Source organism: Lampetra fluviatilis, chromosome 19, assembly GCF_964198595.1.
Source record: "Lampetra fluviatilis chromosome 19, kcLamFluv1.1, whole genome shotgun sequence".
Taxonomy (NCBI): Eukaryota; Metazoa; Chordata; class Hyperoartia; order Petromyzontiformes; family Petromyzontidae; genus Lampetra; species Lampetra fluviatilis.
Window position 1 is genome coordinate 12,007,017 of NC_136293.1, and position 144,179 is coordinate 12,151,195.

Here is a 144,179-nt window from a genome sequence, read left to right on the forward strand (position 1 = left end):
CCGGGTACTCGTTTAAGGTCGAGTCTTGCCACGGGACGGTGTTACTCGTGTCGCGTCGAGTCGTAGCACGGTGAGCGAAACACCGATTCAACACGCCACGCAAACTACCCCCACATTCACGCGCATCGTGACGATGATGTGGCAACCAGCAAGCACAAGACGCGTTTGCGTGCAGTCGGGAAGGTGTGTCCACTCCCCACCCAATGGTGAAGGGCGCGGGACGTGGGTTGTTCGCTCACGGCCCGCCTCATTTGAGACGCAAGCTCGGAGCTCTGGCACAAGCACGGTTCTTGAGAATGATTTCTTGCGAGACAACACGTACGAAAACATTTAGACGGGGCATTTTGACGTCAGGGCCAATACCACTCGAACCAGATTTTCCAAACAAAAGGCACTCGGTACCAAACTTGTTTTTCTCTAAATTTAGCGTTTCTATTTCATTTGTGTAATATAACCTTATGGCGGGACCCCGGGGTCCCGAATAAAATATTAAAAATGTATTTATTTTTGGCGACTCCGTCCCACCGCGCACACAAAAACGCCTGGCGCGGATTATTCTGTTGTCATGTCACGCCCAAGCGCAGCAGCGAGGACAAATGCGCAGAAGAAACAAAACTTTAACACTCCGATTAGCGCATCGTGTCGAGCTCGTCGTGAGGAATATATCGCCGTGTCGTTCGCCTTCAACAGACATACAATGACGTCGCAATGCAGTTGATGCGAGAGCCGGGGGCTTATGGGACCCCGGGGTCCCGCCAGAAGGTTAAAAATTACGTACGTCAGTAGAATAGAACAGCTTTTAGAGATGGAATAGCTATCAGAGATGGAATGAACTACCCCGAGTAGCCATATGATTTAAACGAGTACTGTATTATCTCGAGTTTGTGAAGCAACTTGCACCGATTACATAATGCTTAATATAAAACAGCTGGTTAAACTGACTTTCGCCAGGTTAAATCAAGTTTCAATATCTCCCAATAACTTACAGCACCTGCATTAAAAGTAAAATTGAGAATTTTATTTTTTTCAGTGCAATCACGTTTTATCCAGGACTGGATACAAAACATTTACTTTATAAAGATCTTGTAGGGAAACTATTACATAAAATGTACATCTCTGGGCACGTGAAGGAATGTATGCTTCTAAAGAAATCAATAGATACATTTAATTTCTATTGTGTTCAACCTATGTAAGTATATAATTGAACTGTATAAAATATACACACAGTATAATGAATCTGGAAGATAAGAACCTATTTAGTGCATTCTATACAATCAACAGCCACTGTTAATGCTGCCCAAATATGTGTGCAGTTCGGCTAGATTCCAAAACATGTTTAGGGTTAAAAGTCGGCTCATGAAGGTGACATAAAACAACTTCACGGTGACATCATGCTTCAACTATCTTGAGAAGAACGTTACTCTGCAGGCTGTAACATTTTGCATCTGTAGCTTGGGAGGCTGTGTACTCCTGGCTCATAGTTTCACTCCTACAGCTCTTTTGTCCATCTACTGCTGGGTGAAGGCCTCTTCATGCAGTGCAGGGAAATTTCGACCAGACTTCATCATCACGGTCAGTGCGGCTTGATGGAGGCTGGGAGTAGATAGATGGGGGAGCATAGACGTACAGTCCAACAAAGGATTGTGTTGTATCCTTATCTGCTCATAGTTTCAAGACAGGTGGCATAATTCCAGTGACTGGAATGCGGTGAAGGTGTCTCATGCCAAGCTCAGACCGATCTTGGCCAAACGATCGCCTCTCAAAACGACCGTTCCAGTGGAGCAGTGGTTGACACAACCACTGCGAAACTCATCCCGACCAATTCACTACTTTATGATTTCCTTTTATTATGCATGGTTCAGCTGCACACGTTTAAACTGGAAAACAAGGAACAGGGTCCCAAAGGCCTCCGCCCTCGGGTTAACTTCGTTTGCATAATACACACTCATGTTTGAAAACACGACAAAAACATCGCACACAACTGAAACAAACACAAAAAAATCACTCTCAATTACAAGTGCACTTATTAATCACAAACTAGATTTGAAGCTTTCGTGACTGCAAGGATCATATTCTTGGGTTTTTTCGGTAAAGTCACGTAGGTAAAAAATAAAAATTAAAATCACGACGTTTCGGAGGCAACACAAGCCTCCGAAACGTCGTGATTTTTATTTTATTTTTAATTTTTTACCTACGTGACTTTACCGAAAAACCCCAAGAATATAATCACAAACTACAGCGCATTCGCGTGCTACTGCCGTCGTACACAAGTGTGGGGGGAACTGTGTTCACTCACATGTCAGGGCCGAAAAGCCCTGCCTGCCTATGTTTGGAAGTCTAATTTGTAGGTGTTGACAGGACAAAGTGCGCCATGCTCTATTTGACAGTGTTCCAGTGTATACTTTAAATGTCGATTTTTTTTTTCATAATTCTTTAGCAGCTATATTCTTGGTTCTTTCGGTAAAGTCACGTAGAAGTGAAATAATAAAATAATATGAATATTAAACAATTTTATTTTTTTATTGTTTTATATTCATATTATTTTATTATTTCACTTCTACGTGACTTTACCGAAAGAACGAAGAATATGAATCCCTGCAGTCACAAAAGCTTTAAATCTATAGCAGCTGATAAGATTATGGACAAATATTAATCGGTGTAATCGGCTTCAAACAGAAGCATGAACCTTGTTCAAATACATCTAAATGGAAGAGAAATATTGTAAGAAAATTGCACCATATAACCGAAGGTTACGATTGGCTCATAGGTTGTGGTTGAAACTATTCTATTTTTACATTTGGTCCCATACGTTGGAAGGTGTGGCTTTAACAACTTCAACTATCCAGCATTGAGTTATACGTGTCTATAATGTATATAAATAGGCGCATTGCCAAGCACTGCAATACGCATGTGTATAGCAAGAGCAGCATTGTGATACCATGTATGTTAAGAATATAAACTAACATCCTGCTAGGAGGTACAGTAGTCAGAGTGCATGCGAGTTCTTAGGGTGGACTCGGCCCTCTATCCCTGCTTGGTCAATACAATTAATTTGTGTGAAGTTAAACTCTGGTTGTCCTTATGTAATGTTGAACTTCTTTTGCACCGTACGTAGCCAACCGTGCTGCAGAATGAAAACGAACTAAACACAAAAAGCACTTCTAAAGAATTGAGTTTTCAATTTAGGTTTAACCCGCTCTCACCACGAGCTGTAAACACAAGATCACTCTCCATGCCCATTTTAGTGGGAAACCACTGACCATCAATTCCAATTTCTCATTATTATCTGGAGATTGTCTATATCGCACGATATTGCTAAAGGTATGCAAAAGTTGATAAAGAATTACAATTTTTTTTTACCAGTCCTCAGGACACGAAGAAAAGAGAGCTATTGCTTTTCAAGGGACATCCGATATCAGGGTGATACCTGCAATATCAATCGGCATCACGTCGACAGACCACCATCGAGAGAAGGGCGATCCGATACCAGCATTGCCTGCACGGCCCCAGCACCACAACCGTGATGCACGTTTAAAGTTGGCCAGACTCTCCCACAGATTTAGCTCACTGTCGAGACATCGAGACCTTTCAGCGCGACGCAGGCACGCATGTCCACTCGCAAGCACGTGTGCGCACGTACGCACGCACTATTCTGGCTTGGAGTAGCGGCTGGAAAAGATCTTCGCGATGCGTTTGGTTTGGTCTGGGGGAAGTGACGGTGCCAGGTGGGCTTGGAGTCGCGGAGTGCGGCGCGCGTTTGCCCCGCTTGTGCCAATCTCGCCCTCCTGTCACGCACGGGCAAGGGCAAGATCACATGGCAGACAATGCAGTTATTGATTTTGATGGCTTCGAAGTGCACATTAACGAGACGCGCGTTGCAGATGGACATTCAAAATGTCATCTGCAGCACATACTTTCGACATTGTCATCAGTGACAAAGGGGCATCTCTACTCACAACTGTACTAATCAAATTGTTGAAAGTCCATCAAGACAACAAGTATCCTTCAAGCGAGACCTGTATATATAAACAGCCAGATAATACATCAGCAATATTGGCTCAAACAAAGCAGTAGGACAAAAACAATGCACCAACTGTAAATTCACGTAAAACTAAATTACGTTCCAAAGGAACGTTGGAAGCGAAAAACAGGACAGGGTTATAAGAGGTCAAAGTCCTCCGTCGGGCCGGGAACATTGCTGCTCTCAGCAGGCGTTGTTTGTGCAGCGCACACCCACCTACGTCTTCGTGGGGGAGAGAGAGGCGGGAAGAGGGGCAGGGAGAGATGGGGCGAGGGGCCCCACTGAACGGGTGTCCCAAGTGGAATGTCCAGAGGCCCCAGGATTAGCATCTCACGAGGAGCAGTCGCGTGAATGCAGGGCCAAGACAACCAATCAGAGCACTGGGATAGGACGGGCCCCTGCTTGTCCAGTGCAAGATTTAGAAGGAAAAACAATCTCACTTGGGTGGGTGGGTGGCTGGTGGTGGTGGTGGGGAGGGGGAATTTATGGCACGGCTCACAGCGCTCAATTCGCGAGCAGGATTGTGTGATGAGGCCAACTGCAAGTGTCCTCCAGTTGAAGTTAATCTCTTCTGCCGTGTGAACAGCAGCGAGTGTAAAGTGGTCATTTCCATATCTATAGCGATGCCGGGATATGGTAAATATAGTACGTAACGTGATATTTTCCGCAAAAACGTGTTCAGTCTGTTGCTATGCATATACCCTTTTGCATTATTAATCAGTCTATAATCATTGCTCTTTCTCTCCAAAACAAATGTGTTACTAACCTGGAGAAAATTGCAAGAAGATTAAATAATGTTGAAGACGCAGCGCGTATATTGCGCACTCTATTCATACAGTTCTATATCTGTATAACGCAAGATGAAATACACATCGGAGTCTATGTTTAGTACGTTTTCCTTTCATGCAGAAGCTGCTGCTGCTGCACAGTCTGCCCTTTGTCGGCAAATTTTCTTGACCAAGTTAGGTTTGCATAGTGGTGTGGCACAGGTGATGTTCACATTATCCGCTGTTGCCCAATAGCTGGTCACGCTATACCCATCGCACAGTAATTTTGGAAATGCATTCTTCCCATTGCGTCAGTCGTGCAAAAACCAGCCAGAGCCAGTCAGCGCCACTGAGCAGTTCGCTGTGCGGTTATAGTAGAGGCACCCCCCACCCCCGCCCGCCAATCTGTTGGAAACCGGAACAAAGAAAATTGTCGTACTTGGCAAAGTCTAAGCAGTGCCGGGCAGCTTGAAACAACAACAGGAAATGTTTCCACTTATTACGTAACATTGGACCTGTAAAGGAGATGTACATTAATTATCCTGAGCGGCAAAAAAAACTATCAGACAAATTGGGCTTTTACAAGTTCAGCTTCTATATCTTGATTTGAAGCTTTCGTGACTGCAGGAATCCATACTCTTTGGTTCGTTCGGTAAAGTCACGTAGGTAGACAAATAGAATAAAACAAAAAATAATGTCACGACGTTTCGATAGCAACACAAGCGGTCGTCCTCAGGCGGAAAATATAATCTGCTTCTATATGTTTAGACTTTCCAAATAAACACATTGTGTGCCAACCAACGATACTTTGGACAACTTTGAATAATTGCAAAACATCATTGTTGCATTTAAAAAAAAAAATCAGTTATCATCCCGTAATTCAATATTTCAACACCGTTACAACCACGGCCTCGAACGCTTGAGCCGTCCTGGCTTCAAGTAACACATGAAACACTCGGCGTGAAGGACTTTGACAATCACCGAACGATGCCCGTGCAAAAGTGCTCGGGGACACACATCGGGGTCAAAATATTCGAACCCGGTGGTGCATGGTCCAGCATTAATGTCAGCATCGAGTGCTTCTTGTGGGGTTTTATTCTCTCTCTCTCCCCCCTTGTACTGTAATGACCTGTCTAAAACCTCGAGCCAAAAAACAAGTTCAGCCCACTCCACCGCCCCCCTCCATCACCGTTCTTTGAGGTTATATATTTATTATATGTTCCAACAGAGCATGCAGGAAGTGCCAAGACACCCGAAGCATCGCATCATTAACAGTGTGCAAAAACAGTAAGATTTGGTATCTTTTTTTGCGAGCTCCCCAAAAAAAGATTCCAATATTGTTTTGTTTTGCACGTGCTGTGTTGAATTCAGCTGTCAAACTTAATGCGGACTTCGTTCTAAATGAGCTTCGTTCCCAGAGGATTCGTTCACCGAGGTAATTACTATCTTTTGAATCGTAGATCCCTGTGAACATGCGTGGAAGGCAATATGATTTAAATGCAATTTGTATTCGTCAAGGCTTTAATTAAATTTCAGAATTATATGAAAGGGTCTTTAATGTCTGTTCTATCCTGGGTCACGTGCTTCGATAGTCACCTTACTACGCAATTATTTTGAATGTAATTTTGTGCGTTTGCATATGTATGTGCTTGTACCTTTGGAGTGTGCTGTACATTTGTATGTTTAATAAAATATTGCAATTTGTATTCATCAATATTGCTTTTGATAAAAAAAAGTTCCATCTTAGTTTCAAGCTCTCATGCCTGCTCTTTTATCATTTCACTTCCACATTTCTGTACAATGGTGCTGGGCTTGACTGTTCCAGATTGAACCTGTTTGTGCGCATCACCCAAAAAAATGCATAAGCAGCTTTACAACCGCAGCACCTCCCATCAGCATGGTTGGCTAAATACCCCCAAATATATTCCGACCTGGTACTACTACATAGTAGAAATGTAAAGCATTGAAGGACATTGTTTAGAACATGATCACCATAATGAACAAACAGGGATCAATTACGGGCTCCTTTACAACTATGCTTGCTTTTAAGTTTGTGTCAATGTGCTGTTATATATGTCTGAGATACTCAAACAAATGCTTTCTATCGCTTTCAACATTCGCAGAGAATGGAAGTTGGCAGCCTGAAGAACCGTGACCATGCCAAATGCACCAGATAGCAGTTTCTCATTATTTAAGGGTACAAAGCACAACACGAGTCTCTACAAAATCAAGGATCAAATATGTCGGCTCAAGCTGCACTTGTTATTGTATTTGCATGGAAGCAACACGAGTAATGGATACTTGTGAGGACATTGTAAAAGTACAGCATTCTATTTACATGCACATAATGTTCACGGATGACGCGATGTACATGTTTGCGTTATATATCTAAAACCATTTCAATCACAATGGTAAAATACACCGACTAAACATGCTTTACAAAAGCATGTCTATTCCAGTATTTGCAACACACTGCACAACCCTTCCATTCTGGAATCACAATAGGGAATGTTCCAGGTACTCTAGGCAACAAAAATAGCACACAATGACCTCTTCCTTATACGAAACTTTATCTTCAGTCAATTAAATAGAGTATGGTTCTATCAGCTTAACGCTGCCTTGTGTTAAAGCTGATAGGAGGGAGCTGGACAAGGTATTACGATGTGCATCTATAAGGGGGGGGGACCCTGACCCTGCAAGCCAATGCCATGGCAATACCCCATGTACACTGAATGAAACAGTCCATGAGATGATAAAGAGATTAACAGCAAATTACAGCTGCTGCAACCATACATCAGCGCAGATGTTCTTCTCGGCAATTAAGGCGAAGAACATCACCTAATGCAATTATGTGTGTTGCGCTGTGATAATCTCAAACTTTTAAACACTCCCGTTACAAGAGCCTTGAATGTCGGGTAAACGCATAATAATATGTAATTAATGAACCAAGTAGCTTTTGCTATTTTCTTTTTATACGTTACTTAAAAATTTATCCAATGGAGAAAACAGTTGGTTTTTCATTTGCTCTCGAAAATGAATGCAATGGCATTGTATAGATCCACGTATGCAAGCACTAACGTCTCATCGAAAGCACAACTTTCACAATATTGTAACTAGAGTACATTTACAACAGGAAGGCACATGGTTAACGATTAATACTGTACCCACACAGTTATTATGATGATAATGAGCGTCGGGGATTCAGGAGTTCTACATTGACGAGTGTGCAACAAAGAACAGCTCATGTTTTATTTAAGCTCGAGTGCTCACACACGAAACAGGACACAGAGGGCTTGGCCGACCCCCTTCATGAAGCTGAAAGGCAAATGCTAGGTGGGTGAGACAACAAGCCGCTCTTCTGCCGGCTGGGAAACGGAGATCCCTTTTGAAAAACAACGAGTAGGCGCGGTGGTGGCGGCAGCAGCTTGCCCCTTTCACAGATTGGTGTGCAAGGGAGGAGAGTCAAATGACGCTTGTTTTTCAGCTCTCTCGTCATGCGGGCGGATTGGGAAGGAGGGCTTCGGAAAGGGCAACGTGACGCTACAGCCCAGCCAATGGTTCTTAACCAAGTCCGGAGCAAGCAATTCTGTTGCTGGGGCAGTGTGTTAAATACACCGGTTGAAAACAGCTCCCGATGCTCACGGATAAAGGGATCTCCCGTAACGCTGCTGCCCCCCTCCCCCCCCCCCAAAAACCCACAAAAGCCGTGGCAGGAGTTGGCGTTCGGGATGGGGGCATCGCTCTACAGGAGTTGAATTATAGCACCAACAAGGATGAAAACATTTAATGAGGGCTCACCATAAATATACATTCGGGAAAGTCGAGTTTAAAAAAAAAGCAGGTTCTTGGCCTAAAGTGACATTCCTGAACAAGCCTGTAGAGTGCGATGAGGTTTAATGTTAAATGTCAGCAGCTTAAGTTGAAACAAAATTAGAATCGTACAGTAGCCGACTGGCACGGTTAAAACATTTTTGTTGCATCACCTTCCTCGTCAACGCAGGAAACCACAGCGATTCAACTGTAGAATTGTGATACAACTGCAAAGCTACATTTAAAAAGACTGCAGCTGGGATATCCGAGGGCTTCATGAAAATGGCTTGATGGAAAAGCCACGCACAGTTATCGTAACGGGGCTCAGCTGGGGACCTTTGTGCCAACTGTTAGCGGGCAACCTTTCACCCGCATTCTCTTTGTTCATGTGTCCACATGGACCAGCAACATACAAGGAGCCTTGCAGGCATCTCTCGCAGCACCTATACTCGTAAACACGCTCGCAAATTTGGTGGCCTACAGCGTAAACTTCACGCTGCTCGATACTGAATGATCCGCCAGTCACTTGCGCAAATGACGCGCACACACCCACAGCCACACCGAGGTGTGTAATTCAATGACGGTACGAATACGTGGCCATGATTTTAATAGGTCAATGTTTGCAGTTAACATTTCCTCAAGTGTGCATGCAGTGAAACCCCGGCAAGCTAGATTTTACACATAGACGCACCAGGTCAGCAATAAAATGTTGTTTTCTGTTTTTAAAATACAGATGAAATGCTGTAATAGAATATATAAGAAACAGTAATAGAATATAATTGAATGCACATGCTATGTACTTTATAATATGTGATGCAATCTATAACGTATAATATAAATACACGAGAACATGTTACATTGTTCAGAATGTATAAAATAAGTAAAGTGTAACAAATGTACTTAACAATACGTCGTTAGTGGTGGGTGATGGTGGGGAGGTGATAGGCTAAGGGTGCCTGGGGAATGGTGGGTACAATAACACACACCGTAATACATTTACAGCAACACAGTAACAGGGTAGTTTTTACATTGATAATAAATTAGTTTAGCAGCTCGCCAAACTCTTTGGTTTGCACCCAATAGGTCCGCCGACCCGAGGATTTGCTATCCAGTATTCGCGTTTATGTTTGGAACAGTTAAGCCTGTGCCTGCTATGGTGCCTTCATACTGAGAAACACTGGCTTGCAATGTGATAGGTGCATAGGTCAACAGAAAGTGGAGACCAAGTGAATGCACGTTTCTCTCCAACACTGCTTGCTACAGGAAGCTCAGATAATGACACAGAAGTAAATTTGACCACATTAGGAATGGCTTTGTGACACGTGCACACATACGTGAATCCACTCACAGTATGATGCCGTGCATCATTATAGTCAGTGGAGGGTTGTTGGTAATCCAATGGGGTATATCAATGTTCACGTGACAACTTTCCTCTAGGCCGCATCCGTTTTACTGGATTCTTTCACAAAAATCTGATGCTGCCTGCTGCGGTGACGAACGTATATTTTGATCATGATGAACACAAAGCTGCCTTGATCATCGATTATCCAGCTGCTTCCAACATTATCTTGCTGCGGTCCCGGGCCGATCCGGCAAAACCGCTCCAGATGCTGTAACCAGTCCGGCGATCGGCACGATGTGCGAGACTAGAAAAGTAGCTCAGCTTGATTTCAGTGTTCTATAATTATATACATTACATGATACACTACGTACAACTTAAACAATTAAAATACTGTACGTATATACATCACCCCACGCAGAGTCTTCGAGAAAGGAGTGGTAAGTACGGTACAGTAAATACAATAACATTTTAAAGTAGGATATTTATCCGTCTATTTGTATGTTTATTTATGCCAATTGCATACAGTAAACACATTTAAAACACACAAAAAACAACACCTAAAAAGCATGTCATACAAGAATGTGCAATTTTAAATAATTATTATCGATTATTTAGCATTTTTTTTTCAATCCGCAATGCCCCGAAGCAACCGGATAATCGATGATCTACTGTATATCTATTATCTATTGTATATCGATGATCTCCTGTATATAAGTAAAATAACGGTGGAGGTGATTCACACGGCCACATTCAGCACTCAGCGAAAAAAATAAACCGTTGCAGTAAAACCACAATATTCTGCAAAACCTTCAGTGTGGCCATCAAACGAAGATTAAAGAAACGTATTATTTGGGTCTTTCGGTAAAGCCACGTAGAGAGAACAAATACAAAAAAATCACGACGTTTCGATCGTAACACAAGCAATCGTCATCAGGTGAAAAATATAGCGGGAGAGCTGCCGAGAATATATTATATTGCTTGTGTTGCGATCGAAACGTTGTGATATTGTTATTATTTTTATTATTTGTTCTATCTACGTGGCTTTACCGAAAGACCCAAAGAATATGAATTCCTGCAGTCACGAAAGCTTTAAGTCCAGATTAAACAAACGAGCCGCCAAACCCTGAATTAGATCCTTTGTCTGATGTTAATAACGTATCCAAGAGAGTCTCAATGGGTCCTCGTGGGATTTTTTTTTCCATATATGTTTTCAGGAGGGTGCCACACTAGAATTTGTAACTATTTTGCTTAGTTGTTTGGCATGTGGGAGAAAACTGCAACATCTGGAGAGAAAACAAACTATGCATATTAGGGGTAAGACACAATGCTAACAGGTGCACCTCCTATTAGCACGGTTGGCTACGTACGATGCGAAACAAGTTCAACATACATACATGATGGCTACTGCTGTACGGTAATGTGTCGGGCTTGTGCAGTCTGAGTTGACACCACCAGGTCCTCCCAAGCAGGTCTCCCCCCCATCCCACACACAGCCAGGCTTACGTTTACTTGACTTTTGAGGTCTGACAAAAATGTTTCACTTTCAGGGTGACTTGGTTATACTGATCCCTGAACCAAGTGAGATTTGTTTTAATTCGGGCTAAGAATAAACACGACTTTGAACGGCGAGCCAACGAGTCACGGGGAAGTATACTGGGGATACAGGATGAATGTGTTAACTTGAAATTAATTATTCGTCCCCAGCGACATCCTCTCGATGGGGCTTTCACTTGCGTTGGGACAGGAAACGCACTTCCAGAGAATCTATCACTCGTTGAAAATGTGTCTCTTACGGCAACCGCAATGTTCACATAACAAGCTCAGATGTTTCATTTCTGAGCATTAATAATACAAACTTAGGATCAATTATATGGGAACTTTAAATATCACACTGGGGGGGGGCAGGGCAATATGTTAAATACAGTGAGCATACCAAAGGTTCGTGAATATAAACAGCTGGAGTATCCATGGGGGGTCTTCAATGAATGGCCTGTGAATGTGACTACCTACCAGAATGACGAAAACTCGTTTCCAGAGCTTGGAGTGGTCCCTGACAAAGATCACCGGTTGAGGGTCGCTCCTCAATTTTAAACTGTCAATGTGAATGCCCAAACTGTGTTATGTTCCCAGTAAAGGGCAGCAGAAACTGACCGCGATTATTTTATTCATGAAGGCAGCACTGTAGGCTTAAGTATGAGTTATTATGACTTAGAAATAACCCTACAGAGTGAATGTGATGCATTGTTGCCATTTGGCAGGATGAGCTATTCATAGTGTCTGTTGCTAAAGTACGAGGTTCTTGGTTGTACTCTTAATACAAACATAAGCAGTGGATTTACAAGAGGGTTTTTATTTATCGTTTGGTAGAGCGTTGACCCTGTGGGTTAGCGAACTGAACCTGGTTACCTGGGTTCGAGTTTCAGCCACGGCTCACATCAGTGTCAAGTGGTACAACGACCAGCACTAACGAATCCGGTAAAGTATGGTCAAACAATCCTCGTGACTAATATGGCATGGGAAGGCGATCATCCAACAGTGGATTGACAAAAACACTTTGAATTATGATTTTCTATTCAAAGGTTAAAAAGTACAGTGTTCATATGTACAAATGTTTCAAGTTAATGTCGTCTAAAGGCCTTCAAAAAATCATCCAGTGAGATGTCTGTAATTCGAGTCGAAGGGCCTTCTAAAAATCATCCAGTGAGATGTCTGTAATTCGATATCCGTGGGGTCTGGCCGATTAATGATTCATAACTTTAACCTGTGCCTTGGACTCCTAAGTCCATGACTTTTCAAATAAAAAAGTGCAAAAGCAGCCCCCCAGATGGGCACCAAATATATCTTATCTGCAGAATTCATGGCCCAAAGCAAATCCGTGCACAGTAAAGCACAAAATTCATTATACATTTTTTTAAGTTATGCAAATGTGAAAGAAGACTTATGATTATGATGAGAAAGGTAATGGATGAAGATAAATATGCTTGTTGTCCCCCTGTCTTTGTGACCCATAACTGCCGCCGCTGTCATCACTATCGTATTAATATAATTATCGTCTTAAACCAATGGCGATTATGATGATCGACGTCTCTTTCACCACCACCAGTTACCGTTGCTGAGACAGCTTCCCAGGAAGGGCATTAGTGCGGCAGCTTTGCGGCCATGTTGTCGCATACGGTACAAACATATCTATTCTCAAACTAATGCGGGACATTTGTTTGCGGATAAACCTATCTATAGGACAGTCTGTCCACAGGAGAAAAACCACTGTTCACATCCCAGAGTGGTAGTTATCTTATGAACCCATGAGCGATGATAAGCCAAGATCATACCAGTTAGGAATTTTAGCTCAACTTTTTGCCCTTGAGCCGAGCTCTAACCAGTGCTCCAAATAGTTGGGAGACATGGATGTATTGGCAGTACACCGGTGCAGCATAACACACCGGTCCTTATAAAACAGCCTAAAATAAACATTTGAACTGACATTCATCTTCCGAATGCTTCGACATCACGAGAACTGATTTTGACGCACCCCGCACGATTTTCTGACCGGGGTTGCGAATTGCAGGAAAATAAATAATGATTGTGAAAAGTAGTTTTTTTTTTATACCGCGCACCGGTGTATACCGCCAATACGTTCATATGTATATGTATGTTAAACACAGGCTTTGGCATTTTAAAAGACATTTAATAGATTTTGAATGAACAACCTGGTTATAGAATTGGGAGACAGAAGAGAAATGAGAAAATCGGACTTGCACAAAATCATCTCTCGTACAGTCGGTAGTTTTATAACTTGCAGAGGGAAATGCGGGCGTGAGTGCCAGTCTCTCTCACCTTCCGTGCGGAGAATGCAGGGAATACAGGGGCCAGCCTCAGTGCCCTCATTGAAGCCTCCAAGTCACGAGGTGGCAGGAAGAAGTTGGGCAGAGGCTCTGGTCCAGGGCTAGTGGCATGGCATCAAGTTAAGATAATGACTCACTTCATAGAAACTTTGGATTCTAAAGACTTGGTGGAAACAGCCAAAGCTTAAAATAGCAAACAAACTAGGCCGTTCAAATGGAAAATGTTACATTACAATAGGTCAATTTTACCATTCACTTCAAAACATCACCAGTAATATTCCGATTACATTTCGATTTAAAGCTTTCGTGACTGCAGGGATTCATATTCTTGGTTCTTTTGGTAAAGTCACGTAGAAGGGAAATAATAAATAAAAATAAAACATAAAATTCTCGCGACGTTTCGATTGCAACACAAGCAATCATCATCAGGTGTGGTTTTTCTACGTGACTTTACCGAAATAACCAAGAATACATTTATTATACTTAATATGGGAAGAACCCAATTATATTCCATTCAAATAATTAACTACGGAATAATAAAAACGGATGTCTCTCATATTGTGATGATGGCAGCGACTGATAATGGTGGAACGATGCTCTTTTAAAGATTTCTCAGCGCAATTAAGGATACACATTCAAGTCGCTTTCCTCCACTTCTTCAATTCCTTGCGCCTCCTGCTCCTCATCGGATGAGTGCTCATCACTTGCTGCTGCTCTGCGTTCGTCCCGAGAGACTATCTGACCGACACGTTTCTCAGTGGTTCGCTCTTGATCGCTGTGACTCGAAGAAGAACCGTGGCTCTCACGCGTGCCTTCAGATTCCCCGTGATCCGTCTCCTCATTTTCAGAAAGGGTGTTCTCAGTCTGTCGCTCCGAAATAACCGATGCAGCAGCACTCACCGAGGAGGCTGCAACATCAGCATCTGCATCAGCCCTCGCGTCATCAAACTGTTCATCGTTGATGTCCACTTCTAGCAATGCGCAGTGGTCATTGTTTTGTGAATGCATACCCTGTGATGGGATGGGCGTGTTATAATTTTCTGAACTTTCAGGCCCCAGCTCTTCCAAGCCAACAGATGCAAGTCTACTTATTTCACCATCGTCCATCACAGCAGGATCTGTGTCTATCTGTTCAAAGTCGGGCGCGGCAGTAAGAGTGGGCTGCTCAGGACTGCTCGTGTTCCTCCGCGTGCCTTCTTCCGACGGGATGAGTGAAGTGAGACTGTACTCTGCTCTGGGTCTGCCATGAGCGTGGGACTCGGGGTCGGACACAACGCTGGACCAGGGGCTCGTCTTGTCCGTGATCACCGAGATGTCGTTCAGTGTTCGTGGCTCCACGACGTGCTCGTCAAAGTCACCGTCACCGTAATCGCTTGCGCTCCCGATGACAAAATCTCTGACGCCAGTGCCAATGATGTCATCAAATCCGTCGATTTGGTGCGCGTAGTGTTCACCTCGACGGAAGTCGTCATCCTCGGCTGACAGGCTGCCAGATGCGAGCTCGGCAGCATTTGTAAACATGCGCGCGGACATAGGTGTTTCCGCATCAAACGAGATGGGCAGCAGGTGGTCACCAATGCCCACTGGATCCCATGAATCAGCCGGCTCGTGTTCCCTGGCGGTCGTTGATCGATCAGACAGGAGGGCCGGCTCCACGCTGTCAGCATTCTCCTCGAACACAGGCTCTTGTGTCGACGGTGGCAGCGCCGTGCCTGCTGCACCATGCAAACCTGATTATCCATGCATGGATTAGCCTATCTAGCATTAACACACAGGCCATCTTTTTCAGTACAGCAATGGGTAATCGTACGCAAATAGGCAATGCAAATTACAGGAATGATTTAAAAAAAATTGGAAGTTAGCGTTGACTCTGACTTATGATGACTTGCTTATGCTTACGTCTCAGGCATATAACGTCATACGTGAATGACCTACAATAATTGGCGAGCAGCTGTAGGAAACGAAATGTCAACTCCTTGCCAACTGGCTCATGGCAAAATTTAAATCGGCAATATTCAAACTCCACCCGTCATCTTGCAATCAAGCGCAGAATGCTATTACTAATCATCAGATGCATGTAATGCAAAATGCCTTCAACTGCACTTGAATTTAATTTCAGTGAATGTTAAAAGTTAGAGCATGGTGCAGCACAATGAATGTCATTTGAAAATCCTTACTTTAACCTAAAATGTTACGCACATCGAAAACGTCCTCAATTGGAAGTACGACTATTTGTGCTGTTGTGCACAGTCCATTTTAGGCCGCTATCCATCAACACTATCCATTGAGGCCGCTTATGCAATCACCACATTAGTACAAGTCAATTAAGAACAGTGCACCGAATGGTCATCTCACAGTGTTTGTGGAGGTCTCTTACCTGTAATGCAAGGCAACCCTGGACAATTTCTTTAATGATCCGAACAATTGCTAAACTAAACAGATGGTACTCTAAACCAGTCTAAATTTCCCTCGCAGAAATAAACGTTGATATGCAAGTACTGGACTAGACAGCTCATTGGGTAATGGACTGCTATTTTATGTTGGTGACTAAATAGTCAATATGCCACGGATTTGCATGTTTTCTGATCAATATGCTCTTTTATAGATATCGGTGTACTTGCAAAAATAAATTTTACCCATGCCTCTTTGCGTTGACTGTTATTAAACATGAGTGCGTTTGGAGAGGGCATATCACTGGAAGGAATAATGGCTGAAGGGTCAAAGCCAGATGATGGAATGAACGCCTGCCACCATGTTGAGGAGTCGATGAGAGCGACTCATGTGCACAAATCGGATGGATCGTGGATTGTGATTTAGGAGGACCCTTGAGAGATGGTGATGGCGTGGTGTGAACGCTGTAAACCAGCGGTAGAAAGATTATAGAAAATATGGCGATGAATATAATTGGTGTTGGTTGTGGTAATAGTCATTAACTATAATTTCAATTATACTGTCAATATGATGGTTGTTCAATGATTGGTGTGTAGTGTGATGTTATAAAGAATGACATGTAACACATGGTAATGGTTTGAGTTACAAATGAGAATGGCGACGATGATTTATATTTGCTTACTTCCTTGTAAGTAAACTAATTACTGACCGCACATGAGGCTGTTGACCTCTGACACCAGGCGACTGGACTTCTCCAGCAGCTCGTCATGCATCTCACCGCTCGTGCCCGTTGGCTCTGTGCCACCCGTACACAGCGGGTGGCTCTGTTCCCCGACTGTTCCCTTACGGGGCCCCTCCGACTGCCTCTGCCAAGGATCCGGCACGACCGACAGCCTTTTGGTGAAGAAGCGTTGCATGTCGTCCAGCTCCCGCAGGTTCTTCCTGTAGGAAAACATGCGAGGGTGTCTTCGTTGAGGTGGGTGGCATGGTCACGGCTCACAGTAGTAGTTCTGGAGACACAGTGGAGAACAACCTAAAACTATTAATTTTTTTTCATTTTACCAGGTAAGGCCCACTGGGCTATATAGCTCTTTTTCAGAAGCGACCTGGCCACAAATGATTGCTTAATGAAGTGGCTTATCATGTGGAAATTTACAGCAGCCAAATACTCTAAATGCGTGATGTTGATTCTAAATGTGAAAGGAAAACCCAGAGGACCTGGAGTAAAATCCACGTGACAACGGGGAGAACATGCAAATTCCGAATATACTGGTGTCAAGGGTCAGGATCAAAACCACGACCTGTATACCTGACCAAGTAGTGAACATCTCGCCATCGTGATACAAACCTAAGCAAGCACTTAATTCCTGAACCCACAGAAAAACATCGCAGTTTCAATTTGCCACAAAAAAAATGGTCGGCATTGAATTCAATTCAAACTTCGCACGGCAGATGCGGCTACCTCCTATCAACGACGGAAAGTTAATGAGGGGTCCACACTGCATACCGTGGCCACAAATCTCAAACCGTGGACCTCCGTGTAACGCCACTGCCCGCTTCGATCCATTGCCCGGCAGCATTTTCAGATATTCACTAGGCTGCTCCTGAAGCCATCAACTCACTCATCCATCTCCAAATGAACATAGCAGCGTTGCTGATCAGCTCCCCACCATACGAAAAAGGAATAGAGCAGCAGCAGCAGCTGACAAAATACATATATATGGACTGCTTGTAACCTTTCATGCAAAAACCTGATTGGTATTAAATAAATGAATAGAGCACATTACAATAAAAACTGGCAGCCTAATAAAAACCTGTTTCTTTTAACAGAACATCAATACTGTGCATTTCTAAAAGGCTCATTATATATGGAAATAGGAGACGAAAGGCGTTTTATATATTTTTGGTCTGGCCAAGTCACCATAGCTCATTATTAATTCCACCTGCCCAATCCTACAAGTGCTGCACATTCACTTACAGTGGTCATCTCGATTAATCCCCAATGAAAATGAGGTTCACATCCTCCACTGCGCAGATCATGTCAGACCGTGCGGCTATTAAAAAGTGGGCGGTGCCAACCGAACAAGGGACACCCAGATCACCCGGTGCCTCGGGCGAACCTCGCAGAAATGTGACAGCCTTAAACAAACTTCCTTTCAAGCTGCCACCTTCTGCACACAAGCTTGGGCTGTTGCCCCTTAGCCCGCTGCTACCTGAGGCTCTTCAGGAGGGTGGATTTCGCGGGCTCACTGGAGTCTCCACTTCCATCGCTGACGCTGCCACCGCTGCTGCCGTTGCTGCCCACGGACTCTGCATGCGTGGGACCGGATGCCTCCCCGGGCGCGCTCCCCTCTGGCTGTTGCAGAGACTGGTGGAAGCGGCGCACGTTGTCGCGGTGCTCCCGGAAGCGCGAGCGGCTTGTGCCGACGCCCGCCGCCGTTGCCCTGTGCCGCCACAGCAGCAAACAGCGCCGGCGTCGATGAGCAAATGTTTCATGAATTTACAAACAGCAATATAATGACGGTGCTCAAGCCTGTAAGTCAGAAAATCGGATACAGGGCTGTTTCAGCGACACCGCTTAAATAAATAAAGAGCCATATACCAATGTGCCCAAAGAAGAGAGTTTTCAATCTGAGCTTATTACCTGCTCTGACATATGAATAATAAATATGGACACTGGCAAAGAAAATGAATGAAAAATGTAAGTTAAAAAGTGCACAAATAAGCATGGAGAGACAGGAAGAAGAACACACGTATCACAGACAAAAATTGACATTCGAGACACCAGAATAACTATTCTGAAGAGACAAGTGGGCTTGGGCAGGAAGACACTGCTCTTGACGGGATGATGGCCCGTGGTCGAGACTGACCACGGAGCAGTAACCAAAAAATCACGAACAGCACACGGAGAGGGAGAGATGAGATCGGCTCGTGTGTTGGAGCTCGGTGGATAGTTGCATCATGAGACCACGAGGAATGGCTACGACTCGGGGACATCTTCATTCAGCAGTGGATGCAGCACGGCTGGCGGCCAGCGTGCCTGTGATGCGGAACTTTAGATGTGAGGGTTGGTGGATCGCACACACTCGTGAAATACCCGACCCGTCAGCCATTATCCCTTCCTGCTAAGCGCCTTGCCCAATGCTTTTTTTTACGGTCAATAAGGTGTCACTAATTTGTGCATTTTCTCCAAGTGTTGCATGTTGCTACTGGTTAGCATTTGAAATGTATCAATATGTAACATTATTTAACGTGACTGTACAGTGCTTAAAATGTATTAAACGCTATGAAGCTATTAAGAACTTTAAACGCATTATTTACTATAAAGACAAAGACACCCTGTGTATAGCCTTTGACAGACTGTGAGGGCAAGTGCTGTTAGCGAGCACCTATGAAGGCCAGCACAGTACACGAGGGGGTGGGTGGCCAGGACCAAGCCCGACCACCTTTGTCTCCCCAGTAGAGATGTTTACACACCGCACCAAGTACTAATTTGAGGCTGAGTCGACCTATATGCTACATAACACTCCTGTACAGCATTTAACGTGAATTATACACAATACCGCTATTATATAACATTGAATCTAAATTATGAATAATATAATACTATTAAACAGAATTTCAAATGTAAATCAAATAGTACTCGCCGAATGATATCCCAGCATTATGCGTTGATGTATTGGGAGTTGTTACCACCTGCTACTGCTGCACACGAGTTCTCCACGCCACGCCACGCACTCTCTCTGCCGACAAATTCGGCCCTGGATTCGGCACGTAGACTTTGATTCGTCGAATGCTTGAAAGGTGCCGAAACTAAATCAAATGTTAATCTGTATTTGTCCCATTCGAAATAAACACTGATTATTGGGGTTGGGTTAGGGTTACTTATAGGACCACAGAGATTGGGAAATTGTTTCCACCGGTTCTGGCTGCTTAGCTGCTTGTCTTGGGTTTCAGACTTCTCTGAATCACTCTCTTGAGAGTGGACGAAAACCGTTGAGCATTACAAATTCTACTTTATTAGAACGTATTATTTCAAATTAAATAGGGAGAAATTGTAATGTGTCACCTTCCTCCACAAACTGGATCAATTATCTGCCACTGGCAAGATCCCAAGGTCAGTAACACAAGGGCTTAGCTCAGGGCTCAGGCAATGTCGTATTATGCAGCGATGCGATCGTTGGCATTACATAACCACGATTTCCACACCTGTGATTGAGCGTAGCGCTTGTACTGATGTGCTGCTCAGGGAATCTGCTGATATGGCTTGGAAACATGCTGTAGACGGCAGTTGTTTGATAATGCGGTCCTCGGGACTTTGGCTGCACTGGGACCTTGGGACACAGTGGTGCACGAAACACAACACACAATTAAACATCGGGGCAAGAAACTTAGCGCATGTTGTCGTGAATTCCACGTCTTTTGCAGAAGACAGTTTTCAATTGCATTTTTTTATTCATACTTAATGTTCGGTTGCACGTAGGTGGTTCATAAAAATGACACGTATTGTTAATTCACAGCCCTTTGTCAATTCATTGCTGTATGATGGCCTCCCCACACTATGTAGATAGTGGATTTTTTTTCTGGCATACTTCACCACGCTGGTCAATGTGAGTTGGAGAAATGGGCTGTCCCACCAACGTCTTGTTCGAATATCACTCACCATTAATGTTAACCATGATCAGGGTTGGAAAATAAGTTATTGGGTTTGTAGTGTAGTGGGTGGACAACTATATTGTAATTGTATCTTATTCTGTATTATGCAACACATAATTGTGCAATGGTATGTGACGTGTTCACGTGATAACCTGCAGACATTGCATTCACGTTTTAGAGTTTTTATTATTGCGACTTTTGCTTCCAAGATTTTAACCAAAACATTTGAAATTCACATACGGTCGGACAAGGTACTTAAGACCTTTTTTATGCTGCAAATAACATGGCTAAACAGCTGCATATTTACATTTCAGCACTGTGGAATTACATAAGAAGCCTCAATGGATAATGCACAAAACATGAAGATACTCGAGATAAAATTAGTTTCCTTTCCCAATGAGCTAGTGCATCCAATAGCAGGAAGATATTTGAGAAAGTTTTTCAGTCTCTTTAAAACTGCCCACAGATGACCTCGTCGTCAGCTCTTTTTGTAGGTTGCTGCCTGCTACACGCTGCCATATCAAGTCACGCTTGGTCACATTCACTTAGATGAAATAAAAGTGCTCACATATTTTAAATATATTTCATTTGGGGGGAGGGGAGACTACATTTTCAAATACTATAGAATGGGACTCAAATGTTTTGTTACGACCTAATGTTCCAATGTTTCATTCATTTTAATGGTTGTCAGTCTATGACCAAATCACCCAGATTACTCCCCACATCATTATTTTAGAAGCTACGCAGAATTGAGCCTGGATAGTACTTGGATGGGTAACCAATTACCACAATGCACAAAGAGGTTGGCGCTTGACAGCTCAACATGGTGGGCAGTATAGGGCAGTCCGGCAAAATCCCTGGTTGGACTGTACTTCTATGCTGCCACACCACCGCTCCCCACCTTCACCAACAGCACTGACCAGATAAGAGCCTTATCAAATGCATTTCTGAAAAAGTATTTACCAGATGGTGGGGAAAAAGGCTACCAAAAAACACTTGTTCCAAAAGCTGTTGCTCTAAATTTAGAACACTTGAAAATATGTTCTATAAATAAGAACCTCCTGTGCACAGCTTACACCTCGCTAATCTTAAGCACAGTGGCCATAATCTGGATTTTCCCTCTTTTCATTCCAGCGTTCAGAATGTCATTTTATTCTATAGTGTTCAGAGTGTTGTTTATTTTCATTACAACACGGGTTTGCATGAAAGTTCCCCCCCATTGGCACTCAAGCTATTATGAACACATTCTCCCTCAAACTTGCCTACAAGCGCTTCCCCAGACAGTGAAATTAAGTTCATACCAATGCCACAAAGCCCATCTCAACTCACCCTCCATGCATTAATATAACCCATCACCTACGTTTTAATCATTCTCCTGAGGTACTTGGTATCTGGCGACCGTTTACACATGTTAATATAACTCAAATCAGTACACCAGGTATTTACCTAAGATAGGGCCCATGCAATACACTCTTGTAATGGTTAATTATATGCTTTTGGCTAGCCATCAAACAACGAAGGTCACTGCATTGCGCGCTTTCAGATGCGCTTCTGCGGCCGTCTGGAACGCTCTTTCTTCCGATATTAGGAAGCAACTGGAGCTATGCATTTTGAACTCGAGATTGAAAACTAATTTCTTTAGAACTGCTTTTGGTGTTTAGTTTGTTGTCCTTCCCCCTGTACCTCTGGTTAGCACGGTTGGCTATGAACAGTGTGAAAGAAGTTCAACATACACACATACCTACGTGTGAGTTCATAAAACACAGCTATAAATATAGGCACCTGTATCACAAGTTCCATCATGCAACATGGGCCGGCGTTGGCACATCTCCTGGAAGGATTGGAGCCATGTTGACGCAAGTACCAGCGTCACATTTCAAATGTCGAGCACGCGGTTTTTAAATGCCCTGTCTTGCCCCCTGGGCAAGCATCTGCCTCAAAGCTATCGCCAAATATGCCAAGTGTCCTGTGTGCAACATGATCTTTCCCCCAGTTTACCAATCAGCCTTGTCCAGACAATAGAAACACTGAATACACTTACAATTATTAAAAGGCATTACACGCATATGCGGGTTTTAGATAGCCAGCAAAAAAAAGTCACCAACAGCCCTCCATAATTAGCTAAAGTTCCATATTTCCTAAAAATATAAACAATGAGAAGAGTTTAAATTATTTACAGGAGACACTGCTCTTGTAAATTAATGTTGTGGTTTTCCAAGTATATTGAAAAGGAAAAGAAAAGCCTTAACAAAATACAGTAATGGGAATAGCATCATAAACATTTCCGATGAAAATATAATAAAACCATAATGCAACCATTAATGTCTGTTCCAATGGATTCCACCATAAAAAAATATTCTCGAGAAAATATCCGGCAAACTTACAATCAAGCGCCATATTTTGGAGCGACATGAAAGCAACGGGACTTTGTGTTATGTTCACGACAGTTAAGTAACAAGTTGATGCATTTATTCCGAATTGATTTTTTTGACATTTCAAAGCAATGGAAAATTATCCAGACTGCCTGATTTTGCTGTACATTGTGGCATATAATTAGATCTGGAATCGTTAATCAATTCTATCTGGGCTGCTACTAGTTTCCATGTACACAGTAGAGTGCTCCATCATTATATATCTGGACTGTTGCCAAGCCACTCAGCCGTCCAAATCTGCTAAATGACCATGGAAAAACATGTGGCATCAACATGTATGCTCGTGTTCTCTACCTAAGACCACTCCTGTCCCCTTCCAGAATTAAACGGCATAATGTGCTGCGTGAAAAACAGACTACCCGCTGTTGAATTGTCATCTGTAAATATTACCCTACTTCTGTGTTTGTATGCGGAGAGTAGGACACCGCATCTATGGAGAAATATGATAGCGTGAATTAAGAGATGCAAACAAAGCATACAACTGCTCATAAAGGTCTGCTGTCAGACAACATAATCGGCCCTCTATTAAGCTTCCTTTACCAGTTTCTAAACATAAATAAATCAGGACGATGACGGTAATGAATTTACTGTGTAATAATGAACTGTGGGTATCATGACATTTACAATGGAAGATTATCACATCAGCATGTACTACAATGGCTACACTACTTAATGAATTGGCCCAACACAATCATCAGTGTAAACACGTTCCTTCGGAGTGGGCAGGTAGGAACTTGGTTGGACAGCGCATTCGTGCACGACAGACAAATATGCACGACAGACAGACAAATAATCCCTGGTGGGTAGTGTGGAACCTGTTGTTCCTACTTGTATAATGGAGACACATAATACTTATACACATCATGTTAAGGCTAACCAATCTCTTTGAATAGAGTTGTTTGCTTATGCATCTTGGGAATTAAACATTCAAGCACTTGATGACCCCTATGACAATGGTCGACAGGTTTAGCTTGCATGTCAGCAAGTGTCGCCACTGCCATGGTGTGGACAGTCACAGTATCTAACAAGTAAACCCGTAAAAACAAAGTTTTTCACTATAAATCCTTTATATGCGTGGCGGCTAGAGTCCTCTCGTCCTCTGGCTTGAGATGGCTGCCACCTATGGGTCAGATGATTGTCTGCCACCATTAAGCAATTGGTAATTAAATATTTAATTTGTTTTCCCTAAACATTGTAAAATTGTGGAATTTTTTTTTCATGAAAATTAATTGTCACACACAACGAGTCTGTGTGGAAAATGTCAGCTCGATTGGATCACGGGAAGTGGGTTAAAAAACGAGCGAAAGATGTGCACGGTCCTAAGCAAGCAAGCGAACTTAATATAAAGGATTTAAAAATATATTCGCCTGTGGAGGACGCGGGGATCGATCCCGCGACCTTTGGCATGGGAAGCGAGGGCGCTACCAACTGCGCTACTCCGCCACGGCCTGTGGAGGGGTTACGCTCTGGGCTCTTACACTGTGACGTTCAGCCAAAGCCATGAATTAGTTCTATTTGAATATATGTAAAATACATTTTTTTTCCCTAAAAAGTGTAACATTTTGGGAATTTTTTTTCACGAACATTAATTGTCTCGCACAACGAGTCTGTGTGGAAAATGTCAACTCGATTGGATCACGGGAAGTGGGTTAAAAAACGACCAAAAGATTTACACGGTCGTAAGCAAGCAAGCAAGCACGCAAGCACGCAAGCAAGCAAGCAAGGGAACTTAATATAAAGGATTTAAAAAGATATGCCATCTGTGCTAAAGAATAACACTGCTCCAACATACAATAACTCAGATGCAATCTATACTTTACAATGGGGCCCACCGTAGCCGTGTTTACACGAACGGCTAGCAGTCGGACCAACTTAATCGGGTGGATGGACTCTATTGATGCAGCCAGCACACATCCCATCTGCATTGTCAACTGTCCAGGTGATGCATTTGCAGAGGAAGTTCATCACAGCAAAGCGTGATATGACCATAGCAGCTGGCATGTTCTTAGCTTTTGCAAGCAATAAAAACCATGCCAGTAAGGCTGCCATATGTGGCATGGAGACATCGCAGACGTCACCAGTCTAGAAATAGTCCCTGCCCAAGTGACTACGGACGTGGTCTGGTGGGCAAGTTAAGCAGGTATGGGTGTTTCACCCCGGTGAGTTTCCGTGACCTTTTCGGATATTTGTGGGTCATATAAACAAGGTTCATATGAAAAACAAATATGCTTGTTTCAAGAGTCAGTTGTAAATGACGTAAAAAATATGTATTGATAAACTGCTATAAGTAGGGTAACTGATTAAGTAATTCGGTGTAAAACACTGTCACACTTTCTGTAAATCTCAAGGAACAGAATTGTGGGCAGTCGTTCTCAATCACAGCCACACACTGTCGACTTTAAGAGACTTCAGAATATACTGCCAATCACTTCTGTTCAAGTCCAGCCACATGAAGTTTACACTCAGAACACATGTACGTAAAAAAACATTATTTACACAATTATGCAAATAAAAAAAATATGCCAATGTTACATTTCGGCAAAGGAAGTGAACACCATTTGTACAAACGACACAAAAACAAAACACGAACATCAATCTCGAACTGCAGGCGTGACTGTGAATTTGACACTTCATCATATCTCGAGGAGGACGATTTATTGCACTGCCTACTATTTCTGTCAACCGCGGTGCCGCAGCGGGCAGCGCGAGGCTTACGGTATCGGCGTGCTGCCAGCGTGCAGCCCGGAGGTGAACCACGCCCTCGGTGGGCGTGACGGCCACCTTGATCTGGCCCCGGCACTGCCCATTAACGTCCACGACGTTGTACCAACCGCAAACGCTCTGAAAGCCCGAGAGCAGCGCGCTGAGGTCCACAGACGCGAATCCCAGCGCACGCTCCCCTTGACCTGTGGGGACGCGTGGACAAGAGTGCGAAATTTCGACAACCGTGTAAGGGGACGGAAAACACAGAGGCCGATGTCACTACTCAAACAGCATAGCTCGCCGAAAGATTCCAAGTCCAGCAAAACTCTGAATAAATGGCTGTATGTTTACACACGAAGACAAAATAATCGAATATCATATGCATAAACAAATACAGAGTCATAACAACACACTAAAGGTGAACTCATTTGAAATTAGGTGGAAGAGCCAGAGGCAACAACAACGGCCGCCATTCACAACTAAGTGGCTGTGACGTTAGCATAGCTCGTGTGCTAAACTTGGCGCACTTTAAAGCCACGTAAAGTGTTGAAGGCTCGCTGGCAAGAGGTCATGGGGCAAACCCAGGTGTTATGGGTTAAATGACTGAAAAGAGTGATAAAATGCACCACCTGTGCTCCCCACAGAGAGGGAAACACGCAGTAAGAGAGACAGAATGACAGAGACACAGACAGCTGGATACGTAAACAAATAGAGGCAGAGGATGGGATGAGACACAGGGAAAGAAACACGCAGACATATATTTTTTGAGGGGCCTAAAGTGGGGGCCATGTACATGTACACATGTCGCACATGTCGCACATGTGTAAAGATGGCGCTGCCTTTGTCTGGTGAATGTACCGATGACTGCGCAAAATAATTTAGGGGAACACAAAGCGTGTTGACAAAGGACATCAATACAGGCACACAGGTCGATAAGAAGGCAAGGAGTCAGATACAAAATTGAACAGGCAAGAAGATATTAATAATATAATGATATGCATTATTACACACAACACACCTTATGTTTGTTGCTAAAACAACTCTTGATTGCCATACCTGTGCTGTGCCACACTTTGAAGACCAGACTTTGCCTGGGGTCAAGGAGAAGCTGTGTTGAGAGGCTGTCGCAACGCAGTGCAAGGAGTCGATGTTTTGGGCACAAAGGAGACATCAGACGCACAACATTAACGCCTTAAGTGACGGAGGCAAAGCGAAGCTTATTAAACTATAACGCCTGCCCCCCCCTCCACCTCGTCCCCTCCCCTTCTCTCTCCCACCTCCCTTCTCCCCTTGTATGTTAGCTATCTTCTCGCTTATCTTCCCACCCCGTATAAACTTTCACTTCTCTGCTAGAGGCTTCCCACCTGGGTGGAGCAGAGCCCCCAATCCACCCGTCTTCATCAAGCCCTGCCGTGTCGATCTCTGCCTTTAGCTTGCGGGATTTCAGCCCCCCCACCCCCCCCTTCTTGTTCTGTGATCAGTGCTCTGTACCGGGTTCACGTCGAGTTGAAATGAAAGAAATTAAAAGAATTATAACTACCGCGTAGAGTTCAAGTGATACGTAATGAATATTAAAAAAATGGTGTTGATATCAGAACATGACACCATCCAGCCAAGTGGTTAGAGAGCGCCACTCACAGTGGGAAGATTGCGAGTTAAAAATTCCAGTCAGGCGTTAGTAAATTCAGCCCTTCCTTACTCTGGCGTCGGTAAAAACGAGTTCCATTTTGTGGGAAGTTAAAGACGGTCACCTTACAGACAAAATTTGCCGCAACATAAATGGGTGGAATTTCTACCACCGATTCAGGGCTGTAAACAGAAGATGAGCATCAACCTATGTTTGATGAACATGAAGATCATTTATTTTAATTACACACATAAACTATTGTTCATCCATCTCCCAGCAATGTACTGTTTAGAAAATAACAGAGTATGTACAGAAATGCATGCCACACATTATGATGATATCAGCAGATGCCCATGTAAAGCCCACAACACAACTGATTAACACTGTTCCTAAAAATTAATTCAAGTGACGTGCTTGGGTGTAACCATGAATTACGTATTGTTACAAATGCCCATGACTGGCCAATTCTTAAGAGTACATTGTCTTAACCTGCAATCACGTGCTGGTATGCAGGTGCGCAAGTCATCACGGGCATCACTGAGCTGTGCCAAAAGTGCGACGTAAAATAATATATTTGTAATACTTCACGTCGATTTATTTACCTTGGAAAGCCTCAACGTGCCACTTAGGCTCTGTGTACACACGAGTGTTCTCACAGCGTGGCGAGCTACCGTGTCTGAAGGTGGTGCTCCCAGACGGGCGAGCTGGAGGTGCCGACGGCTTCGGTGAACACGGGCTCAGCAGCGCCGCAAACTGCATAGGAGACGCGGAAGCTGAGCGGCGGTGCCCCCTGGCGACTCCGTGGGCTCCCTGCGAGGCATGTTCACAAAGACGAACACCGACTCCGTTGAGCCACGTTACACCACATGGTTGATGGCAACTACCGACCAGCAACAACCGCCATTCGCCACTAAATGGCCGTGATGTTACCACGGCGCTTGTGCCCGGCAATGTGCACTTTAAAGCCAGCACACACACATACTTTCGTTCACTCATCTTTACCTAAGGCTAAGTCGACCTACGGATAGCCCAGGTCAGAATCGTATAGCAATCATCACCGGTATTTTGCATGGCCAGTCATTTAATCTTGATGAATGGGATTGTTACAGTACAAAAACAAGGCCCCAAGTAGAGCCTACATTGACTAAAGTGTTGTTAGCGAGCCCATTAAGGCTGGAACAGCGCACGAGTGGGGGTGTAGCCAGCAGTGCCTGGGTTCCTCTGGCTCCCCAGTGCTCATTTTACACACCGCAACGAATACTCAACTCAGTCTGGCTAAGCCAAGGGGTGGCCCAGGACAGGCTCAGATATTATTAGACGTGGCCAGAAATAAAACTCAGGTCACTGGGTTTGTAGCACACACAGTTTTAGACAGCCGTCACCTATCATCGTCCAACTGCACGAACGCTGAATAATTGTCACAATCATTGCACGCACAGCCAGAAAAGGCCATCATTTTAACTCCATTAAGCCAGCTGCTCTCAGTCACCCCCGTGCCTTCGCTTCGCCTCCGAAAGTGTCTCCTCACCAACGCAGGACAGGTGCATGGCCCGCTCGACCATGACGAGTGCCGGGAAGCTGTCGGCCGCCTCGTCCTCACTCGGAGCCGTCGTGCCACACTTCCCGATGTCTCTCTTCGCTCCGCGGCTCCTCCCTTGGCCGTCTAATTCATTGTCGCCCCGCAGACGCTTCCAGCCCGATTCGTTCGTCGCATCCCTGTCATTGTAGCCATCGTCGTCGTCCTCCTCCTCCTCGTCGTCATCGGTGGCTTCACCGTCAGATGGGAGGGCGGCGTGAGGGGTGGCATCACCCGAGACGTGTCGCCCGTCGAGGGAGCTTGTCACATGCACGCGCAGCGCCGCACCGGCCAAGTCATCGGCGCCGTACTTGAACAGCGGGTACACACCTAGGACAGCGACAAGCCACAGGGCGGAGATGCAAGTATGCTCCTTCAATCGCGACGGCCCTCATACATGGAACATCGTCTTTTACTCCACACACCTATTTCTCACTGCACCCATCGCCCACTGCTCATTCCGCGCCTCTCCCACTGGCTGTGTGTTTATGCGAATTATCGGTTGCCTGGCGTCCCACTCACCGCTCACTGTGCATTTATTCTGAGTGTGCCGTTGCGGCCGCGGCGGCACAAGAGACGACAGGTCGACAAAAGCCGAACCGATCAACCGGTCCGTGTCGTGCGGACGCCGGGAGCGAGAGCCGATCTTCTGCCCGGCGCCAGATGCCCACAGCTGCAGCTCGAGCCGCTCCTCCCGCATGTACCAGCGCAGCGGGCGAGCGAGCGGCAGGCGGAACGTGCGAGCGTGGTGCAGGTCTAGAGCCGCCCCGTCTTCGCAGGAGCGCTGGGGCCTGCGTGGCCGCGAGCACACTGCCTCTGCATCGTACAGCCGGTAGCGGAGATAGCAGTGGATGTCTTCCGGGGCGGGGCGGGACGGGGCGTTGAAGTCGGGAAGGCATCTTTCTGGGAGCCAGGCCTTGGGCACGGCCACTTTGAGAACAACGGTAGCTTCAATGAAGGCCTCCTCTGACATCTGGACATCGGACGGTATGCACAGATAGAATTTGATCAGTATAGGCATGTTAACGCTTTGAATCAGCGATTAAAAGCAATCGTCATGTGAACGATGCATTGAATCGTGTGCTTAATTGAATGAGGTAGGACAAGTGAACAAAAAATAAACAATACAAACAAAACATGAAAAGTGAGAAAAACATACATTGAGCCTTCAATCAAATAATGACCCAAATTGTAGCAATTGCAATATCCCGGCATCTACAAACTAAGCTGTATCTGCGGCAGCAGTTACATTGGAGAAACTAAGCGACATGTCTCGGACCGTGTTTGTAAATATAAGGCAGATGTGAAACACGGTAGGACCAATACTTTTGCCGAAGCTGATCATTATTTTAATGTGGCTGACTCACAGGAAATAGATTTTTCTAAGACGATGGTACTTTGCAAGCCTACTGGCTATCAACAAAGATTTGTTTATGAAGCCATCCATATATACAAACACAGAGACAATTTCAACCGAGAGGATGGTTATAGACTCGACAATCATTGGAAAGATGTCATCAACCACTTTGGGTCATGACTTGACTTGTGTTTTCTTGTCAATCAACCTCCACCGTCAGCAGTGTGGTGTATGGAGCGGGGTGCAGGGATTTCTTGGCAGCCCTTTGCTGCATTGGCATTGCTGCTGCATTGGCATTGCTGCTGCATTGGCACTCGTCCACCGCCCATGCTCCTGGTGCTACGCCCATCCGCAAACCTTTATAAACAGGTTGCCTTTAGAGACTGACTCCTTTGTCTGATGACGACCGCTTGTGTTTTGATCGAAACGTCGTGATATTTTTACTCACTTTATTTTTTATAATTTTTTATATCTACGTGACTTTACCGAAATATTCATAGAATATGTAGCAATTCATCTTATTGCTGAATGGGTTGACGTGTCGCACATGCCTTGTTCTGGATGCAAAAATTACAGGACTCAAGGTTGTTTTTTGATAAATTATTAGTTTTGGAGCGGCTCTCAAATATAACAAGGAATTTGACGATTAAAATATCTTAATGAGAAATTATGGAATATTGTTTCATTACTTTTATAATGCATCAAATAAAAGCAAAACCAAGTTAGAAAGTATTTAGTTGTAGCTTCATTGTATAGTAGTTCAATAATGCACATGTGTTTTATATTAGTAATTTATAGTAGGTAGGTTTTTAAATCACATTGCATGGGTATGTTGCCTTTACTGCCTTTTTGGGATATAACTGGTTTATTCTGCCACAGTGGATATTTTCCATGTACTTTTAAAGTGTGGGAATTAATGAATGCTGCATGGCAATGGAGAGGAAAGAGATTCTTTGATCAAAATAAATTCTTGCGCTCACGATACCCACGTCGAATCGTGCTCGTACACAATTCATTCCTTACCGCATCACCCTCCTCCTCCTGCTCCATGCAATGATGCTTCCATCCCAGGTACCGAGCAGCCTGGAGTACTTTCTCTCGGTCGCCTGCATGTGCAAAGGCGACGGAGAGCTCCAGGCCACCGACACACTGGTTTAGAGGGTCAGGTGCCTCCCCTCCTCCTCCATGGCCGACTCCCGCCGGGCTCACCGGGAACCAGCCATGGATTCCTACAATTCAGGAAAAAATATATAAACATTATGGAGGAAAAGTCTCTTCAAGTGCGCCCAGAACAACTTATGAGGTAACATTTTCTGAGGCCATTCCATAAAGTGGCGTGATGCTCTTTGTCCATGCCATTATTGAAAGCACCAAGAGGGATTATTACACCAAAGACTTTGGGCATGCAGCAAGGGTAGGGGATAGTTATATGAAGTTCTGATAAGCGTACGGAGTGCGAATAGCTAAGGGATCGGAGGGCATCAGAAGAGTGCCAAGCATGTGCGGGGACGCGAGGGTCAGCACACAACAGACTATGCATTTGCACCGCTCTTTTTTCAATTCACTGAGGGACGAGGGCATCCCCACGCCTTGCTTGCTGGGTCAACAACCGCTAGCTCGTTAGGGTTTTTTGCAGAAGGGAAGGGTGACGTCAGGCGGCTCTCCTCGCCTGAGGTGCGGGACAGGAGCGCGGCGAGAGGCACTCGCGTCACTCCCAGGACGGCTCCTCTTGCTCGGGCCGCGTCACTGGAGCGGCCGCGCGAGTCTGACACAAACACAAGCGGCGGCGGCTGCCATCAGTTACGGTGGACCCAGGCCGAGGTGTTGTGATAGGTGGATCGGCCTGCTGGACGTGAACATGGTGCCTGTAAGAAAGGCATGCACAGCGAGTAGGTTTTTCGGCAAACCCGTGCGGAGTTTTAATGTTATACGCCTAGATGGAAGAATTTGCTCCAGGCACCGCAGCTTTCTATCAAGAAAATTACAATAAAAAGCAACTGTCCAAATGTCAGATAGCTGGACCCCTGCTTCAAGTGGCTCCTTAGACTCAGCGAGGGTCTCCTGGGTAAACAAAAACAATGAGAATATAATCAACACTTGTTTATCGGGGGTAATGAGGGGGAAGGGTGGCCTGGATAAAACCAAAACATAGATCGTGCAAAACATGTAAACCAGGCTATAAAAACACGTATTATTTACCGACATATAATAGGGGTGAAAATTTTTGTCTGTTTTAATTGCACCTTAAAGTAATCGCTATATTTGCCTACATGTTTGGGGACTGAACCAGAACTGTGGCGAGTGAGGAGCAGCAAATAATTAAACCGGAGCATGTGTAAATATATTTATTTATTCGCAAGCACAGAACCTGGTTAACCCACTCACGTATCATCAATAACTAACTGCTTACAACACTCATACTCTAAGTGTTGCGCCATTGGTACGAGTGAAGAACTTGAACTTCCAACTAAAAGTCAAGCACTCTAACCAGAGAAGCAACCGGCCAGATCAAAGTACCCCCCCCCCTCAACCCGTTTGTCTGCCATCAAACGTAACTCTGTCTCAGAAACACACAAGTACTTTGGTGCACGAGGGTGAAGATGGCTTGCGCGGAGCAGAGCGTCTCGGCGAGGCTGCGGCTTTCCCCGGCCGTGCCGCGTGACACCACGTGGCACGCCACCTCGGCCCCGTGCTCAAACTCCGGGGAGAAGGAGCGCGCCACGGCACGCGTCACGTTCTCGCGACCAGCGGCCGCCACCGCCAACGACAGGCCCAGCGACACGCACGCGTTCACGCCCGCCTCCGCCGGGTAGTGCATGGACGGGTCGCGTTCCGCCGCGAGCCTGGTTTGACACGACGGGCAGACGCAGCGTCACGATCGTCGTGTGAATGCAACCAATCATTGAAAAGTAAATATAAAAATTCAATTGACATACAACACGTCTTAATGGAAAGTAACTGAAAACGATGTCCGCTACGATGTGTTGAAACGGTGGAATGGCAGCCAAAGGAGAAAGAATGTGCCCGAGGGGATCACCGACGGTGATGATGGATTGTGGCATCAAGTCACAGAAATATCAGAGGATAGCAATAACATGGGAGGGCCATCATGAGCCACCTGGCCACCTCCTGATGGTAGGTTTTTGATACTGCTGGGTAAGGGTTAATGATGGTTAATTTGTACCGATTTGCCTGAAGCAGATGAGGGGTTGCGTGCATCTGATTACCTGGCGGCCGCTTGCAGGCCCATGGCTCGATGGACAGTCAGAGCGAGCGTCACAAGGTGAGGGCTCGCCCCGGGCTCGGCATGTGTGGGGCCTGTGATGGGCCTGTGTTTATACGCCACACTCAGCTCCAGCAAACCTGCAGGGATAGCAGCTCTGCGTTACCCTGGACATGCCAGGCGTGTTGGTGACGCACGCTATCATTCCAGCGCTTAGCAAGCAAGGATTGGTGGATCACGCTGATGGACAAAAATCCCAAACCCGCGGGGTGCCGAAGTCACCAGTATATTGAGTTTTTTCTGCAGGTACACCCATTTAATTCTACGTGACTTACCGAAAGACCCAAAGAATAACTCAAAAGATAATTTGGCAAATGTCGCAATGCAGACCGGCCTGAAGAAGAGTCTTGAGACTCAGTGAGGCTTCCCTGTATAATATGCACATCATTATTAAACGGTACAATGCGAGCCCCTGTGCTTCTTCATTTCACACTTCAAACTAAACTAAACTTTTATTTTACCAGGTAAGGCCCACTGAAATATATAGCTCTTTTTCAGAAGTGACCTGGTCACAAATGATAGCTCAACGAAGTGGCTTATCACGTGGAAATTTATAACAGCCAAATACTCTAAAGAGTGATCTCACCCGCCGACGGATGTGGAGGGTGATGCCCGGGGGCCGTTTGTGCCTTGAGAGGCAGGGAGAAGGCCTGCGCACCTGCCTCCCCACGCCGTTGCAGCGTTACCATGGCGCACAGTTTGGCTAGCGGCAGAGTGCCCCGAGCCACCAGCTGCTCGCGCACATTCGGGTAATAGTACCTGCAAGGGAAACAGAAACATGGATGCATGGCCAGACAGAACGACAAATATATGGAAAGAGAATGAAATATAGACAGGCAGCCAGTCAATCAGCCAAAAGGGTATGAGAGTGAACACGATTTCAAGAGAGTTATTAACCTGTCGTTGCCTCTTCTTTACCCTACTTTTGGCAAGCCGATCTACAGAATCGTCTCATGTAAATTCACGCTTACATGTGTTTTGTATAAACGACTTTAGATTATATTGAATTCACGTGTACACAATTAAATATATATTCAAAGATAACCAGTTTAATCAGCAGCTGCAGAAAATCAAAGATCTTGGTGATGTCGCCTTAGTTCCTCGACGCATTAGCCTGGCGAGCGATCCGGCTACATCACGGACCTTCCTCTTAATGCCCACATGTGAACGAAGCAAGGGGAGTCGAGGTGCAGCGCTTGTCGTACCTGCACCAGACTTCGAAGTGGATGCCCCCACCGCCCGGCGAGTCAGGGCCGCCCTGGCGCGAGCATGCTTCCAGCAGCAGCCTCTGCACAGGTTCCCCGGGCGAGGCCACCAGCGCGTGCGTCTGCGTGTCCCGGAAGACGGGGTCCGGGACGCACAGCGTTGTGGCCGTGCGGTACGCACACATGGACAGGCCTGTGCGGCGACGCAAAGGGGCAGGTGGGAACGGAACTCAAAAAGACTGCAGACAACAGTCGCGAAGCAGCATCACCCATTCCACCGGCAACATTGTCAATCGATGCAAACACCGTTTATCGTTCGCTTACAACGTTATACAACGATAACATTATTACCGTTACCGTAAATTAGTGGCACCATTGCTAGTTGCCACTATTGGTACGATCATCAATTACCACTTAAGTCATCATAATTTATTACTAACATCAATTGTATTTACAATACGGCATAATCATTCGTAATATTTTGTTACCATGCCCAGTGCAAATAATTTGAAAGTAAAAAATTTACAAATTATATCAGTTTATCTCTGCTAAATGTACAGGACCATTAATTACATCCACAAACAATATATACCATCATCAGAATCACAAACCTTTAATAATTAGTATCGAATATCGACAACTTCCTAAATGGTACTCCTAATCAATATTTTTTACGACAAAAACTAGGTATGCTCTAGGCCCATGCCTGTTAAAAGAACCTTTAATGGCTAGAGTGCTGCACCTGGCTCGTCCACGTTGGGCTGTGCAGGGAAGTGGTACTGCACGTAGCAGTCAGCCTCGCCCCACACGCCGGACTGCAGTGGGACCAGACCCCGCACGGAGCCCACGTGCACCTCAAACACGTGCTCCTCCCGCAGACCGAACTGCTCCGGCTCTTGCAACGGAACCTGGGAGTGAGATTCGTATTGGGGACAGAAAATTGTCCAAGTGTAGGTCCAGTGGTGTAGCTATCGAGTGCACAGGCAGCACAATTGTACCGGAATGCAGGGGCCAGTGAGGGGCCCATATGCCCGACCACAAATGTTGAGTAAAGTGGACACAAGGTCCCAATTCATTCCTTGGCATCTGGGCCCATGCAAACCACACTACATCACAGTGCTGGTACGTATTGAACGGAACCCACAACTTGCAGGTGGTGGCATAACAAAATGCCAATGTACTAAAAACTCCTGGCCAAATCCCAGTACAGTGGATTTGAAACACTTCCAGTGGCAAATGTCATAACCTAATAAGAATACAACATGCAGTGAAATGTGGTAGAACACTTGGCATGCAACCACTGATACGCTTCAAATGATGTAAGAATATTTATGATTCCTGTATGTTGAAAAAAAATTAAGCCTATAGATTATTTAACACTATAGATTCTACATGGAACAATATTGCAAAATAGTCAGGATCTTGAATCGAACCTCACCCTGCATCATGAAAAGCATCAATTCTTGCGGGGAATGAGTTATTACACCGCTACTATAAACGCATGAATTCGCACTGCAGCTGACCTGGGAAGAAGAAGGCTGTGCTGCAGAGTCGCCCATCGAACGAGCGGCACGATGGAAAGTGGGTACGGACGTCACCTCCTCTCCCTTCAGCCGCTGCAGTGCCAACACCTGATTGGAGGAGCCCATAGCGAGCAGCGCCCGGAGCTCGCCAACACGACTCCCTGAAAACACGTCCACCACGGGCATGTACCCGTCCACGGCCACCACGGGGTACTGCGCCTCCAGCAGCAGACGCGACACGTTTGGGTCTCTGAGAGAATAGAGCAGATCAGAAAAATTCGATCAACAAATATAAGTATGTATGTACGTATGTTGAACTTATTTCGCACTGTACATAGCCAACCGTGCTAATTGGAGGTGCGGGGAAGGAAAACAAACTAAACACAAAAAGCAGATCTAAAGCAATTAGTTTCCAATCTAGGTTTAAAAGTGCATAACTCCAGCGGCTTCCAAATATTGGAAGGAAGAGCATTCCAGACGGCCGCAGAAATGCATCTCAAAGCACGCTATGCGATGCCCGGTGCCCGTCTTTGTTCGATGGCCAAACAAAAGCCGCTGCGAGGATGACCGAAGTTCACGTGATGGTTTATGCAAAATCGATGTACGCCATGGAAACAGAATACTTATTTGCGTACATGTACAGCGTCATTTTTTAGTCCACTGCTAGATGAGGAATTCTTCATATCGTGTGGGTCGTGAGGGTTGACGTTCCAGGCGATGGCTCCAATTCTCACCTGAAAGACATGTGGAAATGATGAAGTGGAAGCTTGGCCAGACCAATGAGCTGGTCCGGTCCAGGTCCGGCCTCCTTGTTCCACACCTCGATCACCATCACGTTGTTGTTCATCCTTTCTAGCAGCTGAGGGGTCACCTGAACAGGCGATACCTGCAGCAAGACACAAATCAGCATGCAACGGCCTACTATATGATTTGCAACTGAATAAAAAAATCCCACATTTTGTATAAAAAAAAATATCCTAGCCACTATAAATCTCTGAACTGTATACGTTTACACAGGTTAACTTCTCCATGGGCTTTCACAAGGTCTATAACAGGATTCTTACGTTTTCCAACCCAGCTACTAATTAAACTAGCGTGCGATTGTGGCCACATGACATGTCATACGATGCTTTAAACTCATAGTATTATGCTGTCACAGAGTGACCTGACGCCATGACAACTGCAAATGCAGCCCCTACTTTGTAACCCCTGACTCTACGTCTCTCACCTAGTGTTCCTACAGCTGGCTAATATTCATTCCTTTTCTATAGCACTCGAATCTCTACCTCGTCTAGCTCACTGCACAGGCTACTTACTACAAGAGCCCCCCGCTGGGCCAAATGTGACACATGAGCTGCAGCCTGCCAGTTGCGGAGCTCAGGTCTCCAGTGATGGGGATGAAAGCACAAACCTGGGAGTAGTTAAAGAGAGGAGTGGCGCTGCTCCAGCACACGGCCGAGCGAGTCACCTCCTGGCTGCTGAACAGCTTGCACACGAGGTACGCACTGCTGGGCTCCTGCTGGGCGCTGCCCCCAGACAGCCGTGACGAGGGGCTGTACAGCCTCTTCCCATCGGCCACCAGGAGCAGGGCATGCAACAACAGAGGCGGCAAGGGCCCCTGGACATTTTCTGGTTCTTCGTAGACGTGTTCATTGTTATTGTTGCTGCTCCTGCCACCTGGCTGCATGGGCTTTGTCGAAGAGTCAAACTCTGCCAACAGGCTTCGCACTGGCCCGCCTGCATCCAGCCGTTTAGCCAATGGTGCTGCAAAGAAAACACCATAAGAATACAGAAAATGTAACATTCAAAGTGATCGTAAGTACGCTGCAATCCATAAAAGTTATTATGTAGATACACACCTAGGCTGGGTGTTCTAGGGCTTGTGGATTTTAGTTTTAAGTGTCGTTAATGAGAAAAAAAAACTGTTAAATGCTCTGTAAGGTCCTCCGTCACAGTATTTTGAGTGAGCATTATATTTAAAATCAAGGGAGTGACCCCACAGTGACATCACCAGTGTGCCACAAAAGCGTGCTTGAATGTGATTTTAAGTGTAAAGCTCATGTCTGACAGCATGCAATACACTCAGAAGAGCTAAGCATCTACAAACGATATCTGTTTACGAGATTGCATCTTCCTTTCATGTAAATTATATTCCAAGCGCAGGACTCAGAGAATGCACGCTTGATCTTTCGTGATGACCAAAGTGTAAGCTGGGGCTGCTCATATATACAATAAGAACGCCCAATTGAACACTGGAACTGACCCTGGTGAGGCTGTGCATCAGCAGGGCGGACGCTGGGGCCAGGGCTGGTCACGGTGTAAGCCGCGTGCTTGTTTCCTCCGGCCGGTTTGCTCATCGACTGAGTGAAGTCCTTGCTGTCTGCAGCCAGTTCAATGGATACCTACAGCACACCCACCAAACAGAGGGCCTTTCAGAAGTATGACCCACGTCAGAAGAGGGGCACAGAATAGCAGGGTGCTGCAACAAAGCGGTATTGTTCAATTAAAAGTGAGTTGGTCATACAATTGACATGCATATATGATAACTTTGAGTGCCCAAGAGCCTTACCTTTAGGGGTCCAAGGTTCAACTCAGCCCCATCCTCACTGGGAATGGATTCCACCCCCAGGGAAGCACTCACGCTCAACTGTTCTGACTGCATGACGGTACGCAGGGGCAGGTGGGCCGTGCCGACCAGGGCCGCCTGCCAAACACGACAACAGCACACCCATTAGCACAACACATAACTGTAAGAAACTAACATTTTAGCATATCAACATGACCACGTTGTGCCAATAGCTACAAATTTGAAGGCACACAGCGCTTTGTGCAGCCGCATAACTTCACAAAGTCTAGCATATATTATCCTAACAGCTGACTTTTTTCTTCATATTAAGATTCAAATGAGTATGTGGACATCAGCAGTTATTTCACATATGTGTACACAATTGTGGCATAGCACACAGGGAAACTAATTCTTATGTTTAAATTGTATTCCCTGAGGCGTGCTCATGGAGAGATGCACGCTTTGAGATCCAGGAAGAGAAGGGCATGGATTAGGCAGCATTATGAAATCAAGAGATATAGACCGTTAAGAAAAGTAAGCGTACTTGGGCAATACCCGTCGCTAGAAGAGATGATGGCCATCGAAGTGGCAGCCACTCTGAGGAATGTGTACAATAGGATATCCACCGTGGAGATGGAGCAGTGAAATCGGCTCACGTGTAGGTGCTAGATCGATTGCTTCATACTAATTATGCATCCTACATAACGCTGCCACTCCAGAGCTCACTCCGCCGGATGTGTCCCCACCTTTCTCTGAGTGGCGCGGCGTGCGTACACTCTGAAGAGCAGCTCCGTGTTCCACCAGTGGCGCAGCATCTCCCCGCCAAAGAACACGGGGAACACGGAGCGCTGCTGGAACCTGACCGCTGCCCCACGCGGAGAGAGCAGCACAGACAGCACGGTCGGCAACAACCACAATGCGTCACACAAACTCAACATGAACCACCCACGGTGGGGTGCACTTTGTATGTTTTCCATTTTGCATCATTTTCCAGCATTTCATTTACAACAATGCATCACTCTAACTGAAAAAGAGACACCCGCAGAGGCGTACACTCCGTATTTTTGCATCACAATCTATCATTTACGTAAACACCACTTTGCATTTGTTCCTAATAAAAAACACATGCTCAACAATAAGAGCCATGGCTTGAATCATAACTCGACTATATATTGTGTTGTAAAATCTATTTTAATGATGAATGTCTAGTTTTTTTGGGGGGGGGTCCGGGAATGTGTACCATTACACCTGGTACGACTACTATTGAGAAAATCTATTAACCTGTTTTTGCTTAAAGAAGGCGAATAGAAAGTATCATACAATGTGCATATCATTTACATATACACCATTTCCATACAATTAGCTCAAAACACACGTTTTAAACACAGCATTTGATGAAGAGCCCTTCGTAGAGCCTTTTGTCAATCCATTGCTGGATGAACGCCTCCCCCCCCAGGAATGGTTCAGATATCACTCACCACCGATGTGGCCAGTAATAGAATGTGCCAGATATATAGCACAGTGGACTAAAAACTGTGCCACTGCTCCACCCCTGAGGTTCAAAATGATGATGAGAATAAAGGTATGGATGTTTGGTTTGTATTTCACTTACCTCCACCAATAATTTTGCTGGAGGCAACACGAGTGACCTCTGTCATCAGTGCTGTCTGCCCTGAAGCGTCCTTCACGTTTGTCGGCACCGGGAAGTGATACTCCACAAAATATGTGCTTCAGAAAGAAGACAACAATAATTATGTTTACTTAATCATAGATGAAAACAAATGAATGGCGCATCAGCTATAATTTACAGCCTCTTGTCAATCCACGATTGGATGAAGGCCTAACCATGCCGTGTTGGTCATTGGGGTTGTTTGACCATACTTCACCCCACCTGACAGTGCGGGTAGGTGAAGGGGGAGTAGGGGGCAGAACTGGTTTCCATTTCACTCGGCAATTACACCTTTAGGCTAATGTACAGAATATAAGAAAAACACACAAAAATGACATTCTTGAATCGTGACCCTGAATCGTGACAATTCATGGAATTACGTGAGGGGGAGGGGTGTGAAATGTTCCACGCTTAAAACTTGACGAACCATTTTTTCCCAGCGGCAATGCGAGGGCGAGGGGGCTTCCCCGAGCTGCGGACCTCAGCGTGGCGCGAGGGCGACGCCGCTGCTGCCTCTCCGGGCAGGTGCAACGCTCCGACGACGACGCGGGCCAGGTGCACGCGTCCCAGTAGCGCCAGCCTGCCCGCTTCCAAATCCAAACCCAGCTGCTGCTGCGACGGAGGCGGCTGCCGCCGGGCACCGTCGGGCCTGAGTGCGCGAACGGTGATCAGCGTTAGGAGTGGGCAGCCCCGTCAGTCCGTTCAAACTGTGTTACGAGCGTCGCATCATCATGAGATGATGCAAAATATTATCCCTGACAGGGCATTATTATTGAACCACTTGGCCGGTGTTTCTTTTTCAAGGACAAGTGTAACACAAGTGAGTTATCCCTCCTAGTTGCAGCCATTTGTAAAAAATGTAAGTTAAAGAATAACTGTGGTGGCGAGTGCTCTTTTTAAATATAATGGGCCCAAATTCATGTGTTTGTGGAAAAATTACATGTTTACTGCTATTTAATATTATCGTTAGCCTACCATGTGCAAATGTCCCACCTACCTGGATTGCCGGAGTGATGATGGGTGGCTGGTCTCCGGGGGTGGTACATCCCGGTCCACATCCCCCTGTGGGCCCTTTCCACCCAGACGCCGTGACCTGGTCTCCTCTCCAGATCCCGCTTCACTCTGGCTGCCCGAAGATCCCTGTTACAAGCACAGCCAAAGTGATAGTGAAGAGATCAATCTTTATTTCTTCTCCACAGGAAGCTGTACGAGTGTGAAGGTGTGTGTAAGAGACTTGCCAGCCCCCTGTAGAAGAGGTCTTCCAGGAGGCTCTGGTCATGCAGTGGCCCGTTGATATCACTCTCGTCCATGGGGCCTCCGCGCTCCGACAGCGGTGTGTCCGGCATCGAGCCCGTCCCGTCCCAGTAGCCCAGCGCCGATAGGTCACCCATGTCAGAGCTGGCGCACCACAAAACACCAAGCCGATCGCATTCTGGCCACACTAACATCCATGGCTCGGCCTGGTGTGATTATATGATCCGTCGTAGAGTAGGGTTGGCAAGGGTCCTGCTGCAAGGAATTAAATGGGGCCCCACTGTCAATCGTCCCTCCTCTTGGTAGTCTGGCACTTGGGCCCCTCGAGCCTGTGGGCCCCCATTCAGTTGAACTTCCTGCACACTCAATAACTATGCCGCTGTAGGTGATCAAGCGTCTCTTGTATTGCTTTACGGATCAGAAGCATCACTTAAGCAGCCACAATTGCATTTAGCAGATACATTTGTGAGGTAGACAGGTGGCTCTCTCATGTCCGAGCACTGAACCAGCACTGATAAAATTCTAGGTTCGAATCTGGTTTTTTTTCAAGTGCAGTTAATTGAATGGTCTCACAGCATGGTCACTGCAGAAAACTGTCACTTAATTCAGCTAATCCAGCTGAGGACTAAACATTTAGATTTGATTGCCACGAAACACTTAGTATAGATAACAGGTTGCTTACGGAAGGAGCTTCAAAAGTAGTCATGATGTAATTTTATCTGACACGAGGTGGTGCACTGCTCATTGTGAGAGTTCAGAATTTAAATGCATCAGTTTCATGACACCAATAATATAATGGTAATGTAACTAGTAGAAAACAGAAAAAATATTAAGTACAAAAAGACATATGTATGCATGACAGTGAGTTAATTGTGAATTTAATTCAGCATTCCCTGCTGTTTCTCTCCAGGGGGACTCCGGTTACCTTCCAAGGAGCAGCTCCACAGCTCGCATCTCCGTGTCTGCGATGGGCTCACTACGGAGCTCCGTGTCGGGTCCAACCGTAGCCCCATGGCGGAGCAGTCTGAGAGACGGAGGTTGGGAGCCCTTGCCGCCATGTGCATGGAAGTCATCAGCATTCAGCAGGTTCCTTAGCAGCTTCACTGATGGGGTAGGGGACGGCCTGTTGTCAGTGACACACAAAATAACGGATCAGTTTTTTTTTTTTGAACCTATCCACGTGACTTTACCGAAAGACTCAAGAATAACAGAACAATGTTAAGACATCATGATGATGTTATACTGTTCTATGAAAACACTGGGCAGCAAGGTTAATTCTCAAATAGGTATTCAAAAGCTTTCAAAAGGGGCAGTAAAGAGGTGGACTGAGCATTATTGGGATTGCAGTTTTTTCAAGTTAATTAAATCAAATGGCTACAACTACTTAGAAAACTATGTTGAAACATGATATTGCCGAAAGCACATGAAGTTCATATGTTTATGTAATGGCTCTTCCTTAAAAAAAAAATTCCCAAAAATATTATCAGCTTGTTGTAAACGAAGTCAACTTTTAGCATAAATGTAACTATTTCAACGTTCCTTTAAAATAAAACAATCAATATTTTTTTAGTAGTGGTGTTTGGTTCACTAAACAAAAGTTAACCAAAGTGACGTTCAGATTCGTGTTTAACACTGTTGCATCTTTACCCGGAGGTACCCGTATGTGAAAACGTCTCAGTAGGTCCCGCGTTCATAGTGGAATGGGGAGGGTCAATGTGCATGGACGACACCACCATGGCGTCCCTCAAACGTCTGCCTCGGTCCAGAAGCACTGCAGCAGAGCACAGAACAAGGATGAGCTTACTAGGGCTAAATGAACAAAGAGTGATTTGGTCATAGGCATGAATAAATTATCAGTCTATAATTATTGTTGTTACCAGAGATAACATCTGCTGTGTTCTGGGTCCCACCAAACTCTTCTGCCTGTTGATCCTGGTTGTAACCAGGTTGTTGATTGGCTTCGGTTGAAGAAGGCTGCTCTTTGTTGGGTGACACGAGCAGACCACTGTGCGACACTTGCTCCAAGTTGAAAGCGTTATTTCCCGTGGTGCCTTTGTGTCCACTCTGGAAGTACAGGTGGTCCTTTCCTCTGCAAACGACATGATGATGTGCGAACAATTATATTATGTGTTACACTCAAAAATAAACTGGTTTCAACTCCACTTTACACGACGTTTTAAGTATTGTATTATAAGCTAAAGCATTATGGTCACCATAAGCCATGTTATATTTTCTGCTGCATAAAAGCCTCCCCTTGCCTCCCTATACGGTCCTTGGTACCACAATGCTTCGCATTTTTGCGATGAGATGATCTTATCACTCTTGTCTCTGCAACGGTTGGCCTCCTGGGCCTGTTCCCTGCTTTGACTGCCATTCTCACACCAGTCTCCTCCATCAGTCGTCATCCCATCTACCGATGCATCCAACCAAAATGCACTTACATTCCTTAAGAATGAATACATCTCTCGTTTGTGTTTGTTCCTTGCTCCATGCATTTGTCTGAAATTCCAAGCATGGGTATCATGAGGGGAACGATTTTTTTTAATCAAAATCAATGCATCATTGCATGGCTAATTATTACTGTTAGGCAAAGAGTGGCCCATTGTCTGATGACTACACTCAATGCGTTTACCTGGGGGTGTTTGGCAGGCTGCTTCCTGCGGACTCATGTCCACTGCTCGACTGCAACGAGAGCCTACGGGTGGATGGATCCATCTCCACGCTTGCTAAGCCGCCCTCCACAGAGGCGTGGACCAAGGCGAGAGGAGCCGACGCGTCCCCATGGTGGCCATTCACACTCATGTCCGTCGTGGGCACCGAGTTTCTGCCGTCGGATGTGTCCGCCAGAGCCTCCAAAGTCATAGAAACCTGCATGGTGACAAGTGTTGCAGAACAACAGCTGCATCACACGATTTCGTCAAGTAAAGCCCTTTGGCAATATACTGCTAAGCAACAGCTTCCCCATGCCATGCGCTATGTGGGGGTTATTTGACGATACTCTGCCACGCTGGTCAGTGCAGGTGGGTGAAGGTAAAGAAAGAGATACCTGCAGCTCTCCGAGCTTATGCGACGTGGAGGAGAGGATGGGGAAGGAGCCAGAGATCGGCTGCGTGGCCGACAGCCGGGAGATGTGATTGATGTGCACGCGCCCGACAGGAAGGTGCTCCAGCTTGGCAAGCACTTCCAGTACCAGATTTCCCATGTCTGGCAAAGCCCACAGGCAGCAGGAGTCAAGAGGTTCAACAGTCAACATTCCAATAGACCAACATAATTTTCACGGTTTCCATTTACCCTTAAAAGAGCTGTTGTTCTAGTGGCAACATCATTTTCAACCATTGCCACTTCACAGCCAATAATTGACAAAAGTGACAATTTCACATAAATGTAAGTATTTGATTTTTTTGGAGCCGTTTCACATACACTGCAGGTGACAGGGCATAAATGGGTACCAAGAAGGCAAATAACAATGCAACACTCTACACCCAACCACCCTGCCTCCTAAAATTCAACACATTTCCATTATTTCGCATCACTGTTCAATAGTTTTCTTGTTGTAATGGCTTAATTTGTATTGCCACTAATCTCAAAAACACAAATGTGATGTTTTTTCCATCCAAGGTAGAACTGGCAGGTGAACTATCTGGTCTAGGATTACATTGGAAAATGTATTACATTGTACATTTTGGATGACATGACAACACCACAGAGGCACACCTGTCTAAATTTAATTTTGACTACAGAGGCATCACAGTCACCATTTGCAACCATTGAAATGTGGCTTTAGAGTATTTTTTTTAAAAATTGTATTACATGATAATAGACTAATCTGTGTGGGAAACTGTCCTGGTCAAATCAGGCCCTCAGGTAGCATCTGACCCCACGACTCTCACCTGACAGGTAGGAAGAGAACTGCTTTGGTCCGCAGCACACGGAAAAGCGGGCGAAGCTCTGCGGCGAACGAGTGCCCCCAGCCAAGTGGGGTCTGAAGATGGTGCCGCCTGAACCCTCCCCCCACCAGCGCAAACGCACAAGCGGAGTGTGGAGCAGCGTGGAAACCCGAGGACCCGCTCCACCTGCCGACCACACCAGGGCACCCACCCTGATGCGCAGGAAACATCGTGGCTGCCCTTCCACCAGCGGAGGCAGGCTGGTCGCCGGGGTCACCTCGCTGGGCACTGTGGCATGGTTGGTGGTGGGGGGGAATACACACACTGTGCATGTTGGATGTATGTTGAAAGTGTTGTGGAACGTTTATGTCACTGGTTTGAAGCACGCTAGATTTCGCAATTTGTGAAAATTTTGGTCAGGGAAACACCATGCGAACGTTGCCGAATTCGGGTTAAAAAAAAAACTTCATTTTCCAGCTTGTTAATCGGCCCCAAACCACTGCTTTGCAAACCACAACGGTGTTGGCAGAATTACAGTGGCGGTGCAGTGGTTTGCACACCGCGTGGTTAACCCCCTCATACAATTACTTCACAACGTTACCCGAATGCGATTCCCAGCCATCCGCATTGACCAGCATGGTGAAGTATGTTCAAGCGACCCCCCGTGACCGACACGGTGTGAGGAAGCCATCAATCCACCTCCGATTAGCGTGGTTGGCTACGTACGGTGCAAAAGAAGTCCAACACATACATCCAGCAATGGATTGACAAATGGCCATGAAAAATGATCACGCGACCTAGAAACGCTCATGACACACACTGCTATAATGTGTATCCTACGTGAGGTCTACAGAATGTGCACTTTATCTACCGAAGCGCTGTAATAGATAAAAGTTGACGGAAATTAACAAAAAAAACACATTAAGACTCGTACACACAGCAGCTGTCTGGCGAATGACAGAAGCAATGTTTAAGACGGGCGTTGATCAAGCGCAGACACAATGGAAATATACTGTAATACAACAGAGAACCACATTGCGTGTCGTGATGTGTTGCGATCGCCAACGACAGCGATCACGAACGGGACCGCGAGAATGGCCTCAGGCCCGTAGCTCGGCAACGAGCGAACACACGCGGCCACCTCGACCTTACACTTCTTCGTCTTGCCCCTCTTCGTCTTCATGCTCGCAGCAACAATGAGAATAAACAACAATTAAGGCGCTGAGGGTGACAAGCTTGCCTCGACTAACGCACACACGCACGGCGACAACGCGTTCACATTTCCCACTGCACACGCGCGCGCCGCCGCCGTTGTTGACGGTGACCACGTGGGGGCGGCGACTCGTCAACCAATCGCGCGCGACGTCGCCGTTGTTGACTGTGACCACGTGGTTGGCGGCGACTCGTCAACCAATCGCGTGCGACGTCGCCGCAGAGGCCCTGGCCAATGGGAGGGCTCGCACATGTAGCACTCACGCCTATGCGTTGTAGGGATTTGAAAGGGTGTTTCGCGCCTGGGATTCGCGCGCGCCGCTTTCTCCTCGTTGTTGTTGGCTGCGGTCGATGCAGCAGCAACAACAACAACAACTATAGGTTATAGATTTTGAAGCTTTCGTGATTGCAAGGATTCATACTCTTAGGTTTTTTCGGTAAAGTCATGTAGGTTAAATATAAAAATAATAGAAAAAAATAATACAAATAATAATAAATAATAAAAATAACATAAATAATAATAGAAATCAAATAATAAAGCATTATTTATATTATTATTCCGCAAAGTCTGTCTATTTATTTAATTATTTCCCCCTATATTACTGGTTTATTATATTATTTTTTATTTTTATTATTCATTATTTTTATTATCATTTATTTTTTACCTACGTGACTTTATCGAAAAAACCTAAGAGTAACAACTATAGGGTTAGGGGCCGCCCATAAATGACGTCACACACCTAGGGGGGGGGGGGGTCAGACATTTGTGACGATGTGTGACGAGAGGGGGCGGGTGAGAAATGTGACGTCACATCAAAATGCGCAACTTTAAATAAATACAGATAACACGTTCTACTTAATTAAATATACTTTTTAATAAATGTTTTCTCCTACAACATCAGAGTGCAGCGCCACATTAAATGCGCACTACAATGACAATAGTTTAAAGCGATTTGAAACATGTTTTATTTTCAAAATGGAAATATGGTTTTGGGGGGGGGGCAAAGCTTTGTGACGTCATATTTGAGGGGAGGGTCTGACTTTTTATGACGCCACGTGACGAGGGGGGGGTCAAAAATTGTCCAAAATCGCGTGACGTCATTTATGGACGGCCCTTTATAGTAACTAGGTTATTTTTTTTATCTAAAGCTTTCGTGACTGCAGGGATTCATATTCTAGGTTCTTTCGGTAAAGTCACGTAGAAGGGAAATGATAAAATAATAGAGACTTAAAACAATAAAAATTTTCACGACGATTCGACTGCAACACAAGCAATCGTCATCAGGTGTGAAATCCACAGCAAGAAAATGTGACTTTACCGAAAGAAACAAGAATACAAAAAAAGGTGTCAGTTTTGTTGCCAGATAGAAGGGTAAAGAACCAATTATCATATTTTTACTGGCAAATGAGGTTCCCATAGTGTAGATGCTTGCCCCGAGCTCTCATACTCTGATGGTGCATTGTCTTTGAGTTGTGCGCCTTTTGGCGTCATCTGGTCCAACCCATATGAGACTAGGCTCTAAGGAAAGCTGTCTCGGGTGTGGATCAATCAACTTTAGGGACAGTGCACATTATCAGAGTTATGTTCTTTTGTTTGTATTATGACTGCAGGTATTGCGGTCTATGCAAACATGACTCCTTGTAAAAAGGTGTCAGTTTTGTTGCCAGATAGAAGGGTAAAGAACCAATTATCAAACAAGAATACAGTCAAGTTATTATTAGTTTTTGTTTACCCAAATAATACGGCTTTTGTGTTGTTTTTTGTTTAAGATTATTAAACACTGACAACGTTTAAGCGTTCACGAATCCGCATCTTGTTAATTATTTAAACAGCTTTAACATTAAAATTAATAAAAGTAAAATAAAATGAAAATCACGACGTTTCGGAGGCAACACAAGCTTCCGTCTTCAGGTGGAACCGTCAAAGCCACGACAGCTGTATCAAGCTGCGTGACTTTACCGAAAAAACCTAAGAATATGAATCCTTGCAGTCACGAAAGCTTCAAATCTAGAATTATTTAAACAGCTTTAACAACGCCCACCGTCAACACCACCACCATTACATTTCCCAGCACATACAAGCGCGCCCAGCAAACGCTCGCTCGCGATTGGTTGACGTCGGGGTAGCCGCGCACCAATCAGCACCGCCGCCGCCACCGAAGCGCGCTGGGAAATGTGAAGAAGAGTGTACAGTGCGCAGTGGTAGGTACAGTGCGCGTGATAGGTGAAGATGTCATCCCTGCAGAAGAAGGTGCAGCTGAACCGTCTACCGCCCAGACCTCATGTCCCCGGCAGCTCCTCCTCCGCCTCGGCCGCCTCCAAGAGGTCGCTTTGCACGGGCCGCGCATCTAAAATGAAGATATTTAATAATGTACTGTATACACGCGATTGTTCCAGTGGGTCGTGGCTGGCGACGCACGGGTTGTTGACGCTTTGTTAATGCGAAAGAGGAGTCGCAGAGTCGGCGTCGTGCCACCGTAAAGGCATTTCGCACTGACGTGGGGGGTTGCACGAGAGGGCAATGATGATATGGAGCGTTGTGGGCGAAACTTAAAAAAAGTGTGCCTTCATTACTACTACTACAAGTGTGCCTTCGTTCTCGTGACGAGCGTTGAACTCGTCGTCTGTGACGGCCCGGCAACGCACTCTGGAAGACAGAGAGAGAGATTTAGTTTCCCTGGGTTCCGTCTTAACGTTTGGTAGACAACACAAAGTCGTCCTGCACGCGACGCGATCGCGCCTCTCACTCGCTCCATATCCGTGCGTGAGATTCGGTGATTTTATCAAGCGAATGGTGCCGCTTTTTATACACTCGTACCGGAATAACATAGACATTTTAACACGTAGGCTTTCGCGAACAATTTCATCCGTAGTACAGGGTTTTTTGGGGGGGGGGGTAAATTTACGCGATCTAACCCCAAAAAAACTGTTTTATGAACATTGCCATTCCTCGCAAGTTGCCAGTAAACCTCACCGCCACCCGCTGTCCACTCGTGCAATAACCACATCACAATTTGCAGTTGTAGACCTGGAAAGTATACTGCGTGCAGATGTCATTTGAAGCCCTTTTTCTAACCACTGCTGGATGAAGGACTCCCACGCCTTGCGGGTCGTGGGGTCAATTCACCTTATCTCGTACGTTCAAGATTATGGCATGCATTTCAGCCATTCCGAGATTGGGTCTGTTGATAATGGGTTGTTGGTTGATTGGTCACCTAGACATTGTGAGTCCCCGAATCGCTCTTCCATGCAAGAGCCATCGCGATGATGAATGATGGGAGACATGCGGGGGATTGCCACGTCTTGAGCCGCGAGACAAAAACCTGGATGAACAGCACGTTTTCAGTTTAACACGTAGTAGGCTTTCGCGAGCAATATATCCATAATAAATGTTTTTTGGGTTAGATCGCATAAATATGTAAATGTGTCACTAGACCCGCCGCCACCACCCGACACAGCCAATTAGTAAGATGTCATAACATCTACCCCTCTATTTAAGGAACAAAACAGGAGGATTTATCCACAAATCTGACTGTCGCCTAATGACGCTAGTTGTAATTACTGGCGAAACGTCGGACTCGGATTGTAAATGTTGTGGCTTTGCTCTCCAACACACCGGTGGGCTGCACTAGTAACGAATTGACACGTTCTGTTTACGTGACAAACCTTACCAATTGGCTGTGTCGGGTGGTGGCGGGTTTAACGACACATTTACGCGATCTAACCCCAAAAAAACCTGTGTGATGGAGCACGTTTTCACTCGCGTGCCTGTAGAAGGCAGTATGGACATCATTGTTTTTCATGACGTGTGATGTTTGACAGTGCAGTTTTATGACTTGTGTGATGTTTGAGAGTTATGTTTGCAAGGGTTTTCTTCGAAAACGGAATTGTCCCAACTTGACACGCAAAGCCCATTAACCTATCCTCTGACAAGCAGGGCACGTGCTACACAAAGACCTTAGCAATGAAACAGGGCAGGAAAATACATGGGCACGGTGTGTTGTGTGTCATTTCAGCCATGGGTTCGGCCGCAGAAGAGACTTTACCCCGGTGTCATGGAACCTCTACTTCGAATCCATGGATGATGTGGAGGTGGGGGAAGGAGATGATAAGGGAATATCCTTTTTAATTTGCAAATTAATGAAGCCACCGACGCTTGATATTAGTTTTACATTGATTTTGTTCACGATTATTTAAATGGCTTTGGTTGAAATTATAGCATTTTGGATTGTAGGTCTTCTAACTGAAACATAACCAAACAAAAAACCCCTGTAATTCTACATGTCCTCAGCTGCCACTTCTGCCAGTTGCGGACGTTATTAATAAACAAAAAACAATCTGATGCAGATGCATTATCCATAACAATGTCACCCTTTTATGGCTCCATACACTTGTATCACAATGTGTCTAATGATTTAATGTAAGCCACTCTTTACATGAAATATATTGTACACCAGTGGCTTGATTAGAATTCCAGTAATATAATTGAAAAAACCTAAGTGTTTATTTTCTGTCAAAAGAGAGTGAAACAGGAACCTTTAGAGAGGAGCTGCATGAACATGCTAACTATGTGTACACGTTGTTCACCTGGTATTTCCTGACCTTGCCAAACACCTTCCGAGTATACCGAAGTGGATCAGAGGGCCCTGTGCTCTTACTCTTGCATGGAGGGGGACACTCAGCACTCTCCTGGGCTGTTTTTACGGTATTACATGTGCAAGCGCGACACAGCACGGTATTTAGATAATATCTTGTACTACTAACCCTATAGCTTACAACTAGACATGTAAAAATGTATTGTTGATAAGCAATTCCTATGCTCACAATATAAGCATGTAATAGTTCGTCTCAAATATTGTATGCTCATGCACCTTTTGACTAATAGAATTTACAAGACAACATAAGAGACAGGCAATGCAAACTAGACAAATATAATGGTTTCTTGAGTTCAATCATGACCGTGAATCAAAGTAATTCACTTTTTTGTCAAAGGGGGTGAATTGTTGCATGCCTATTGACTACTTGTGATTTTTTTTTTATGATTACCGAGTAAAGCAAATGTCTCCTGTAAGTGCATTTAGCTGTTGCATTTGTCACCACCAGGCAGCTATTAGCAGCAACATTGAGTGCCGTGTGGTGGCTGTCGACCTTCGTGGACACGGTGAGAGCCGAAACCGCTTTCGTCACTTTTTTAGTTTCGAAATTAGCTTCTTGAAACCATTATCAAGGATCGTATATTGTGCCTTCCGACAATAACACTCCGTTTGCCTAACAACATCCGGTACAGAATTCATATTCTTCTAACAATGTACTGGTTTTAAGTGTGAATCAAAGACGATTTGATGACGAACACAATCCGTGTGTGTGTGTGTGTGTTTGACAGGGGACACACACGTAAGCAATCCTGAGGACTTGTCAGCAGAAACGATGGCCAAGTAAGTAGAGAGCAATGCCGAGCTATACATTCCATTTATTTTTACCTATCCACAAGACAGGATTTTATTAAAATATATACATTTGACCTGGCACTGCTTTGTTAAAATATGGGTAAGCTACCTGTAATTAAACCAGGTTCTGAAGTGTGATGGGTTTATGGTTTCAGCCTGGTTACGAATTAATGCACAAAAGATTATCACATTAAGTATTCACTTAATTTGCCCAAAAAATGAATTGCATGTTAGGGCAGTAAAAAAAAGGTTCTTCTCTCTTGTGCATTCTCTCATTATGCATTCACTCGGACATTAGTCTTGACCACCAGCCATCGTACCTTCAAGCAACATGTCCTCTGCTCAAGCCGACTTTTCTTAAGTCAATATACTTGACTTAAAGCTTTCGTGACTGCAGGAATTCATGCTAATATTTTTTAAATATTTTTTTTCTATCTACGTGACTTTACCAAAAGACCCAAAGAGTCATCAATATACTGTGTGTAACTTTATGGATTTCCTCTAATCCATATGTTCATCTGTTTCTCATTGCAATTGTATGCAGGGTCTCCATGCATATTTCCACAATATTCAGTTTTTGTTCCATTTTCTTTTGTCAATGCCCATGTGTCTGACCCATGCTATAGTACTGCAATATGCGCTTACTGAAGTGAACGGCTTATCTTGAATACAGATGATGCTTACGATGAGCGTGACGTGCCGACCCGCGTGCGTTCATGCTTGCAGGGATGTGGGTGCCGTGGTGGAGGCCCTGTACGGGGAGAATCCCCTCCCCGTTATCATGGTTGGGCACAGCATGGGCGGAGCCATCGCCGTCCACGCGGCCACGGCCAATGTCATCCCCACGCTTGTCGGCCTCATCGTCATTGACGTGGTGGAAGGTGGCCGCCAAACACATTGAGATCTTGTTTAATGAGGAGTTTCGCCATCAGAAACATCTGTGCCATGCTTCCTTTGTGCGTGGTTTTGCTACGTGATTTGTGTTGGGATGCTCGTGGATACAACAACTTTGGTGGCTTTTGGAATCTCTCATATTTGCATGTGTTTGTTCCCATCTCCCAAAGATCTTGAATAAAAATGAAAAGCTTAACATACTCTGAAATATTGCTATTCCTCCATGCGCAATCATCATCAACATTTGTTAAAACATAATATCGCATATCTGCTGTCGGCACAGCAAGCAGACACTACCCAAAGGTGTCTTTGAGTTGATGACCCACCATCTTAAAGGACCAGACGTTCAGAGCCTTGTGGTGTCCTCTGCTGTCAAACAGGAACGGCGATGGATGCCTTAAACAGCATGCAAAACTTTCTGCGTGGTCGACCAAAGACATTCAAGTCTGTTGAGAATGCCATTGAGTGGAGGTAAATACTCAATTTGTGCATTAACAAAAAAAAACTCAAGATGTCAAATTGGGTGACCGGTGTTACTGTTGAACAAACAAGAGAGCAACCTGATTTTGGCAACAACTAGAGTTAAACTGTAACCGAAAGTTACATGTTAAGGATGTGAACAGAGGAAGAAAGTTGTTTAATGGTGTCAGTCACAATATAGTTGAGTTTATCTGCTTCTATGAACTATGTGTTTCTGAATTGTACGTAAAATATTCTCACCTATTATTATCTTAAAATAAATATAAGTAGGACTACACAATGCTATAGATACTATAAATCCATCTTAACTGTTTAACAATGATGAGACTAGAATATAGCTCAATGAAAAAATCACTATAATTGACAAATTCTGGAATTATAACTCAAATGATGCTTTCATTAAGAACTATAATTAAATCGTTACACACAGCATAGAATAAGAACTCGCATTCATTATTATGGAGCTGGATTAACACTGCGTGCCATTGATTTTTCACACTGCTCACCCAAAGCAATCCGAATTAGCCTTGGTGTTGTATTGATGTGATGCTGATTATGATGCTTGTGATGCTGATTATGATGCTTGTGCTGCTGTATGCAGTGTCAAGAGTGGCCAAATCAGGAACCTGGAGTCTGCGCGAGTCTCTATGGGTGGGCAGGTGAAAAGGTAATGCTGTCTCCCTTTGTGTTAACTACATTCGCTGCCAGCCCAACTCGGGAATTCCATACTTTTAGGCTCCTTAAAACACTTGTCGGCAATTTTGATGAAATTGTGTTTCAGTATACACTATCATAGTTTGAGTACCGGATATAAAATGTTTCTATTAACATTTAGATTTTATAAACATTGTTTATTGTTAGCATCATGTTACATGTAGTTTATCAAGAAAAGGAAGGGCATTTTTACTGGGATCCTTTTCTTCACATCTTCAGAGATTTTATGACTTGTGGGGTTCTTCATAAGCTTGTGTATTGTTTTACATTATGCTGAATGGTAGTGCCTTAAGTGGTTGTAGCAGTGACGTTAACTCTTTACATACAACATGGATGAATTACACAAATGGTGTGCTTAAGACTTGATGTTAATCGATGCATTGCTCCACCCTTACTTTTTACCAACTTGCTCATGTTGGTTGCTCACAGATGCGAGAGTGGGAACGCGAGTCCGTCCAAAGGAAACGGTTCGTTCTGCGAGGGCATTCGAGAGGAGGATGAGGAGGGAGACAAGGAAGAGTCCAATCACACCACACAGCCAGCATCACCACCACAGGTTGGCATTCAATTAAAATGATGTAATTACACTCTGCCAAACAGTTATCTTAAATAAACCGTTCAACTGTAAGTTCGCTTTTGGAGAAAATAGTCAATTTCTCACCCATGGAACGAATTCCCTTTCTACTATATTTGTTGATTAAATATGGTTTAATTAGAATATTGGTTGACTAAAATGGAAAGTATCATTACAATAGATATATTTATATTCAGCTCTCGTACAGGATGTGTACAGATTTGCTGCAATTCCATGACGTGCTTTTGCTGTCTTAAATATCTTTTGCATGTCATGTGCTTTTGATTCTGGCCAGCACACAATTTCATGGCTGATTGGATTTCTCATAAAATGGAAAGAGTACTTCAAATTACAATATATAATGGCCTCAGCATTGAAATATAGTCACTTTGCAAAGCAAAAAAAATGTTTTTTGCATTTCGTGTTTTGAGACAGTCTTGCTGAAAGGTAAGATTTTCATCAGTAAATATTGTGAAATACCTTTAATGGCAAACTAGCCTAACCACTCACCTCAAAGCAGTGGGGAAATATGATCTCCGTCGGTAACTAAACCCCAACCCCTGAAAAACAACGGTGACAGCCATCCATTACAACGGCAAGGTCACAAAAGAGCCACTTGACATCACCTCTTCTGGCTGGCAGGTAAAAAAAAAACAAGGCCAGCCTGAAATTCAAAGGGCATAACCTTCAACCGGAGTATGAACTTTAAAAGTCGTGTGGAAAAGACGTGCGAAAAGGTCAAAGCCAGGATCAGCTTCGTACAACATGGGGGGGCAGCACTAGGACGCTCCGTGCAGCAGCACTGGTGCTGATATTTTACTTGGCGACTGAATTCTGTGGCTTCAGCTTGGTCCAGCAGTACCCGCACCAAAGCTCAAAAAATGTTGAAGCCAAAGCCGCCCGAATGACTGCCAGTTTTGTTCCCACATACCTCCTCCAGAATATTTTAAGAGACACGCAACCATCTTGTCCGTACGCCCGCATCGTGGCCAACCTGAGCCTCCTGATTCAAAAGGACCTTCGGAACCTCCCAGTGGCAGCGGCTCCTGAGGCCATCCACTGGCTCGGCAATGTCGATGTGAACATATTAACATTGCCGATCAACCCCCCACTATACGAAACAAGAAAAACATCCATCCTTTGTTTTAAAATGTATGCAACGTAAAGTCAACTTTGCCATATCGTTAAACTCAAAGGATGTTCAATACGTTTATTTTTTCGGTATAACCATGCATGTTGAGTTGTGTTTTGTGGATTGGTTTATTTTAAACACACCCAGGCTTATTAGAACGATACAACGCAATCATCGCCCCCTTTTTGCAGAATCATTCCCCAGGTTATTCTTGCAACTGAGACTATCCTGGTCTCTTTTGAGTTCTTGCCCAGTTAAGCAAAATCAACTTGGCAGTTGAACTTCAGACCTGCAGATGACACCGTGTTTAACCTGTGCTAATGAAACGTGTGCGTGCGCAGTCAGAGGAGGGCGCCCTGTACACGTGGCGAATTGACCTCTCGACCACGGAGCGCTTCTGGGAAGGCTGGTTCCGGGGCCTCTCCATGCTCTTCCTCTCCTGCCCAGTGCCCAAGATGCTTCTGTTGGCCGGTGCTCCTCCCATTCCAAACTTGGCAACAATCACTTAGCACAGAGGTCCTGTGGATAACTTGATTTATAGATCATTTTGAAACTTCTCACTGCTGAAATGGCCCACACCAATGAAAAATGTCTAATAAAGCAAATTATTCGTTAAATTAACGGTTTTGGTTCAGTAATTGAAAGCTGAGTTGGAATGAAATCTATATGACACCGTGACACCTGAGGACCAGAATTGTGTATCCCTGACCTGTATTTATTGAAAAGGCTGCTTGTACATAAATTCACAAATGTTATGATAATTTATTCTCGTGTTGTATTGCTATTCGAGTGTAACTACCAGCATCTTTTATTGGAAATGTTATTTTAGATTTTTATTTTATTCTGCCAATGCATTTATTACATTTGCTACCTCCTCTACTCAAGTGCAGGTGTTGACCGCTTGGATAAAGACTTAACCATTGGGCAAATGCAAGGTAAGCACTTCATTACATACAAAATATAAACCATGAAGATAGAATTACGCAACCCAGCTTCATACTAACTATTTAATATTAACTTTTTCCTAAACTTTCCTCGCCCTCTCACGATATGTTTACATCCCTCTTATTGGGAACGTGATATCTTAAAGAGCAACTCAAACTCTCAAGTTGTCTCGATGACACATCTGTAACAGCACTCTCCGAAAAAAATTACTTCAATGTCAGCTTCATCTGAGGATGTTCATTTAACACGTAATACAGTCGTCCCTCGGTTAACAGTGACATTGGTTCACGGCTTTTCGGTTAACCCTATGCCTCCCACGGTACGCCATGGTTTCGACTAACGTTGACATTTGTATTAATCGGTATGTTTACGATATGCACGCGGGTGCCAATTGCGGCCAATCCGAGCGCTCGTTAGTGGAACGGATGAACGCTTTTAACACGTAATAATTCCTATATTCCATTAACAGTTATTTTGGCTAACAGTTTTCGTGGAACGGATTAGAAAACGTTCACCGAGGGACTACTGTACAGCAACTTTACCTATCGTTTCCATCCATTGCTGGGTAAGAGCCTTGTATTTCGTGTGTCTGCGATGGCCTCACTGCTGTTACGTGCGCTGCCCTTTTTGTAACCCCAACCGTTCACGCAGGCAAGTTTCAGATGCAGGTGCTGCCGCAGTGTGGGCACGCGGTGCACGAGGACGCTCCGGACAAAGTGGGCAGAGTTTTTTCTTTTCCTCCATTCACTCTGTTTTAATTTCGTACTCAATTCAACACATTCGTCAATAGCATCGCCCTTAAAAATGGGCAAAGTGTTTAATAAAATTAACGTTTTGGGCGTTGGCCCTTCTTCATAGTACATTATGTGCAATTGTCAAGAACGTTACAGGCAGTTTTACATTGACGATTGTGTTGAGTTTTTTTTCCGTTAATTGTGCACCACTGCAAACGCAGCCGTATCATGAAATAATTTGTTCATATTATTATTGGTTAAATAGCAAAGTAGAATTTTGTAACGAGTTATTTTATATATCCACCTCTTTATTTTCTTTTTTTCCCCCTTCCAGGTTGCTGATGCAATTTCAACGTTTATGCTCCGTCACCGTGTCGTGGAATCCAAAGGAGATTTTAAAGTGTAAGAACGAGCTGCATAGCTGCTGCCTCTATATCATGAGTTCTTATTTTATCATTGCTTTTGGCTACCTCTTGAATGAGCGTGTCATGTTCACCCCTCACTGTCAGATGAATAAAGACATTTTCATAATACTGGGCCTCCTCGACTTAGCAACATTCGATTTACAAATTTTCAGAGATATGAACAAACCTGCCCATATGTCCAGTTGCCTGTTCGGACCGAGATTTGTAAGTTCAACCGCTGTGCTATAGATGGCGGTGGTGGCATCTACATCTGCAGAACATGAAGAACCAGTGGCATCTCCACCGACAGGAGATTATACAACTTTTAAATCCATTCCCCATGTTTTGTGTACATGGCGTACAACGTGTTTGGAATCGATAGGAGTAAAGTTGGACTTACGAACAAATCGACTTACGAACAGACATCTGGAACCTAACTTGTTCTTAAGTCGAGGAGTCCATGTATGGGGTCATGTCCTAAATTCTACCATCACGTTTGTGCGCGTTTTTTTTGTTCTATCTCGCTTATACAGCTATGTTCGCTAAGTGCAGCATTAGAATATTATTTGCATAAACTGCGTTTTCCATTCTCACAGGCATGATTCGATGTATGTACCATATGTGTAAGACTAGATTTTCTTTGTTGAATCATTGTTTGTCGACTGATTACGTCAACTCCGATGAAGGTAGGTGCTCGCCTCAAACATAAAAAGAATGCAAAATTTCTGACCACCCATTGCACGGCAGCAATTTTTATAAAGCTGCACCGAAATGGAATAGATAATTTCGAGTAGATGGATGAATTCTGGTTAGATGGTACCTTGCATCCAATCGGACCCGGAATCTGATCACATGGTTCTGTTCTCAAACCGAACTTACTCCCGCACGCTTATGCCTTACTGTAGAAAGTAACAAAAAAGTCGTGCCCATAACATTATTGATGGTTTATTGTAATGTATGTAACTTTAACTTCGAATAAATAAAAGTTTTGCTAAGTATATGTAAAAAAGGAAAAGCTGTTGTGCCCCATTGTGGCTTAATTGTCAGATGTTACGGTGAGTGGCATGTTAATATGCATGACAAGTGAAGAATGTTGATCTTTTGAAAACATTTCCCACTGAGCCCTTGTAACAGGGGAATATAAATCCCTACATTTAAATCAATCTGGAAAGCCTGGTGCTGTTTATCTCATTTACAATCACTGGCCCTATGACACAAGGCCATATTCAAAATCGTACAATGGATAGATGTGCCCCGTTGGGGATATTCTGTGTGCGGAGGTGGAATGAGCTCACGGCGGTTTTCCAGAACGATCGGTCAACTCTCGCCAAAACCCGGCAAGCGACCGTCACCCACGGACGAGCGCGCCTTGCCTGTCAATGCATGCGGTGGCGTCATCGCGCATGCCTGTGCCGTCCCTAAACAAAGTATTTAACGAATGCAGTTTCAGGTGGTGGTCAACGATGCGTCATGTCCTGTGCCAGACAGGAATCGGGCGTAAAAAGTCAGGGAAAAATTGATACGATTCCAAAAGCGTTCCACGGAAATGTGTTCAAAGGGATGTTCTACTTTGATCGATGAGAGGCTAACTGCTTAAATCTACATGTAAACGTTTGTTTTTTTGGTAAATGCATTTCGTAAGAGGGACGCATTTTGTGTAAGGAGGAATTTGTACGTATATTTATCCACTACGTAACTCGCCAAAATGTGTTTCCGCCTATAACACTGTACCATTGTTGGTTGCAAATAAAGTTTACAAAAAATAGTGAGGAAATATTATTTGTAGACAAACACTACATTTTGGCAGAAAACTCCCCTTAAAAGGAATTATTGCTAAGCCTCCGCGGACATCCCGCTAGTGTCTACATGATGTAGTATTCGTTGGTTTCACCAAAGGCACTGCAGTATATAAATTATGGTTTTAAGATTTTACAGCCCCTTCTCAATGCACTGTTGGATGAAGGCCTATAAATACATTTTCAGTCATGGGGGTTGAGACCACACGCACCAAGATGGTCCGTGCAGCTCTGTGAAGCGGTGGTTCCCAGGACCAGTTGCGCCCTGACTCTTCGCTGATGTTAGCCACGGCTGGAAACGGAACTTGGGTCATGAACTACTGCCACCACGTATCGATTTACATTGTATTGGCAACTGCTGGAATTCCCTTATTTTGACTTTTGTGGGTAAAATGCTTTACAATGAGTGTGATTTGTCTTGTTAGTTTTTACGTGAGTTTTCAAGCTATTGTAAGAGGTTTCATAACTTATTTGAAATTGACATGCTACTCCAACAAGTCACAATGCAATAGTTAAAAAGGCATTGTGATATTGCAAGCTTAGAATTACAATGATATAAAGAGGACCACTTGGATGAGAGAACGTACCCTGGTTAAATACTTCATTTGAACTTTGAAGAAAATTAAGTTGGCTTGGGCAGAACGCATTGTTAGAAGGAATAATTGTGGCAATAGAGAACAACAATGGGTTGACAGCCAAAGCAGGGAACACATTCACGTGTGAGGTGACGATAGCTTGTGGATCGGCCTTCATCCAGCAGCAGAATGATCGTGACTGTGGATGTGTTATCTTGCAGATTTTTACCGGGGTGCTGAAGCATGCGCTGCACCTTGTGCACCGAGGTTGTGTCCGGTCACCGCGTCGGTTCGAGTAACTTGACTTGGTGTCGTGGCGGACGACTTTCGCATGCAGTTCTCTAAAGTCGTGTCGCTCGCCTTGCACTCACGCGCACTGCCACTGCAACCCCCCCCCCCCCCCCGTGTACGTAGCTTCGTGTAAAAAAAAAACACATGATCGAAGTTTAAAACTCTCGATTATTTCTGCTCAAGTCGTTTAGGTTCACTGTAGGTCGATGCTTGAGTGGTGCATACCTTTATTTGAGCACTTTGGAATGCAAGGGTTGGTGGGTCACAGATTTGTAAAACTCAGAGGTTGTGAGATGACCAAGGAAGTGGGTTTATGATGCACCTGTTTTGCATACATTTGAGCATTATGCCCTCCTGTGCAGGTTTTATCCAGGTGATCACATTTCCTCCGCACAACGCATGCCCCGCCTCAAAGAGGGTAATTGACACTCGGTGAGGCAATCCTAGTTAAATGACTCATACGTTACTCTTCAGTGTATATGTTGTTATTTATTTAATCTCTTCGCCTGCTCATAGATCTGAATGTATTGTGTAAAAAAGGTGCAGTGTTCTAATTGCAAGCACCAAATGACATTTGTTTTGCCCTTAATATTGTAAAGGAACCGCGTAGTGCTCAGTACTGTCGAGGGAACATCGCTACACATGAACTCAACTTATCAACCCACCTCGTGTTTTCATCCAAGCATACTGTATTGGAACGTGTCAAGAAACAGGCCGTGGCAAAGTTTGACATGCAAGGAGGGACATTTGTACACCAGCGAGGGCATTAGAGTGCACATTCGTGCGGAGGCATCTGTCCCACTTGTGAAAACCAAAGCACTTCTAGCATAAGTGCTCGTCGGAAAATAGGGACGGCTTGTCAGAAGAGCAAAACGGTAACAACGGGGCATTAAGTCACAAGCAGAGGCAGGAATACAAAGGACACTTATGTGCCCCAAGGATGATATATGTGGAGGGCGTTTGTCGAGATGAAGCGCTGCTAGGCTCAAGGGCAGGCAGCCATCCCTCATTAACGGTCTTCATTTCAAGCATTCCTGCACAGTAAATCTATTATCTGCTTGTCGAGAGTGTTGCGAGATGGTGAAATGGGTGTTACATTTCAACAGCCGTTAACCTCGCAGTTCGGGCGTTCTATTTTTTCGCAGTAAGTTTAATCACTTATGTAACACCACCGTTTGTTAGGCATACCTTCTTATACATCGCCTTCGTGTGTAGCTGCGATCACTTTACAGATGTCCTGCACGCGTTCCTCGGTAAAACATTTTATGTTGGCGTACGTTGACACTTCCATACGCGTGAATATTTTTTTTTCGGTTGCAGCTGCTGTAACATTCTTCCGCGTGTTTTTCTTGGATACACTGCCCTGTCGCCTTCTGGTCAAGAATGAAATCAAGAATAGAGAAGTCAGGAAGCGTGCCTGCCTTTCCTTGGCAAAGGTGTTTGTTTTCTGTATTGCCGCTGCCTTTGTCACCGCGAGGATGTTTAGTCGACAGAGGCTGCCCGCAGAAACCTGGGAACGAAAATCTTTGGAAGGAATCCGTGAGCTGCGGTGACTTTTCTCTCGGCAATGTTTACGTGTAACGCAATCTGAAAGATGCAGTCACGCGTTTTGTTGTACAACAACGTTTTGTTTGCGTAGCGAAGCCTCTGTGTCGTACTTGGCTGACAATTAGGCTGCGGAGTAACGAGCAAGACCTAAGATGGTTTAATAAAATAAGTGTACATGCCAACTTGTGCGCATTGTTACAAATTTGAAAATAAAGCCACATTTAAGCCATTTGTAATGTCCCTGTTGCTAGTGTGTTATAAGTAAACTGAGCGTTACATTGGGTGGAGCACGTTACAACAAACACATTCCTGCGGAAGGAGCTGGTAGGAACGTTGGGCTGCTCGGTCAATGGCCAGGGTCAACGGCAGCGTGGTGTATTCCGCAAATATGCCCGACTGTGAGGGCGGGCACAAGCCGGCGTGAGTAGGTTAAACGTTGAGTTTTATAAGGGCACCACGGGGTGACCAGCCCCTCCCCACCCAGCCCCACCCCTATAAGCCCCCACCCAGCCCCACCCTCCCCACCCAGCCCCTCCCCACCTAGCCCCTCCCCACCCAGCCCCTCCCCACCCCACCCAGCCCCACCCAGCCCCTCCCCACCCAGCCCCTCCCCTCCCTCCCCACTCAGCCCCTCCCTGCACGACGGACACAATAATCCCCTGTGGGCTGGTGTAACCAGGAGGTTCCTACCAGTATTGCCGCTGTTCACGCTGCTTGCGTTGATCCGCTTTGTATTAAGATTGAGATCTCGATGTGAGCGCACGCGTGTCACGTGACGCGTTAATTGCTTCGCGCGTCACGTGAGACGTTTAACAATCATTGGGCGCGTGCAGCGTGGAACGAGTTGATTTGTGTTTGAATGGAGAGTAAATCGGTAAACGCGGGGGAGGGGTATGAATAAAAGAACGTAGCGGGGTTGGGAATGGGTCGTGCGGACTGAAGTTTTCGAAACTCCTACTCTACAAATCAATGAGGAGCGGACGAAGCCAAGATCCACGACACCACAGGCGTGACCCCGACCCTCCAACCATTCAGGGGTCCTGCCCGCGTTGTAAATCTCATCAAGATCAAGAGCCTCGTTATTATTATCGGCATCAGCGACAGGCAAGCGTCCAGTCCGCGAAAGGGCAGAGCGAGCGGTGATGCGTCTAGGGGTGACGTCTCAGGTCAAGGGGCGCACATTGACCCACACCAAGAGCTGATAACGCCAGCAGACAAGAGAAACAGCCTAACAACTGAAACCACCACCACCACCACCGTCATCGTCATACGTGGCTATGGGAAAAGAGGCAGTTTGGGGTCTGAGCACAGGGGTCAAATAAACGCGTTGCCCTACCGCTTAATCCTATGACCGCGAGCGAACCCGGCGGCTACTGCGAGCCAAGCGAAACTTTCACTTGTGGAGTATTCACTATTCACTCTGCAGTCGTGGATATGATAATAATCCGGTAAGTGGCGCTGCTGGTGCTGTTGCTGCTGATGGTTGTATTGCTGGCGATGGTTTAAATTGTAGGTGACTGAAAAAACCAAGGCCATATGACCTTATCACAATGAATGGGCTCGGTTCCGTCAGATACAGGGAACTAAGTTTAACACGTAGGCTTTCGCGACCAATATCATCCATAATACAGGTTTTTTTGGGGGGTTATATCGCGTAAATTTGTGTCGTGGTGGGCTGGTGGCGGGTTTAACGATTTATATATATATTTACGCGATCTATATAAAAAAAACTTACAGGGAACTCGGCTAAGCAGGGCTTGAGTCTGAATAGCATTGGATGGGCGACCGCCATGCCGCTACTTACAGGTGCTATAGGCTGCTGCGGGGTTGCGTTGTGTGCAGTCGAGAGCAGGACATCACAATACATTGTACTGTGATGTACATGGTGGTCCAGATGTGTCGTGAGACCCCCCCCCCCTCATTTAATTATCTAAAGCTTCATGTTTAAAAGTAATGTTTATTTAAAACAGAAATGAATATTGAAAAGAGAAAAAAAAATTAAAGGGTCACAAGACTTGTGGACCACTCTGTAATCCCACATCCATGCGTTCCACTTTCACCCGCCCGCGGCGGCACGATGTAGGATTCTAATTAAACAACCCAGTGACCCGTACAGGCGCGGAGATGCCCTCCCTCATCCAGCAGTGGATTGCTAAACAAGGGCGCTGTCCACAACAACCCTGGCCGCGATTTAAAAAAGAAACACCGATGTCCTCAATGCCTTTGCCTGGGTTCTCATTTCTCTTGTGTCGAAGTCAACAGTCGGAGTGTATCATCTATCTCTACGCTAAAACGATCCGACTTGGCAATAACCTGCTTACGACCCTGCTATATATGCATCGCATTCGCCTTATAGACTTCAGACAGCGTGGCGTGACGGGGGCGCGGGGGGGGTGATGAAGATTTATGATCTGCTCACTCCTGGGCCTCTTTGCCTACGCAGGAGACCGCTCAGACCTGGCAAACGCGTCGGAAAATACACAGACTCGCAACACCTGTACGGACAACTCCCCCTTCAGTTCTTGTGGGGAGAAAGGGGGGAAAAACCCCGACCCCGTCGCTGTGAGACACGGCAGTCCTGCTGCCCCATATACCCAGTCCGTCTGTGCCCTCGGGAAATGTGCCACTCATAATTGTCGCCTCCTCCATTCCATCCCACACCACCCCCGCATGCTTCCCTTCCCTCCCTCCCCTGCCTCCCCTGCAAACATCTGAAACGCCACTGCACCCCAACCATTCTCAGCTGGCGATCGGCGCTCGCCTTGCCAGAGGACTTAAAATAAGCCACAGCCGCGGCTACGGTCTAAGCTGCTGCGTCGCTTCCAAAGGGCTTGAGCTCATTTCCTTGGCCTGAGGCCAGTATATTCTTTCTGGTACGTGCGCGTGTATGTGTGTGTGAGAGAGAGAGAGGGGCGGAGGTTGCTCTACACAAGTCGGTCTTATTAAACTGCGGGGCCAGCACGCAGCACCGAGCATAGACCCCCAGACTGCCTTCCCCGGCTGCGTGCCTGCGAGCGACACGCTCAGGAAGGGGCCCAGACTCGACACATCGAACCGCGCGCGCGCACAGGGGCCAGACGGACAGACGGCACCGACCGACCGACAAGCAGCCAGACGAGCAGGCGCGCTGCTCGCGGACAGCCATCTCGACACATCGACAGAGCCGCGTGTGCAGTGAGTGGAAGGGCACAGAGAGCGCGGCGAGAGAGTCTGCAGTCGAAACGCGATCATCGGCGTTGTGCTTCCGCACGCACGCACGCATCGTCTCGCTGCTCCCTCGAGCGGCCAGGGAGGGAGAGGCGGGTAGCGTTGCTCCGTTTTCGCTTTTGGTTTTAAATTAACGAGAAAGCGAAAGGGGACTCGATGCGAGACAGCCACTCGGCAAAGAACAACAACGACGCTCCGTGGGTTTGAAACAGCGAGGCGCGAAGCGCGCGCACAGGCGGGCGGAGTGGACGGGAGAGCGACAAACTTGCAGCAGCAGTAGCAGCAGTAAGCCTAGCGTCCCGCAATCACAGCTCAAACAACAACAGCAGCAACAACTAACGCAGCTATAACAGCAACAGCGACGACAGCAGAGAGGCGTAATTTAACGGCGATCCGCGACACTTCTGCAGGACTTTGTACAGCAGCAGCAGAAGCAGCAGCAGCAGTAGCGAACGGCAGGTGTCTCCTCCCTTCAACTCGCGCGCCGCTCCGGCTGTAACCAAGAGTGGGTCGCGCGTAAAGAGCGCAGGCACCACGTGCGGTAGCGGCTGCTGCAACAAGGACGGACTCTAAGGGGCTGTCAGAGCCCGTGGTGACGAGCCTAAGTCGCCTCCAGCGCTGCCCATCGACCGTGGCGGTGTCTGCCCGCTTTGGTTGTACCCTGGTTTAGTTTCGTTCACTGTCGGTGCTCGCTGCGAGCTATGCGGAGCGGAATGTCGTCGCTTCTTGGCGCGCCACTGTTCCTGCTGCTGCTGCTGCTCAGCCAGGGAGCGCGCCCCGGGAGTGCCGTGGGAGCTCAGTCGGAGATGCTGAAGGCGTCACGCAACGCGCCCAAGACAAGGAACGGTGAGTGGGAGCGGAGTGACCAAAGGGACACGGGGGGGGGGGGGTGGGGGGGACCACGGTGCTTCTCGCCTAGAACTACCAGGTGCGGTGTCAACAGCAGGAGCATCATGCGCACGGTTAGTACAGCATGTAGCAGCAGTACCATAGTAATTCTAGTACTATGCACCATCAATATTATCATCAGGAGCAGCGGAATCACCATCGTCACAAGGCAATATCATCGAGGGCAGTAGCAGCAGCGCCGGCATCAGACTCATTATGATGCAGTGCATCGTCGTCAGTGTCATCATCAGCGACGGTAGGATCACAATCACCATCGTTAGTACACGCAGAAGAAACATCAGCATCGGCAACATCATCATCACTAACACCAGCACTCTCATCGTACGATATATCGCCATCAGCATGGAGCAGACGCGTCTTCATTGGACAGCAACTCCATCTGCAACAGCAGCTGCAGCAGCAGAAGTATGATTAGCGGCAGCAGTAGGTTCATCATGAGAATCATCGGTATCAGCACTATCATCATCGCCAGCGGTCAGCACGATCATCAGCTCGCAGTATGATAACGCCGCAAACTCGTCGCCTTTTTACCTGCACGGCATTTCGGATATAGTACGACCACGTTTAGCCTGGCGAGTCAATATGCATCGGTGCCTTGCTCAGAAAGTCAACAAGACATGGCACATGCCACGGCCTTTGACCGCTGCTGTCTGTGCCGCGTTTCCGCGATTGCGTCAAGAGCCTCCGAACTCCACGTGCATTCTCTTACGACTCTGTTGTCATCGCCTTTGCTATGCCGCTTGCTGATCATCACCTCGCCCACACGAGTACCGATCGCTCTTCAAGGCGTGTAAGTCACCTTGTATCGCCTCTACGCTGCCCAACCGCAGAATGACGGCACGCGTATCACATCCTAGAGGATAAAGTTCGCCGAAAAACCGTCCAGACCGATGGGAGCACGCGCTGCTTTGCGAGCAGTTATTAAGCGGTGCGACGGGAGCGGTGTGGCCGGAACCACGTCCGGCCGCCTTTGTCTCCCCGGTGCTGATGTTTTACACATCGCACCATGCAGTGCGGGGAACCAGAGGACGCGTTCGGACAATCGCCACTGCTACACGCGCGCAGTTGAAGTCAGCAAAGCGTTTAAGTTGCCTGCAGCAGCCCGAGGGAAATGCCTAACATTTTGCGCAATTCCACCCTCTTACAATACCCCCTTATTAAACGGAAAACCTGTTGGTCAGACTACACACACGCACTCACATGCGTGTAGCATAGCCTACACAATGCCTGGGGAAGCCTTCAGCCAGTAACAGATGGACAAAGGGCAGTACATTATGACAATATATATATATTTTTCGAGCCACGACTAATAACTGAATCTGTCTGGGCCCCTCGCCTTTTGTCTTCATCAACCTGCACTGACCAGCACGGTGAAGTATGATAAAAAAAACACATCCAGCAGTGGATTGATAACGGGCTGTCAACTGCTATAATTATACGCAGTATGCAAGCTATGCTGCCGTTCTATGGGCGACAGTAGAGTCAGGCAGCCAATGTGGTAGATGCCTCGCTAGACTTGTGCATGAAGTAACGGCGAATTGCATTGCACAAGACCCGCATCACCCAACCTACTAATCTGCATCATCACGAACCCCCACCGCGTCACCATCTACGACCTCGCTGTCAAGACGTTTCCTGCTTGTAGGCCTCCCCAATCCATCTCGCGCCTGCACGTGAGCCCACTTCATCGCTCCATCTCCACAGTGGGCATCTTGCCTGGGCTGTTCTCTCCCCTGGCTGACATTCTAGCACTCGTCTCGTCACCCGGCCATCGTGTCTTCTTCTAGCCACCGTGTTCTGCCCAATCCCATTCACTGCTCTGAACAGATATCTCTTGCAATATAATTGACTAAGTTGTTCTTTTACACACCTTAGTATTAAGTGAAGAAAGCCAAGAGGCTCAAACGTTGAGATATCCCTTCTATCTGACTGCAGAAAAAAAAACTGTTACTATTAAAAATGTAAGCCGTCCCTCTAAGTAATTTGGCATTCGTAAACACTACACAAAGGTACGGATACGTACAACCTAACATATCCAGTATGTATACACCGGTGCCATATTGTCATTACCGGTGATGATGCTGAAACCGGATCCCAGTCTATTTGGGTAAGATCCCAAAAGAATCACTTTAATATAGAGTCTATGTATGTCCACGTAGATCATAACGGTCCTCAGTGTTACACACAATATCTCTTACTTCTCATTCAGCCATTCATTTGTTTATTGGTGCTTTCACTGTGTACGAGGAAACAGCTTCTGAATGCATTCGCGACCTCGTCAGACCTCGGTAGCTAAGCAGGTGTGAGCCTGGTTAGTACTTGGCAAGCAGATCACCAGGGCTTTCCAGCTGGCGTAGAACTCGAGCCGTGAGGAGGTGGCCATCAGATGGCAGTGCCGAGTGCCACCAGTCTATGGCGGCTCGTGGGCTTTGTTCTGGGCTCTTCAGTTTCCTCTCATCTAGAGCCAAACACGCACGAGTGGAATTGGCTAAACATCCCAATGCAGGACCCCACCTGAAAAGTCATATTGAGTTACATTGTTTTACGATGAAACAAATAATGTCTTTTGGTTGCAATGTCACGCACATACACACACACACCTAATTTGCTATCAGAGTATCTTTTCACATTTTCCAAGGAAATGCAGTGCAGAAACTATTTATAAGAAAATGTGACCTTGCGCAATCTATCTACATACACGCTGTGCAGCGCCGGGGAAACTATTTACGGTATATTATATATATACACACACACGGTGAAGATGGTCAATTCCAAGGTAATGTAATTTTACAGCAATACACAAAGGACCTGCCAGTCACCGAATGTAACATCGTAAGAATGTGCGATTGTACAGCCCGTAAATGTTTCTCTCCGTGAGTCGGCGATTCAGAAAATATTTCCGCACCGTGCGTGTCGCGCCGAGTCTCAACTACGGCTACAGGCTAACTCGCCACGTGCCTTTCACCGGTCTACCGATGACCCAGAATATATTGAGTGAGAAGAAGAATCTCCGATTCTAGGAACGAAATGCCATTGGGGGTCATTCTTGTCCACAAAGCCATCAGACAGCGCTGCGGATTGACTGACACGTACACCATCACCTGATGCCTGCAGGGTGCAGTGGGGCCTCCGAGTAGGGAGAGTGGTTACAGACTGGGTGGGGATTCCTCCCTCCCCAAGTGTCAGCTACCAAGGCTGGGACTGGTGGTGTGGGGGGGAGGGCGGGTGAGGAACCTTAGAGAATGAGTCTCCTGGAACCCTCAACTCAACTGTCTCATTTAACGTCAGCAGCGCTGTAAAAAAAAAATCTAAAAGTAAAACAAATGCAGCCTCCCATCAGTTCATTGTAACGAACACGACGACGGGAAATATGAGAATCACATTGCAAGGGAAGTGTTGTGGAGGGGGCTCGCTGGAATAACAACGTGCGACTCTGAAACGTGATGCAGCAACAGCAGCAGCACTTGCTGGCACACAATGCTTCTCGGAACGTGCTCATGTTGCGTGCGTGACCGTTTAACAATGCATTTTAACAACCTTAACCCTACACCCCCCCCCCTCCCAAAGAACATGTGTATATAGATACACCATGATGAAGGTCGTGGGTTGTAGTTACTGTATATATTTTTTTCACTTATTTTATCCAGCACAGCCACACCGAGTCGTGTGACCCATTTTCAGGAAAGGTCTTTATTTTTGAGATCTTTTCAGCAAATTTCACGAGTGTTCATACGAGTGGGAGGAAACGGGATCATCCCGAGACAATCCTCGCACGCGAGGAGGCAACATTCTATCGCCGTGCCGCCTTCTCGTTTCGAGCCAGGGTATGGTACCTCGACGCCCATGGGAAGGTAGTTTCACAAAGTTTGTAGCGATCCAACAATCGTCGCTGCCTCCGAAGTGCTCGGTTACAGACCACGTGTGTATAGACACAACTGCCCGGCTATTGGCCGATGTAGGTCACGTAAACTCGTCATGTGCAATCCATGTGAATCGAATGAACATAGCATAATGATTCTGTTACTATTCTCACTGCTTGGCATACAAGCAAGGCCTGCATCAGCGGTACAGCTAGCAAGTAGTGCAGTTGAACCGGGGCCCACAGGCCAGAGGTGTCCAGCCACTGGGTACCTGGAGAGAGCGGATATTATTTTCGTGCGTCAGGGCCCATGCCAGCCCCGGCTACACCAATGCCCCGTCCCCCAACTGAAAACAACCACCGCGTTTGTAATTTTCACACCATGTCACAATGACACACACAAGAGCCAAAGATACACAGTGAGAGAGAAAAAAGGCGTACAGATTCTGGCAGCAGCAGCACATTCTCATTCTTTTCTTTATTGCATTCCATAAACAACATTTTTATAGATGAACGTATGTGCCTGTTCTCACATAGGAATTTTAACAGCGTAGCTTAATGGTTAAGTTGAGTGCCTTCACGTTGGTCAAATACATGCGCTGAACACTTTTATCATCGTTCGCTCGCTATTTTGTTTTTGTTGACGCAAGTTCGCCTCCCAGCTATAAATTCTTGGTTGTGACTTAATAGCGCATAGGGTCTTCCGCCTCCCCCTCCCTCTTTTCCCGAGCAAGTTCATGCTGCGATTCCAAGCTCTGCCCCTTCACCCGTCACCCCTCCCCATCCCTTTCCATCTCTTCCTTCCGATATTAGGAATCCTCCGCAGCTATGCACTTTTAAATCGAGATTGAAAACTCATTTTTTTAGAGCTGCTTTTTTGTGTTGAGTTTGTTGTCCTTCCCCCACGCCTCTGATTAGCACGGTTGGCTACGTACGGTGCGAAATAAGTTCAACATGCATAAGTACATACAGACGCAGGCTACAGCAATATCAGCGATGTAACTTTCGAGTGTGCAGGCGGTGCAACTGCGCCAGGGCCCACAGGCCGGGGGGCCCTGGCGCCAGGTTATGAAGAAGGGGAGATCTTCTTGGTTCTTTCGGTAAAGTCACGTAGAAGGGAGATAATAAAATAATGAAAAAACATCATAAAATGATTTTTTTATTAATTACTTATTTTGCTATGTTTTATTTGTATTATTTAATTAAAAAAGTAATACAAATAATAAAGTAAATATTTTATTAAATAATTATCTTTTTATAGTTTATTTTTATTACTTTATTATCTCCCTTCTACGTGACTTTACCGAAAGAACCAAGAAGATGAATCCCTGCTGTCACGAAAGCTTTACATCGAAAAAAGAAGGGGAGAATTACACAAGGGGCTCCATTTCATTCCTTGCACCAGGGCCAATGGTTACCACACCGTGTCACTGAGCAATGTGTGTGTGTGTATTTATCGTAGACATTACTTATATCCGTTATCAATATACGTAGACAGATGCGACTGAGTTATTGTGTGGAAATTCTAGTAACGTTCCAGAAGGGTAATACTGATTAAATTTGGCTCAGATTCATAAACAAATATACGCTCATAATTAAATATATCCCAAAAGCCTGATTTACTCATTTGTACCTCCCCCAAAAATATGGCCCTCAAGTTGATTGGTTTCACTGATATAGGGCGAGATCAGCCTAAAGAAACACTGCACGTGGACGAAACGGATCACTGGTAAATCAAGTAATTCGCCTGCCTTATATAATTCGACATAAAGGCAAAGCACCGCAACCCGCGTGCTCTAACGGATGTATGGCTCGCCCGATGGCAAAGCCATTTAGCAAAGGGCACGCACACACACGCTGCTTTGTTGGGAAGAGGCCACAATGCGTGGCCAAAGAATGCAACTTGGACAGATGGATGCGCGCTGTACAGTGTGTATGTGTGTGTGTGCACAGAACCATGCCACCATGACCATTGGAGTAGCTATCGAGAGTGTGCAGGTCATGCAACTGGGCCAGGGCCCACAGGCTGGAGAGGCCTAAGGGTCCTCCATTGTATTCCTTGTACCAGGGCCCATGCCAACCACGCTGCACCACACTAGCACACCACATCTCAATTCTATTGCACGTGGATGTAATGCTGGTCACCGGTAAGGGTAGTTTTGCCTGATTTCCATTGGCTTCAGGGTCATAACGATTGCAACAAAAGTATCAGAGAAATCGAGTGATCATATTTCTGATGTCACATTTTGATTCGGCATCCTTCCAAACCTCCAATAGCAAAGCTCCGCAGGGCCAAGTTCAAAAATGAAAGAGTAAAACTTTTAGGAAATATGTTGGCTTTTGAATCTCTCGAGTCATAAGCAAAGGCTCAACTACATGAGGAATGTTTGGCTTTCTAAGCCCTTCCAGAACATCGTTAGAGTGTCTATCAATCACAACAACCACCACGCAAGAGCACGAAGACTGTCAGTGAGGCTTTGGGTTCAATTCCCAGCCAAGGTGGATTTAGCTTCTGAATAAAATGATATCATCATCATGAGCAGGGACATCAACGATAGCAGCAATCGTCAGATTTCCATCATCACCACCCGGGGCAGCATCAGAGACAGCCGAAGAATAATCCAGCATCATCAGTAGCAGTATCACCATGTCATTGTGGTTACTATTTGAGCACCAATTTGTGAAACGACACTGCCTGGCTTGCAGTCAGCAGTTGCTTGTTCCATGGATATACAGCATTGCCTCCCCGGCCAAAGGAATGTGGAATTTCTACCAGTGATTGAAGACCAGCAAGAGGTGATAATCACTGGACGTGAGTTTGAGCATAAGGTGACTCGCTAATCTTATAGACCCATGACATTAGCAAAGGCGTATCATTTATAATAGTGTTTTTTTCAGCCTGCGCCTTAACAATGCTGAGTTATAAGAATAGGTTATAAGAATGTTCCCTGCTGAGTTAGCATTGCCTAACCATTTCATTCAACCTTAATCCGTTCTGCAATGACAGTGCTGATCGTCTGAAGTTTATTTTCAACCGAAACCTTTGTCCCATTACACGGTGGCATTTCATTGGCACCATTAAGTAATTCTAAGTAATGCCCTCGCTATCAATATACTGCGCTGTTGTACAACAAAGTGTGCTCATGCCCACGTGAACTGCGAGGACAGAGGTTGTGGTCTATTGCCATTGGCTTAGCCCTTGCACACACACACATGCAGTATTCTCGTCTGCTTATACCCACCTACAGGTGAAGTTTTACTATACACAGGCATAGTCGTCGTAGCTCTACTGTAGGCACGGATGTAACCATTTAGACTGTTATGTCATCAGAATCGGCTAATAATGAGCACACCAGAACGGATACTAAGTTGAGGCTGAGTCGACCCACGCGAGGCTTATGCCAAATACACCAATATGCAGAGCCTGGGTCAGACTTGGTTGGCTGGGATCTTAACCAGACTGCACCACATAATGCACATCTATAAATACATATGTACACCATACAGAGACGTATTCAGTCTGTATTTGCTTAACAACATCCACGTTCACACAAAACACGTGTACTTACACGCACGGCATTTCTTTTGTGTTCTTAATTGGCAAGTGTTTCCACTTGCAGAAATGTATGCTGCACCGTGCACATGCTTGTGGTCGCATATAAATAGCCCAACGTTGTTATTGCCCAACGCTATGGGTTGTGGATGCTGCCGGTGCTGTGTGGTTCATTAAACCCCTGGCTGATGTGCGCGCGTGTTTCTGAGATATGGGGGGGGGGGTGGCAACCCTACTTACAGTGCTCTAAAATAAACAGAGACAAAAGGTCTGCACCTCCACATTAAGATTACATTTAGACGTAGCCTATCAGCCTCATGGACCAGTGTTTTCCAGCAGCAGCAAAAACCCTCATCAGCAGTGCTGCTAATTGCACAAAAACTGCTCGGTTGCCTGATGTTATAAGGAAAAAGCCCTCCACGAACACCGGATGGAGCAATCAAAACAAAACTTTGTCTTTCAGTTATTTTTTTTACAGTTGAGAGATTGTAGCTAAATAATCCGTGGATGTTTTAGCATTTGGGTGTCAAAGTCAAAGTGCTTCCCCATACAAATGCACTTATTTCCCAGTCATAGCCCTAAGCCACCGGTGGAAATGCCACATTTCTTTGCTGTGGCCGAGGCTTTGCATAAGATAAGTGCCCGTCAAGTGACAGGTGGTAATGGTGCATCATGAAGTCAAGAGGGGGGGGGGGGGGGTTTGCTTGGACATTCATTTCATTGCTTGAGAGGGGGGGGTGGGATTTATACATCTAGAAAATACACTTTAATTCCACTGTTTAATGTAAATAAGTTACATTTTATTTAACAAAACTTGACTTGTCTAAAATAAAAACTTACACTGACAAAGCAAAACTCTTGTTTCGCTCCTCTGCAGAACGTGATTAATAGGCAATCCACACCAATGCTTATGGACCATATTCATTTGACACCGGCTGCCGTCTCAAAGACACGGTTCCATGGAAACCCGGATTTCTAATTGGCTTCACGAATTAAAGGGGCACTCTAGCACGAGGAGGACGTTGCTTTATAAAAGCCGAGAGCTACGGACGCGGGCATAGCGGAGTGTCAAATTTAGAAGGACACAATATGCGGTGCCACATTACAGGCGGTGGGTTGCAGTAAGAGATGGGGGGTGTGGGGGTGGCAGCCGCTGGTGGCAGATGCTCTGGCACAGGAGCTGTCAAAACTTTGACCCCCCCCCCCGCAGGGCAAAACGACGAAGCCTCTAATGATTGTGTAATGGACACCCGAGAGCCATGGTGGCAGCCGCCCTCCTTATTTTATCTGCGGGCGCCCTGTCCACACGTGGCCAGGCAGCGTGTGTTTTCGACGCCTCGGTGTTGCACGCGAGCGGCAGGAGGAGAAGGCTCAACACTGCTTATATTTAGTATCTGATTGCAAGCGAGTGTCTGTCCAGGCGCTAATTCTAACCGTCTTCCCGATGGGCTACAGCCACAAAACATTCAGTTCAGATTTGTTTTGGAGGGTGCGCCTGAGTCCAAAAGATGCCACCGTTTCTGAATTGAACTCATGCAGGGGGTCACCGAAAAAGTTAAATTCTACATTTCAAAAAAGCATCACGTTACTTTTGAGTTTAGCCGATAGAAATATGACTGCGCTTGTCCCGACATCGCTATCGGAAGACGATCTGGGATAAAGGCCCTTGTAGCCACTAAGTCAGTTTATTTTATTTACATTTTCAGTGATTCGACAATTACTTTACCTCCTCAGGAAATATACACACGAGTTGGTGAACAATCATGAACGAATACAGTGGTTAGAATGTCGTTTGAAAGGAGGAGTTCATTTACGGACCTTAATTCATAGCGTCCCATTGAAGAATCTCCTTTTGAGAGAGATCGCACAAATCCATTCTCGGCATGCTGCCAGAGTGTAATGATTGGCACACCGCACTCACAATCCAGAGGTCACCAGTTTGGTCCGTCAACGCAGCAAACATCGGGCAAGTTTGTCAAATCTCCCAGCCTTCGTCCAGCCAGCGGTACAACTGGGAACACCGCGGTTACTCTGTCGGCAGGTTGCGTATCGTGGGGTGAAGTGTGGGGACTCCCTACCTCTTGCAAAATGTCTGGCCAGTAGTATAGAAGAGTAGGCCAAACACACCCTCGAGTGAAGGCCCTTCTGCCAGCAGCGGTGTGAGTAAAGCAATTGCAAAGATGCACCTCTACATCCAATCTTGATTCTGCAGAGTTGCTACAACAATAAAAACAACGGCACTTTTGTTGACAATGTTCCCTGCAGTCTTTCAAGTGCTCTGCGTATGTGCTGCAACGTCGCTAAAGGAAAAGCTACAAAACAATATTTATTGCATGATTATGCACTAAAATAATAACAAGAATGATAAACAGGGAAAGGTTTATTTCATTGTCAAACAAAATAACATTCACATCCATCAACCAATGGGCCTGCTTCTACCTAAATGTTAAATTTATATTTACCGCGAGGTTTGCCTGCCTTATTTACGTATCATAAATTACCTCGTAATAACTATAGTGATAACTATAACTAATCGTATTCACTTCTTAAGTCTGCAAGCATTGGTATAGGGACAAGTGCAGTTTCCGTAATCATTAAGCAATGTCTGTGGAAATTCACCACAACACAGGGAATTCAAGACGCGATGACTTCACCACTCTGGAGTAAGCCATTGCATGCCAGCATCATAGTTCAGTGGGACTCTTTCAAATTCCTTGCCACTACATAGCGAGAAGAATTGTTTTTACATAGCAATCACAATCCTGCGAATGAGTCGGTGATTTTAATGGACTTTCACCTGGGAAAGTGATACAAATACAATTAATATTCGTTTTTTGTATGGCATCAAAATGCAGCCGCACCTAAAGACGCAACCGCATCTCGGGGGCATATCAATCAGGCGAATAAAGTCAGCAATGTGGGAACAGTACTTGACTATTCAAGCATTAAAGTATCATTTTGTATTACACGGTTGGAATGACTGCGGGCAGTGTCAATGTCAAGTTCTTGTGGTTGGAAATTTCACTGAGCACGAGTTTCCAAAATGTGTCTCGACTCGTGGTCAACTGCAATGGAATTATTTTTTGTGTGTTCAGTTCTGGGCGTTGTAAGGCAGCACGACAGACGGGGGGGAGGAGGCGGCGGGGAGCCCCCGGGGGGGGGGGGTGAGCGGGGAAGTTAGGGGGTGGGGTGGTAAAGGGGGCTCACAGAAATAACAAAACGCGATGGTTTTTTTAGTTTAAAGTTAGAAATAAAATGTGATTTTTAACTGCGCATAGCCTAACGGTGTAACACCCCCAATTCACTATTCAGCCTCGCGTACAAGGAACGGGCCCACACGATTGGGAAAGCAGGCTCTTCTTTTTGTTTGTTTAAAACTTCACTTCTCTATACTCTTATTTTTTATTTGTTCTTGAGGAAATGCGACAAAAAGCTTAAAAGTGCACCCAGAATCAGAGACATAATGAACACTGTACTTGAATTTACGCCGCGAGACGGGGAGCGGAAAACACGTGGCAACGCGAATCGGAGAGTGCACACGCACAGCGCGTATCGGACTCGATGGGCAGCGAGCGGGCTTTTGGCACGACAATTCGATGCAGGGGGGGGGGCTACGGCCAATGGGCGAAACTGGCGACGGATTGGCAGGGAAATGCGACCCGACTACCATCAAGACAACCACCACGACGATAGAGTTGACACTGATGAACCGTGCAATCGATGGACCGTGGCATCGCAGGGGCGTGACGGATGCAAGCGGCGTGGCGATAGCTTCATCCGGCAGAGGAGAGACGATGGACGATGGCTGTTGTATGATCAGCACGGTGCATGCGTTTGTAGCTCTCGAATAACCAAACTGCGTGTCGGCGCTGCGGCTTTCAGTGCCTCGTTCTCAATCACACAGACAAAAGGTTCACCTCCCTACCTACTACTCGTTTAAATGAGGAGGAGTTGGAGGCGTCAGTGTTAAGTGAGAAGGAGGAGGCGTCAGAGTGTTTAAGTGCAGTTTCCTCAAGGAACCGAGCGTCTAGGGTGGCTCCCCAGCGTACAGACGACAGCTTCAAGTGGCAACATCCACACCCACATCGCGAATTGAGGATTCCCATTAATCGCGAGCCACCCATCGAGGGGGGAGGGGGGCCTCATCAATCAGCAGCTGAAAGCAACAACGCCGAGTCGATAATAATAGGGGGTTTTCCCCTTTTTTCTGGAAATAAAACTGAAACCTTTTTACAAGGATTCATGTCTGCATTAACCACAATACTTGTTTGCATTTTGCCTGCAAGTATTGTGGTTAATGTAGACACGAATCCTTGTAAGAATGTTTCAGTTTTGTTGCCAGAAAAAAGGGGAAGAAAACCCTATCATTATATTGTGGTACTGGCAAAGGGGGTCTCATGCCGCGTCGATCGAGGGGGCACCAACTGCTTGCTGCTGCTGCCGCTGAGTGCCACCGCGTTCCTGATCCCACGGATCTCGGAGCCGCGGCTGAGTCGGTCCGCCTGCCTGCATCGTGCCAAGCCGTCAGTGGCGCCTCGCTCGACACGTGCCAGACACAGGGCAGAGTCTCTGCGCAGCCAGCCTCCACCGTGTGGGGGGTGGAGTGTCGGAGTCTTCGTGATGAGACCCGCGCCGCTGCGGACGCCGCGCGTTTGTCGACGACCGGATAAGTTCAGAGGACGTCTCTGTGAATATGTGAGCATGCCTGTTGGACTTCTTTCGCACCGTACGGAGCCAGCCGTGCTCGTCGGAGTTGTGCGGGTGGGGGGGGGGACAACAAACTAAGAATTTAAAGAGACGGAGAGAGATAAAAAAGCAGTTCTTAAGGAAATGAGTTTTCAATTTAGAATTTTCGAGGACTACACGTGGCCACTGGGGATGCTATCGCTGATTGAATGAAAACGCAACTTCGGCCGCCCACCGCAGAGAAAACATCGATGGAACATTCGTGACTTGGACGTTGTCAAATATGAGCGTTACATGAAGCACATGGCACGCGTGGCGCACTCACGAGGCTGGCCGGCCCCGAGACGCCGCCGGCTCCGTCCACGCTGCGTTGGGCCACTCCGGTTTGCTCGGGGAAAAAGGCGCGGCTGAAAGTGCGTCTGTTTGCATGCTTGCTGTGTACACGAGTGAATTTACAGCCTCTTTGTTCATCCACTGCTGGATGAAGCTTTTCCCCACGCTATGACGGTCACGGGGGGGGCGGGGGGGGTGGGGAGGGCCACAGGGCTATTTGATGATACAGTATTTCACCGGACGAGTTTGTGTTGGTGAAGTGGGGGGGGCTCAAGATCGGTGAAGATGGCACAAACCACCGCAGCTTACCGAGTTATGAGTGCAGCTTGCCAGCCACCGTGCCACTGCTCCATCAGTTCATTCCCACACGCTTAATTTTTTATCATACGCTACGATTTTGTTCTAATCTTCACGATTGCTTGGGTTTTTTTACACCTAAGTTATACTGTGCTTTGTCTGTTTTGCAAGCCTGATTGACCCATCAAAAGAGACTTTTGTCTCAAACGCCGTTCACCTGGTAGTGAATAACCCTTGTGCACTGGACGCGTTCCTTCTCAGCTTGTCGAAGCTTCAGGGAACATCGGTGCCGTGTCTCGCGATCTTTAAACAAAAATCCTCATTCCAATTGCGTTCGGAGGGCACTGCTGCCCGATTCACAGGGCGCACTCACCTGCGCTGCCGTCCCAAGGCAGGCCCGCTACATCTGCGCAGGTGTGCAATGATTTAATTTGAGACTTTTCTTTGTGGCTGTTAAAGGGGCGACACGCTGAATGTTCCTCATTCCTTTACGCGGAGATTTTGCCAGCAGCCCCAATAATTTTTTGTAGATGCAATATTTCTCGTCGCTGTTGTGGCCGTTTAAATTATTCTTGTATCACCGACAGCCCGGGTTGTTATTAAACTGATCTTCTCGACTTTCCTTTCATCGTTTTTCTTTCGCACGGTGTGCGAAATCCAACTTCGCTTCGATTGACAGGGAAGGCAGCGTGGAAGAAGGAGGAGGAAGGAAAAGAAGTAGACGAAGAAAATCAACCCCTCACACAATTCTTTCAACAACAAAAAAAATCACTAAAGACATGCAGGGATTTCATTTTAACCCAACAGGCACGATGCCAGCAGACTTGTGTGGTATGCGCGTGTGTATAGTCTTGTCTTCGAACGTGGCGTCACTATAAGTGCTGGGAATCTTGAGGGACTTAAGCCATATTTAATTTCAAGTAAGTGAATGTGGCAGCAGCAACGGAGAAAATGTGGCGCCCCGGAATTAATTGGCGAATGTGGTTTTATCATCGGTTCAGTAACAGAGTTTGGTAGAGTACCACAAATCCCCCCCCCCCTTTAGTCAGTTAATTTTGACGGTCTCCCAGTTTTAAAGGGATACAGCACAAAATCAAAAATACAAAAGGGCCCCTCATGCTGTCGATGCCAACCTTTGCTGTGGAGCCTCGGGATGTCCGACTTGAGTTTGAAGTTTCGATAAATTGGACGGGGTTTTAAAATCTCAAGGTCAGACCCTCTCTCAAAGTGCCATCATGATGGCACCGCATTAACTAGATAGAAACCCTCAGTGATTGCATGAATTGTCACAATTCAGTATTGTGGTTCGATTGAAGTATTTATTTTCGTAAAATTGTTACTGTCTTTTTGTATAGTTTCTCAGTTTCTATATCCCACATGTACAATTGTATTTTATGCATTACCCTACATATATAAAACATTAGCGTATCATTCGTTTCTCTGTTATGCATTGCAAATAATGGATTTCTTGCACGCAAAATTCGATGCGCGTATCCCAAGCGTGATAAGCAATTTTAGTCGATGGATTGATTCGTTATCACACACCTAGAACTAACATTGTTGAAATGCATGGTGGTTGGGGATCACAGGAGAGTGCCATAATATGACTCTTGACCTTAACTTTGAAGCCTTTTTTTCTAATAATCTCGGCTTCAAACACGGGTCAGGGAGTCTGGGACACACAGCCTAGGGACGTATTGATAAGATAACACATTTATTGTGGTGGAGTGGTTAGCACACACTGCACTATAAACCGAGAGACCTTGGTTCATTCCCCGCAACAAGGATAACATCGGCGTTGAGCAACATCTGTGCGGGCCCTGAGGCCCTTTCTTCGCCAACCCGCACAGAGCAGCGTGGCAAAGCATGGCCAAACCAAACCCCCACGGCCGACACGTGCGCGGGCTTCGTCCATCGCTGGATTGACGAGGGCGCTGTGAAAACGTTGAGTTGCTGAAGATCTTTAAGCCCTCTCTGTTGTCTGCGCTGCGTCTCCCTCTTAAGTGACGCGCTGTTTTGTTGTTGTTGTTGTTTTTTGTGCCGTCGCTGCAGATGGCATAGCCGAGGAGACGGTGTACGTGCTGGGCGACGGATTCCTGCAGAGCCCTCGCTTCCCGTTGGGCTACCCGCGCGGCTTGGCCCTGCAGTGGCGGCTCCTGGCCAAGGCTGGCGCGAGAATTCAGCTCGGATTCGACGAGAGATTCGGTCTGGAGGAGCCCGAGCACAGCGTGTGCAAGTACGGACGGCGCCAGAGATCCCAGGGGGGCGGCCTTCCCTGTCGCCTCTGCATGCCCTCTCCTAGTTTAGGGAGCCGATGGGATACTCAGTGCAATGCCCAAGCAGTGTTATGTTCATCCTGACGTCTGTCAGTCTGTTCGTTTGCTCGTCAATCCATCTGTCGGTGAACACCTCATACGTTTTCACTAAAACTACAAACCCCCTAAAACATTCAGTACAGTTCGCCAAGGAACGGTGCTCATGTCTGTGAGGTTTATGGGCAACATTGGCTTTGAAATTGAATTAAGAAAATACGTAAACATTTCACGTTATGCTGCATGCCAGTGCGATTTGTATTCGCGTGTTGGAGGGCATTTGCCAGTGCGTGCACTGCTTTGAATGGGTGCAAGCGCACGAGAAATGCATTGCGAAACCAAGGCTCCCTTAAGTCCCTTGCTCGCCAGTTTGTTGCAGAACAGATTGTGTGGCTCAGTCGCTAGTGCCGAGCCTGGGACCGCCGCTCTGAGTATGGAGGTAGCTGCAGGTGCTCTGCACTGTGTCTAGTGGCCTGCAGCATCGAACAATTAAAGCGAACATTTCTACGTCTTAGTTTATCGTTTAAAAGCAAATCAGCCAAGGCACACAAAAAAAGAACTCGATGTTTTTGAGGCACCCGGCCAGGGGTGCCTTGCCAGAGAGAGGGTCTCAGAATGACACTGCCCCCCCCCACTATTTAACAATACGTAACATTGTTGACATCTGAATTGTGGCATCGCAAAAGAGCCCCCCCGCCCCACTCTCCTCTCCAGTGTTCGTTGTCACGTGCTTAAGCAGAGTGCCCTCTCGCTCCGTCCCAGCTGCCCCTCTGGAGGCCAACTGGGCCTCAGGGCAGAACTCGGAAGTAAGCCCCATGCCAATTGGCAGAATCCTTTGCCTCCATTCAGCAGTGGCGGGAGAATGGCAGATGGATAATCCGGCAATACGTTGTTTTTTTATTTGCGTCGTGTGTTTTGACTGCACGATGAGTGCCACGAGTGGCTCTCGTCACCACCGTGGCCACGCAGCTCGCTCTGCCCGTCCGCCAGTCATCGCCATCGCCACGACAATGGGGAACGGCAGCTGGCGAAAAAAAAACTTTAAAGCCCCAGTTGTCGCGTTGGCGTTCGGGGACAAGGCGTGGGTTCGGGTCGGCAACCGGTGTCGTTTTGGGACAGCGAGCGGGAGGAGCTCGGAGGGTGGCAACGGGGAGGGTAATGGGATCAGGGCCGAGGTATAGTGTGGGGAACGAACGGCATCAGATGCAGTCCTCCGATTACAGGGGGGTGGGGGGGGCTTTCACTCCGTGCCTCTATATGGCCCTAAGTGCGCATGCCAGGGCAAAGGGCAACAAGGGGCACTCGCAAAAAAACACCGCCGGGGGCAGGTGGGACAGAGAGCACGGGAGTCGGGCGCACGCCCTCTGTAGCGCGCGAGCAGGCGCGCGGGCGTGGTTCACAAGGGTCCCACGGCTCGCTCGTTTGTTTTTGTTGTCAGCGTAAAGCAAAGGGGGGTCCCCCCCCACCCCGTCCCGAACCACTCACCCTGCCCGGGATCGAGCGACGGGAGCTCAGTCCGCTCCACGGCCGAGCGACTCGCCGAGGAGGGATATCATCCCCCCCGGCTGCGCAGCACGGAGCCCCGTGGGCCAGATTTGGCAACGCAGAGATTTTGTCGGAGGATCTGGCAAACCATTGGGTTACCCACCGCTAGAATTTTCTCAGAGCAAACAGCGACAAATGTAACGACTTTCAGGGACGATGGCATTATGTACACTTAGGAGCAATTCCTGCCATATTCTGCGTCAAGCGTCCTGTACCAATTTACTGTATGTGTTTAATACGTGATGCATTGTCTAGCGACAGTTTTGAAGACTTCAGAAGATTTATCGAGCAACACATAGTGTACATAAAGCTCCAAATTAAGTTTTAACACATAGGGGCTTGGTTAGGTCCAATTTAAGGAGTTTGCATCACTGGCAGTCGCGTAGCTATCGAGAGTGCAGATGGTGCAACTGTGCCTGGGCCCATGGGTCAGAGGTGTCGAGGAGCTAAGCCACAAAAAGAATTGGGCAAAATTGGACAGGGAGTTCCATGTTATTCCTAGCACTTCATCCCAACCACACTACTCCACTGCATGACACCCAGTGTGTTTTTATTATTTTCATACGGCATTTGCAAACCAAAACGAACGAGTTCATAAAAACACACGTTGAGTTTCTAACGCTATTCTGTGGTGTCTGGGGTTGTCCGATGGATTCCATTCCTATAGAAGCGAGAATCGGGCACCATTGATCAGTGATGCAAGTGGTGTAACGCACTTTAGCGTAGTCACAGTCAGGCGACTCCTCGATTCGCCGCTGGCGGGAGGCAGCCGCACCATCCCACGTGCAGCCCTAACACGGCTAGCATGCAGTCCCCGGCTCACACGGTGGAGTGAATGTACGCAACGTATTGTGGAACTTATAACGCGTCATACGGAGCCAACCGTGCTAATCGGAGGTGCGGGAAATGTTGTCGGCGTGCCGGGCGCGCAGGTACGACTACGTGGAGGTGGAGGACGTGGCAGACGGCGCCAGCAGCGTGCGGGGCCGGTGGTGCGGGGCCAAGGCGCCCAGCGGCAAGCAGATCTCCAAGTCGAACCAGTTGCTCGTGCGCTTTCGCTCCGACGAGTACTTCCCCGCCAAGCCGGGATTCCGCCTCTACTACTCGTCCGTGGACACGGTGGGTGCGCCGCTCGCTAAGCCGCTGCCGCCACCGCTCGCTCGCCGCAGAGACGGAACGTTTGGCGAAAGCTGGGGGGACAGGGGGTAAGGGGGGGTGAGCTTTACATTTCTCACGGGAATATTTTTTGCGGCCCACCGGTAGACGGGAGTCGGCACGTGACTTGTAGCCGCAAGTGGAGCGAGTGGTACATCTGATGTGGTGTTCTGTGTGCGGGAGTAGAACAAAAACTATTCTGGATCACCGACTTGGACAGACCCCGGCCACAATTGAAGTCCTGGTGACGGCACTCAGGGAAGGAGCTCGTGGATTGCGTAGGAAGCCACTTTTAGCCATACACAAAAGTATGGTGATGTCATGTGACATGCATGGAATGATGATGTTGATGATAAGATCACGTCTATCTTATCCTAATGAGATCTATATAGAGCCTTTACAAAGGTGCTTTACAGAAATGATAAATTTTGTACCATAGCATGATAGTAATTAGAAATTAAGAATTGAGTTATTGTAAGTGGTGGTGTATTTGTTATACAGTAAAACTAAAGGGATTGATAAGGAGGTGTTATGGTATAGGCCTGGTCGGAGTTGGGGAGCGACAGAAAGCCGGGGGGGGGGGGGGTCATGATCACACCCTTTTGCCACCTAGAAATGGCCCCTTGCATGTATGATCATTGTTAATCATACAGGGTGTCCACGAGGTGTGGACCAATGCGTCGAACAATCATCGATTGTCTGGCAAGAACCGGCGTTTCTCGACACGTGTGCGTCTTCTATGTAACGGGGTTCGTGTGAACCCCCCCTGCAGCCAACGGAGGCACCAGAGCTCACCACGTGCCCGCCGCAATCGTTACATTTTAATCGAATTGTAAAAAAAAAAAAATGCGGCTCACCGTTATTGGCGGCAGCATCACCCTCGCGGATTGGGTCGAGTGCGAGCCATGCTTTGTGTCCGAGGAGGTGCGGGTGGCCGATTGTCTCTCTGTTTGACGGTCCGGCATGGCTGGCCAGCGGCACGCGAAGCTGTCAGAACATCCGTTGGGCTAATTTAATAACAGCGCTTGGGCCGCTGTGGTTTAATTCGGTCCGGGAGGTAGAGCCAGCTTAGATTTTATGATCATACTCTAGGGTACGGCTATGCAAAAGGACTTTTTTCATAATAAGTATGTAAATATATAATGAATGACCTCAGCCTTTTTTTCGGAATGCCTTCATATTTATAACCACGATTTACAGCCTTTGTGAATACACTTGCTCGTCAAACAACCCACCGTATCGGTCACAGGTGTTGTTTGGCCAGAGCTCACCATGCTGGCGAGCGTGGGTCGGTGAATGAGGTAACCAGGTTCAGTTCACTCTGCCAGTGATGTTAGCCGTGGCCACGAATCAAACTCAGGCGGCAGGGTCCACAGCGCCATAGTCCGCAGCGACAGGTATACCAATGGTACATCTCTTTAACCAAAACACTGACCATGCATATTAATGAACGTTACTATACGTTACTCTTTACTACCAAACGTTACTACTTTTCAAGTGTTATCCTGTGCGGTGTTGCAGTGGTTGGAAGAAATTACTCATCACCCCTCTAGGGTTTTAAAATAAATAGCAATTCGTGAGACGTCAACTACATTTTCCCTGTTGATGCGCTTACCACCACTATAGGAATGGGAAGTTATTTCACTGGCTCAACGCCGTGAACACGAGAGGAGTGCTGCCCCCATGCTTATTTAAGAGGCTGGATTTTACTGGCAGGAACCTCCTGGTTACACCAGCCCACAGGGGATTATTGTGTCCGTCGTGCAGGGAGGGGCTGGGTGGGGTGGGAGGGGCTGGGTTGGGAGGGGAGGGTGGGGAGGGGCTGGGTGGGGAGGGTGGGGAGGGGCTGGGTGGGGAGGGTGGGGAGGGGCTGGGTGGGGATGGTGGAGAGGGTGGGGCTGGGTTGGGGGTGGGAGGGGTGGGGCTGGGTGGGGAGGGGCTGGTCACCCCGTGGTGCCCTTATAAAACTCAACGTTTAACCTACTCACGCCGGCTTGTGCCCGCCCTCACAGTCGGCCATATTTGCGGAATACACCACGCCGCCGTTGACCCTGGCCATTGACCGAGCAACCCAACGTTCCTACCAGCTCCCTCTGCAGGAATGTGTTTAACTTGGAACAGTTCTTGAATTTCAACGGTCAGGAATTATTATCATCATCATCATCCTTAGCCACGATCTGTCCACCGTTGTATAAAGTCATCTCCATATTGTCACTTCACAGAGTCCTGCAATACTTTTTGTGTTTAGTTTGTTGTCCTTTCCCCGTACCTCTGATTAGCGCGGTTGACTACGTACGGTGCGAAAGAAGTTCAACATACATACATACATACCATAATCCATCTCACTGCAGCACACGAACCGATGTCATCACCCCTTGCGGTAGTCATCCTCGAAGGTGTGCTCCCTTTATTGACTGCCATCCCATCACCGGCCATCATCCATCGACCATCATCCGTGCTAGCCATGATGTGTCCTGCCCAGGATCACTCAACTTTTATGAACGCTCAGTGTGATCTGACCAATCTGTGCTTGTCCTCTGAAGCTCGTCTTCCTATCTCCGTCCCAAAAATGCAATTCCCAGCATGCATGTCTGTCCACGCACCTTTCAACTTCTGTTCCACCTCCCGCAGTGGCTGTGCTTCCGACCACCCATCCCCGGCGACACGCAGATTATAAACGCCGAAGGTTACGTTCGTCACGCGGAATGCTTATTCGTCGTTAAAACGCATTTCACCAACGCGGCCGCGCACGGATGGACCCCCGACGTGTACACTTGCGTGCGCACGACGTCTATATTTGATGCTGCGGCACACTTCGGATGCCTTTCCAAATAGGCACTGAGCGCAGCTTTTGCACTGTTCAGCGTTATTGCTGTTGCACAGTTCCCTTGGCAGGGGACGTGGCGCCGAATAACCCACCGTATAATTAGTCACAACGAGGAAGCTCAGGCCACTTGTTGCCGCAGAGGCCATTTAAAAAAAATTAATATGGCCTGACGCCGTCGACTTAACATTAAATGATGATAATAATCGCAATGAACGATGATGCGTTGGCTGGAGTTGTAACGATTTGGAGGCGAGCCGCGTAGAGCATGGCCTCCGCGGAAACGCCTCCATATTGTTTTGATTTCTTTCGTCTAATGAGTACTGACAAGAAAGCGTGGCTACCGGCTTGGTTGGCGGACCAAACAAAGCCCTGAATGGAATCACCGAGGTTGAGGCAAAACATTTGTGTTGGCCATTCCTCCGAACGTTCCCCCCTTCCGTCTTTTTTAACGGCGGCTCTCAACGGAAGCGCAACGGAGCACTCGGCTAAATGAATTCCGGTCGAAGGGTGGCTCAGAGGCTGCCCGAGCACCTGTGTCAGAGCAGTCGCAACTCGCTCCGACGGAGAGAGCATAGCCTCCGAAGGCGCTCGGACCATCCACGATTAAAAGCGACTTGTCAACTGGACAAGTCGCTGGACAGAGTCGTTTTTGCACATTTCGTGACGTGGTCATCGTGAAACCTGGCAAAAGAAAATCACGTTCATACTCCTAATTATATCCAGACTCTGATGAACAACATGTATTAAATAGATGAATATCATGTGATGCGTACACATTTATACATGTAAATAAAGAAAAAAGGACTGAAACGCAGCGGATATTCCTTAGAGCTGTCGAGCAGAGAGTACGTGACGATGCTTTTGAGTCGTTGATGAGAGTCAATTCGTATTATGATACACGCGTAGAGTCCACCACGTGGTGGAATCGATTGTTTACCTACCACTTACGCAAATTGCACGGCACGATAATGTTACTTGGGACGGTGCAGTAAAGAGACCCAAAATAAATTACACGCAAATCAAATTGCAACTCTATATGGTGGGGAGAGGGTAGCGTGTGAAATCCAATGTTGCACATGAGGCACCCATTGAACAGAGTCCAGAAGTAGTTCTGTGATGCCATCATCTGGGGGCTGGTCCCTGACACAGAGTAATGCTCAGCTGGCTGTTGTTATCATCCCAGAGGGGTGTTTCTTCATTTCATGGCTTGACTCCATTGCACGCAATTTGGATATCATCCAATCTGGATATAGCTAATGACAACGCCAATAAAAACACGAATGCAAGTTAGAGACATCGTCTTGACCGTTAATGAAGGCAAGTGAGGCTTCGGCAGGACACGCCCGCTGGAAGCAGAATCCGAATATTGATTTATACTGGAGTAATGCCATGAGCTTTAAAGCTCTGTTTCACAGATGTTCAGTCAGAGCAGGGTCTGAAAGTTGCAACAGCAAACAGTATGAACACACGCTAGGAGTGCAAAGTATACGAAAAGAAAGCAAATCACTAAAAAGCCCACCGAGCTATTAGATTATTTATCAAAAGCGACCAGGCCACAAGTGATAGCTCAACGAAGTGGCTTATCATGTGGAAATATATCGCAGCCAAATAATCGAATTGATCTAAATGCATGTTTCTAAATGTGGAGGGGAAAAAAGAGAGAACCCGAGGAAAAAATCCACGCAACCAAATATACAGCAGGCATCAGGGTCGGGATCGAACCCACGCCCTCCTGCATGGCTGGTGGTCGAGACGATCGATGGAATGAAATCCAAAATCAAGAACATGCCCACTGCAGAGATGGATTGATGAAATACGTTTGCATGCAGGTGCCACATGGATTGTATTTCATCGTAGGGCAGCGCAAGATTGCAGCATCTGGGAGAGGCCCTTATCCAGCCGCGGATAGATCACGACCGACGCTGATGATAACGACAAAAGCTCACACAACGTACAAATCGGTTTCCTGCAGGAGCTGTCTGGCGGCACAGGCCTGGCGGTGGGGACCCTACACAGAGGACCCGTCGGCACCGGCACGGCCTCCGACTCCGCCACCGGCGCCATGCTGCCGATCGGCACCGCGCCGCTGACCGGGGTCCGCGGCGCCGCCCTGACTCCGGACGCCGGTGCCGCCGCGGCGGCGACGGGGACGCTGGCGGCGAGGGGCTCGGTGCTCGCCGCGCACCACGCGGGGCAGACGCAATTGGGCGTCGGCAGCCCCTTGGCCGCGGCGGCGTCGGCGCCGTCCGGAGGAGGGGCCGTCGGCACGGGTTCGCAGCGGCGTCTCGCCGACAAGCCGGCCGAAACGCCGGCGGGCACGGGTTCCCACCCGCAGCAGACGCTCGGAGCGAGGGTCCCCGCGGGGATGCTCTCCGGCGGCACGGTCGGCACGGTTCTGCCGCAGCGAGCGGTCGACAGGCCGGAAGAGGCGACGGGAGATACGGGGACGCAGTCGCATCATCAGCGTACGCCGACGCACGCAGCGAGGGTTCCCGTGGGAACGCACGCAGGTGGCACCGGCGCCCACCGCGCCGCCGATAGGCCGGAAGATGCAACGGGAGGCACGGGAGGGCACTCGCATCGCCAGGGCTCGCAGACGCAAGGCGCCGGGGTGCCGGTGGGAACCCACCTCGGCGGCACCATCGCCGTCGGTTCCCACCGTCACGTCGAGAAGTCGGCAGAAACTCCCACCGGGAGCACGGCGGTGCAGGTCCACGGAGCGAGGCTCCCCGTGGGCACGCACTCGGCGTGGTCCGCGGGTTCCCACCGCGTCGCCGACAAGCCAGAAGACGCGTTGGGAAGCGCGGGGTCGCAGTCGCATCCGATGAGGCAGAGGCTTGTCGTGGGCACGCACGCGGCCGGCACGGCCGGCACCGGTTCACACGCTCCCATCGACAAGGCGGCGGTGGCGGAAGTGCCGCCAGAAAGCACGGGCACGCAGCCGCACCACAGCACGTACACGTACCGGGCCAGGCACCCGGCGGGAACGCACGTGAGCGGCGTCAGCAGCAGCAGCGTCAGCCGCGGCGTCGGCTCAGAATCCGAAAAGTCGGCTGGCACCGGCGCTGGCATGCCGGTGCATGGGATGGCGAAGTTGCCCGTGGCCACGCTCGCGAGTGGGACGCAGCACCGTGTCGCGGATCGGCCAGCTGAGGGGACGCCGGGAACTCACGGAGGGGACGCTCACCACGCCGCCGTGGGCGCCAGGCAGCCCGGCGGCGGCGCGGGCCTGCAGAACGTGAGCAAGCACCTCGCCGACATGCACGCCCAGAAGCGCGCGCAGGAGCACGGCAAGCTGGGTGCCGGCAGCGTCGCGGGCGGGGACAAGCACACGGCGGAAGCGGCCAAGCACCCCATGAGCACGCTGGAGGTGGAGAAGCCCCACGTGGGCAGCAAGCAGCACGGCGCCGACGCCGCTCTGGCGGTTGGAACGCGAGCCAAGGAGCTGGCCGTTTCTGCCAGCACGCACCAGGATGGGGAGCAGCAGCACCAGCACCAGCAGCAGCACCAGCAGCAGCAGCACCAGCAGCAGCAGCACCAGCAGCAGCAGCAGCACCAGCAGCAGCAGCACCAGCAGCAGCACCAGCAGCAGCAGCACCAGCAGCAGCACCAGCAGCAGCAGCACCAGCAGCAGCAGCAGCAGCAGCACCAGCAGCAGTATCAACACCACCACCACAAGTCACACCAGTCACAACAGCAGCAGCAGCATCACCAGCAGCAGCAGCAGCAACCACAGACGGCACTCAGCAGGGTTCCCGTCGGGACGTCGCTAAGTGCGGAGATGCACGTCCCGGCGCGACACGGGCACCAGGCGGACGTGCTCCCTGCCGCCACCGCGTACTCCCTGGGCACGCACGGCGGGGCCGCCGATGGGGCCGGTGCCGCCGGCGGGGCCGCCGGTGCCGCGGGCTCGGCGGCGCCGGGGGCACCGGGGACCCTGGGCCCTCCGCTGGCGAGCTCCGCCATGGAGGTGCTTTCGCACACGCTGTCCGCGTTCGAGACGCTGGAGGACATGGTGAAGTTCCTGGAGCCCGAGTCGTGGCAGGTGGAGCTCGACAGGCTGGCCTTCTCGGTCCCGCAGGCTCGCGGGAGGAGCTCGGCTCACGGCCGCCGCTGGAACGGTAAGGATGGCGAAGCTACCCCCACCCCCTACTGATATCATCCAACTTGTGACAGAGTGTTTGGTGCCCAGTGGAGTGCCGAGGCCCTCCCCCCCCCCCCCGACACTGGCTCTGATCCCAAACCCGACCGCATCTGCGCCGACGGTTTAAATTGGCTGCAAAAGCTTTGGGTGCTTCGGTTGTTTGCATTCAGGAGGCTTAAATGTCGATGGTCGGGCACAGATTGTTTGCGGCCTACATGCAACACATTCCAGTGCCACGTTAGTAACTGGCAAAGGGACTTTTGTCTGTTTTCTGTCGGCTTTAGGGTCACACACTGCACAGGAGGGAAATTGCTTGGCTCACTGATGATGGGGATCGTGTATTTGTGAGTGTTCAGCACGAAACTTGACCTTCAGGCTGACTCTGCCTGAGTAGGAAACCAAGAAACATCTGGGCCATACAATTTGGGAACCAAATTGAAACATTTACATTTTAGGAATCTTACGGTGATGATAATACACTCCACTATATACCGAGTACTTTATTCCCATCAAGAACATCATTTAATCTGACATCAGCCCATTACGAGTTTTTTTTCCGTGTGTGTTGCACCCAAACTAGCAGAAATTAAAAAGGCATCTCTATGTACCCGGACAGCTTTGGTGGTGTCCTCAGTTTATCTCGTCTCGAGACAGAATTGACAACGTGCACAACTGCTCGCGGAGATGAGACAAAGGCACTGTGACTAATCAAAGGCCTGAGTGAATTCACAAACTTGCGATTTCCGCCTTAGTACATGCCAGCCGCGATGTATTTAATACTCTAAACCACATTCACATCTCGCTGAAACGGCCGAAACACGGCAAATATTTCTCTCCCCCCAAAAAATAGTGGTAAAATCTTTTTAAAATATACATATTTTTTTAAACTTCAGAGAAATTTACCAAAACGTAAATCATACCCATGGTCTGTCAACCAAACCAGCGACCGTGCCCGAGCTTTTGCGGCCGTCTGGAACGCTCTTCCTTCCGCTATTAGGAAGCCACTTGGAGTTGTGCACTTTTCAATCTTCGCTGACAACCAACATCTTTAGAACTGCTTTGTGTGCGTTAGTTGGTCGTCCTTCTCCCCGGCACCTCCGATTAGCGCGGTTGGCTACGTACGGCGCGAAAGAAGTTCAACGTACATAACTGCGTCGGCACACACGTGCGCCGGCCACCGTGCACTGACACCGCCTCCACGCGGGGCGTCTGCTCTCGCAGGGGAACTCAACCTGAACCGCCTGCGGGAGGAGGTGCGCCTCTACAGCTGCACGCCGCGCAACTACTCGGTGTCGCTGCGCGAGGAGCTTGGCCGCACCGACACCGTCTTCTGGCCGAGCTGCGTGCTCGTGCGCCGCTGCGGCGGGAACTGTGCCTGCTGCGCCCACAACTGCACGCAGTGCCGCTGCAAGGCCACGCGCACGGCGCGCAAGGTGCACGAGGTAACCAGCGCCCGGCGGTACGCGCGGGTTGTGGGGGCCGTGAGGTTGCAGGGGTCGGGGGGAGGGCACGCGCAGATGACCGGTTTGTTTAGCTGCATTTGGCCACACGGATGTATTATACTCGTTTTGTACACATAGTAAAACTAAATGAAAACTACTTTATTTATATTTTTTTAGCAGGTAAGGCCCACTGAGGTATGTAGCTCTTTTTCAGAAGCGACCTGGCCACAAATGATTGCTCAACGAAGCGGCTTGTCGCGTGGAAACTTATAGCAGCTAAATACTCTAAACGCGTGATGTTGAATCCAAATGTGGAGGGAAAAGCGGGAGAACCTCGAGAAAAATCCACGTGACCACGGGGAGAGAGACATGCAAACTCCACATATACAGGTGTCAGGGTTGTGGTTGAACCCACGACCTCCTGCCCCCAAGTAAGTTAATGAATTGTCATGAATAGGGCTTGCTGTCCTGTGTTGTGCAGCAACCCACGTGCCAGGCAGCCGCTTTACCACCAAGTGTTGTTCTCCTCACTATATCCTAAACCATGGGGGAGCTGCTCGCCTGGTGACCCGAGTGGAATTCCCCTTCATGGCCAACATCAGCAGCACGTGATATCGGAACCGGTCTTGGGCACACCCCCCCTCCCCCCACCAAAATGACCATCGTGGTGAAGCGTGGTCGACTACTCCCATGACCAACACGAACAGGGCCTGGGGAGATCTTCATCAAGCAGCGAACCGAAACCTTAAATATTTGCGTGTCTGCCGAGTTTAAATATAACCTTCTCTAAGAATCGCTGCATTTGAGGGTCAAGTGTTCTAGGAATTATCCAAAAATGATTTTCCTCGCCGTGCAGCTTCCCCGTGCCGTGTTGAATTTTGCTGTCAAGGCTGGCCTCATGTTAAGCTCTTATCTTGCACGCGACTAATCCGTTGCAGAGTGGACTGGCGTTACAAAGCCAACCGTTCCCAGCCAAATATTTAGGGTCATTTCACAAGCCTCGGGAAAAACAAAACAAGCTAACCCTGGAGAGTGCCGCTGCATGCAGAGCCACAGCTGAAACTTTAATTGGTCAAGGCCAGCCTGCAACGTAGGGATTTAGACAGAAGAGAAAAAAAAACCAAGATACGTTTAAAATAACAAGCACGCGATGTGAAAGGGCCGGCTGCAAGAATTTGTGTTTTCAAGTGCATGGGTGACTCCAATTGGTACAAAAGCTGACCGTGGCATATGGCCACATCACACGGGTTGACATGTGTAACAAACACTGACAACTACACAAACATGGAGAAATGCACGCTTAGTACATGCCAAGACATGGTAAGAGGAACAATTTCATACATAGACTTTCAGGAACGATATTATAATTCATAACTAATTTCTCTGGGTGAGATCATGTCGATATAATGTGGATAAAAAAAAAAGTTTATGTATGTATATGTATGTTGAACTTCTTTAGCAAGGTACGTAGCCAGCCGTGTTAATCAGAGGTGCGAAATATAAAATGATAAAACACATATGAGCAAATATATAAGTATATATAAATATAGATACATTTGAAAGATTACAAACCGACACCATTTAACCCAAAATTAAGTAATTATGGACTTGTGAGCGGAGCACACAACTTCGAGAAGTGGTTCACAACCTGCAGCCTGCAGGCCACACGTGACCACCTGCCGTGCCGTGGGGGGGGGGGGGGAGCGGAGAGTGGAATTGTGGCAAATTCCATTTCGTTCCTGCGCAAAACGACATTATTTTGCACTCCGCGACGTTTCCACAAATTATTTTCCGGGCGTCGAGAAAAGGTTGGGAACCCGCTGGCTTAGAGAACGTACGCGCAGATTTTAAAGTCATCGATGAAATCTGTTAGGAGAAGTAAAGTGGGATTCGGCAGGACACGCCGCTCCGTGTGATGATGGGCGATGGTCAAGGGCTAAATGACGGGGGCATCAGGTGGAACCGTCACAGCACTCGTGATTTTTATTTTATTTTTATTTTATTTTACTTTTATTAATTTTAATGTTTTACCTACGTGACTTTACCGAAAAAACCTAAGAATATGAATCCTTGCAGTCACGAAAGCTTCAAATCTAGAATTAGATTACGGTACCGTCTTGAGGGCGCCTTCGTGCAACAGCGGATTGATCAAAGCCGACGGTGGCGATGTTGGATTTTGCGGTGGGTGGCTGGGTAGGTGGGTGGGGGGGGGCATCGTTTCGGGGGGTGGGGGGTCTGATGGGAAAAGCCGCGTGCCGTTTGGCCTCGTTGGGCCGATCACCTGTGGGGTTAGAGCTATGCGAGGCGCGTGCTGGAGGGGTCGTGCAGCTGCTTGTTGTATAACCGCGAGAGGCAACGGAATGTGCAGCCCTGCAACTGCAAAAAAAAATTTGATGGAAAAAAAAGAGAGGGGGAGGCAGGAGAGGGAGGGGAGGGAGGGGGTGAGAGTTCGGAGCAAGAGAAAAGGAGAACAAACATGTTGTAAAATATCTGCCTGTGTGTGTGCGCGCGAGTGCGTGCCTGTAGGTAAGGTGCAGAGGTTGGGAGCAATGGGAGACAGGGCCAATAAAAATCAAGCCCCTTCCAAATTGCTGTTAAATTCGTTTCTAACGCGTTATTTATAGCAAGATAATCACAGCCACAATAAAAACTGTCCGAAAACATTGCCTCGTTTTTACGTGGCGCACTTTATGTGTGTGGGGGGGGGGTCACATCATTTGTTTGGGAAATCCCTGAAACGAAACAAACAGCCGACTTCAAAAGTGAACTGACGCCACTGCTAGAAGTGTAATATTAATATAACTACCGGAACCGATTATAACATTGGCCAAACGTCACGACACATTAAATACGTCAATTGAGGATTAAACAATTAGCTTGTTACAGCTGGTGAGGGGTGGAACTGTATAGGTGTGGAGGGTGAGGAGCGTGGGAGAAAATCCCAAGAAACTGGAGCCTCGGGGACAAAGCATCGCAGACGATGCCCGTGTCGCGATCAAGTTTGAGTGGCTGTGAATTCCGATGGAGAAAGTACATTGTCTGGCACAGACATCACTGACGCCACCTTGATGGGGCTGCCGTAGACTACGGCTCGGTACCCTCGAAGTACATTGCACTTGGACCGTGATCATCATCATCGATGTCCATGATCATCATCATCATCGATGTCCATGATCATTGATGTCGATCATCATCATCATTGATGTCCATGATCATCATCACCATCGATTGACCATGATCATTGATGTCGATCATCATCATCATCAATGTCCATGATCATCATCATCGATATCCATGATCATTGATTGATCATCGATGTCGATTATCATCATCGTAATCGACGTCCATTATCATCATCATCATCGATGTCCATGATGATCATCATCGATGTCCATTATCAATGATTGATTGATCATTGATGTCGATTTATCATCATCGTCCATGTCCATCATCATCGATGTCCCCCAAGGCTTAAATCGTCACCTAGGAGAGCTCTGTGTGTCTTGCCACTCGGATCACTCGTTCACATCTCACGTCGTTTGGCCTTCACGGAAAGAAAATCATCGCTCTCCCCTGCAAATGATTATTCCACATGCGGAAGGCATTGCGAGCCAAGGCAGGGCAGGATGGGGGTTTTTCCATATTCCTCTGGAATGTTTTAACTGTAAGCATCATTCAGTTGTATCACAAACAAGAGGATTTTAAAAAAATGTAAATGAATAACAAAGCTAATCTACCGATGTGAAATGTGTAATCCTTCTTAAAGAGCTACAAGGTGGTCAGCTCATTGCCCTAATGGATCATTGAATGCATCTGTGTGGCGCGATGAAATGTTACCCCCCCCCCCCCCCCACACGCTCGGTGGGTTTCTCCAGCTTTTCTGCTTTCATTCCACATGCCAAACACCGAGAAATGGATTTGGCCCAACATCCCAAATGATGGGGGGCATGAAAAAGAGTTAACGAGACTCAGCAAGGCGACTATCTTAGGTGAATAGTCAACGTTACAGATGCAGCCCTGCACATTTTTCCCCACGCCACTGCTGGGAGAAGGTCCTCTTGAAGATTCGTTGGCCTACTTCTCCTCCACACCTGGCCAGACGTTTTCGGAAAAGAGCGGGAATACCCATAATTTACCAACACACACACACACACCACCTGCAAATCAACTGCGGCGGTAACCCGTTTACACCGCTGCGCTGAGGCAGAGGGTTACAGGGAAACGTGGCCAGTTGTTTCAAGCGGCACGCTGGCAGATCGGACCGGCGACCTCCTCTCTCGTTGCAATGTCCAGCGTGGCAACCGTTCCACCAGGGAAGCATCCCTAGCGGGTAAATTAATTGGCCTCGAGAGAACGATTATTTACCCGCTGTATCGTAGCGCCGCTGCATCGACGCCAGCCGATGGAATCTGCAAACACCCTCGTGGGGGGGGCGAGCGAAATCTGTTGGGGTCCAAGATGCTAAAAGTGTCACAGCGACCAAGCGTCGGCGTTATCTTACCGGGTCAACATTGAGCGTCTTGTCAGTGTCTTTGGATCGAAACGAGGCATACGTGGGTCGCTGTGTACCTTTAATATCCTGTCCACAAAAGTGCACTATTCAACCCTCTACTGTAAACAGAAAAGTCGGGATAGCTTGGGGCAAGTGCTGTTGGTGAACATATATTAGTGCTGGAATGGTTGCGTGCATGAGCGGTGTGTGGGCCTGCACCACGCACACCCAGACACCGTTTGTTTACTCAACGCTCCTGGTGACCACATCACCGCACCAGCTACTCAGCTGACACCAGCTGGGGGAAGGTAGGCCGGATGAATCGGGAACCACGTGCCCCTGATACTGCGCATGGCCAAGAACAAAAACCTCGGTTTCCAGGGTCGAGGCACGACTGGGAGCGAGCCGCTATTCAGGCCACAACACACCAGACAACGTTGTCTCCCCAGTGCTGATGTTTCCACGATGTGCCCGGTACTTATTTGAAATTCAGCTGACTTAGAGGGGAAGGCCCAGGGATCGGTTCAGATGTCACGCGCCACGTAAGTTGGCCATAGCTGCGAATCAAGACTTGGGCGGCAGTGTCCGTCATGCATCGCATTCGGCAATGCACTCCTGTCCCCCATGCACACGGACACACACACACATAAAACATAATGTTCGTGCAGAAACAATAAACCCTACTACGCACCCTCTTTGGAAAACACATTTCGAGAGTTGACTTCGGTTTCACATATTTCATCCAACCACATTTGTTCCACCGCAGTATGCTGAATTGGAATAGGCGGCTAGACGGTGGAGATTTAATATCGAACTCATGCGCAGATGAAACGGAGAAATGTAATCTGTTCCTGTCAATAAAGTTGGTGTGGGAAGGCTTTAGATTAAGGCCGTTTTAGCGCTGCACACAAAGTGTGACCAAAGGTGTTATTTCATGTGCGCGTGTGCGTGTGCGCGTGCGTGTGCGCGTGCGTGTGCGTGAGGAGTAATGGTGCATACGCTCGTGCGACGTCCTACAATTCCGGTGCTGCGAGTTCGATTCCTGGCCATGGATAAACATAAACGGAAAGTGGCATCTTCATCTGCTTGAAGCATGTCCTAGGCCCTCTCGGCCTTCTATGATAATGAATCTGGCGCAGCGAGTGAAGATCAGCGCGAGGGAGGCATCGGCATTTTGTCGTGGCGCTGGCCATGACAACTTCCCCGTGTACCACGTCAACCTTCATAGGTGCTTGTTAACAGCGCTTTTTACCACATCCTTGATGGATAAACAGAAGGGATTTGATGATGTAGCTCAGTGGTCACTGTTTGCTTCCTCTATATCAGCATCCTAGAATCGATTCCTGGCTATGCATAACATTATTCCTGAACAAAAAATAGCAAAAAAATATATAAAACATGAGGCCTGAACATTCTCAGGAGCTTGCATAGGGTAACTTACCCAGGTTAACCTTGCCTAGGTTATCTCAGCGTAAAGGTAAATGGGAGTGAATTGTTTTGGCCAGACCCCTTTGCGTGCAGTGCTGACCAAAGTGGAATAATGTTCTCACGAACAGCGGAGGCTAAAAGCAGATCTTGATTTTTGTGCTTATGTGTGTGTGCGAGTTTGTATGTGTGCTTATACGTGGATTGTGTTGTTATTGGGAGCAGTGGCCCAGTTGGCAGTGAACTGTGCTACAAATCCAGCCACCTGAGTTTTATTGCCGGCCATGGATAACAGCATTGGCACGTCAGGGTGTATGAAGCGGTCATGGGTCTCCCCTAGGTCTACTCAGGCCTCGCCGATTACCTTGGACAGAGTGTAGACGTCAAGACTGCCGAGACAACAGTGGCCAGGCCTAGTGCTGGGTCATGTCACCGCCTCGAGCACGATACGAGCCTTAGTTGATGTTCTCTAATTACTCCGGCGGTCGAGGAGGCGAGACGTGACACCTCTGTTGGAGACCCGCCCGTCTACTGTGTGGCAGCTGTGCGATCTGGCAGAGGGTAGAACATGTTGGCGAGGCGTGGTGGCATCAACGGCTTTTGTCTTGATGACATCTTGATCTTGAAGGAATATTTAACTGTGTCCATGTGTGTTGCGCGTGCGTGCGTGTGTGTGTGCACGTGGTGGTGGTGCCGTCGTAGGTCTTGCAGATAAAGGCGTGGAGAGGAAGCTTCCACAAGAACCTGACGGACGTGCACCTGGAGCACCACGAGGCGTGCCAGTGCACCTGTGCCAACGGGGTCAACGGATAAATCGTGGCCAAGTCATCCACAAACGAATAATAATCGCACTTATGGCTGCACCACAAACAACAGCGACAACAACAGCAGCAGCAACGACGACGACAGCAGCAGCAGCGCAATCCAGCAGTCACAGCCTCAATGCCAAAGACAATTTGTCAGCAATTTCCCCACTTGCATCGAGCAGCAGCCTTCAAACAATACAAACAGCAGCAGCAGCAGCAGCGCCGCCACTGACAGCAACGCCACTGCGCTCCTCAGCCCAAGACCAACCACGACCCACCCCTGCCCCCCACCCCCGACAAGCACAAGCAACCCAATCAGGACTGAAGCTAGCGCCGACAACGGCACGAACAACAAGACGTGGTATCCAAGAGTGGGAGCCGTGGGGCTGGGGAGGGGGCACGCGCCGCCAGTCGCGTCTACCGGCGCCCTGCCAAATTGGTCACGCAGACCCAGGCCACTTAGCTGGGGATACGAGGCCAAAAGGACCTGTTTAAGGACAAGCAACTGCGGCGGCTCCCCACCCTCCTCCTCCTCCTCCACCCCACAATCCCCCCCTGCCCCCTCAACACCGCTGTTCCTCTCCCACCACAGGGCACGGCTGCTCAGAAAAGACTCAAGTCAGCAGCAATTGATTGCACAAACTCGGCGAACTTTTACTTGCCAAAGGAATGGCGCGCGTCACGCAACGGAGAGGGCCTCAAAAGGAGAAAAAGCCCCAAGGGCATCGTCGTTTTATCATTTTAAAGGGCTCCTCTGGACGGTTAACGGCGATGCCGTTCGAGGCAGAGCTTTCCAGCAGGACACGCAAAGCCCCTCCTGGGGGGGGGGGGGTGAAGGGTGGTGCTGTGGGTTGAGAGTGATTGAGAGAGAGAGACGCGTACGGATTGGTGGTCGTGCCGCAGAAAAGCGCAGAAGTGGCTCAGATATATTAAATAACCGCTCCCCCACCCACCACCACCAACCAAACATACAAAATTAAATCCTGTAAACAGTTTCTACGCGTGCCTGAAGGCCTCCCTGGCTGGGTCTGTGACCGACGCTGAGGATTCTGTTGTTCGGGATGAGCGCCCCTTTCACTGGAGCTACCCCTGGGCACCTGCCATCCCACATTTGTTGTTTTTCGTTTTTCTCTCCTCCCTCCCCCATCGCTCAAAATCGCACTCGAGGCTTCTCTCCGCGTTTACAAAATGTTTTGTTTCCTCGTCCTTCTCCCTGAACGGGCTGTGTGAATGGTCCAGAGAGAGGCAGGGAGGGAGGGAGGGAGAACAAGAAAAGGGGGGGGGGGCGATTGAAGAGAATTGAAAAAGAAACAGAAAATGACACAAAAAAAAATTGCGTGTTGAAAGAGGGACGAGAAAGCTGCTGGTGTTTTTATATATATATATATTTTTTGTGTTTCTGGTTTATGAAAGCAATTCACGTTGGCCTATTTGCTCACTCCTGGTTTTTAAAGCACTGCTTTACAGAAGGCGATGCTTTAAAAGCCAAAGAGGAGAATTCTTCGCATCGCCAAGGCGCTTCCTCCTCTTTGCTGTGCGCCGATGCTACGCTCGGTCGAAAAACGCAACAGTAAGGAAGCGAAACAAAACGTCAAAGCACTTAAATATGTTCCTTGCAATATACCACGATACCCGTGCAGTACACGAGAGTAGTCAAGGGCAAATTTAGGTTTAAAAAAATGTGCAGTAAGGATACGTTAATTTTGGGGAGAGAGATATTGAGACTCATGGAAAAAAAAGGACATCACGGTAATAATTCCCAAACTTTATATAAAAAACGAATGTGCTTGTTTGAGATTTGTACCATTTCAAGACAACAAGTTTTGTAAAAAAAAAAAAGGTATGGTGCCCCACTACTGTCTTATTTTAAGACATTTTCACCGCCCGTAGAGTAATAATTCTTCGTCTGTGTACTTAATTTATATGATGTAGGTGCTGTTTTCTTGTAAATATTACATAAATGATAGTGTTAAGGGCATTTATGCTGTTTTTGTATTATCGTAATTAATTATTTTGAATGGGCAAGGCTCTTGAAGGCCGATCGCCGTTCATTTTGGTTTCGATTGTGAGCCCTGCGAAAGATGCCTGGGATGAGAATATCGTTTGCCCGCATTCTTTCTCGATGCCAGCAGTGCCATTCTCCTTCAGGCCTGAGACTCTGGTTCAATGCAATATGTACGCGCTTCGTGAACGATAACAAAACCACACTGCACGCCATCCTCAAAACTCAAGAAAGCAATTTAAGAGCAGCGATTCGTCGCACTCTGCCCTCTAATTGTTCCAAGGGAACACGGTTCAAACGTCGGTGGCGGGCAATGCATTATGATTGTCTCAAGTTAATTGTACATTTACTTTACGGTCCATTTAACGGTTAACTTTAGCCACGGAGGAACGAGCGGCGTAAAAAACCGAAGTGGTCTCCGAGTTTAAAACAAAACACATGCTCCTCAATCCACACAGGCGCGCAACAAAAGGAGCATTTTTAAAAGGAATTCTTGAGCGACCATACGAACATTTTTGCAGTTTTTTATTTAAATAAAAGGCTGCCCAATGCCCGCTATTATCGTCGTTGGCTTTAGTTTGACTCCGCTTGACTCCTCGATTCCAATTTTATAAAGGAAACCAGACAAGCCGCTGATGTTTTGTAACGGCCCTTGTGACTGAGAGTGATTGTTGGATGTTGGATGAAGGGGGGTGGCAATGCCCATGGGTGCACCAGGGGGCATTGCGAGGGCAACAAGTGTCACAGTGAATATCTCACGCGATTACGAGTGACATTGGACGATGCCAGAGACAGGCTGTATCCCTCCTTGGGAAGCGCGCTGATGATCATTAACATGGGAGGGGGGTTATTTTGCTTTTCCACAGATTATCATCGATCCGTTGCGTAAGCCGTTGTATTTTTTTTGACGTCGTCTTTTTAAATTAAACGCACACCTGTTTTTTGTACACCACTGCCCCGTATTTCTGCAACAAATAAACAACAACGAAAAAAAATACTTTCCTTTATGAAATGTTTTGTTGTTGTCCAGGAAAAGTGTAAAAGTTTGGTTCTCTGCGTTGGTTGGTTTTCTCCCGCTATTTTTTTTGTTCCGTATTTAAACCAAGAAGCATTATGGAAAATAATAAAACGAAACGTTTTAAACACGGCAAATGCGACCTTACCACGGTGTCATTCTTTTGTTTGATGCGCGAAGTGCCGTCGCGTCTACCCCCCCCCGCGCCAACATTTTTTTTATTTTTTGACAAATCACACCAAAGTCCTTCCACAAATATTTCTCTGGCAAATATCCAAGCTATTCCTAGAACGGCACTCTGGCATGAGGTGAGATTATAAATAAAGTACTCTTTGTTCTCCTAATTACCCTGATTGTTCTGAAAAGGAAGCCCTCAATTTTATGCGCGCAAACCCCCACGATCAATCCCCACACGTCTCTATTTTCTACTCCGAGGCCACGGGTGGCCCCTCACCGGCAGATCAAGCAAATCGGCACGTCCCGGGAGGGTCGGGCCCGCTACGTTCACGTTGAAGGCCCGTGGCAATTAGGCCCTCTTATTCTGCCGTTTCGCTCCCTGCCACGTTGGTAGTGCCCCCCCCCACGCCACTGTGAGCGTCCTCGACATCGAGCATCCCAGCCTCGCCCTTCCCTTGCAAGTTCAGTCCGAGCAACAAAGACCGGCACCGCCCAGTGAGGTGGAGGAGGAGGAGGGGGGGTCCCCGTGTAAACGCGTCTCGGAAACACGCAGAACCGCATTCCGCGAGGCCTCAAGAAGCTTGGGACAAATGGAGCAGGGGCCCAGGGCTTTCAGACACTCCGGTCCTGACGCCCAAATCAATTCCTGCGCAGCTTTCTAGGTTTACCGTCGTCAGAGGTAGGGACGGATGCACCAGGGGCTGGGATTTTGAGAGTGGTTTGTTCGGCAGTCAAATTTTAAGTCGGTGGTGACGAGTGAGATTAATCCTATTGCCTTGCCATGTCACATCGCGAGCGTTCATTGTTATTTGCAATTCGGTGATGGATCAATTGGCATCAAACAAAGGGAGTTCGATTTCTGCATCTGTTCAAATGACTCAAATTGCGACCGATCTCAGATTACGGAAGCTAAGCAGGCCTGAGCCTTGCGTTTGAAGGGGCGACCACCCTGCACGACGGGTGGCGACAGGCTGAGGGGCTCCCTGCGGGGCAATGCAAAACAAATCAACCGTCATAGTAATAGGTTTTTACCCTTTCAACTGGAACAAAAACTGACACCTTTAATACAAGGCATCATGTTTGCAATAACCACAACACAAGCAGTCAAAATGCAAACAAAAAAGAAACAACTCTGATGATGATAATGATATGCACTGTCCTTGAAGTTGATTGGTCCACACCCGAGACAGCTTTTGTTAGAGCCCAGTCTCCATTGGTCTTGGACCAGATGACGCCAAAAGGCGTACATTGACCATCGTAATGAGGTGTGGTCATATACCGACCGTGGCCAGCACGCTGTGGGGAGGCCCTCATCCCACGGACAATTTACATTCTACAACTACTACGACCATCACCAAGGAGACGAATAAATGGGAACTGTCTCACCCTGATGTACTTTAAAAGCTCTAATAATGACCCCTGATTGCTGCGGAAAAAACCCAACAATGTAGACCCAGCTGGGCTCAATAATTACAAGTGTCAGCAGCTATGTTGGGGTGCATTGTTGGATAGCAGAACTCAGGCGGTGGCTTTCTTGGAGCAGCGGTATTTGAGAGCTGTGAAAAGCAAACAAAGTCACAGATAAGAAGGAGTTATCACACGACCAATGCGTTTCATAGCACAACACTTCGCCACCGCTTCCTTTCTCGTGCCAAATCTGTCAGCTGTTGCACTGTTGACCCGTCTTACAGGAAGAACGGTGGTTAGATGTCAACTGCCTCGCCTGTTATACAGGAACTCATGGGTTTGATCCCGACCCTGACGCCTGTATATTTGGAGCTTGCATGTCTCTCTCCTCCCGTGGTCGCGTCGATTTCTCTCCGGGTCCTCCGGTTTTATCCTCCACATTTTAGAAACGTGCGTTCAGAGTATTTGGCTGCTACAAATATCCACACGATGATAAGCCACTTCGCTGAGCTATCATTTGTGGCCAGGTCGCTTCTGGAAAAGAGTTACATAGTTCTTAGTGGGCCTTACCTGGTAAAATAAAACAAAATAGTGAGGTAGTCTCACCACCACCAGCACCACCTTCTGGCTCTGGGTCTTTCCTTCATCACTGGTATCAGGAAGCCACTCTCACAATGCCTACGTCATTTTGCCTGCCCTCTCCTCCATCAACAACCTCCTCTTATATTCTTGGTTCTTTCGGTAAAGTCACGTAGAAGGGAAATAATAAACATAAAATATATAAACAATAACATTTCTCACGACGTTTCGACTGCAACACAAGCAATCATCATCATCAGGTGTTTGATTGCTTGTGTTGCAGTCGAAACGTCGTGAGAATTTTTATTGTTTTATATGTTTATTATTTTATTATTTCCCTTCTACGTGACTTTACCGAAAGAACCAAGAATATGAATCCCTGCAGTCACGAAAGCTTTAAATCAAACCTCCTCTTAGTGATTACATCTGACTGGTTCTATTAAAAACAACATCCCAGCCGCTCATATTGATAGGCCAGAAGCCTCTGTTCTGGCAAGTTTATTTTAAAGTCGAGCTCTATGACCAACACCTTAACGGGCATCACTCCTACATCTGACAATAGCGGACGTGCAAAGATAGTGACGAGTCACGTCAACCGATAACGCAGGAGCCGCAGTGACACACGATCTTTGCGTCATCGCCAATTCGTCATAAGTTTGCCTTTTGGACCAACTTTGGTCGAAGCCCTGCAAAGGTAATGGGCCTGTGGCACCACTTCAGTCGGCTCTGGAAGCAGCGATACTCCACAATCCAGAGGGCGCAGCAGAGAATGCCTCTATTGTGATCGCGAGACAAAAGGTTAGGGGGTGGGTGCGGGCACTTGCCTTGCTGTGTGGGTTGTAATTACGCTTTTGCCAGGCACACAAAGGCTAGAGCCGGTGGTAACACGAAGCTCCTGCATGCAGGATTGTGAGAATCAACGTCTCGGAGAAATAGACGGGGGGGAGGGGGGGGAAGGTAATGATCTTAATTGTGCTCACCTGAAGAACATAATCCACTGCAGGTGCTGCCACTCCTCTAGTTATTGACATTTCTGCCATTTGTGCTTTTAGAGAGGAGTCTAACGTTACGAGCACCTCCCAGTTCATAGCAGCATTTGTGAGTGGATACCCTCCTGCCAGCGAGAATATTTGGAGCCCTGCTAGTGTGGAATACAGCGATGAATGTGCCCGATGTCAGAATCAATCGGAATCTTGAGCAGAATCTATATTTAGACTGGAAGAATCCGATGAGGTATGAAGCTCGTTTTCACAGATGTCGTCATGTTTCGAAAGTCAAGGTTTGGGTCCGGATAGTGCTTGAATGGGCGACCACAATGCATAAATCAGGTGTTGTAAGAGTCAGGGTCGAGATTCAATTAAGTAATTATTCTTCAATATCGTGGTAAATATAACTGCTTCTAATAGCTGAAAGAGACACTTGGTCCTCTCCACACACAAACTATTCGATGAGCATATCGTGAGGTTGAAAAGAATCAATATTAATCGATTAATCGTCTACTTTCTAGAAAGTTACGTCCAAGTTTTCCTGGAGTGCTCTCGTCTTTGTCCCACATGCAAGAACGGTGCAAGAGGAATCAAACAAACTTTCCAAAGCAGAATCCGCACCTCCAATTAGCACGGTTGTTTACGTGCCGTGCGAAAGAAGTTCAGCATACATACATCCTTTCTGAAAGAGAGTCTTGAGACTCGGTTGATAATTATATAAGAAGCGTGATGGTGAAGTAATATCAAATTCGCACTTTATTTCCCTTACAGAATGAAGAAATAAAATATAATCATATGCAATGCACACCTGGTGCTTTTTCTATCACGGACAGTGAGGTGACCTTGGTCCAAGGGACGTGCTCTGTGTTCTATCGAAGTTCAGATGTTAACGTTGTTGTTGTTTCGCATTCTCTGTAGTTTTTGTTTCTCTAAGCAAAAGCATCTGAGTTCCTCTTGCCGGTATTGCATCACTTTGCCATTTCCCCACTCAAGATTGGGTGCAAATGGGTACAATTCACTTCACTTACTCCTTTTAAATCAACACCGTCAATACAGAAACTCGGAGTGCCCCCCTATCATGTAGAAATGCGACCAGATGGACTGTAACGTATTTGCAAGTCCAAATATACTGATAGTTTTCTTTTTCTTAGACAAAAAAATATTCTTTTTTTAAACAGAGTCTTCAAAATATTTCAAATGCAGAGAATAAAAAATAAATCCCTTGACTACGTAGGGAGTTACCCAGGACTTTGAAGGCGATGCTTGCGTTTCTGATTCCTTCTGTGGACGTGATGCCCTTCGGAAGTGAGACTGAGCTTCTCATGAACCTCGCCGCCTATTCAAATGAGTGACTTCAACTAAATTATTTTGGCAGCGATAGGACGACACCTGATATCCATCCATATTACGCAGCAAGCCTGCCTCTGCTCAGAACCCAGTCCGGAAGCTTTCTCGCTTGAATAAATGCTGCTGGATACTTTTCACGTAGAAGGCCCATGACGAACGAAACATTCATTTACTTATTTGACTTCTAGTCGCGTGGCACAGTTGCAGAAGCCTGTGACTCACATTTGAGAAATTCTAAGTTCAAATCCCGGTCAGGGGTGGTGGACTCCACCCATCACATATAGAGGGGCTATTAAAAATTAAAAACACTTTGTGCCAAGTCAACAGAATTTGCCCTCTAGACGTGCACATTACACCTGGCTCTGGGCAGCCACAAGGGATGAGCCCTTTTGCAAGCTCGTGACAGCAGGAAACCACTTTTACTGCACCGACTGCTGGCTACGCCCAATATCCGTGGCGAGTGAAATCTTAACCGGTCCTGGTTCCCCTCTTTTCACAACCCCGTATTAACCAGCGTGGTGAAGTATGGTTAAACAACACCCATCGCAGACACGGAATGGTGTGGCGGCGGGGGGCAGGGAAGGGCCTTCATCCCAACATTGGATTTACAAAGGGTTGAGGATGAATTTTAATTATTGCAACTCTTGCCATAACTGTAACCACATTTCTCCAGCCTAATAATGGGATGAAGGACTCAAGCAGGTCGAGTGCTGAGGCAAGGGAGAAGCACCAATTGTCCTGCAGCGTACGAAAGCTCAGGCTGGCAACGGGCTAGATAACATTCCTGGCACAGCGATCGCAGGCAAAGAGAAGGAGTGCAAGAGCCTTCGACGAAATGTGCTTTTAATAACCCCTTCTGGCAACCGCCGCCGCCTTTTAGAGAACATTATGCACCGTTTAAAGGCTGCGGTGTATTTTGAAGCATATACAGGGACAATCAATGGACGTTGTGCATTTGTACTTTCAATGAAGTTAGCCAGCACCGCTCAATCGCAGGCTTCTAGTTCTGCGAAATAAATGTTGAGAGATGATTGCTTTTGTTATTTCATCGCTTAGAACTGCTTTTTGTGTTCAGTGTGTTGACCTTTCTCCCGCACTGCCATATCGGCGCGGTTGGCTACGTACGGTGCGAAAGAAGTTCAACGTACACACACGTACAATACGAGTGGTGGGGAGAATGCGTCGATTGGTCAGTTAATATGTAGGTTGGATTTTGACGCGTGTAAGAATCGCGTTTTAATCTGATCTGTAAATGTAATGGGCGTCAATGGGTTCGAGCAGCCCCTGCAGCTGCAGCCACTCGAGGCCGTTATATGTCGAACAATTCTTAAAATGAAAAAATAAATCCTTGAATCTAATCGCGATGAAGAATCGTGACCATTCATCAAATTGTCGGGGTGGGGGGGGGAATTGTCACACCCCAAATAATACATATAATAATCGTTCTTCACTTATAGCAGGAAAAAAGCCTTGACTGAGTCCTGCTGGTAGGTTAGTCTCATCCTGCAGGGCTGTATCAGTGGGAGTGATCGTGCTGGTAGGCTAGACTCATCCTGCAGGGCTGTATCAGTGGGAGTGATCGTGCTGGTAGGTTAGTCTCATCCTGCAGGGCTGTATCAGTGGGAGTGATCATGCTGGTAGGTTAGTCTCATCCTGCAGGGCTGTATCAGTGGGAGTGATCGTGCTGGTAGGTTAGTCTCATCCTGCAGGGCTGTACCAGTGGGAGTGATCATGCTGGTAGGTTAGTCTCATCCTGCAGGGCTGTATCAGTGGGAGTGATCGTGCTGGTAGGTTAGTCTCATCCTGCAGGGCTGTATCAGTGGGAGTGATCATGCTGGTAGGTTAGTCTCATCCTGCAGGGCTGTATCAGTGGGAGTGATCGTGCTGGTAGGTTAGTCTCATCCTGCAGGGCTGTACCAGTGGGAGTGATCATGCTGGTAGGTTAGTCTCATCCTGCAGGGCTGTATCAGTGGGAGTGATCGTGCTGGTAGGTTAGTCTCATCCTGCAGGGCTGTATCAGTGGGAGTGATCATGCTGGTAGGTTAGTCTCATCCTGCAGGGCTGTATCAGTGGGAGTGATCGTGCTGGTAGGTTAGTCTCATCCTGCAGGGCTGTATCAGTGGGAGTGATCATGCTGGTAGGTTAGTCTCATCCTGCAGGGCTGTATCAGTGGGAGTGATCGTGCTGGTAGGTTAGTCTCATCCTGCAGAGCTGTATCAGTGGGAGTGATCGTGCTGGTAGGTTAGTCTCATCCTGCAGGGCTGTATCAGTGGGCGTGATCATGCTGGTAGGTTAGTCTCATCCTGCAGGGCTGTATCAGTGGGAGTGATCGTGCTGGTAGGTTAGTCTCATCCTGCAGGGCTGTATCAGTGGGCGTGATCATGCTGGTAGGTTAGTCTCATCCTGCAGGGCTGTATCAGTGGGAGTGATCGTGCTGGTAGGTTAGTCTCATCCTGCAGGGCTGTACCAGTGGGAGTGATCATGCTGGTAGGTTAGTCTCATCCTGCAGGGCTGTACCAGTGGGAGTGATCATGCTGGTAGGTTAGACTCATCCTGCAGGGCTGTACCAGTGGGAGTGATCATGCTGGTAGGTTAGTCTCATCCTGCAGGGCTGTACCAGTGGGAGTGATCATGCTGGTAGGTTAGTCTCATCCTGCAGGGCTGTACCAGTGGGAGTGATCATGCTGGTAGGTTAGTCTCATCCTGCAGGGCTGTATCAGTGGGAGTGATCATGCTGGTAGGTTAGTCTCATCCTGCAGGGCTGTACCAGTGGGAGTGATCATGCTGGTAGGTTAGTCTCATCCTGCAGGGCTGTACCAGTGGGAGTGATCATGCTGGTAGGTTAGTCTCATCCTGCAGGGCTGTACCAGTGGGAGTGATCATGCTGGTAGGTTAGTCTCATCCTGCAGGGCTGTATCAGTGGGAGTGATCGTGCTGGTAGGTTAGTCTCATCCTGCAGGGCTGTACCAGTGGGAGTGATCATGCTGGTAGGTTAGTCTCATCCTGCAGGGCTGTATCAGTGGGAGTGATCATGCTGGTAGGCTAGACTCATCCTGCAGGGCTGTATCAGAGGGGGGAGGAGGCGCCTCGCCCCCCCATATGGAGTGACGTCACCCGCTAATTATTATTAATAGGGGGGGGTGTCCATTTGGAAGACGTCACCTCTTCATGATTATTAATGTGGAGGGCTGTTCGATGTGGAGTGACGTCACCCGCTCATGATTATTAATGAGGGAGGGGGGGGGTCCATGTGAAGGACGTCACCTGTTCATGAGTATGAATGAGGGGGGCTGGACGACGTGGAGTGACGTCACGCGCGGGACACACAGACATTCTTGGCTCATTAAAGTAGTGAATGTAAACGAAGTTTTGCTGGCTGGAGGGTGAGAGAGACAGACGGACAACGACGTCTGAATGACGCGCAGGCTGCAAGTTAACAATTGAACTGCCGGACGAAGACCTCCCAAGTAAGGGGCCGTCCATAAATGACGTCACGCACCTAGGGAGGGGGGGGGTCAGACATTTGTGACGATGTGTGACGAGGGGGGGGGGGGGTGAGAAATGTGACGTCACATCAAAATGTGCAACTTTAAATAAATATAGACAACACGTTCTACTAAAATAAATAGAGTTTTTAATAAATGTTTTCTCCTACAACATCAGAGTGCAGCACCACATTTAATACGCACTACAATGACAATAGTTTAAGGCGATTTGAAGCATGTTTTATTTGGGGGGGCAGAGCTTTGTGATGTCATATTTGAGGGGGGGGGGTCTGACTTTTTGTGACGCCGTGTGACGAGGGGGGGGTCAAAAATCGTCCAAAATCGCGTGACGTCATTTATGGACAGCCCCTAACGCTCAGTCACAGACTTTGTTTGGCCACGCAGTTCTTCACGCTGGTCACCGCGGATGGATAAAATGGGGGTCCAGGACTGGTTTTTATAATCGCTCACCACTGACTGTTTAGCCGTGGCTGGCAACTGAACTCGGGACGCCGGGTTTTGTTTTAGCACAATTTACACACTCGCCACCGCTTCACCGCTCCGTCCACATATCCACTTCGTCGATGCTAAATGAGAAGGCAAAGAACAAGATACCTGCGTAGATGCATGCATGGAGTTTGGCGATTCAGCGAACGCGGGCGGAGAACACCACATACCTTGCAGAATTTGTTTATTTTGGCACAGGCAGGGCACAGTCTGTGCCTGGCTCGCCCGAACCTTACGATGTTTTGTGGAGAAGGCTTCAAAGCCGGCAGACTGGCACCAAAAACAACAAAACAGCCATTTGAACCGACCGTGCCCTTGACCGGCAGAGCAAAAAAGGAAAAGAAACACCGACAAAAATAAATAAATACGGAGAGAGAACAACATTTGCTCAAAATTATACTACGGTTATTAAATGTGACTCTAATGAGATTGTACAATGAGATGTTTTTTATGAACACATGGGCAATGTCTTTTACGGCCGATGATGTAATTGAGTAATGAGTCGACCCAGAGAACATTGGCGGGCCTGACCGCGAGGCGAGGAGTAGGGCAGACCGGAGCTGGTTTGTGTTCCGTAGGAAAACTCGATCCGGGCGTTATTAATGTTGCCCTGCTTGCAAGCGGGAACATCTTCAGGAGGGCAACGTCAAGCAATGGCCGGCTGATCGCAGCAATCAGCCCCCCTGTGTCTCCTGGCAGTTGGGCAGCGATCACGTGCGCAGGCTGTGCAACTGCACCGGGGCCCACCGACTGCAGGAAAGCCCCCCCAGGCACCACCCCCCACCCCCCCGGTTATTTCATTGTAGCAGAGCCCATGTCGAACGCGATATACGCCACAGTCTGCTGGCCTCCACAACCAGTTAGCAGCGCCGGATAAATGTTACGATGACGGACGGGACATTTTGTAATGTTCACCCAGAAGAAGCCTATGTCTTTGGAATTACATTTCAGAAAGAATATATACTATCGATGTTTTTCCTTTTAGTCAATTAAACGCTGGATGAAGGTCTCCCTTGTGCCCTGTTAAGTCGTGTGGGGGTTGTTTGGACACGCTTTCATCACGCCGGTGAGCAAGGGTTGGTGAAGGGGGTGCCCTGGACTGATTCAGATCTGATTCAGATATTCCAAGCCATGTTAGTCACGGCCTGGAAGTGAACTTCGGCACAGAGTGCAGTGCGCTAACCATTGTGTCACCGCTCTCCTAGGATACGTTTGTCCACTTCCTAATAAGGTACCAGTGTCAGCCCCACAATTTGATGATTTTCACGAAATGGGGTTGCGATTCGACTCATGAGTTAATCTTGTTTTGTTGTTCTTGTAGTTTTAGTCCTGTTTGTAAAGTTTAGCTTCACCCTATTAGCATAATTGTAACATTAGCATATAATTTGTAAGCACGTGATTCTCACACACTTCAAAGCTTGTATCATGAGCGTAAGAATCAGTTTGATTGATTATTCAGTTAGTCGTGTCATGCCTACCAAATTACTTTTCAGTGTTTTAGTTGATAAATTTAATTGGACTGCATGGAGAGGACCTCTGCACATGAAGAGAAAACATTCGTCAAAAAACTGTGCGCCGATAGCTCGGCAAACCTACTTGCTGTACTGCCCTTCTGCATGCACCTCGTTGCCACAGCATATAGAAGTGTCGCACAAGAACAGAACTTGATCTGCAAAATGTGTCGAGGAGGAGAACACCGGCCCTTGTGGTTAACTGTAGGTGAGACGAAGTATGGGGTGGTGGTGGGTGGAGGTTGGAGGAGACAACTCTGTTGACCAGACTACGAAACTTGACAAACAAATGAACTCGAGGCCTTAACAATAGACACAAGCAAACACCGCCGTACAACTGATGGCCAAAGTCGTGCAGTTTAAGCGCTAGCAGCATCGAGCACCTTCGAGCTCTGCGTGTTTGCAGAAGGAGACGTTTACTTTTATTTTATTTTCTTTGCCGATGTTGACCACGTGTGGTTTTCTTTGGCACTCACGGTCCCCGTGGCAGACAACACGCCTTCCTTCTTCCCAGAAATCTGGCGTGAGTGCTCCTTATTTTTCGCATCAGTGGCTACAGTATTTACCGCGACCTCTGCGCTGGTTGCAAGTCCTCTCCGCGTGCCCGCTTTAGGAATAGAATGCAAACTCAGGTGGGGATATGGATTTTTTTTGGTTGGGATTCGTTCCAGGGGAAAGAGTGCGACGTGGTGTCTGCTTGCCGCGAGGATTTTCCAGCTGTGCACTCAGCAGTGATGAAAGGGAAACACAAAAAGGCCACAGTTTTAACAGAAGACTTAAAATAACTACCTTCAGCATCATGAGTATCTCTGATGCTGTTATTAAGGCTGGGAATGGCGAAAACAACGGGCGATGAGGCCACCAGCATCATACCTCCGATTAGCACGGTTGGCTACGTGCGGTGCAAAAGAAGTTCAACGTAAAAAAACACCTGCTTTTGTTTTTGTTGTCGTTCCAGTATTTATATCAACACAAGTTACACGTGCGATCGGGTTCTCATCTAAGGCCGCGTTACCTTAGGAGAGGCACAGGGCCAGAGCTGCTGTTGGATCTCCGGCTCGGAGACCTGGAACAGGCTACAGGCAGATGCTTGAGTCCTGTTCTTGATGTCCGAGCCAGTTTTGCAACAGACCCAGAAGAGTGGTGTTCCACAGAGCTCGCGATACGTGACCAGGGCGCATTCGTGATTGACAGGAATCTTAAGAGTGCACGACAACAAATGTCCACACTTAATTACTTAGAGGGCAGGTTCAGATCCCACTCGGCAGTGATGGGAACGTGACTGGGAATGAACCCCAGGTTGCTGGCATAACAGCGCAGTGCAGAAACCATTGCACCGCCGTCTGCACTCAAAGATCTCCCCACGTAGCCCTGTAAACCGTTGAGGAAAGTGCTGTTGCAAGCCACCCTATGCGGCCAGAGCCACCTTTGTCTCTGCTAATGTTTACACGACACGTCGGGTACTCATTCAAGCGGGAGCAATATGCGGGGAGGTGACCAGAACCAGTACAGATATCCCTCGCCACCGCTGTTAGCCGTGGTTGGGAATGAAACCAGGTCACACCGGGGCTCAGAGCTCCCTTGCACGCACACCCACGCAGTATGACGCGCGGTGTATGTTCTGGTAACATCAGACGGTATTATAGTCGTGTCTTTCACCGTACGCAAAACTATTTTGCCGTCATCACATGTCACCACTATCGTCCTCGCAAAAAGATACTTCTGTGTCTTATCAGGAAGAGACCCGCTTCTCTCTTGTCATGGTTAACGGAAGATAGTCGTCGCAGGTGGGACCAACACTAAAAGTGTCTCCATCTAAAACCGAGTACAAAGGCGCGCTTTGTAATGCCGATGGAGACCTTGCAACCACAGCTGCTACACAAAAAACCCGTGACCAGGGCCACGTAGAAATCTGCGGAAGGCAGTTTGCAACTCCGATGAGACTTACAATACCTGTTGCACGCACACACACACACGCGCACACACGCGCACCAAGCACGCGCACAAAAGAATGTTCCCGACTCGTATTTCAAAATTATTTCAGCACGCATTCATGTCGGTTGCTTCATTTTCATTTCCATGCTGAGAAGTGTCAGCGGACCAGCACCGGGAATAGAATGAGCATCGACACCGTCGAGTTCAAGTCAGAGCTGACGAGAAGACAAATCAGTAGAAATGCAACAATGCAATGGGTTCAAATCGATGAATATCGATTGGCAAGGCCCACGAAAACACCAATCGAATAGCTTGTGTAAGAATTGATGATTGTATATTTGTGTGTGCGTACGAATGAGACAAAGAAACTGTGCGAATGCTGAGACGGTTAAAAAAAAAATCGAAGCAAAAAGAATCGATTGTTGAATCAAATTGGGGGACCCCCTAAAGTTTGACAATTAATCGAATCTGCCCGAGGTGGCGAGTGAACCCCCGACAAGTGACAGGCGGATCAACATTTCCTGTAAATAGCACAGCAGTTGTGAAACAAACCACACTTTATGAAAAGTGAGACGGAGGCTCATTGAGATGAAAAGTCTTTGTTTTCTCTCTCCCAAGGGAGAGCTCATGCGGTACAGAACACATGACATACAGAACCAACCGCACACGGAGATCGAGAACAAACACAAGTATGAAACATTAAGCAATAAAACCTGAATAAAGTGGAGAAGCTGATTTATAAGGTGTAGAACAGACCTAATAATTCAGAAAAAAACACATTTTAAAATTAGGCAGAAGTTACGATTTAAACGCGCTTAGATTCATATGCACAAGTGAGAAAGACGAAAATAGAACCAAAGGGCCGAATTGACAAATTAAATCAGTGACTGGGAGGGAAATGGTGAGTGTGAATGTATAGTATGATGGAGCTCTTTGGCACAGTACCTAGCCCACGGCGCTAATCGGAGGTACGGGGGAAGGACAACAAACTAATCACAACCAAGTAATGCCTCTTCATTCGTGTGCGACAGATGCAATGCTTTTTCCACACATGGGAAACATTGTGGGAAAGGGAACCGACTACCAGGCAACACTGAATGTTATTATTTTCAGGGAATGCAGTATCTGAAAAAGGGTAACTGCCTGAAGTATAGCCTGCTATAGATGACTTTATTCATATCGCAGTGGTAGTTCAACAATTGATGATGGTAAAGTGTTCTTTCGGATGGAGCAGTGGTTCAGTGGTTAGTGCACTGCACAACGAAGCTGGCTACCTAAGTTTGATTTCCAGCCCGTGGCTAGCATCAGTGGCCAGTGATATCTTATCTGTACGAACAAAACATTTTGAAGTGCGGTCAAACAATATTTCATGACCATTGCAGTGTGTGGGCGGAGGACTGGGACGTGGGGGGGGTGTTTACCCAGCAGGGGTTTTCCAACGCGCTGTACATTACGATGGTTATTATTCAAGTCTCTTCAGCCCGGGCACTGAGGCCATTGCTGCTTCAACGTGCACCGCATTGCAACGCCGCCGTCCTCGCTAGGGCACAACCACGGCACGCTCCTCCGCTGCAGGTTGGTCACGCTTGGTGATCTGCCGCAGCTGCCGCAGCTGCCTTTAATGCGGTGCCACGCGTCGCTGGCGATGGCAACGAAGGTCTGCAGAAGCCGCAGATCACAGCGGATAGCGCCGGGGCGGAGTGCGGAAGAGGTGCCGTGCATGCCGAGAGGTCCTCGGTGACACCGTCTCTGGCTGCCAGAGAGTTTTTTCCTCTTCTTTTTCTTCTTCTGCTGTTGCTTCAGATCATTGAGATTACCGCCACGCGCGCTACAAAGCCACAATGGGAGGCCGCGTTGAGGCCACGAACCAGAAAAAAATCGAGAGAAGAAAGCCTTTGAACGGCAATCACGGCTGCAAAGCCAATTTTGAACGGTTCCAAAAAACAATCCTTTCCATTTACCACGAGGGGTTAAGTAAACTAAAACATTTTAATATTTTTTGTGGTTTGGAAATGTCATTTTGTTGAGTGTATCGTGCGAGGATTTTTCCTTCACATCACGCCGAAGCCTTTCTCCAACACTCAAGTATGATTCACTGCGGTCACGCGTTTCGTATGATGCAATGACCCTCAGGGGAGTAGCGCTGGCCCAGTGGGTTGGCACACATAGTACCACGAACCTTAGTTCAATTCCTGGCCATGGTTTACATCAGTGGTGAACAAATATCTGAAACAGTCCTGGACCTTAATTCTAGATTTGAAGTTTTCGTGACGGCAAAGGTCCATACTCTTTTGTTTTTTCGGTAATGTCACGTAGGTAAAAAAGAGAAAATAAATTAAATCACATGATGACGGTTGCTTGTGTTGCTTCCGAAACGTCGTTATTTAATTTATTTTCTCTTTTTTACCGACGTGACTTTACCGAAAAAACCAAGAGTACAGTCCTAGACCCTCTCCCGTCACTGACCAACGTGGCGAGGTTAAGATCAAACAACTCTCATAACCAATACGGTATAGGGATGCCTCCATCCAGCGGTGGATGGACAAAGGGTTGTAAATTATTATTATTGTTATTATTTTAAATGACACACATTTTAACGTATACATTATATTAACAGTTCCTCTTTATTTGCCGAGTAAATCCTCAAGAGTCTCAATACTTTTTTTCCAGGAAAAGCCTGTTTTATAAGAACAATAATTTACGGGGTGTTTATAAATTAGAACATCTGCAAATGCTGTACAAGGCAACCGTATAAACATAAATAGTGCACAGAAAGTAAAAACAAAAACACGAGCTGGGCAGTTTGAGCAGCAGGGTGACATCACGCACGGGGCAGTCTCAACCACCGCAACCCCTACGCACCGCGAGTGACATCACCAGGGGTCTATGGTGGCTTGCCTGGTCCTGAATTACTACCCTTTCTACCTCTCACCAACGACGCTTGGGGGGGGGGATGTTTGGCCAATTCTTGAATATTTTTGTACAGGTGGACTGCACGATACTTGGCTCGAATGCAAAGAAATATAAGCGCCTCGTGGCCCTAAAAAAATCCACTGCAGCTGGCACCACAGTGATTGTAAACGTCAGTATCGCAGAGTTGTGTGGTTTGTGATCATTCTGTGCCGTGTTTACCACATGGAGCATCGTCCCCCTGAATGCCACTTGCCCAGGTGTCGAGATGTTATCACCCTCGCCTGGTATGCAGGAGGTCGTGGATTCATTCCTGACCCCTGTATATTTGAATATTCTTGCATAGGGTATCTATTCGGTGTTTGACCATCTCTAAATTAGTTTTATTGTCAAAAATGGTCAAACCTATGTAAATTGTTCATGCTGTATATTTGGAGTTTGCGTGTCTCTCTCCCCGTGGTTGAGTGGATTTTACTCCGGGTCCTCCGGTGTTCCCCTCCACATTTAGAATCAACATCACGCATTTAGAGTATTTGGATATTTTAAATTTCCACATCATAAGCCACTTCGTTGAACTATCATTTGTGGCCAAGTCGCCTCTGCAAAAGAGCTATAACCGCTCTGTGAGCCTTAACTCGTAAAATAAAAAAAGTTTCGCTTTAGTTTGCCCAGCTTTCAGTAGAATCCATCACCTGCCTAGGGACTCTTTGGTGCAACGAACAAATCTCGGGCAACGGAGAGCAGCGTGCCCGTTCATCGATCTACACGCACCAGAGCGAGCTGTCGCCACCAAATTAATGAATTAATTTGACAGGAAAATGCGCGTAATCCAACTGTGTAGTGTAGCAAGGTTTAAGGAAAGCGAAAAAAACACACCAATATTTATTGCATGTGCACTTGCCTCATACTCGATGCGTATTTTCTTAAAATGCGTTTTTCTGGCTGCCGAACGGAGTTTCGCGTTTTTGTTTTTTGTTTGCAACAATGGAAACGATTTGGCTCGTTCACGTTGTAATGCTGCCAATTAGAAGGAAATTAAGATGAGGCGCAGGCCTTGAAGTGGAAACTTGCTGCCGCTCGCCTACTTTTATTGTGCCGCCAATGCATATTTGGCCAAACGTTAAACCAATAAACAGTGCAAGCCCCATCGGTGAAAAGTTACCAAAAAAACATTTTTATTTTTTTATTTAGCGAAATTGTTTCTCTTTGGCGTCGTAAGGTGTGGCCCTTGTTTCTTCTGCGAGAAGCCAGAGGGAATGGAAAGAAGGTTCGTGCTTAAAAGCCCCGGGCAGACAAAGCCCAACAGGTCGCATCCTGAGCCACGCAGTCCAAATGTGTGCCCTCGCAGACAGCGGAAAGGGATGTCTTAAATCCCCGTAAGACCCACGACTTTCATTTCACGCACAAAAAGCGCGACGGATGCTATTGTTTTTTGCACTTACACAGCGCATGGGTGCGGCTCCTTTCTGTTCTTTATTTATTTGTATCTTTCATAGGAATTTCCCATGGCTTCCACAGTATTCGCTGCCCACCCAAGGTTTTTTTTCTCTACACCGCACGAGTGGCGGTATATTTTTTTCGGTTGTGTTTTTTTACGTACTTTTTTTTTGCAGCAGCAGACGCTGTTGATGAATTGACTTTGGGTGCCAACGTGCACATTTTCCTGGCTTGTAAGTCTCCCCTCTGTGTGTTTTTACAGGAGGCCCGTGCCGCAATTAATCATGAGCAAGCCACCTTTCTCTCTCCCGTAAACCTCCGTGCCAATTTTCCGACGCGTGCAGGGTTCGTATCGCAAGAAAACGAGGAGGACGTCCTTTAGCAGAGCTCCAAATCAACGGTAAAGTTTTCCCTCGTAAAGCTAAGCTGCGCTGACCGCTAAGCATAAACACACCTCCACACTTTGATGAAAAACAGACTCGACACGTGTTCAGTTCAAATATGTGGCCGCGCTTAACGTACACGTTTGCTGGTACAAGACGACGGGGCACTATCAAACAACTTGGATGCATCATATACCAACGTGTGCACATATCTACAATACAGCCGAAAACAAAATCCAGCAAAACAAATACCGTAACACAACGTAGATTTGCAATACGTCGAAATGTGACGTCGTCTCAACAGCGAGATGTGTGCGCCATGGGCAACAGCGGAGGCAGATCTACTGTATTAATATATTGCATCTATTTATTTAGTTATTTTAAGACATTATTCAGAGCAGAAGCAGAATGACTTGGGCCTGGACTTGAACGGGGGCACAATAACAGTAATAGCAATGATTGCAATGGTGCATTCAATGAAGAACCTACTGGACTGCAATTACAGCGATCTTGTGGGAGAGTGATGCTGGTGGTCAGTGCGCACTGCACTATGGACCCCAGCCACCCGAGTTTGAATCCCAGCCATGGTTAAAATTGGTAGTGAGTGAAATCTGAACCGATCCTCGGGGCTTTCCGTTCACCAACCTGCATCTCTCAATGTAGTTCCCACATTGTCAGGAAATGACCAACATGGCAAAAGGGAAGCCGTTATCCAGCAGTGGATCGACAAATGACTGAAATTTGTTTTTATTATTATTATACAGCATAGATATATAATCATAAAAAAACATTTGAGAAGCTGTATTTATCCTGTTCCATATCACGTGTAGATGTGCAGGGTGCAGAATACTTGTGGGCATAGCCACTTACAATATATTCATTGAAATAGGTCAATCAATTTGTAACCAATACAATGTCACTGCTGGCGGATGAAGGCCTCACCATGCCGTGTTGGTTTGGGTGGGGGTGTTTGATCACACAACTTCACCACGTTGGCCAGCGTGGGTTGGAATGATTGGGGGTTGGAGGCCATGATCGGTCCACCGATCACGTGCCACTAATATTATCCGTGGCCGGGAGTCAAACCCGGACGCGTGGCATATCACAACGTGGTGCGGTACGGTACTGCACTCAGGTGCATACACACCGAGCACCTGCTGAAACGCGCTCCGATGGGTTCCGCAAGGAGGGTGGCTGAGCGCGTCATTGCATCACGCGCGCGCGGTGCATCACTTGGTGGCGGGGTGACACGGCGCGTGATGGCGTGCAGCAGCCTCGGGGTGGCCGCGTCTTCGCCGGGAAACGCGGTGATGAAACGCACAGCGGGCACCGGGCGAGAGAAGAGAGAGCGCTGCTCTTACTGCGCGCACTCACGGAGCCGGCGTGGCACCGCTGTGCTGAAACAGACCAGCGTGCAGATATTAGTAGCGTGTGAAAGGTTAAGACGTGAAGACAGAGCAGCAGCATCATCAGCCGCCGATGGATTCACTGCCGAATGAGGGCCTCCCCCGAGCGTTGTGTCAGTCGCGGGGAGTTGCCCGACAACACTTCACCACGCTGGTCAGCGCAACAATGGTGAAGGGTAGAGTCTAAAGTCAGTTCAGATCTCATTCGCCACTGATATTAGCCGTGGCCAGGAATCGAACTCAGGTCGCCGGGTTGATAAGTGTGGTGTGTGAACCGCTGTGCCGCCACTAAAACTGGACATGTACATAAACACGTGACAATGAATAGGATAGTAGTAGGTTTTTACCCTTTTAAACTGGTACAAAACTGACACCTTTATTTGTACCATTTTAAAAGGGTAAAAACCTACTACTATATTTTGCCACTGGTAAAAGAGATCTCATAGAATGAATAGGATCTCTGCAATTTTGCTGCAATTGTTTTGGTCCAATTGTAAAATAGCCTTCTGGCTTTCAAGACAAGTTAGCGAGTCACAGGGCCATTAAATTGCTGGAGATTTGTAGATAGTAATTCTCGAAATGCCACCGTGAAAATAAGTACTGTTACATTCACCGCACCCTTTAAATACACATTTGCCTTGAACCCTCATCCCCTAAAAATGCATCCTTGTTCTTCCAACTCACAGGCCAACACCCCCCCTCCAGAGAAATATGGGCCCTCCCACGCCCTGCCACCCCCATCCCGAAAAAAGCCCCGGGGGCGATCCCGAACCGAGCCGTCCTTAAGCAGCCGCAGCCGCCGCACACAGCTCCCATCGCAAGGTGCATTCAGGAGTCGTTCTCCATTCCACGATTGTGTTCCCAATTGAGACTATCGGTGTCGGAGTTCTACTGCGGTGCGAATTACTGCCTCGACCTCCTCGCCCGTGAGCGTTTACGGGAAGTCACCAAGCCGCACCATGACACCAAGTCGGGGCGTGGCGGCCCTTAGCTGAAAGCTGCATCGGGGGCGCAGCTTTTTGGCGAACGCATCGGACAAAGACGGCGGTAACCGCGTCGCGTGCTTTCAGATGAGCTTCTGTGGCCGTCTGGAACGCTCTTCCTTCTGATATTGGGAAGCCACTGGATCGAAGCACTTTTAAATCATATAGATTGACTAACTAATTTCTTTAGAACTACATTTAGTTTATTTTGTTTGTTGTCCACCCTCCGCACCTCCACTTAGCACGGTGGGCTACGTACGGTGCGAAATAAGTTCAACATAAGTACATGCAACAAGCGAGTCGTTTTGACGACAACAGAGTTTGTGGTCATCATCGTCGTCGTCGAAGTCATCATCATCCTGATTTATTTTGTAATTTTTTCACCAATTTTTTTCGATTGCACTATCAATGAAACTCTTTGGATCCCTAGCAGGGCATAGCAATCCCGTTGCGTTCGAGAACAGCCCAAGGAAGTGAATATCACAGAATTACTTCTGAGATTCCTTCATGTGGCCTCTGTTCAACATAAACACGGGTGACAACACCCTGCATGCCCACCTGCTCTACCACTGAGAGTAAACGTCAAACGACACGCGAAAATAAGTAAAAAAAACACCCAGCCTTGGTGCGTTATGCAAAAACCATCAACGGTTTCTGAAAGATTACACGTTAGTCATCAAATCTCAGGTCACCGTGTCAATACATTTCAGCAAATGTGACCATCTGATGAATTATAGATTTAGTTACTGAGAGTAATGTGTGTCACATGACAATCAAACGAACAGTTTTGATTCTCACAACTGGAATTTAGGCAACATTTTTTTGTTTAGTGTACAGCTTAGTTTAACTTAGCCAGATTAAGTGCCTGAATCAAATTTAACGCGATTTTTTTCTATGCAGCCATTAGTGACCAAACTGAGACAATCATCAAACCTCTCAACAATTTCAGAACCCGGTTTAATCACGGCTGCCTGCCAGGCTGTGAACCAGCTTCTCGGCAGTGCCATCTCAGCGCTCCGACCTCTGGTGGATTTTTAAAACCAGGACGTGCAAGTTGGGTCTGGCACAAACCGCCTCGTAGCTAAATGCTCACCAACAAACCCAGACCGTGGCCGTCTATCGCCCTCTTACTATGGGGGACATGTCAGAGGCTAATTGTGCAGAGGGAGGCTGAGTCACTTTGGGGGAGACTGAACCTTTGCAATCCAGAAACTTGCCCATGGTAGAGCATAGGTCCGATTGAAAGTCACTCGCTCGCCTCTGCTTGCGACGCATTGCATTGTCCCAACAGAATTGGATGGTTGCGAGTTCAAATCCCAGGTCTGGGAATGACTCGGACCTTTGTCGGGTGTCCGTCCTACGGTGATTCTTGTTCCCACCGTATGAATGTGGAATTGTCATCATTTAGCCCAGCCCCGTAAGCGGAGGCGAGCTTCTGCCCACACTCGTTTGCGTGCACAAGCACTTCGACTCCATATATCCTCGTGCGGGCATGCAATGATGATTATTATTATTTTATATTTACATTGTCGTCAATTGCATGCCTCTAGTGGCTGCAGGCAGGGGTGATGTGGGGGTCACACGAACAAAATCAACACAGCACAGACTTTTTTTTTAATCATAAATGCTCGTGCACAAAACAGTCATCGTCGGCGTCAGACTCAACACATCTTTTACACACCTAATCATCAACCACGTAATTTCGCGGTCTGTTGGATGAAATGCCTTTCCATGCCGACGTCGGCTGCGTAGGTGGTGAACAGCTGCGATCTATCCCACTCCTACGTGTGGCCCGTTCTCGTTTGGCCCGTGAACCTGACCGTGTAATTAATTTTTGGTTGTTATTTTTTAAAACACTCCTCTTAACTTACACGCGCCAATTAGTCACGGGCATTTTCATTTGCGGCACGGTTTTAAATGACACGATAAATATACAAACGGCTAGCAAGGTTTTTTGTTTTTCTATAGCCTCGCAATGGAAGTACAATAGTGCAAATTGTACCAAAGAACAACAGATTAAACGTTGATATGCGAACGATTATATTTCAACAAAATAAACTCCTGTGTTTTTTTGAAGCCTTATTTGCTGGGGTCTGAGTGCTTGGAATGTGGTATCAGTCACTTACAGAGCGTCTTTAAATGTTTAAAATCTAACACGGTTTGCAGGCATGAAACATGGGCTGTCTGGATTAAAATTACTCATTTTCAGATAAACAAACTTTTAGATGTAGTGCCAGGACACATCGGCTAAGTTGAAAAAGTTTACCAAAAAAGTGAAATATTTAAATAATTTCTACTGCACAACAAAGTATTATTAGGATACCAAATATAAATATATATTTTTTCGAAAATTTTCTTAATGTATTAACAACAGAAGAAGAGAGTATTTCCACCCAAAAAAAAAGTTTTCTTAAAAAAGCAAACAAAAGCAAACAGCACAGCTCTTGCAAAGCACTTTTTTTGCTACCGAGACGCCACGGTGCAGGGTGCGGTAACCACTGGCTGTGCGCCCAACCCATCAGGGGCGCCACGGTGGCTAGGAGATGTCAACTACCTCGCCTGCTATACAGGAGGTCGTGGATTCCATCCAGACCATGCCGCTATAGATTTCGAGTTTGCGTGTCCCTCTCTCTCTCTCTCCTCTCTCTGTGGTCGCGTGGATTTTTCTCCGGGTCCTCCGGTTTTTACATCCACACGACAAGCCACTTCGTTGAACTTTGATTTGTGGCCAGGTCGCTTCTGGAAGAAAAAAAAGCGCTATGGCTCAGTGGGCCTTACCTGGTGACATAAACATTGTTTAGTTTAGTTCAATGCGATGTTGCCAAGGACAGGAAGAAGTGGAGAGAATCCATTGCGGCATTGCGTCCCATCGGGGATGAAAAGGATTAATGAACAAACTTAGTTCAATCCCGGTCATTTCCACTCGGTCTCCTCAGATCAGCCCACCACTCATCGCCGTTTATCTTCAGACCCAACCCACCTGATGCAAAGGCGGAGTTAACTGAAACACTCAGCACATGCCAATAGCAGTAGCAGCAGGCGCAGCAGCAGCAAGGTACAGCTGCGACAAGTAAGGCAGTGTGTGTGTGTGTGAAACCGTTACATTTTTTTGTTCACCCTAACTTTTTACAAGACTAATATTTGTTGGCATCACTTTTGACTTTGTCCTTGATTCAAGGCCAGGTATTTTAATAAAAATTATAGCCTTGCCCTCAACTTGTGCTGTTCACGGTGAGGAATTGTACCACTTTATTTCCTTGAACTGAACAATAACAAGAAAATGGTCGTTAATTGCAGGAAGAAGGATTTCCACCCGTAAAATAATTATGCAAACTCAGAAAAAAGCAAACAATCACCAAACTATTCCGCATTAACAGAGCACGCGTTGTTGGGTGAATAACCGTCCTTGTTTTCTCTTGTCGAGGTTGTGTTTGCCTCACGGCAAAATTTGTCACAAACCTTGGCACTGCACGTTAACCAAAAGTTCTCTCTCTCTCACTCAGCTGGGACGCATTGCGTCCCGCAGTGTCAACAAAGGCCTCCACACCAAACCACTTCACAGCGCATCCCCCGCCGTGTGGCTAATTCAAGTGGCATCGTTAGGGTAACGAGCGTACACACCATTCATCGTCGCTGACAAGCCACCAATTTAGTCATCAGTGTAAGATTCCTAATTGCTATAATCACAAAACCAACGTGCATTGTGCATTTTATTGCAAGCAAACGCCTGTTTGTCACTGTAAGCTGAGAAGATCGTTACGATGTGAGCGATCTCGTCACCTCTAACCCAGGCTCAACAGCGTCCGGCCTTGGTTTTGTACTCGGATGTGACACCCTGCACGAAATCAGAAACTTTGGAAGACGTGGACTGCAGCATGGTGACCACGAGGTGGTCAAAGCAAAAGGGGATTATTGTGTACATCTGCGTGGAGCTGTGAGTGTGCGGTCCCATCGTGTGTACAAGGCTCTCCTCTCCCCAGGCACGGAGGTTTATCGCCCACGTGCCGAACACTCCTTAACGGAATTGACCAAAGATCCCAATGCAGGACCCTTCTGCAAAAAATTCATGAAAGTCTGCGAGGCTTGCCTGGTCAACATTAATATTCACTTACATTAAAATAAATAATTCGCAATTTATACAAAATATATAATGCGAGGCCTTCAGAGCTCACTTACTCATCATTAGGAGCCATTATCTATCCACTGCTGGATAAAGGCCTCTCCATGCCATCACTATCACCGTTCTTGCGATGCATTGATCCATATCGCACCCGTGCATCCTTTCATTGCCCTTTCATATCCATTACCGTCTATCGGCAATCATCCCAGAGGGCAATGGATCCTGCTCAAGCCACCTTACTTTTCTAAACAGTCAATTTGGTATCTGCAATTTGCATATGTTCACTGGTCTGTGTTCCTCTCTATACATCCGTCCTATACACTCCCCCTCCCCTTCTCAGAAGTCGTTTACCTGCCAGGAAAGGTAATTTGCTCCCGTGTCTGACATTCCAAAATGGAAACCAACAGCGCGAGAGTGGGATTGTCTGCATGGGTGAGAGAAGCCGAGTTCTACATTTCAAAGTTGATCTGCGGAAACAAATTCCGCTACGTCCACTCCCACAGCCTCATCCCACCCACTCGCGAATAATCGGAGCTGCTCCTGCAGCCAACACAAATTCCAGATGGTGCACCCCTGACACACGCACGCACACGCACGCACGCACACGCGTGCCTCCTCCCCTGCAAACGCACAACCGTGCCGGAGTGTGTCTTGTTGTTGCTGCGCTCAATTTTGAATGCTTTAACTCGAGTTCAACCAATTGCCTTCTCGTCGCGACATTAAATACGCCACTGGTAAAACAAACACAACGGACCATTCTCCAATGGAGGGCCCCGGTCGTTTGTAGGGATGTGGCGGCAACCCCCCCCCGCCCCCAACAATTACTTTTATTTTCGTAATTATTTTAAGTAAGAATTGTTATTCGCCGTTTCTGTACAGGCTCTTGAGATGCCATTATGTTCGCACAACTATAAAGTGTATCTGTAATAAGGAAGAAATGTGCTTCGGTGGGCAATGCTTTAAAAAAAAAAGATCACCGCTACCCAATTAACTCCTCCACGATAGCACTTCTGCACATTGCCAAATCGTGGCCGGGGATGCTGGAAGGAAGTGGGTCGCACATCCACTTCGTCTGCTGCGATTCCAACGGGGAACAGGCAAATTGAAAATCGCTTTCGCTATGTTGTCCCCACCTGAAGAAGGACGCTTGTGTTGCGCCCGAAACGTCGTGATTGAATTTAGTTGTTTTCATTTATTTATTTTATTTTTTACCTACGTGACTTTACCGAATAAAAACAAAGAGCATAAATTGAAAATCGCTTACTAAACCCGCCACCAGGCCGGCCAACTTACGGGCTCTGGGTTCCGCACTCGGAAGCGCTCTTCGTAGTCCCACCCCAACAACGCTCCACTTCGCCGCCCCAAGATCGCGAATGCCTGGAGCGGTGGTGTCAACCTTGCCCGACTTCTACCGGGAGCCGGGGATCTGTGGGGCCCCCCTCTGGAGCTGGCTGCGCCCAGGTCTATGTATAGGAGCGTAGCAACAGTATGGATATAAAAAGCCGCGTGCACGGAGAATGAGAGAAATGTGACGGCTGGTTATATTCCGGGGAGCGTTGGGACCGTTCTGGTGTTTACCAGGTTTCAGATGAAATGGGTGCCGCTGAGATGTGAGGAACATTTCCCCCTCCCTGAAACTCAAAAAGAAACCTCTCTGCAGCCTCTGCATCTTTTAATTTAAGGCGCAGCTGTGCACTTAAGGTAAGCAAGGCCAGAGGCTGCTCAGGCAATAGATGTAAAACAAAATTGGGAGCTTTTTGCCAGTATCAAAGTATGAAAAAATAAGAAGGCTGTCTCTGACGTAGGCCAATCGGTTTCCACGACAATGCAACATTATCAGAGCATGTTTGTTTTCATGTTCACCACAAGTATCTGTGGTTAATGCAGACAAGATTCCTTGCACAAAGGTTTCTATTTGGTGTTTGAACATCTTAACACCTGTTGTATTGCCAGAAAGGGTAAAACCTATTCTTATTTTTTTGTCACAATGGATGTTATTTGCAATTGCGACACCGATTTATCGGTATAATAACAAGGCAATTGGCGGCACTCTCCCAGCTAATTCAGTGCAGTGCAGTGCTCGGTTGTGATCGGGAGCTTCGTCGTTGGGGCTGCTCAGCAGTGTAGCCGAGCCGCGCCCCTCGTTGATCATCAGCAAGTCGTTGTTCTGGCCATCCTCACGTGAAACAGATTAGCCGTGAGATACGGCGTTAAGGAACGCGGTGCACACACCCCATGCAATATGCAAGATGTGAAGCATCACCGCTCCTCGCAATTATTGCATCTTCCCGTTATGTATCAGTACGTACTAAGACATGACTGTAACGCAGAGTGGGTTTGTCTTTTTTTGTCTCATAAAACCATTCAGACTACTCCTCATTACATACACTTTCCAAGCACATTAACACGTACACACACACGCAATGTGGGATTTGCTCACTTTTGTTAAAGCGCAGACCTCTTTTCCCTCGTTGGCGAGACGGCTCAATTACTCGAGGGGGTCGAACAAAAAAAAAATCACCGATCAAAAATGCAAAACACCGCCGTTTAAAACGTCAGCAGATTGTGATGCCGGCAAAACATTCGTAAGCGACCCGTGCGTGTGGAGCAAAATCTTGAAGGGGAAAGTTTCACGTCGGCTTTTTTTCTTCTTCTTCTGAACCCCCGCATTGAGTTGCTCTAAAAAACCCTTTGGAATAGATCCACTGGCGTTTCAGATCACGGTAGAAATATTTTTTTTCTCATCTCGGAAGCCCACGCGGGTTCTCCTCCCGTTGCAGCTCGGGCGAGTCGCGTCTGTCACGCTCTCCTTTAGAACAGGTGCCCCGTCTGCAGAAGCTTCAAAAATAAGGTGCTTAATTTGCACCGCGCACATAGGCCGCCATGTACAAACACCAGGGCATAGGGCTAATAGGGCCTCGGAGATTCCTAGCATTGCAAGTCTTCACGGCCACGGATGGTTTAGTAACTTAAACCCTTTGCTTGTGGAATTCAACGCTATCCCATTTCACGTCAACGAAACCTTATTTCAAGCAAAATATATATTGAAACTTTAAATTTAAACTGATGTCAGGACACCGCATAAATACATTTACCCACAATGCCACGAGTACTCCGTGTTTATTGTTGAACGGGGGTCGGTGTTTGGTTGCTGGGTGTTGGCTTGCAATCCCTCCGGAGTTCATTCGCCACTGCTAGAGATGCTGCTCCAAAACCTTCCGAGTTGATGAAAATGTGCCGAGGACGCAATCGCAGACTAATAACTATCCATGCCCTTCCTTCGCCACCGAGTTGAACATCTTTATTTTACACTGGACACGGTAACAATACCTGGAATAGTGATAATTAACTCAGTCATATGTATATACATTTATATGAATACCCCATGGACCACATAATAATTTATTTACTGTGCTTTTGGCTATTGACTGGTATGAAATAATGGATGTCTATCTAGTATGGGGAGCAGTGACACAGTGATTAGCACCGCACTGTGAACTCAGCAACCAAAGTTTGATTCTCAGACCTGGCAACCATGGATAGAGGGTTATATGTAAACCATCTTATAATGCATCTTATAATCCAGCAGGTGTGTGCGTGCGAGACCAGATTTGTATAGTTGTATTGACACTGGCAACAAGTTCTGGTGTGCGTCTTCGTTTTTTCAGCGTGTCTTATAATCTGGAGAATGCTGTATAGCAGTCGTGTGGAGTATTGGACTGCTTCAGCGTTCGTGCACAGATTCTTAAAAGGAACGACAGTAAATGTAGGAATTCAGGTGTATTGCCCATCTTTCAAATATATAAGAGCCGTGTTTGTAATGAAGGCCAACCAGCCAGCCAACCAAAACACCACATTTTTTCCCTGTCCTACTGAAAAAAACATGAACATATTTCATCCTTATTATTTATATTATTTGCATTTAGTATCAGTAAAGGTCAGCACGTTTCTCTGCTTTGTATTGACTTTCGTGTCACACTCAATGGAGAGGCAAATCACTTGCTTCGCCGATGATGGTGATTGTACACTTGTAAGTGTTTAACACAGCCTCGGAACAAAGTACAGCACGAGGCTAACCCTGCCCTGCGATAGGGACAATCAGCTCCCGCAGCTGTGATCTTTGGGGGGTCCAAATTCTAAAATGTTAGTTTTGGCATTTTGTTTTGTTTTAGTGATAATCATAGACTCGACTATGTTCGTTCCAAATTTCAGCTCCCTCGCCCTTGTAGAACGCCGTTGGAATGAACATCACTCACCCGGTCAGTCGCGATGAGTTCAGTCATATTATGCAGTGATTGTAAATGACTTGTATAGACCCCCATAGGTGCATTCAGGACGATTCATAATTAACAGCCTTTGTCAACCTACTGGTGGTTAAAGGCTTCTCCACGCTATGTCGGTCATGCGGGGTTGTTTGACCATACTTCACCACACAGGTCACTGCAAGTTTGTCATAGCTGGAAGGGGGGCAGGTGTCCAAGACCGGTTAATACATCACTCGACACAGATGCTAGCGGGGCCCTAGAAATTGCAGTGTATTTCCCTCGTATATATGTACATGGCATATGACCGACTATGTTTAAAGCTAGATCTGAAGTTTTCGTGACTGCAGGAATCCATACTCTTTGGTTCATTCGGTAAAGTCACGTAGGTATATAACAAAATAATATAAATTAAATCAAATCACGACGTTTCGTACGCAACACAAGCGTCCGTCATCAGGTGGGAACAACCACAGCAAGAAACTACTCAAGCTGGCAGCAACGTCGTGATTTAATTTATATTATTTTGTTTAAGACCTACGTGACTTTACCGAAAGAATCAAAGAGTATGTTTAAAGCGTTCGCTGAATTGTACACACAATTCAGTCAGTGTACAGCTGCTTCCGGTGAAGGTTTCAATGGGCGTTAGGTCACCCAGGCTGATGGCACAGTCCCTTTCAGCGCAGGCGATCGCAGGAGGCTGTGAGAATTTACACCTTTCACTGAGAGTTGGCATTCGTGTCAAATGAGCAAGTGACATTTGGGTCTGGGATGGCAGTGAATATGGAGAGTGGAAAACCAAACATTTTGACAGAGTGAGAGAAAGGGACGGGGGTGGAAGAGAAAGTTGAGCACACACAACTCAAAAAGGCTCTCTATGCCTGCGAAAACTCAAGTGCAGTAACCATTACATATTTTTTTAACCATGTTTGTTACAAAAGCCGAGGGCCGTGCCAATACAATCTAAACCCGGGCACCCGCATACCTGGCCGTGGCCCAGTATCCCTGTGCCAAATTGAGGAATGGAAAAAGAGAGGCAATCGTAAAGAAAACAAAGGGGAGAGAGAGTGAAATGGGGATTAAGTGAGAGGTACACAGCCTGTGGGAAGATATCCGGGGAGCATTTGCAGCTTGCGGCAAAAAAAAAACGCGTTTCTCAGAGAGGAAGAAGAACGATGACGCATAGATCATCCACCGTGGAGACGGAGTGGTGAAGTCAGCTCGTGTGCAGGTGCTAGATGGTTCGCTCTGTCGCAGGACGGTGAGAGATGGTGGCAGCTAGTAGAGGCCTTCATCCAGCAGTGGCTGATGATGATGAGAGGAGACCGAGAGGACATTGAGTCATTTTAGTGGGAGGAGAGGAGGGAAAGAGCTTCGCGGATAACAATTGCGAAATTAAGTGGTTAACAACTAAGGAGATAGACAGAGAGAGAGAGAGGAAGATGGACAGACAGAGAAATGGACAAGGAGACTCACAAACAACCAGACATGGAGGTGGACAGACAGACAGACAGGGAGGAAAGGCACAGACATGGATATAAAAAGCGAGACACAGGGAGGGTTCAGACAGACGCACAGACATGGAAAGAGACAGACAGGGAGATGGACAGGGAGAGAGAGAGGGAGCGTGAGATGGGAGTGAACTCGTGGCAGGACGATGAGGTGCAGAGACGGAGACATTCCTCGGGCTTCCTGTTTGTGCCGCTTGCGGCTTGCGGGTCGCGCCAAGCAGCGGTGGGCAAAGTCGCTGGCGCGCGGCCACGGGCACGCGCACGGGCACGCGCATTCCCAGCCAACTGCGGCGCGCGCGCGGAAGGGCGTGCGCGTGCGTGCGCTCACGTGTCCGGGGACGATTCAGCTCGGGGTGGAGGGGGGCACAGACAATCGCCATGAGAAGGGCGAGGGCTGTTTGCGAGCGCCTGTTAAGGGCAGGCACGCCGTCGAGTTACGCACGCGAAGGGTTTAGCGGGCGCAGCGCGAGGCGCGTCGACAGGAGATTCGGAGCAACGCGGCGAACGCGAACGCCGGGGAGGCGACGTGGCCGCTCGCCGCTTTGGCAGGCGAGCGGTGTTCGCGCGCTGCGCTCCGGGTCTCTATTTAGGGGGACGAGTCGAAGCGTAGCCGTGGGCGGGAATGGGATCTCGGTTTGTGTGGTTCGGAGGGCAGAGGGCACCGCACGCACGCGCGCGCGCGCCTGCCAAGAGCACCGGCGTATGGAGGTGAACATCATCAAGAGATGGTCCCTTGATGAAGCCGCTCAGTCTGTTTGGGGCGCGTGTTGTTGTTGGTGGGCAACTATGAAGGCAGGTGTAGCACACTGGCCCATGATAAACCCTTTGCTGATAACCATGGCCATATGATAGCAGGTACTGTTTTAAGCCGAGCTGATCTAGGGGAGAGCCAGAGCAGGTTTGAAACATGCAAAACGTTCACGGATGGAAATAGCCAAACAACTGAAATCAGATTCCACTCGAAAGTTCTTGAGATTTCGCACGGGCTTTCCTGGGCAAATAAATAAATACACGACATGATGTATTATAATAATTATAAATACCACTTGCCACCAGGATTATCTACTTTTAGGAATGGAACCCGGGGTGCTGGAAGTGCATTGCATGGCACGAGCCATTATGCAATCACTCACTGCCCATGCAAACAAAACAGGAGTGTGCCACATTGCCGACGATAGTGGCAGGTGTTACTCACTAAGCCGCTCTGAAGGCCGGAATGGTGCCCGAGGTGATGGTGTGGCTAGCACCACGACCTTTGTTCTCCCAGCGCCGATGTTGACGCAGCGCAGACACTCATTTTGTTTTGTTTTTAAACTTTGGGAAGGCCCAGGAGCAGTTCAGATGCCCGTCACTGATGTTGGCCGTGAGCCGCGGGGTTGGAAGCGCACACCGCTACGCCGCCCTCTCCCCCCTCCCCCATGCACACCGCCACACGCAGACGAAGGCAAAGATCCCCCGTATAGCCTGTACAGACTGTTGGGGGCAAGTGCTGTTCACGAGCGCACCACACCCCACGCACGCGCACTCACTCAGGCGAGGTGGGATTTGGGTGCGGCACGAAAGGGATGGAGGAGATTCCAGGCCCGGCAGAGTAATGGGGCGCCCTGTAATCAATGTCCACACACCTGGATGGCCTGTAGACAGCTTGCTTAAGAACGCGCCGCGCGAGTTGGCAATCGTCAGCAGGAATGTATCCGGTTTACGCTGCGAGTCTTTCTTGGCGAACGTGACAAGGCCTGAAAACAATCATTAAAGACCCCGCTGTCGGGAGAAGGATAAGTGGCGAGACGTAACCCGTTGCAGATAAAGCGCCACTGCCAGCGTTATGTCGAGTTGCTCGGCTTTTTTGTTTGCTTGGTCGGGGCGTGCGGACACACCTGGGGAGCACAACGTGGGCCACACGCTGGGGGGGGGGGGGGTCTCTAACTCGGTCTTTCCCACGGCCACCCTTTCCTAATGGGCATTGCCACTCTCGATGTAGCAGTACCGGCCACTCAGAGAGCCGTGTGGATGATGCCCATGGCTCACACGCTGCCGAGGATGGAAATAATTAGCGATTGTATTTTCCTCGCTTGGCACATTATCTGCGGCACAAACCGAATACTACAAACACAGCTGCGCCTGTAACTTTCTATGGAGCCACAGGGTAGGGCAAAACATGAAACAGAATGCCATTTCATTTGTGATCGCTTTAAATTGTAGATGACGTCTCTTGTATCAGTCGGGTAAGGCATTCATTCATTCACGGTCCCCCAAGATTCGGACGCAAGCGTGGCACAGCGACCCGAGTTTGATTCTCAGGATATGGCTAATATCCGTGGCAAGTGATCTCGAAACTGGTTCCAGAGGACTTCCACGAAGCAACGCTCCGATGATCAACGTGGCATGAGCAGGCCCTCATCCAGCAGTGGACGGACAAAGGGAGATACAAATCAATTTTTATTATTGATAAATTCTTTGCTGATAAGCCAACAAATTAAACTCACATTTGGAGAGCACCCATTTCTCACCCACGTTATGGTAATTTATTGCCAGCCATCTGATAGTAATGTCCCCCTGGGACTTATAAAACACTGTGCGAGGAGTGCACGCTTGTAAGAATAAGTTTTCCCCTTTTTTCTGGCAACAAAACAGGTGTTAAGATGATAAAACACCAAACTGAAACATTTTGCAAGGAATCATGTCTACATTAACCGCAGATACTTGTGGTGAAAATACAAACAATAAACATGCTCTGACAGTTTTGTTCGGGTCCTCCGGGTTTTCTCTCCACGTTCAGGAACGTGCGTTTCGAGTCTTTGGCTGTTCTAAACATCCACATCACAAGCCACTTCGTCGAACTATCATTTGTGATAGACAGGTCGCTTCTGAAAAAGAGCTATATAGCTCAGTAGGCCTTACCTGGTAATAATTCAATCCGAGAACGATTCCCTGCATGCATGATGAACAAAAGCATTGATTTTAAGTCGTGAATCATTGGAAGCAGCACATGCCCAGCAGACATCCTGCGTCTACCACGCGCCTCGAGGCAGATGTGCCCTTACATGCCAATGAGACAATGTACCCCGAGTTCTCGCATCTCGTTTGATTTTTTTATCTCGCCGCCCTGCTCTGAAAACTGGTAGTGCGGTGCTATTTTAGCCAACTCGTCGAGAAGAATTTATGGGGTGAAAAAAATCCGCCGAAAAGTCAAATCTCTTGCGCAAGAATGGGGCCAGCGATTGATGGGAACACAGAAACAGAGCGACGGCACACGGGGACGAATCAATTAGAAATACAAATGTTGAATATAGTAATAGGTTTTTACCCTTTCATCTGGTACAAAAACTGACACCTTTATACAAGGGGTCATGTTTGCAATAACCACAACACAAGCAGTCAAAATGCAAACAAAAATAAACAACTCTGATAATGATAATGATATGCAGTGTCCTTGAAGTTGATTGGTCCACACCCGATGTTTTGAGTTGTACGCTTTTTGGCGTCACCTGGTCCAACACCAATGGAGACTAGGCTATAAGAAAAGCTGTCTCGGGTGTGGACCAATCAACTTCAAGGACAGTGCATATCATTATCAGAGTTGTTTATTTTTGTTTGCATTTTGACTGCTTGTGTTGTGGTTATTGCAAACATGACCCTTTGTATAAAGGTGTCAGTTTTTGTACCAGATGAAAGGGTAAAACATATTACTACAAATGTTTGACTTAAACAAATCACGTCAAGCAACCTTTGCGTATCGCTAAGACCTGCTGACATCAGGTCAATCGCGTGGGTTGTCCGACACAGACTGCACCATGCTGGTCAGCGCAGATTGGTGAAGGAAAGGGTTGAGGATCGGTTCAAATGTCACTCTCTGCTGATGTTTGCCGTGGCCAGGAATCAAACTCGTAGCACAGTGCGCTAACCATTGCACCACTGATGATTCACCCAGCCACGTGCCTATATAATCCATTCTCACACAGATCACCCATATCTCACCCCACACGCATATTACAGTCCCATTGTTTAGCTCACAGTGCTGCCAACACTGCTCAACAGTAAATAAGCCAAGATCAATTAGAAACCAGAGAGGAGACGTGTACATACAACTTGCGGCAAATGTCAAATTCAAGAGCAACTCGATGCACGCTTCAGGGGCCGTCCATAAATGACGTCACGTGATTGAGCGATTTTTGACCCCCCCCCCCCCATCGTCACACGGCGTCACAAAAAGTCAGACACCCCCTCAAATGACGTCACAAAGCTCTGCCCCCCCCAATTTGTTTTAACACGCTTCAAATCGCTGTAAACTATTGTCATTGTAGTGCGTATTTAATGTGCCGCTGCACTCTGATGTTGTAGGAGAAAACATTTATTAAAAAGTATATTTAATTAAGTATAACGTGTTGTCTGTATTTATTTAAAGTTGCGCATTTTTATGTGACGTCACATTTCCACCCCCCCCCCCTCGTCGTCACACATCGTCACAAATGTCTTACCCCCCCCCCCCCCAGGTGCGTGACATCATTTATGATCGGCCCATTAGCTGAATCCGCAATTATTGTCGCCTATAGCTCTGACATGCAACATTACAAATATTAACTTGTGTAGCACAAGGGACACTGTGCGAGGCCTCGATTTGATGAATAAATAGCGCCATTACGGCAATGGTCGCGTTCGAAACGTCGTGATTTATTTTATTTCTACCCACGTGACTTTGCCGAAAGAACCAAAGAATATGGATTCCTGCAGTCACGAAAGCTTCAAATCGAGATCGTTTCATCCTAAATACTTTGTCTGGGATCACCTGGGCCCCACGGTCTGAGAAGAGAATTGTCGAGTGAGTAAATTGATTCTCTGTGCGGTGCTATCGCAGTAAAAAGACCGGTACATTGGAAGATTAAATAATAATACGTATTGTGTCAGCTTTAAACATACGAACACAAGGCAGTTGTGTTACGACTCTACGCAACCCGGACTGCTATGACACCTCCTGACTGGCTTCGAGTCACGCTCACAAAGCACGCATCTTCAAGAAGCCACAAATGTTTGCACTGTTGCATGAAAGCGATCTAAGCACGACGTCGATTTGTATGAAAGGGGCCTCTTCGGTGCAAGTTGTAGCAGACTTGGGAGAATGGGCGTCGTGAATGGTAAACACGGCAGGCGATGACTCATGGCTCTCCGCGACTCGGAGGGGACCCGAGTCGCCACTGGTGGAACAATTAGTCTCGCATGAGCACGGCCAGGGAAATCCCCCCCCCCCCCTTTTTGTCGAGGTGACGCACAGTTGCACAGAGTTTCTAAAAACATCACGCAAAGCTCGGCTGCCTATCCGTCGTCATGGCCAAAAACAAATCCACAATGCGCGTCAAGTTTTATTTTTCACGAGTTTTTTTTTAAAGGAATGTGTTTTTTTTTTGCAGATGAAGATAAAATAATAGACCGGAGACTGACATCAACAGTCACTCCAATCACTCGCTTGCCCAGTGGACAGTCACTTCCTTATCGCTCTTCTATCGCTGCCGACATGGTTACCGTTCCCGTGGACGTGAATCATTGACGCCTCCCACCCATGTTGGGGACTTTCTCAACCAGTGATCGTGTCATCTCATCTCGACTGTGTTCAAGCCCCACACTTTCCGTTACTGTCAGTCACGACGCTTCCCTTTATGCTATGTTCCTTCCACTGCACGACTTTGGATTTCCCTTCCGATCATCTATTTTCACCAAGCATTCATAACCGTGTTCAATTTAACAAACGTGTTAACTTTTATCGATGATACTTTCAACGGTGCTGGATGTTTTTTGCCCACTCGATGTGTTGGGCCTTTGTGCCGCAGCAACTGCGATGTAAAAAAAAATCGTTGGTTTTATAATTTTCTGACATTAAACAGCTTGCAAGTGCTGCAGGTAAGTGAATGAGTCAAGGTGCTGTTTTTGACCGCGGTTCGGCGTCCGCAGATTTCCTTTTCCTTTGCAGGTTTTCGCAGATCACCAAAAAGCCATCATGGGCCCGAGTTGTAATTTTTCCGTCATTGCATTCCGTAACCTTTCATCAAGTCCCTGTCGAGCCTGCGCCGACAACGGCTGCAATAAGCAACAGGAAGGCGGCAATGGCCTTGGGACTTCATAGAAATTTTGCGGGTGAACCAATTTCCTCGCAATTACATTTCTTCCCATATTTGGTAGCTGACTAAACGTTCCCTGGAAATGTGCCATTCCCATAAACTTGCACTTATTTCTCTTACCTCCCTGAAAACAATTACAGCCCCTTTTTAAATAAAATAAAAATATGCCTGGACTTGCATTGTTAAATAATCCACTTAACTTCTCCGTATTGCGGGCAGATATAGACGTCGCTTTACCTTGGAAAGTACCAACATCAATTTGTTACAGCCAATTACACCCGAGCGTGACAACTAAGCTCCGTCCACGGCGATCCACGACAGTGATCACAACACGCGACGTTGGCGAGGCGAGATGCGCCCAATGACATTACAGCCACATCGGTAAACCGCACAGCGTGTGGCTTATTGGGGGGGGGGGGGTGAAAACGATGCCCCGCACGTCGGTTCAGGGTCGCAATTCCAATCAGAAGCAATTCTTTCCTTTCAAGTTGTGAATGGTAGCGCCCTCTAGTGGCTGCAGGGGAGACGTAAACCCCATTACATGCCACGTGAGAATCGAAAATCATGACCTCCACACGAGAATCGAAAAACGTGACCTCCACGCGATTCTCAAACAAATTGGTGAAGTATAAGAATTCACATTCATGGACTTTATACAATGCGTCTTTCCAGCAGCAGTGTTTATACCTAAAGCATTCACGCATCCGCAGATGCAGTCCGTCGCCAATGGCTATGATTTGCCTACAATGTTTTCTGTGTCCGAGGACATTCTGAACCAATTGATGAACTGGCAACTTGAGAAGCTCATCATCAAAGACTTATCCACAAGTTATGAATTGCCCCATCCATGCAAAACGATCGCGCTGGCGAAGCCAGCCTTTGCGTAATAGCATCCACGAGGCCATGGGTGCAATCGCTTGCGGTTGAGAGGCCTCAGTGGAAACAGAATCGCTTGTTTACTGCGGTAATTTTTGACGCTTCTCGTAAATTTGAAATGACGAGGAAAGAATTATGGCAAGTTATCCGATTGCCGCTATCATTTACGGTCGCTTAGTTTACTTCGAAAACGCACGTAGAGCAAGCAAGATCGTGCGTTGATTGTGGTTCGCGTTTGATACGGTTTAAGCGGCAATTCCAACCTCAATTGTCCTATCAGAGTTATAATTCACTTTCAATTACGCAGGAAAGTACGACCGAGTCCCAACAGCTTTTTGTTCCTTCACCAGGATGGGATGTTTGGCCAATTCCATTCACGAGTAAGTGGCTTCACGTGGAAGGAAACCGGAGCTCCCAGATAACCCCCCCACCATTCACGGGACGCTCAAGGCTGGGCACAACTGATGAGAGAGGAGAGGCTCTGCGCCGAGCCACGACCACAGCGCCCTGGTTTAATGTGATATGCGTCCCACTGCAGGGCCAATTTGTGGTGTTCATAGTGTTCACAGAGAGACCGAAGGCATCCGCAAATCAACAGGTTTTGTTTTTCCAATAAAAATTGAGGGTGGCCCAAAATATGTTAACGGCGTCACATTAAAATGGACTCCGTGACCCTAAAGTATAGCAGGAATATTTGGAAACTAAATCTTCAAATATCACAGAATATTCGGTAAACTACATCATTTGCCTTTAAATTTTACGCTGCATTAATTAATGATGTAGGTCTGTACATACTGTCTCTTCTTAAATTGTGACATTCCTTTGACTTATATTGTGTACAAAAAAATACTTACAGCCCTTTGTCAATCCAATGGCGATGATTACACACCAAACGAGGGACTAATTTAAGGCCGAGTCAACCTACACCGACTATTGCCCACACGCGCACACAGATTTTGTACAACAAAAAATAGTACCTATGGGAAACTGAATTTCATGGTCTCGTCGGATATTATAGTATTATATGGCCCAGCAAATCGCTGCATGTTGACTACATTAGTGAGTAAAGTTTAACCCCTGATACTGAACACAGTAAAATAAGGCCTCACTACGACACAGCATTAACAGCACGCAAGCGAATACATTCGGAGATAAAGATCCCTCCTCGAGCTCGCTGTGCACCGTGTATCAAGAGACTAAAAGTCTCAACCACTGGCTGACGAGGGTTTGGCTGGCAAATTAACGCCCTCTTTACACGTTTCACCACGACGCAGCAAATACAAACGCAGCGACGTACAACATCTCCATTCCACAGCCCTGTTTTTGGTCAATCCACTGCTGGATGAAGGCCTCCGCACGATTGTGAGAACGGATCGGTGCAGGTTGATGAACGTACGATGCATGGGCATGGCAGCACATGAGTACAGTAGCATAATATATTGTTGCTACACTGCACTCTGCTGCCAGCAACACCGACTCTGCAGGAAACGAGAAACTCACGTTGACGCATGGTGGTCCCCCATCCAAGCAAGAACAGGCCAAAACTCTAATTATCTTCTGAAATCTGGTGGAATCGGGCTCAATCCAGGCTATTTGGTCGTAAGCAACACCATAACACAAGCACATTTGGGAAATTGTGGCAGTTGGCATCAGCAATGTTCACCGGAAATAGTTGCCGCACCCATTTTCGAGAGGGCCCGGGTCACCGTATCCCGCTCCTGTGCAAGTGGCCGTCGCGAGTAAAATGCGTCGACGGTGAAGATTTTTTGGCAACGATCGGCCTAAAGTTGCCCCCCATCCTCATCGTGGCCTTTAGGGAAGGGCCCCCCCCCTTTGGACATCGAGACGGATTACCGCGCACGCAGACGCACGCACGCAGACGCACGCAACGACACGCACTCACACAACCATCGGAATTCACCGCCTTCGGCGAACGGGGCAAGACAGGGATGTGCGCGGCTGAAGATTTCTTCGGCTCCGGTAGAAATGCCCGGCCCAACAACCCCGCTTACTCAGCCAAACCGAGGCATCATCCCCCTGGCTAATCAAAATAAATAAATAAAATAAACAAGCGGCAAGATGAAAAGGACGTGATGGGGAAAGTAGCACAACATCAATACCCGCAGGAAGTGAACCATCCCCATTTTCCCAGTCATCCGGCCTTTTGCTTAACGTGAGGCGGGCGGGCGGGGGAGTCTTATCGCCCACTATCGAATTCCATCCCGGCCGCAGAAATTCACGGAATGTGCACGAGGGCAGCCATGTATCAGTGTGTGGGCGTAGTGGTGCGGTAGTGCCACTGGTGAGCTGGTGGTGCGATTGGTTGGGGCGCCGTGGTGTCCCTGGGTTGTACCTCCGTGCTCGGCGTGTTTTAGTCTTCGTGTGTGGGCACACCACTGGCACGGTAGGGGGTACACAGTTGGTGTGCATCTGCCAGTCATCTCGGTCAGTCAACCCATGGCACCTGGGTTTGCCCCGTGATCTCCTCCTGGATTTAGCCTTCGATACTTTACGTGGCCTCAAAGTGCACCTGACCTGGCACGGGCGCCGTGGTGGGGTCACTGTCACTTAGTGGCGAATGGCGAGGATAGTGGTGCTCCTTTCTGTGCATCACTGGCAGTGATTTCATTTCTGAAAGAAAATTGAGAGAATGGCAGGAGGTGGAGTCCTATGAAGTCACGGATAGCCACCATACGAATGTGGAATTTCCACCACTGGCTCAGGGCCATAAATGGAATGAGCATCCCGGTATGCTTTCTTAAGCAGGGTGTCAACTTCACTTTTGAGAGGTGTTTAATGGTGGCCACACGCAAAATTAAAATGAATTCCTACATTTTAATCAAATGTTATTTGTAATTGCACTGTCAGAGAGCAGTGCATCGCACCATATTAGAAACCAGCCTGCAGAAGGTGATATTACAGAACTAATTTTGAGATGTCTTCAAGAGAAATCGAAGCTACATCATTCGACCTCCTTTGTCAGTACCAAAGTAGAATAACAGGGTTTTCCCTCTTTTTTCTGGCAACAAAACTGAAACCTTTTTACAAGGAATCATGTGTGCATTAACCGCAATACTTGTGGTCAAAATGCAAACAAAAAACACACACTGATAATAAATTGTCTTTGTGCTGTACGCCTTTTGGCGTCCTCTGGTCTCGCACCAATTGAGACGAGGCTCAAAAGAAAGCTGTCTCTGGTGTGGACCAATCAGTTTCAAGGATAATGTATATATTATCAGTGTGTTTTTTGTTTGCATTCTGATCACAAGTATTGTGGTTAATGCACACATGATTCCTTGTAAAAAGGTTTCAGTTTTGTTGCCAGAAAAAAGGGGAAAACCCATATTATTAAAAGTCTAAGCTACTCTAGGGGGTGCCGTGCTCTTACGTTGCGTGGTGGCAAACTGGAGTGGATAAAAAAAAATCACAGCTGAAATGCTGCCAAATTAAGTGAAACAGCTCATCGAACAGTTATTGATGACCATACCGAGGCCATCGACTGACGACACCTTAAGAATTCGGTTTAACCAGACAGCCGGAACCCCGATGTGAACCCAAGAGATAAGTGCTGGTGGATCCCGGAGATTTGTGAAGAGAAAAAAAAAACTCGTTGCGCAAGGAGTTTGCAGTACGGAAAGTGGGTTCATGAAACCATCTCTACGGACCATTAAGTGTTATTTATTTTATATCCATGGAATTTCTATTATATAAACTCGCATGCAAGACACTTTAAAGGACTTGCCAAAAATCACAAAGCAGGACCCTACAAAAGTCTTGATACTCAGCGAGACTTTCCTAGACACATAAATGACCATGACAATGTCTGACCATTGGCCTAACAGCAATCTCAGCTGAAGCAATAGCAGCAGCAGTAGCAGCAGCAGCAGCAACAGTAGCGAGGCTGTCGGCTGGGCTTATCAAGAGTCCTGTGACTCACCACCTCCAAACAGGAGCAGTTTTTGTAGCACCCACCGTGGGTGGACTTGGTGGGCCGGGGTCGGGGGGGGAAGAGGCTGAATACACAAGCAATTGACATGCACCCACACAGCCATGGTTACTAGTGCGTGTGTGCGTGTGTCGTGGTAGTGTAGCGGTTAGCGTTCTGCACTACGGACCCGGCAATCAGAATCCGATTTCCGCTCACGGACAACACCAGTGACGATTATCAAAACCGGTCCTGGGCTTCCCCTAAGTTGACTCGGCCTAAACTGAGTACTTGGTGCGGTGTCTAAACATAGCCACTGGGGAGACAAAGGCGGCCGAGCGCGGTGTTGGCCACCCACCTCCTCGTGTGCCGTGCCGGCTTTCATAGGTGCTCGCTAACCGCACTTGCCCTAACAGTCTGCTAAGGCTACACGGGGGATCTTTGTGTGGGTGTGGGTGGGTGTGTGGGTGCGTGCGTGCGTCCACTCAGAGAGGGCACATTGTGACAGGCGCACGGAGGAGGGGCGGTGGGGGGGTGGGAGGGGGTCAGGCCAGAGCGAAATTCTCTGCACGTCCTCGTGCAGCATGGTGGGTGTGTGTATATGTTGGTGGGTGTGTGTTGGTTGGTGGGTGTGGATGTGTGTGTGTGTGTTTGTGTGGGTGTGTGTGTGTTTGTTGGTGTGTGGGTGTGTGTGTTTGTTGGTTTTGGCTAAAGCACAGCAAGTTGGCACAGTAGGGGGCACAGGTGGTGCATCAGCCAGTCATCTCGGTCATCTCGGTCAGTCGACCCGTGGCACCTGGGTCTGCCCCGTGACCTCCTGCCAGCGGGCGTTCGACACTTCACGTGGCCTCAGGGTGCACATGGCCTGGCACAAGCGTCGTGGTGACGTCACCGCCACTTAGTGGCGAATGGCGGTTGTTGTTGTTGTTGTGTGTGCGTACGTGTGTGCGTGGGTGTGTGCGTGAGTGGGTGTGTGTGTGAGTGTGTGGGTGGGTGTGCGTGTGTGGGTGTGTGTGTGGGTGTGTGGGTGGGTGTGCGTGTGTGGCCTCAAGTCTGGCTTCAAGCCCTTTCCCGTGAAACCCAGAAAAAGACGCAAAAGAAAAACACCGGCGGGTTTCCTTCAAACAGGGGCCCACTGTCGCCGGCACAGTATCTGCACAGTGCCGGTTTCCCTATAATATTACTATTATATAACGTTATTATTTTCTGTGTGCTATTCAAATGAGGGCCCTTCATTTGTCGTTTGAGAAATAGATGTTCAGAATAGAAAATGCGTGCCGGGAAAATCTCATCCTCCTCACAAACAGGAGCATAATGTAGACGTCCTAAATATTGTAAAATAATGCATTTCGTACAGAGTGTATACGTTTCAATTTGAAATCGGTTCATTGTAATCTATCACATCCAGTTACAAACGGTTTAATCAGGATAGGGTGTAGTGGTGCGGTGGATATGAAGCATGTTACCAGAGTTCGATTCCCGGCCATGGCTAACAATATAATTGGCAAGTAACATGTGAACCGCTCCTGGATCACCCCCCACCCTTCACCAACATGGTGAAGTATGGTCAAATAACCATTATGGACACATAGGGGGAGGCCTTCATCCAGAATTAGATTGACAATGGCTGGTAGATTATTAATGTTTTCATTGTTG

The 144,179-nt window shown here is 47.3% G+C and overlaps 3 protein-coding genes across 4 annotated transcripts; 2 read left to right on the plus strand and 1 right to left on the minus strand.

Annotated features, from left to right (window-relative positions):
- Window positions 1-2,571: 2,571 nt before the first annotated feature.
- C2CD3 (C2 domain containing 3 centriole elongation regulator) lies at window positions 2,572-47,225 on the minus strand. Of its 2 annotated transcripts, none has more exons than XM_078865088.1 (35): window positions 47,064-47,225; window positions 45,915-46,199; window positions 45,071-45,228; window positions 44,657-44,892; window positions 43,902-44,113; window positions 43,672-43,795; window positions 42,950-43,147; window positions 42,009-42,168; window positions 41,768-41,910; window positions 41,198-41,419; window positions 40,714-40,829; window positions 39,848-39,966; window positions 39,105-39,239; window positions 38,799-38,937; window positions 37,947-38,299; window positions 37,270-37,421; window positions 36,536-36,785; window positions 35,755-35,920; window positions 35,013-35,205; window positions 34,394-34,566; window positions 33,752-33,887; window positions 33,105-33,367; window positions 32,194-32,289; window positions 31,548-31,753; window positions 29,690-30,140; window positions 29,120-29,497; window positions 28,263-28,401; window positions 27,021-27,085; window positions 25,977-26,167; window positions 20,383-20,507; window positions 18,387-18,617; window positions 16,883-17,115; window positions 14,414-15,494; window positions 13,775-13,883; window positions 2,572-3,785 (listed from the first exon to the last, which is right to left on the minus strand). In XM_078865088.1, the coding sequence occupies exons 1-35, from the start codon at window positions 47,092-47,094 to the stop codon at window positions 3,648-3,650; spliced, it is 7,407 nt and encodes a 2,468-aa protein (XP_078721214.1). In that variant the 5' UTR covers window positions 47,095-47,225; the 3' UTR covers window positions 2,572-3,647. The 2 variants fall into 2 exon arrangements, with proteins under 2 accessions (XP_078721214.1, XP_078721213.1); XM_078865087.1 differs by having other exon boundaries at window positions 14,414-15,512.
- A 2,070-nt stretch (window positions 47,226-49,295) lies between these two features.
- On the plus strand, window positions 49,296-61,227 carry PPME1 (protein phosphatase methylesterase 1). Its single transcript, XM_078865089.1, has 14 exons — window positions 49,296-49,448; window positions 51,140-51,239; window positions 51,736-51,828; window positions 52,227-52,284; window positions 52,507-52,558; window positions 53,297-53,451; window positions 53,845-53,935; window positions 54,546-54,611; window positions 55,088-55,214; window positions 56,706-56,835; window positions 57,255-57,299; window positions 57,961-58,025; window positions 58,378-58,445; window positions 61,040-61,227. Exons 1-14 carry the CDS (start codon window positions 49,354-49,356, stop codon window positions 61,056-61,058), a joined length of 1,164 nt encoding a protein of 387 aa, XP_078721215.1. The 5' UTR covers window positions 49,296-49,353; the 3' UTR covers window positions 61,059-61,227.
- Window positions 61,228-65,421: 4,194 nt separating this feature from the next.
- On the plus strand, window positions 65,422-99,683 carry PDGFC (platelet derived growth factor C). The gene is made up of 6 exons (XM_078865090.1): window positions 65,422-66,710; window positions 81,554-81,737; window positions 84,291-84,477; window positions 89,313-91,461; window positions 92,706-92,926; window positions 99,546-99,683. Exons 1-6 carry the CDS (start codon window positions 66,566-66,568, stop codon window positions 99,654-99,656), a joined length of 2,997 nt encoding a protein of 998 aa, XP_078721216.1. The 5' UTR covers window positions 65,422-66,565; the 3' UTR covers window positions 99,657-99,683.
- The last annotated feature ends 44,496 nt before the right edge of the window (window positions 99,684-144,179 follow it).

Bases quoted from the DNA above. Each gene is read 5' to 3' on its own strand.
- PPME1 (XM_078865089.1), top strand. From the start codon at position 49,354: ATGTCATCCCTGCAGAAGAAGGTGCAGCTGAACCGTCTACCGCCCAGA. The intron at 51,829-52,226 runs GTATTACATGTG...TGTCACCACCAG, and splicing joins TCTCCTGGGCTGTTTTTACG to GCAGCTATTAGCAGCAACAT. The intron at 58,026-58,377 runs GTGGGCAGAGTT...TCCCCCTTCCAG, and splicing joins ACGAGGACGCTCCGGACAAA to GTTGCTGATGCAATTTCAAC.
- C2CD3 (XM_078865087.1), bottom strand. From the start codon at position 47,094: ATGAAGACGAAGAGGGGCAAGACGAAGAAGT. The intron at 41,911-42,008 runs GCAAGTCTCTTA...TGCTTGTAACAG, and splicing joins ACCTCTTCTACAGGGGGCTG to GGATCTTCGGGCAGCCAGAG. The intron at 34,567-35,012 runs GTACGACAAGCG...TTTCCCTTGCAG, and splicing joins CACTTCGAAGTCTGGTGCAG to GTACTATTACCCGAATGTGC.
- PDGFC (XM_078865090.1), top strand. From the start codon at position 66,566: ATGCGGAGCGGAATGTCGTCGCTTCTTGGCGCGCCACTGTTCCTGCTG. The intron at 66,711-81,553 runs GTGAGTGGGAGC...CCGTCGCTGCAG, and splicing joins CGCGCCCAAGACAAGGAACG to ATGGCATAGCCGAGGAGACG. The intron at 92,927-99,545 runs GTAACCAGCGCC...GTGCCGTCGTAG, and splicing joins CGGCGCGCAAGGTGCACGAG to GTCTTGCAGATAAAGGCGTG.